This window comes from Cheilinus undulatus, linkage group 19 (genome assembly GCF_018320785.1).
Source record: "Cheilinus undulatus linkage group 19, ASM1832078v1, whole genome shotgun sequence".
Taxonomy (NCBI): domain Eukaryota; kingdom Metazoa; phylum Chordata; class Actinopteri; order Labriformes; family Labridae; genus Cheilinus; species Cheilinus undulatus.
This window is the reverse complement of record NC_054883.1, coordinates 16,744,542-16,888,720: the sequence shown is the minus strand read 5'-3', so window position 1 is coordinate 16,888,720 and position 144,179 is coordinate 16,744,542. Positions and strand designations below refer to the sequence as shown.

The window sequence follows — 144,179 nt, the reverse complement described above, 5'->3', positions numbered from 1 at the left end:
GTCACGATTATACATTGATTTTGGAGTATCATTTGAAATCTCTGTGGATTTTAAATGATTTAATACATTTTTCGTTTTGCTCCTGGTGGCGGCTGCAACCATGCAACTAATTCTGCTACTCATTACTTTCCAAGTTCACTTAAAAAGCACACTTTTTGCACTTTATCTGAATGTTTTTGCACTCTCTCCAATTTTATTACATACATAATTACCATTTCATTATTACAAAGGTTATTTTACCATATTTGTGTCTTTTTCAGCTTTCCGACAACACGGCAATAAACGGCATAAATCACAACAGAAAACAAGGAACATGTAGATGGTGGTGATGATGGAATGATTTGGAAGAGATGTAAAATGAATCCCTCTTTGGGCTCTTGAAAACACGTGATGATGATGGGAGCAGAAGAGGAGGGCACTGGAAATCACTGACACACTAACGCCACATCATTGAAAGTGATCAGCTTTCACAGCCCAACAATTCCTCTGTCCACACACTCATGAGTGTCTGTGTGAAATTTATTTTATTCCTCCTTTTTGACAAGAAAGGGTAAAAAGCGCAAATCTGATGCAAACCATTGCTGATTTTAAAAATCAGACATATTTCTATCTAAAAATATGTTTTAAAAAGTCAATTATATCTCCTCTAGATGCGATTTTTCTTGCTTTAAATAAATCAAAAGGCAGCAATACCTTCTCCAATGAAGATAAACCAACATAAATATTAAGCTGTTGTCAAAAACAATCACTATACCAGAGACTACGTCACAGCCGGACCTGGGAAAATTCAAATGAAACAATCACATCGCTGTGAACCTTTGTGGGAGCATGCTGCTGCCTGTTAAATATCCCTGAAACAAAAAAAATGTAAAAAGATAAGCAGGGAGAGAGAGATGGAAGAAACAGAAGGATGAAAAGAAGAGGAGAAATGAAACCAATTTCCTCAGGGCTGATTTAAGGTCTTCTTAATGCCAACTGGTCTCTTAACTCGCCGCAACAGGCCTTGACTTTTGAAGCTGACATTTTCAATTAGTACGGCTTAAATTATCTGAAAAAAAGACAATGAGCGAGCCTGCCTTTAACCGCAGATAATGGTCAGATAGAATAAGATTCTTTGGAGGTGTCCAGAATGAAAAAACACCCTGACACTTGCACATAGAAACGCCGTGAAATGCAGGAAGCGATCGGTAATGGCGTGCCATTCTTTCAAAGAAAAGTGAACATGAAATGCAAACATCAAAACAGACCTTTTTCTCTTTACATTAGCCACACTGAAAGGCCGTGTGAAAGCAAAGCCAAGCTGCAAAATCTCTCCCAGCATGGACTGATAAATTAGGGGATGCAATCGATACGGCTGGCTTGTCTGTGATAATGATTCTATTTGAGTCTGTACTGTCCTTATGTCATCCCTCCTTCTCTTTTCATGTATAGAGGAGAGTCGACCACAGGCGGACAAAAACGAGCCCCACAAACGATTCATTTCAGCAGCATCGTCATTTCAATGGAGCAACAGAGCAATTACATTTACATTTCTGCCTCTGCCTTTGACACGCGTGAATCTCCAGAGTCACAGGAAATTAAAATCTCTCAAGGATTCCACAGCGATCGTTGCCGCCTTTGAGGGCGACTGGGGAAGTAAAATAATCATACATGGTTTTATCTTGGATGGAGACGCTTCCTTAATGTATAGAAGACAAAGGAGCTGAGCTGGGGGACCAGCTCCCTTTCATGGCAGTGTACTGCCCCCTAGTGGCTCTTTGAGGTAAGTCAGACATTGGTGCTGTTGTTGGCTCATTGTTCAGCCACAGCAGGTGCTTTTAGAGGTAAAACAGCAAGAGGAATGCAAAAAGATGGAGGGGAGACAAAGGCACTATGTTTAACTACACATCATTGATCAGTGGGAGTGTGTGCAGGGAATAAGAGAAGATGGAGCTCACTCAGAATACAGAGCATGTCTGTCAGTGTGCAGGGACTGCAAAGCATTAAAACGTCTTTTATGTGTTCCCTTTTGTTAAACAACACCCTGTTGTGTCATAGACCTTGAGGATCCTTTATAACACTAATTTTATTAAAAGTGCGCTTATCTTAAGGATGTTTCGTGGTTTAATTAACCGGTTCTGCATCTATTCTGCAGCTAAAATGAGACAAAATATATAGATAAAACCAGATAGCTGAGGGTTTTTTTGTATAGAAAATCTGCAAACTGGTTAATTTGAAGAATAGAGCATGGCACACAATATTCACTACCAAATTTAAAAGGAAAATGTCAGCATTTGGCTAATATTCCTTGCACACGCTCACCCACCCGCCCACACACAATTGCTTATTGATACACACCAAGTTTTGATATTTCTAAGTCTGCATTGAGATGTTTAGGCAACAGGATTCATCCAACATCCATGCCTAAAAAAATCAGACTGGACGGAAAATCCAATTGCATTTATAGATACTGAGAGCAGCTGAGAGAGAGACACACACAGAGAGAGAGAGAGAGGTATACAGTCACTGGGGTGCAATGAGGCCATGGGCAGTCTTTCTTCTGCTGGAAGGTCTCGTCTTTTCAAAGCAGCCAGCCTCACAAAAGGCAGAGAATTGGGTTTGAAGCGCTACAAGGCCAAATATCTGCACAGCAACACGTACGACACAAGCGTAACTGAGAGAGACAGTCAAAGGAAAAAGAAAAAATCCATAAACTATTAGCAGCCAATTAATCCCATGAAGCAGTTTACAATGGCAGCATGGAAGGAGGCTGAACGCTGCTACCGTGATCAACAAAACCAATTTTATGCTGCTGGAAGTGACTTTACGTAAAACAAGGCACAAGTCCTGTATGAGGGCGGCACCGCAAGAGGGTTGGGGGTTTGCTTCCCAGTCAGGGCTTTTCTGTGCGGAGTTTGCATGTTCACCACGTGCTGGTACTCTGGCTTCCTCCCATCACCAAAGACATGCTCATTAGTTTAAATGATCATTCTAAATTGGCCTTAGGTGTGAATGTAAACGTGCCTGGTTGTCTGTCTCTATGTCAGCCCTGCAATTGACTGGCGACCAGTCCAGGGTGTACCCTGCCTCTCACCCAATGGCAGCTGGGATAGGCTCCAGCCCCTCCATGACCCCTAGCAGGATAAGCAGTATAGAAAATGGATGGATGGATGTCCTGTATGAAAATATACTTCTGTGAGGCTAAAGGGGAATTCTGGATTTTAATTGGCATGCTGATGCCTGGGTTGTTTCCAAAAACAGTTTTTCTTGTATAGTTTACAGTGAAACCTGAACTCAACATCAATGTTTAAGAGCTGTTTCTACATAACCCTCTTTCTACCTTCATGTTAACACTCTATGGATAAAACCTTTCAGTAGATCAGAGCTGGCACATGCGCAGGGGTTCAAACACACTTTTAACAATCAAATTGAAGACTTTTTCAAGATCGGAGCTGATAAAAAGAATGCCTGTCAAAAATGACAGACATTCAATATACCTCTACACATTCAGAGCCTCTATTCTGTCCTTAAACAGTATAGTGATGATCATGGTAAGATATGCAAAAAGCACTTAAAAAATGAAAGATTGATTAAAAAGAATGATTAAAATCCCATAAATGTAGGTAGAAATTAAAAATTGAATAAAGATGCATCTAAGTCATTGGTTCCCAACCTGTGGGGGACGGCAAAGATCTCGAGGGTGCTCTGATGTTGTCATAATAAGATGTGCATTTTTTTTGTTTGTTTAATTCATGATTTGCATTTGATGGCCAGTTTAAAGTTCACATATTTTACAAAATACACTTTTTCATTAAAATCTAAAAAGACATAAATTTGAAGTATACACTAAAGAAATGTCACGTATGTCATACAGTCAATCGTTTGATTAGGTGCTTTTTACATTATCGCATATTTATTCTTCTGTGCAATGAGCTTTTTTTGACGTTATTATCCTCAAAACTCTCTGAGTTTTGGTTAACGTAAATGTAAAACTTTTAAAGTCAGGAATTACATTTTTCATCTCTCATAATACAATGGAAAATTTGGGCTTTTTTCTGAAAAATAAAATATTAAAGGTGGAAATCATCAGAATCAAGTCAACAAACAGTCTGTTATGACTCACACAATAAACACAACATATATTTAATCTAGCTTAGCTTTTATTAGATACGAATAGAGGGGGGCCCTAAAAAAAAAGGCTGATCTAAGTCAATGTACCATCTAAAATTTAACACCACTCACTTGTAAAAATAAGACTGTTTTTAGACTTTATAAGGCCTTATATTCAAAAAGTTCAATTTAATACCATTTAAGGATCAGCAGGAACCCTGCCATGTGGGTTAACTTTTATACATTGCTTTAGCAGAACAACATCTTGGTTGATTTCCGTGCATCGAGTAATGCATGACACAGTTACTCTTGAATATTATTAAATTAACATACTGTATGGGTGATGTTTACATAGGGATGGGTACCGAATTTGGTACTTTTATAGGTACCGACCGAATTCTGTCAGTACTCCTGAGAACTGATTAACGTAAAATCAAACAGTACCATGTTTCAGTACCTAAACGCATGCATGTGACTGCAAGAGTAGTCAATTTTCCACACCTGACACGAAGGCAGGATTGCACACACGTAAGCGGTTGAAGGTAGTGCTCCACGTTACGTTTCAAAATACGATGCAGATTACGCTGCAATGTTTGTGACATGAAGTTCAAGGTTTTCCACGGCAAAACTTCTAATCTGAGGAAGCAGTGTGGTGATTGATGATTCAGATCGGCTCCTGCTGTTTTCTGCTCGTTCGTCCCGCTCCCTCTCTCTCTCTGTCGTACCAAATCCTCACTTTAAACACTGTGATTTGTCCGTTTATGTGGATAACAACCATGGAAATGTACCAGATAAAGGGATACGTTTGTTCGCTCAGTCACCTAACAGACACTGGACTTTGGCACGGTACGGATTGCTTAGTGTGACTGCATCCCAAAAGTTCCTCTCCATCTCTCTAACTTGGCATAGCTGGCGAAGAGCTCTGTCAGGATAGTTGTATTCAGAGCAATATTGAAGGAGTGACAGAGCCACAGGCTCACACTCACTGCTTTATTTTCATCACAGAATGAAACAATTTGCTACTTTCTATTAATTTTTTGCAGTAAATACAAATATAATGTAAGGGACCCAGTGTGCACGGTTTGGGTGTGTGACATTTATGCTTCTGCGTGGACGGCTGCATGATTGATTGATGAGTGAGGAGCAGACTGTGCTCTTACCAGAGGAAGAGGACATCTTAGTTTTGTTGAAAAAGAACTGCATGAGGAAAGATGTGCAGTACATGTAGTTCATGGTAAAGGAAGTAGTTTGTTTACTTTCATTTGTAATACTTTAATTGGTAAAATGTTATACCTTTATTTATTAATTTAGTTATTTTGACTCCATACTCTATTGTTCAGTTTTTGAAAACTTATTCTCCCCCCATGGACCCCAATGCACATTTTTCCAAGAGCTTGCATAGTTTTAAAAATCTAGTTCAAGCAATCCAGGCCTTATTTAGGGCTTGTGATATCTTGAAGTATTATTTTTTTCTTGACTTATTGGATGAATGAGGCTTGTAATAAGTAGGAGTGTAATAGCACAAAATGTGGCCTGAAGTTGGCGTACGCCATTCTTCACTTAAAGTATGTGATCTATAAAAATATGGACAGGATCAAACAATCTATGTTAGTATCACGCCAATCCAGAACTGAAGTTATCTCAAGACACTTCACAAGACCGTACTGTCTGTTATTACAATAAAGACCAGCGTTAATCACCATGAGCACTAACCTTGCAAAGTAGATGGATATGCCCGTTTCCTTGTTTTTCACCGGCGAATCCATCTTGCAAAGCTCCCATCTGAACCATTTGGGCCCGGTTAGAAAGTGACAGGACCAATCAGCAACGAGGGGCAGTACTTTCAGGTGCAGCAGAGTCGTGACGTAAACAAGCAGCAGCAAGAGCTGGTGCAGTTATGGAGGAAGAGATTAGAGTGGATGTTGCTAAAGCGCTGGTTTTATCAGAACTTGACAACATTTCTTCGTTAAAAGAAGAACAAAGAACAGCAGTGAGTTGTTTTCTTTTCAAAAAAGACAAAGGTCGAGTACTTACATGTCTATAGTCTCCATGTTTCGCGTTATTCCTCAGTAGCTGCGCACATGCAGCTCAATAGCGGCTACGTCACATGTTTTGTTGCTCTGATTGGCCCGTAGAGATGTGACAGACAGAACGTTCATCCAGTCACACTCAGATTTTTTTTAAAAGCCTCTGCCTTTTCCCAGACGTTTCCTATTGAAGCTTTCCCAGATGGATGTGTGAAACACACCCATCTGACGTGTCAGGTTACATGAGCACAGCACTACAAGAATTTAGACCCATTACAGCTGCGACTAAAACCTTCCCTTTAACAGGCAGTACTGCTGAAGCCATGCTGGGGTTGGAAAGGGTTAGAAGGAAGTGTAGAGTAGAGGTGGGAGCAGGGTTGCCAGGTTCGCGGTTTTCCAGTGACGTTGGGCAACTTTTTACATACTGCCGCGGGTAGATTTTTTTGTATTAATGTTTAATATCCAAAACAGAATAAACTACTTTATTTACAATCCAGTACAACTAAATCAACCTGCAGAGAAGCAGGAAAACATGGAACATGGCAAACAGATGACATATACAACACACAGAGAAGCAACATGCCTGCGTGCACACAAGCAATATTTGTGGTGTGGCAGAGGCTTTACTGGCTTATTTTGAATTTAAGCATTGAGCTTGGTTTTCGGCTCATTTTTATTGGTCATTGGGCTGGTTTTGTCATGCAGACCTGGCAACCCTTGGCGGGAGAAAAGCGGAAAGAGGAGAGGGACAAGAGAAACAACAAGTGGAAAACACATTTCCGGCAGTCATGGCAATAAACGTATCCCATTTTGTTGGAAATTGCTGTATCTTTGTTGATGATGGTAGAAATATTAATATTAATGAAAATTTGCATTATGATTGATAGAAAACAGAACAATGCAATGTTGGCATTAGCAGCTAGGATGAAAAAGAAATAGAGAGAACTACTACTGAAGAACATTTACAAAGAACATTTATAAGGGTAATGGAAAAGCAGCTACTGAGGGGTTACTGTTAGAAACTGCACCCTAGTTTTTGGAAAATTTACAAGCCATTATTTTATTTGATAAATTAATTGATCTGATTTTAAACTGTTATTTCCAGGGTTGCCAGGTCCTCGGTTTTCCCGCGTTGGCTACTTTTAACGTACTGCCGCGGGTAGATTTTGTTGTCCGCGGGTTGAGCCAACCCATTTTTTTATGTCTTGTCAGTGGCGCAAAAAGTGGGTATGCTCTATATGCAGTGCATGCGGCATTTTCTGTATTTAACAGCTGTTTGTGCATGTGTAAACAATATGATCAATAACAAAGGCACGTCTCTGATTAGGTGCCCCTCCGCTCCTTCACCTCCCCTCCTCTCGCCCCGCACACACACACACATGATCCGCCAATGCGTAATAAGTTCATCATAACAGTCCAAAATGATGAAATGTTGCTGCTGTGCAGTCTCCGTAAGGAGAATATAGTGTTAAATTAGTTCGTGTATACGCGCAGGCTCGATCTTAGTGCCAGTATCTGTGAGTTTGTGAGTTTCGTCATGTCTCCTTCTTGTCTCACCATCTGTCAGCCACACATCCATCAGCTGTTGGCTGCACATATCATCAATCAGAAGATTAACATAAGCAGTGCAACAGGCGGTTGTATACTTCAGCAGTAAACTTAGTGAAACAAACTCTCTTTTCAGCGCCATAGAGTCCATTGTTAGCTCCAAAAACTGCAGTTTTAGCCCCATTTAAACGCGCCCTGCTTGTTGTCTGACAGGCAGAGCAGAGACACTTGCTCACCAATGCACACGCATTTACACACACGCTCATCTGTGCATCATGTCCAACACTGTCAAAATTCATATGAACAAAGAGCACACAAAAACAATCAAATAATCTATTTCTCTACTTTACAGCAAACGTGTTATTGACAGGAATATTTCTTTTGAGTGTTTTAAATATGGATGTCCTTAAAGAGGATGAGAAATAGTTTGATTTTACTGATGCAGCTCTTTATATCTCAGTCTGCTATAAACAGTGTTTAAAGTACTTTCAAAATAATCTAAATGCTTTTATTATAATTATTGTAATTGTGGCAGTGAGTGTATAGCGTAGTAAAATAAAAATCTGGTAGACTATTGAAACGAAAGGTTTGATTTGAAGAGCATTAAAATGTTTGAGTCAGAGTTGGACGAGATAAACTGTGTGTAAGCATTATTAGCCTATTCAGTACAAGAGAAGTTAGTTTTAAACACTTCTGAATAGACCTGGATGCTTTGCAATTATGACTTCAAGTTGTATAAAGGACATATTATCCACCTGTCTATTTTTTTTCCAAAATTAAAAAAAAGTGTAAAATCTCGTCTCTTCTCGTGTCTCCTGGGCCCAAATCACGTCTCGTCTCTTCTCATGAGATAGGAGTCTCATCACACCCCTAGTTAATATCATTATCATCTTTTTTTTTCTGGCATACATTCATGACCCTTGGAGAACAGCTTTGCATTCAAATTTTGGGTCCTGACCAACCAGTTGAGAACAAGTGCAGTTGTCTCTTACCTATTTGCAGGACTGCATGTACAAAATGACTCACTGAAGTCCAGTGACCCCTGGGTAGCAAGACAGTGTTTACACTTTTTAATAGATGATGTTTTGTTGCTTTCTCTGTGTAATCCAATGAAGTTTAACTGTTACACTAGATTGTCTAAAGGGAAAAAAATACATTCTAAAAATAACATTCATTTTGGGTACTTCAACTCCTTTTCAGATAAAATCCTGCTTTTAATTTGACAAAATAAGGAACTTCTGATAGATTAAAAGTTACCACACTAGCCTAGCCTTCTGCTAGTAGAAGGTGCAGACTACATGTAACTTGCCTGCTGAGATGCCTGCAAGATTTTTAAATTATAATCAGACATTCAAAGGTGCAGATGTATTCTCATTTTCTTTCACTGTAAAAGTATGACGACACAAAGGCAGGGGTATCCAAACTTTTTCCTGAAGGCTGCATTCAGAAAAATAAAAGACTGGTGTTAGTATTTTGGCAAATAAATAGCCAATATTGAGGGCCTTAACATGCCCCAAAACTTACCAAACTTCCTGGGAAATTGTCCCCCAGTGGAAATTGGCGTTTGTTGGAGGACTTGTCCAAGTCACAGGCATGGACCCCCAAATGTACGATGGGGGACTTGGTAAGATCTACAGGCATAAAAAAATTGGTACACATATGTATGGGGTCTAGACGAAACATATGTTTTTTGAGACAATTCTCTAAAATGTACAGGTAATGCACTACAAACAGCTTAAAGTCAAATTTTGGTGTTTTTGACAATGGTTGCACATTATAACAAACTAGGTTGTAGGATTTTTTTTTATTAATTCCAGACTTTTTTTTTTTTTTGCTGATACAAGGCAACTTGGAGATCTTAAGTTGTGCGGGCTGTGTCTTTTCACCAAAAGATGGGGCTGTAACGGGGGCACCAACTTAGACCACTTTTTGTATGTTTTTTGTAGTGAAAACTCACAAATAATTCCATTTAACTTTTTAGTGCTTGAGTCAGTCATCACCACACTTCACAAGCATGATCACACATGAGCTTGAATACATTCATGCATCAACATAATTACTTCCTCACATTTGCTTCAACTTTCATATGTATAATGAACGTCTGTCCCTCTACAAATTCAGAGGTTAATTTTATTGTTTTGCTGTAGCGGGCTGATTGTTTACACCTTTTACTGAGTTGAAACTATCAAGCTGATCTGCAATAAAAAATGAATTGAGGGCTGCATTTGGTCCTTTGGCCATAGTTTGGACACCTTGGACTAAGGTGAGTAGTGTCCAGCTGCAGCCCTGCCACAGATTATATACAGTGAATCTACAAGGACAAAATGGCACAAAACAAATACAATTAAAATAAAATGTGTTACTTTTGGATTTTAATTACATCATGGTTAATGTGTTGATGCTGATAGCCCATGCAAAAGTAAGTAGCAAATATCTATCCTTATTTCTTTAGTTCATGGTTGGATGTTCTTCTATTGTACTTACTGTATTTGGCCACATTTACAGCTGTTGTTACTGGAGACATGTCAAACATTTGTGTTAGTAGTGGCATCCTCTTTTCTGTTATTCACTGTCGGTGGAACTCTGAGCCTCTGTAGACATCCTCTTAATGAGTAACAGTGGTCCATCCTGTTATACTAAAGAGCTCAGATGTTTCACTAACAAGCAGCAGTCTCTACGTTGAGACAGAGCTGCTCCACGGTGGGTTGTCAATTGGTGACCTCTGGCCTTTATTCATACAGCTTTGCATAACTAGAACTCCACCTGGGCTTCTGATGCGACTTGTGGTTCAGGAGGTCAGTGGGAAGAAGAAGGAGGTTATCGTGTGCAGTGTGTGAGGACATGGATCAAGAGAGACAATATGGCTGCTGTACGGTGGAGGGAGAGTAGGGTCGTCACGTTTGAAATCATCTGACTGAGGCTCTGCTGCTTGTTATCATAGCCTATTCACCATGCTTTGGGCTTTGAGGGTTAGCTTGATTGTTAACCTTAACTGAAACAGAGAAAGAAACAACATGGACTCCTGAAGTGTTGAAGCTGTCACATTTACAGAGGACTACAGTGGCTGATGATTTAAACTGCAGTTAATCGTGATTAATGATTTGAATAAATTAAGGTCAAATATATTGATAGTTAAACAGTCCTATATAAAACTGAAGCTATTGCTGACTTAAACAGTACCCTGCGTGGTTGACATGGTTTCTGTCTTGTGTTTCAAGGAACTGTTGATGTTTAGTTTCTGTTGTAAATTGTAAATTAAAAAAAACATCTGAATTATTGTATTCAAAAAAATACGCACCCAGTTTTATGCTGACAAGGTCATGCTACTCTGTAGTTTTATTAATTTGTAAGAGACATGGCTGCATGACTGGAGTGGCTTACATTAAAAATTGCTTAAAAATACCCAAATATATTTAGTTACCTTTGTATTTTGTTATGTATGTATTTGAGTGCTCAGTACCAACCCTGGAGTTTCTCCTCTGAGCCCTGGAGACTCAAACAGACTATTAAGATTGTTTCCTCTCCAGCACTATGAGCTCATAAGAAGAGCACAATATTTTTGTGCTGCTACAACCAAACTTCACCACAGGTCATTAAATTTTGATAATTCAGGTTGTCCGGATTATTTTTCAGTCGCCCCAAAAATCAAACAACCAAGCAGTAAACAAGCAGGTCTACTGAATTATAAATGTAAAGTTCAACTATGGTAAAATGTGACATATGCTAATTCATGCCGGTGACCAATAGTAAGTCATCCTTATCTTCAACTATGAATGAAAAGAAACCAAAGAGCAGGCAGCTTATCATTTATTAACTTGTGTTATTACCTTGTTTAACCTCATCTGTCATAGTATGACAGGTGACAGAAAAGGACTCTCAGTAACCCATCATGACACAGGGAAAACTGAATTTTAGTATTTTTGGAAATTGATTAAACATTTTAAAAAACTGAAATATCACAAATATCACATTGGCCTATTATATAGTGTTCAGACCCTTTGCAACAACACTTGAAATTTAGCTCAGGTTCCTCCCATTTCTTTGGATCATTGCTGAGATGTTTCTACACCTTGATTAGAGTCAACCTGTGGTCAGCTGGATTAATTGGACCTGCTTTTGACAGGCACATACCTCTCTATAGAAGGCCTCCCAGCTGGCAATGCATATCAGGGCCAAAGCTAAGCCATGAGGTCAAAGGAACCACCTTAGAGCTAAGAGACAGGATTGTTGCAAGGCACAGATCTGGAGAAGGCTTCACAAAAACATTCTGTTGCACTGAAGGTTTCCATGAGCACAGTGGCCTCCTTAATTCTCAAATGTAAGAAATTCAGCACAACGAGGACTCTTCCAAGAGCTTGTCGCCCGGCCAAACTGAGCAATCAAGGGAGAAAAGCCTTAGTAAGAGAGGCGAACAAGAACCCGATGGTCACTCTGACTGAGATCCATCACCATCACAGCAGCCCTTTCTATGCGCTTTGGCAGAGTGGCTAGACAGAAGCCTCTCCTCAGTGGAAAACACATGAAAGCCCACTTGGAGTTTGCAAAAAAAAAAACACCTGAAGGACTCTCAGACTTTGAGAAACAAGATTCTCTGGTCTGATGAAACCAGAGTTCAACTGTTTGACCTCAAATCTAAACCTTATTCCTGGGGTAAACTGGACAACACTCATCACCTGCCCAATACCATCCCAACAGTGAAGCGTGGTGGTGGCAGCATCATGCTGTGGGGGTGGTTTTCAGCAGCAGGGACAGGGAGGCTGGTCAGGGTTGAGGGAAAGCTGAATGGAGCAAAGTACAGAGATACCTGCAATGAAAACCTGTTCCACAGTACTCAAGACCTTAGACTGGGCTGAAAGTTCACCTTCCAATATGACAATGACCCTAAGCATACAGCCAAGACAACACAGGTGTCTTCAGGACAACTGAATGTCCTAGAGTGGCCCATCTATGAAGAGACCTGAAAATGGCTGTCAACCAGCAGTCCCCATCCAACCTGACTGAGATTGAGAGGATTTGCAAAGAAGAATGGCAGAAAATCCCACAATCCAGGTGTGCAAAGCTTGTTGCATCATGTTGAAAAAGACTCAAGGCTGTAATTGCTGCCTCAGGTGCTTCAACTAAGTACTGAGTAAAGGGTCTGAATACTTATGTCAATATGATATTTGGGTTTTTCTATTTAATACATTTGCAAAGATTTCTAAAATTCTGTTTTCCCTTTGACTGTATGGGGCACTGAGTGTAGATGATGAAGTGATTTTAAAATCACAGTAGCCCATATTGATCTTAAGTTATATTAATTGCTCAGCCTTAGTTCCAACATCATTGAGCATTTAAAACGTGAAAAATTGTGATTATGGAAAATGGACTGAGCTTTCCACCACAGTATCTTGTCACCACCCTGCCTTGTCAGGTATGTATAACCAAACACAACTTGTTCAGCTCTTTGAATTTAAAACAGTATTTAACCATAACGAATTGTTAACATCTCAGAAACATCTCTCTGAGAAATAAGATTTTCTACTTCTTCTTTATGGCACCTGTCAGGAGGATTTCACCACTGGATAAGACTGAAAAGTAAACCAGAATTTCTTGAAATGTGATGTGGGGGCAGCAGTCTTTGCTGGGAATTGGAATTTGCACTCACAATCTTATGCAACGTATGTTTTGGACCTCCCTCCTGCAAATGCAGCCGGAAGAGATTTACTGTGCAACCACCAGTATTTACAGCCCGAAGGTAGATGAGCTTCAGAGAGTGGGCGGACAGCCGGGGATTGTTCAGTGCTTATTTGTGTCCAAACTGTCCATATATTGACCAAGAAGATTGACCTCTACCAGCTGCCGTAGGTCCTACATTCCTCTGCAGCTCTTTCTCTCTGTCTCTCCCACTCCTTCTCTCCTCATTCCCTCAAATGACCCTCAGATCTAGTGCTGTTTGGTGGGTCAGGGTCAGTCATTAGTAGAGATGCCAGTGTATGTGTGTGTGTGTGTTTGTGTGTAATGGCTGTAAACCAAAAAGCAAATGAAGGGCTGTGACCGGGGGCAATCCTTGGGAGAGGCAGCCAGGCCTGCAGCAAGCAGCAGGCACTTTTTAGACTGAATCAGAGCTGCCTAATTATGAACCCAGCCTGCCTCTACTGTATGACTAATGCAGCATTATGCAGGATGTTAATGGGATAAAAAAGGATGACTCTTATATGAAATCAGATTAAGAAAAACAAAGTAGTATATGGTTGCACCTTAATAACAGCAGGCCACAGGGATGTAAAAAAAAGACTGAATGGTTCCAAAGAGGGCTGAACACATTTTAGATTTGTACAGCTGTGAGGACAGTGTGATTTTTAAATCCCCTCTGGATAAATACGGATGCTGTGTATTAATCTTTGTGATACAAACACCAGTGGAAACATCAGCTCAGCTTTTGTTTAGAGGAAACCTTTAAGGACTGTGTTCTTTTCTGTCAGCAGATTCACTTGAAACTGTGTTTTTGGTTGAATATGGATACAAGAGAAAAGAATCCTGGTTTCTTCTTGATTATAAATATGGAGGAAAGTCAGCTGGGGATCCATTCATTTAAATGGGAACCTCTGATATCCATGTGGAATGTGCCATTTTTGACAAAATAAGTTGAATTTTTGCTCTGAAATATCTGTTCTATATTTTGTTCAAATTCAGGTCTTACAATGTCTGAAATATTTCCTGAGGAGTTTAAAGACATGACTAGATATATTTTTATAATTGTAACAGGACGTGCCGTGTTATGGAGGCTACCACTGGTTCCATGTATATTTTCCTAAACTTACCTCTGTAACATGGAAACCCCAAACCCTCTGCTTTTCCAGAGAGTAAACAACAGCACTCATGCTTTACCTCAACAGCTTCATCTCAGTGCTACTTCCTGTTTTAAACAGAAGCCCAATGCTTTGTCGTCATTCATAGATTAATCATAACAAAGGAGAAATGCATTTAAGGGAGCACCTCCATGATGCTAGAGCACATCCGCATCAGTGTCAACTAAAATATGACAAAAAATGTTTGTCAGCAGCTTTTGAGCAGATGCCAAAAACAGATATTTGATGACTAAAACTGAATAAAATGTAATGTAGTTTTTGTGAGACATTCAAAATCCATGATATTCTCCAGTGTGGGTAAATCTGTCAAAATACAATGCATCTGTAGCTATTCTGTCTCCCAGCTGTCGAAGGCAGGAACCCCAGATTTGACATTGTGTATAGAACAGTGGTTCTCAGCTGGTGGTTCGGGACCCAAAAGTCGGTTGCGGGGCTGTTTTCAGTTGGGCGTGACCTGGTTTCATGGGGAAAAAAAGGCAAAATATCTCTGATATTGAAGCCCTAGGCAGACATCTATCTGTATACTTTATTTTGCAGGAAAATTTGTTTGTGTTAGAATGGTGAAATGAAATGTTTGCAAATTAAAAAGTAATAATACACTGTTCCAAATTATTATGCACAGCAGAGTTTCAAAACATTTTATAGGTTCTAAAGAACTAAAAATTGTCATTTGTTGAATCTGCAGCATTAGGAAGTCATATTTACTGAAATCAAAAGCTATTTCAATCAAAAAAAATCTTAACGGGCCAAGTTACATGGCGTGGTTAACATAGGAGCCCTTCTTTGATATCACATTTACAATTCTTGCATCCATTGAACCTGCGAGATTTTGGAGAGTTTCTGCTTGAATTTCTTTGCAAGATGGCAGAATATCCTCCCAGAGCTGCTGTTTTGATGTGAACTGCCTCCCACCCTCATAGATCTTTAGCTTGAGGATGCTCCAAAGGTTCTCAGTAGGGTTGAGGACAGGGGAGGATGGGGCCACACCATGAGTTTCTCTCCTTTTATGCCCATAGCAGCCAATGACACAGAGGTATTCTTTGCAGCATGAGATGGTGCATTGTCATGCATGAAGATAATTTTGATATGGAAGGCACAGTTTTTCTTTTTGTACCATAGAAGAAAGTGGTCAGTCAGAAACTCTATATAGTTTTTCCGATGTCATTTTCACACCTTCAGGGACCCTAAAGGGGCCTACCAGCTCTCTCCCCATGATTCTGGCCCAAAACCTGACTCCGCCCTGTCCTTGCTGACGTCACAGCCTTGCTGGGACATGGTGGCCATCCACCAACCATCCACTACTCCATCCATCTGGACCATCCAGGATTGCATGGCACTCATCAGTAAACAAGACTGTTTGAAGACAAGTCTTCATGTATTTCTGGGCCCACTGCAACCATTTCTGATTTTGAGTATTGGTTAAAGGTGGCTGAATTGTAGCTTTACTCATGACACCTTGTGGTTCGTGGGACTCCAGAGGCACCAGCAGTTTCAAATACCTGTTATCTGCTTTGTAATGGCATTTTAGGAGCTGCTCTCTTAATCTGATGAATTAGTCTGGCAGAAACCTTCCTCATTATGCCTTTATCTGAATAAACCCGTCTGTGCTCTGAATCAGCCGCAAATGTCTTCACAGTACGATGATCACACTTAAGTTTTCGTGAAATATCTAATGTGTTCATACCTTGTCCAAGGCATTGCACTATTTGACACTTTTCAGCAGCAGAGGGATCCTTTTTTTTTCCCATATTGATTGAAACCTGTGGCCTGCTTAATAATGTGGAACGTCCTTTTTTTTTTTCCTTTAATTGTGCTCACCTGGCAAACTAATTATCACAGGTGTCTGAGACTGATTTCAGTGATCCAAGGAGCCCTGAGACACAATACCATCTATGAGTTTCATTGAAAAACAACAAATTTAATGTTTATGACACTAAAATCCAATGTGCATAATAATTTTGATGTATAGTGCTTAGCAAATTTATTAGACCACCTGTCATATTTGTCTCAAAGACCATCCAGCATCATGAAGTGCTTTAATACGGACTCTTTCATTTTCAGTGAGCTCTCTACGTTTTACCATTTTGAACAGGAATGAGGAATTTCAAACTGAATTCACCTTTTTATACCCAAATTTGAGCCAGCTCACTGGGCTTCTCTAAGATGTTAGAAATGAATCAAGCATAACATTCAACCACTGAAACTAATTTTTCTCTTCAGGAATGCAAGTAAATAACTATAATTTGACATATTAATCAAGAATATTAATGTGCTTTACTATTTTTTCAGGTTTTTTGATTTGAAAATTTGAAAATTCATGGATAACAATAATATTTTTATTTTAGCAGTAAAATTATCATTTCGGTTAAAGAGCTTCTACATATTGGTGTATTAACCATTGCAGAAACATAAAAAATGGTTTTGGTAATTACCAATGCTGTTAATTTAGGACAGTTGTGGCATAAACCTTACTTTGGGTGGTGGTCTAATGAATTTTTTAAGCACTGCATATATACACTGCAGCTTTACAATGCTCTAAAACATACAAACAGGTGCTACTCTTAGCTCAATTTCTCCTTTAGTTATCTAAGGAATGTATATATTTTTTACCAGGTTTATTTCATTATATTTATTCTTGTCTATCTTTTTTATCTCAACAAGAGAAATTTATTCATTGAACAGAGTGTGTAATAACGCTCATTCATTCATTTATACTTTGCTCTTCATTCAGTCAAGAAATATGGTCCAGTTCTGATAAAACCACATTGGTCAGGTTAGTTAACAATTGTTTGGAGCTTATCAAGATGGATTTGCCTGGAGACAGATATGAAATCTGGCCAGTCCATCTGCTTTGCAAGGTTATTATTACGGGCCAATCAAAGGGACAAGACAAAATGAGGTAGTAGGCATGTGTAGCTCCGGTAGTAACCTGGGCTTGACAGTCAGGTGCTGTGGTAGATTATGAACAGTGTAGCTACTAGGGGGATAAAACTCATGCTGAGTCCGGTCAGAAAAAGTGTAAAAACATCTCCGCCAAGAGAAGCTTTTGGTTTGGCTCTGTCCTCTTGTTTTACTAATGAACTGTAGCCCAGTTTAATGGTGTAGCGTTTAACCCATCTAAGTTCAAGGCTAGACTGGTAGCAGCCATTGCTACCAGCTTCCAGTACAACTAAACCCCAGCCCCAGCTATCACCTCATTCTCCTGAAATTACAAGGTTTGGTCAGGTCAGTTTTCAGACCTGGAGATCAGAGCTTTGGAAGATGGATCTGCCTGATGACAAACAGAACCTGTACAATACATCTGCTTTTCAAGGTTTTCAGCTATAATGATTAATAAGTGCCTTTGGATTCTCACATTGACAGGAAGGGGTCACAGAGTACAATTAGAAATCCACCACTTTTTTAAACATTTTTGATCAGGTATCTGCAAAGCCTAAAATTCTCTCTAAACATACTCTGTGATTCCACAAACTTTTTCCAAGTAACATTAATTTCTCCAGCAGTCCTGGTAAATTCTTCTGATCTGGGAGTGAGCAATGTTGTAGAATGGTTAACAGAGTCAGTAGTTCATCTAACACCAGTTTAACCCATTCTGTGACACAAGGGTGACAAGCTAGTTAAATCTTTTGGTTGAGTTTCTTATTTTCATTTTTTAGATTAGGGAATTTTAATTATGGTTAACACATATAAAGTATTTTATGATAACTGATTTCTAGTTTCTAATCACACTTACAGTTTTTATTAAGAGTAAGCCAACCTACAGTACATCCAAGGTCCACCAGGGGGCCATGGCCCACAGTGTGGAAAGCACTACTGTAAGTCCTTGAAATTGCCCAAACTATCCCAATTTCTGGCAACTTATTAAAAATGTCAGGTTTCCTGTTGGCATGAGAGTCATGACCCCACTAGGGTTTTTCTTAGACCCCACCAAGACGTATCTGCACACCAAATTTCATAGATCTATGTTGAACTTACTTTAGTAGACTTCCATCTAAACACCAAAGGTGAGCAAATAATTCAGAACCATTATGAAATCTACACCAACCTCACATCTTTTCATTGCTTTGAGAGTGTACTTATTTTTATGCATTTTATGAATGTCTAATAACCCAAAATATTGAAAAAACATTTTAAAAAAACAGCTACGATTACAATAGGGCTTTTGCTTTCATAATTAGCCTATCCCCCATGGCTACGGGTAGTTTCTATCAGATTTCTATCTATCTGTGAAGAAACTTCCTTGCATATGAAAGCACAGACCTCCGCCATTAGCCCTATCTCCCAATAGTACAGAATCCTTAAAAAAAATTCCTGAAACCAGATGGTGATCCGGATCACTCCCAAAATCTAATCAGTTCTTCCTTATGCCATTTCTGACATTTCCTGAAAATGTCATCAAAATCCATCCATAACTTTTTGAGTGATGTTGCTTACAAATAAACAAACCCTCCCGATCACATAACCTCCTTGGTGGAAGTAATAACCCACCAGCTCATAAGAAGCTAGTGTGTAAAAAGCTGGACAGATTGTGCTGGAGTTGGTAGAAGAGAAAAACAGAGCTCTCCTATGACCCATATTTCTACAATCCTTTGCACAGATTCAACCCTGATGGTAACAAACCTCTGGCTTCTTGTCTGCGAGCATGCTTCCAGGCAACAGAAAAGATTTTTTTGTCAAGGTGAATAATCAGAGAAAGCAGAATGGTTTGGCAATGGACACAGCTGAGCAAAGAGGAGCTGAGAGGCCTTCAGCCTTCAGCAGATTGTCTGTCGAATGAATTCGACGACACGTCCCCGAGGACCAAATAACAGAGAGGCGAACAGAAATACTCATTGCTGCTCTGATTGCCATATTCTCCAGATAATTAACTGTCAAGGTTCTTGTCACCCCCCCTCCCCATCTCCTTCCCCCCTCTCTCTGTTTTCTCTATCGCCATCCCTCTCTCTCTGCTACTGCTCATACTGTGGGGGGCTCTATCGGCCCCTCATTACTTACCGGCACATATTAGCAGTGTTTATCCATGAGTGATCGGCTATCTCAGAGAGCAGGGGAAGGAGGCGGGCGTGGGGTGGGTTGGTGGGAGGAAGAGGAGGACGGTGAGTGAATCGAGGTGGAACTAATTTTTTGACAGGTCCTTGATATGGGTTGGGGGTGTAACAAAACAGGGACTCAGCCTCTGAAATCCTCTGGGTTTTGGAGGGTGGGCTTTTTGTTACTCATCCAAGTGCCACTGCTGTCTTGTGGTATCCAGACTGAAAACATTTATTGGAAACTGAGAGGACTAAATTGTAGAGGTAGTCTGTGCAGGCTTCCCTGAGGGGGATATCCTTGTACTCTGGAAACTCAGAGCTCTGTCTCACCACAGTGTTAAACAGTGGACTTTTTTTAGCAGTTAAACCTAATGATAATGATAATGCCACACTCTCACCTACTCACCTGCTTTGCATAGAGCACAGGAGAAATGAGATCAGATCACAATGCAGAGGGGAAATGCCAGGTGTAAATGCAAAGTGCGTGATCAGACTATTCATTAACCAGTGTGCCAACCACAGTCAAACAGAGTGGCTCACTGTCATGTTTTGTCTGAATAGATGGCCTTGAGGGAAAGTAAAACGAAGTTCTTTAAAAGTAAATAGTGCTGTCAATAATGCTGCCAGCCCCCAGGAAGCCACTGACTAAACTTTCGTGGTCACCATGTTTGATCTTTTTTTACACATTTGGAGTCACACAGTCAACTATTCTTAACTGCAATTTATTCTAAACTCATGAGAGATCCATCCACCCATCCATCCATTTTCTGTACGACTTAAACCATTAGGGGTTGCAGGGGCTGGAGCCTATCCCAGCTGGCATTGGGCAAGAGGTGGGGCACACCCTGGACTGGTCACCAGTCAGTCGCAGGGCTGACATACAGACAACCAGGCACGCTCACATTCCACTGGCGGCTGGTGCATTTTTCTTCAGGGGGGCCACAACAAAATCCCAATTTGATATTTTATGTATGTAAGGTACATCAACAGATGTTACTACACCATAAGATAAGTTATATTAATGTTTTTTTTACATCTGCATTTGTTTGGTGAACAAATATTAAAATAAGATGGCTATAATAAGGATAATCAGCAGCCAGTTTTTAACTTAACATACATTATCACAAATCAACTCAATACATGACAACATTATGTTAAACTGCTACTTGAATGTTTATTTTCAATAGAAACATTTACAAAAGACATAAGGTGTAAGTAGTCACTGCTTCAATAGTGACTCGTCGAGTAAAAAACATATATGCCAGACCTGAAAGCAGCAAAAATGTTAAAACACAGAAAACTATCATTTATTGATTGATTTTCTTACTTGTTTTTTATTAGTCTAATATGTCATCAATATACCTTCTCCCTCCGTCACAGCTTTGCTGCTTCATCCTCAGGTCCAAGCTCTTTAATTCTGAGTTTCTCCTCCAATGTCCTTCTCTCAAAAGGCCTAATTACCTCCGCCAAGGAGGTTATGTGATCGGCAGGGTTTGTAAGTTAGTTTGTTTGTTTGTTAGCAACATAACTCAAAAAGTTATGGCTGGATTTTGATTAAATTTTCAGGAAATATCAGAAATGGCATAAGGAAAAACTGATTAGATTTTGGGACTCATCTTGATCACTGTCTGGATCCAGGAATTTTTTAAAGGATTCTTTACTGTTGGGAGATAGGGCTAATGCCGGAGGTCTGTGCTCTCCAGGTGCTTTTCTAGTTGTTAAATACTCGACTGAGTTTTCTTTTTACGTTTTGCTGTCTGTCTTCCTAGCATCTCTCCATGAGCAATACAATGAACACAGGTGCAATTTCTGACAGAAAGAAAGTGATTTACCGCAAGGTGCATGCTTCCATATTGAAATTGCTGTCTCAACAGAGCTTTAGATCAACCTAATGGCCCGCCCACTAACTCGATTTCCTGTCAGCTTGCTAGCGAGCATTCTGGTTGACAGAAGAGTAGATTCTGTCTGTCAAGCTATCTGTCAATCAAATGAGACACTCCAAGCAGTTAGTTTTTCCTGAATCTAATCAAATTGATTGTGGTACAAAAAATTTCACTCCCTGTACAGTGAGAGCACATGTGTTCCAGTGTTCCTGCAGCCAGCCTCAAGTGGACCTTTGCTGTATTGCAATGTCTTGCTATTCTTCGTTGGCTTCATTTTTGAGGACCGGAGGTTGCCACTTGGTGGTTAGTGGTAATCCCAATCCCTTCAGGGGTGCCCGAGTGTAGCGCCCACAGAGCTCCTATCTCTTGTACTGAGAAGGAGCGAATGCGCACGCACAGCTAATAACGGCGGTCTATGGAAGGGCCCCAGGGAGGAAATGAGTGAACAGGAAGTGAAAGCAAACACGTAGAATTTTTGTGATCTACTGATTTATTGCCCAGTACACATTTTAATCTCTTGATAAATCAGATTTATACAGTGCATGGCAGAGTTTATCTAAATTTATTTGACATTTAAAGCAGATGTTTAAAAATGTATTCAATGAACTTAAGATCCATCCTCTCTCTGTGAGAGTGATGGGGGGGGCGGCATCCTAGCGCCCCCTATTGACCTGCTGCCACTGTCACGTTCACACCAAGAAACACAAAGACAGATGTAATCCAAAAAACCTCTATATTGTCCAAAGCATTGCCCAGATAAAGTTTGGGTAATGCAGACAGATTTTGTTTTGTTTGAATCTTTCACACGTTACACAAGAAAATCGATCTCATGTTGTTCTAATTATGTTTGCACAGTGACGCAGAAACTATTGTCCACCAAGATTTTTTTTTCTGGAACTGGTTCAATTTCATGCACATTTTTGAATCATTCTAAGTCAGATTAGCATCTGCAGCATTCTTCCTCGCCCACCGACCCTCCTTTCTCCCTCCCTCTGTCAGGTCACAACCTCACTTTAAACCTCACTTTTGACGTATGAGCTGGTGTATGAAGCTGTTTGTCAGAATAGATTGATCAAGAGTGATTTTTCAGGAGTGACAGATCCACAGGCTCACTGCTTATTTCCACCACAGTACGAAACAACTTGCCACATTCTCCGAATTTTCGCAGCAACTACAAATAAAATGCTTCAAATGCAATGTGCATGGTGAGAGAGCAGTGACCCGAAGAAAAAAAAAAAAATCTGAAGATAATAGACTAGGTGTGCAAACACCTTAAGGCAGTGGCATTTAACCCATGGCTCTAGAGCCACATATTGGGAAAGTTGAGTATCAGTACATGAATGGAAGGAGGTAGACTGAAGCCCAGGTCTAACCAAAGTCTCGCAATGTAACAAGACCACTTTAGAGCTCTGCAGGGGACATTTGCAGCTGCGTTAACTGAGCCATTACAGCTTCAGTCTGGCCATCTGATCAACTGTGACACAGATGGTCAAATTGCCAAATCTCTGAAAGGATTTAAACAACAACAAATATACCGCAGGATATTTCCTTTGAGTGAATCATGCTGTGAATTTTGGAAATGACTACATGTGTGTTGTTTTACATAAACTTTTAACAGAAGTTATTCAGCCTGGAAAATGTCCCTGTCTCTTCCATCATCTCCGTACATAAGCAGCTTATGTCAGCTTTTGTATTTTGATCAAGGTAACATAGTTTTTGATGTCAGTTTTAGTGATACTGTGTGTTGTGAAAGCTTTAAATCAGGAACATTAAACTCAGTAACAGCAGGGGCCAGATTCTGGATTTAGGTCTAGCCTGAAAGGATCAACATTTAACCATAAACTGTCAATTTCACTTCACCGTTGATGATAAATGATTTTAAGATTAAAAAAAAGGAATGATGAAAAGTTTAAAGGCTCAAAAAGAGAGGTCAAACTAATTAGTTTAAAAGATCAAAACAAAAAATGAAAAATCAAAATAATGTTTTTAAAAGCCAAAATAGGAGATGAAAATAAAAAACTTGAGTTTATAAGGTCAAAATAAAGGGGAAAATTCTAAATCATACATTTTTAATGTCAGAATATGAGATAAACTTTGTAATCATGACTTCTAAAGGTCAAAATATGACCTTAAATTTAAAATTGTGGATTTGTCCACAATGTGGTAAGTCAAAATATGAAAGAATATTTTAAATTAGTTTTTAAAAGGTTACAAAAGGGAAGAATTAAAAAATCTTGAGTTGAATAGGTCAAAACATGATTTAAAATTTAAAATTGTGAATCTAAAAGTGTAAATATGAGATAAAAAGCCAAAATTATAGATTGAAAAGGTCAAAATATTAAACAAAGATGAAAAAATAAGTTTAAGTTATAATTATGAGAAGCAAAATTGAAAATATGAAATGAAAACACAAATCAATTTTTCCACATTTGTGACCTTTTACCTAAATATTTTTACTCTTTTTCAAATTTTCTTGCCTAAGATATTTTCAATCATCAAGGTTTAGATTACATTTTCATACTGGAGGAAATCTGCGGACCATATAATGGTGGGCCAGTAATCATAAAAATATAATATGGTCTTGTGGGCTGGGTATAACTGTACCACAGGCTGGATTTGGCCTTCGGGCCTTGAGTTTGACACCCCTGCTTTAGTTGTGTTTATTTCAGTTGTACAGCACTTTAGCCCCAAGGCAGCGCACTGTTGAGCACTGTGGCTTCACCACGAGAAGCTTCTACGAGGTTGAATGCTCTTCCACTGCCTGGACGTTCTCTGTGGGATGGTTTTCTCCAGTGGGACGGAGGCTGAGTTTGGTCGATTGGTGACCAAGTAGCATTTGTAAGCGTGAGTATTACTGCTTTTCTGCTTGAATGTGTCAGACCTAATCAGCTGGAGACATGTACTGGGTGTACCAAGCCACTTTCCCAATGTCAGGTGGAATTGGCTGCAGCCCCCTGTGGCAGTCAACATGAGAACGATTAACAGTACAGTTAATGGATGGATTAGACAATATTTCCACTTATATTGCACTTAGCATGGTTTACTAATCCTTAATGTGAAAGATAAACATGGATCTCTGACTTCAAGTCCACTCAACATGTTTTTTCAGACCATCTTGGTGAGGCATTATATTTTTTTTTCCATCTCAATCATCAGTGATAGCAATGATTTTCTCTGCAATACATAAACCTACAGTCTGTAAGCATGTGAACCATTTGAGAAGTTAAAGGGGAAAAAACAATCAATGATGATTTAAGTTAATTTAATTTGTTGGTAAGGAAAGGCACAGTGTGTTCGTGTGCCGTGGCTCATAGTCTAAGGAGCTTCTTTTAGTTAAACTGGCTGCCTTGTAACATTAACAAGACAAATCCTTGGATGGGATGGTAAAGACAGGAAATGGCCACCTGATCTGTTATTCTAGATTCTTAACAATATTACAGCAGTGCGCAGGACAGAGTGATCCATCAAGCATGACTGTACAGCAGGAGGAAAATGCACAGGTTGAGAAAAAGGATCACAAATGCTTAAGGGCTCTCATTATGCTCCTTACTTTGACCCTTAGCTGGGATTAGATGATAAATGTAAGACATTTTTTAAATACACCATATGGAAAAAAGTATTCAGCCATTATACCAACAGGGACTGGTGTACTGAAATATGTGACCAAAGCTAGCAAAAACTCTTGCAAGTCGTCCGAGGTCATTTTTTAGTTTTTTTACACATTATGAAAGTGTAGATTCCATGCTTTCAAATGGTGTATCATACACCTTAATCTGAGCATATTTTACAAAGATATGCTCATTTGAATGTTAACTTCTAGTTTCTGTTTATTCTGAGAAAACCAGGCTCAAAGTTTCAGGACTTTTCATACCTTCAGGCAGGCCAGGTAATGAGTGTGAACAATAGGGCCCCATTTACATAAAGTCCACCCAAACCAAGCTTCTGAATCAGACTGGTGATGCTCATCAAAATATTCCCATAGGAAATCCGCCTTCATCAAACTTTCACTGTCAAGTGATCCTGAAGTTATCCCAAGTCTGTTGATAATTCTTGCCGCTTCTTCATCGTCTCTTCTACTTTTCTTCGCTGCAGGGTGCATCTTGAGGCTTGTTGATAAAGGTAATAACTAGAAATAGCTGTATTTATGTACCGGGGGAGGGGTGGCGTTTGAGCCATGCGGTGTTTGTTATTGTCCGTCTTAATGGACAAAACTGGAAACAATGCCAGGCTGAGTGGCCAGTTATCACCCAGCAGTTTCGCTTTACCCTCCCCTCAATCTCCCTGCAGAAACTACAAAAAACAGGGCATTTTAAAACACAAAATGAACGCTTTTACATGTCCCATTTGTGTTACTTTTTTCATCAGAGGAGTAGTCTAAATGTCGGACTTGCATAAAATGAGAAAAAAACAAAAAATGGTCATTTTGAAGAAAACGACTTTGTATCCATTTTTCTCAACCACCAGAATGCCGACTTGCAGGAACTTTATTTGGCTTCGGTCACATATGGAGTTGGCCTGCCTTTGCAGCAACAGCTTCCACTCTTCTTGGAAGGCCTTCCACATGATTTTAGAGTGTTTTTGTGGGAATATGTGCCCATTCATTTTGTAGAGCATTTATGAGTTTAAGCACTTTTGTTAAACAAGAAGGCTTGGCTCGCAATCTCTGTTCCAGTTCAACCCAATGTTTCTTAATGGGTTTGAGGTCAGGACTCTTTGCCAGTCACCAAAATCATCAAACCACATCTTTACAGTTCTTGCACTGTGGGGCACAGTCATGTTGGAATAGAAAAGGACCTTCTCCAAACGGTTGGCACAAAGTTGAAAGCTAAACATTGTCTAAAATGTCTTGGTATGCTAAAGCATTAAAATAAGGGGCCTAGCCTAAACCCTCAAAAGCAGCCCCATTCCATTATCCTTCCTCCACCAAACTTCACAGTTGGCACAGTCAGACAATAACATCCTCCTGGTTCTAACTGCCAAACAGAGAAGTGTGATTCATCACTCCACAGAACACATTTCCACTGCTCCACAGTCCAGTGTCAGCGTGCTTTACACCACTCCATCTAAAACTTGGTGCTGGACTTTGTGATGTGAGGCTTGCATGCAGCTGCTCAGCCATGGAAACCCATTCCACGAAGCTCCTGCCACACCGTTTTTGTGCTTACATTAATGCTGGTGAAAGTCCAGAACTCTTCAGCTATAGAATCGGTAGACCATTGGGGACTTGTACACACCTTAGTAGTCATTGACCCCGGTCTGTGATTCTACATGGTCTGCCACTATGTGGTTGAGTAGCTGTTGTTCCTAAATGCTTCCACTTTCTTACAAAATCACTTACAGTTGACTGTGGAATATCCAGAAGGGATGAAATTTCACAGACCATCTTACTGCAAAGGTGGCATCCATCACAGCTTTAGACTTGGAGTCACTGAGCTCTTCAGAACGACCCATTTTTTTGCAAATGAAGACTGCATGGCTACATGTTTGATTTTATATGCCTGTGGCAATTAGTCTGATTGAAACACCAGAATTCAATAATTAACTGGTATGGTCAAATACTTTTGTCCATACAGTGAATTTACACGTGTAATTGTGTGTTTATGTGTCTACTGACGCTTAAAAGTCAATCAGTCATTTAACAAACTGCCAAAAAAGAAAGAAACATGAGGACTATTTGGTGATTAGATGGTACAGTGTTGCTATATTTTAAAGGGGTTATTAAGTACATGGTATTCCTCTTACATGCAATTTTAAATTATCTTGCAAAAGATGCATGGATGCAGAAAAAGTTGCATCTTTACCAAGGGAATGGGAAAATAATCTGCTGATAAAATTACAAAGTTCTTAGTAATGGGTGGATGTGGTGAGTAAGCATGGCCTAGGGTCCCATCCAGGTAGGTAGTAGGGTTCCTCATAAACACACCATTCCCACTGTGGTGGCAGCATCATGTTGTGGGGATGCTTCTCAGCAGCCAGCCCTGGAAGACTTTTGAAGGTAGAGGGTAAAATGAATGTGGCAAAATACAGGAAAATTCTGGGGGAAAATCTTATTCAGTAAAATTGTAGAGTCCAGATGTTTGAGCCTGATTGAGCCCTATCCACTCAGACTCAGTGCTGTGATTGCAGCTAAAGGTGACTCTACTAATACTGACTTGAAGGGGATAATATTTATCAGTCACTTCTTTTACATTACATATTTGTTTTTACTTGACATGACTTTGGAGATCTGTTTCCACTTTGACATTAAAGAGGGCTTTTATCTTTTTTTTAAAGGTGCAGTGTGTAATATTTAGCCTAGTAGCATTTAGCTGAACAAACTTGGTAAAATAAACCAAAACATTTCTAAGACGGTCCATCTAAATAAATGTTTAGTACCTAAATTCAAAAATAACTATTTTGAAAAAAAAAAACAACTCAGAATAAACCTTTAATTCATACATAGGGAGGGTCCCCTCCATGGATGCCGCCATCTTGGATTTTTACATGTTTCCATGGTAACAGAGGAAAAAAGGAAAAAAGGATAAAGTTATTGTATTGTATTGTATTGTATTGTATTCACATTACAGATACACATTAAATTCAACTGGTTGCCACAGTTTCCAGCAGAGAAATTCAATCTAGAACCCACTTCTAGATGTTGATATTCAGTTTTACACACTGTACCTTTAAGTCAAAGAAGCCAAATTATACTGACAATGATTGATTTATAAAATCAATAAAAAGGTAAAACATCCAAGGGAGTGAAAACTTTTTACAGGCACTGAAAGAGCCTGCAGGTCCAAGGCAAACAGACAGCTGTATCTGTCTCAATCTTTTCCAGTGTGGAGCCTTAATGGCCCCGATTATTAGAGCTCAAATTAAATTCAGACCGGATATTAGCAATACACAAGCTCTCGTCAACAGTGCCATTTCCCTTGCATATGAAGGGACATTATCCAGAGAGTATTGCTCTCATCCCAATTAATCTCTGTCTGCTTGAAATACAGACACGCACACAAAAAAATACACACTCCATAAACACTCATAGATACATGTCAAAGCACAGCCAGGCAATAGAGTGAATAATTCTGCAGTGATTAGAGATTTGGGATTGTTTTCCAGGGCATGTAAATTGAAAAATTCCAACTGGATAGCGTGCAGAATTGATTCTGCAGAGGAGGCACAGCTGATGCATTTAGCAATTGTCCACACAAGCAAAATAATTCAATAGTAATACGGCTGCTCGAGAGGGAGGAGAGGAATTGCATTTAAGTGGAAAGAACATTGAGTCAACATTTCTTCTTTTGAATTGGATTTTTGTGAGAATCTCTCTTTGCTTTGTGCATGCATGTGTGTTAAGGGTTTTATTTGTGAGAATCAGATGTGCACTGTGTTTTCGGTGCCTTAATGTTTTGATGATACAAGAGTTAGGGTCAACTTGGGTTCTTCTGCAGGTCATGGTTCATGCTACTAAAGCCTGCTAATGTTTGCTCCCATCCTCAACCACATAGATGAAATATTTCAGGGTAAGAGCCACTTCAAAGGCTATCCAGATGCACATGTGTACCTACCATTACAATACTGGCTTATTATGACAATGTAGTATGTTCTGGAGACCTAGATACCGACAGATCATGAAACCTAAGCTGAAGTGTACCCACTAGATTTAAGCAGACCAGAGTAGTAAAACAACTTTTCTTTGGAGTTCACATTGAAAATGAGTGCTGCTAAAACTTCCCATTCATTCCTTTTCTCACTTTAATTGTTGTGCATAACCACAAAGTGTGTAGTCAAAATAGATTCAGCTTTGAATGTTTTATGTGATAGGGAAACATTGTTAGCGACTAGCCTTGCAGCTAATTGCCAGCTATTCAAAAGACCACGTGAAATAACTAAAATAAAAACAGCTCCATTCAAACAAACCTTTAGCCTTCCTGAATATAACAAAAAATTATAGTTGTCAAAAGCTCTTTTCAAACTCTAAACTTGTTCAGGTGTGCTTCACATTCTGTTGAACACTGAAGACTTTGTATTAAAAAGAACACAGAGTTTTTATAGGCATGTCATCAAACAGTGAAAATTCTTATGCCAAGAATAAAATGTGGTTGTATTGATTTTTTTCCATTTCGACAAATCGATTCAACAAAGTTTTTTCATCACACTCTTTCCAAATCTTTTAGCTTCTCTACAACAGAAATAGAAGTTCTGTTTAATCTGTACTTTTGAAAAATGTAACAAGATTTTCTGTAGTGACAGTGAGCAGAAGCAGAGTCTGAGTTAGATAAAGTCCAAATAGACCAGAATATTCACAAGAATGTATTATCCTCTAAAAGTATTTGATTCAATAGAGTGTTTTTCTTTTACTCTTTATCAGGGCCTGAGTATTGTGGGGGTGTGACAGCCCTACTGGAATGCTGTGTAGGTAAAATCATTCTATCAAAATCATTGCTTTTGACCATGGATTTAGCCACCGGTGGACTCAGAGGAGGGTGGGGCAATCACCCCCACTAAAGGCCCCATATTTTAAAAGATAAACGTGGCAAAGTGCCTGTTTGGTGCCACCTAAACCAACAATGTTTGACAAAGTTCCTCTGAATTAACAAAATTTGACAAATTGCCCTCTTTGGTGCCCTGTAATTGGTCAGAACTTGACAAATTGCATCTTTGGCTCTTGTACCTTGTTGGAACTTGACAAATTGCTCTATTTGGTTCCCTGAAAGTGGACAAACATTAACAAATTGCCTTCTTTTGTGACCTCTTGGTGAACAAACTTTGACTAGTGGCCTTTAGGTTCCACAGTAAGTGGACAAAATTGACTGAGTGCCCACTCTGGTGCCCTGTAGGTGGACAAAATTTTAAAAAATTGCCCTCCTTGGTGCCCTCTTTAATGCCCTGCATTATGTTTTTGTTTTTGTTTTTTTACAAAAGGTACCCTGTCTGGTGCCCTCGAGAAAGTGCAGTCTTTGGTTCTTTCTTGTGGTTGGAATTGACAAAGTGCCCTCTCTGGTGTCCTCTAAATTGACAAGATTTGCAAAGTTTCTATAAGTGAACAAACTTTGACAATTTGCCATATATGGTGCCCTATTAGTGTACAAAAATTCACAAATTACCCTCCTTTGTGCTTTCTACATTAACCAGGTGGCTTTTAGTTTCCACAGTAAGTGGACACAATTAAACAAAGTGCCCAATTTGTTGCCCTCTAAATAGACAACATTTGACAAATTGCTTTCTTTGGTGCCCTCTCAATGAACAAAATTTCATTAAGTAGCTTTTAGGTTCCACAGTAAGTGGGCAGAATTTGACAAAGTGTCCTGTTTGGTTTCGTTGTACATGGACAAAGTTTGATGGACTGCCCTCTTTTGTGTACAGTATGTGGACAAAATTTAATGAGGTGCCCTCTGTGTTACCCTGTTAGTCAACAAACAAAAAGTTTGTTAGCGACTCTTTAGTGCTCTGTAAGCAGGAAGAAAAAAGACAAAAGTGCCTACTATGGCACATGTCCAATGGTGGATTTAGTACCCTATGTTCTTCAATATTAAGTTAAATTTATTACAACTGTATCAAGACTTTTTGTGTGCTCTGGTGCCTCACAGCATACAGCAGGTGCCCTTTCTATGATTTGCACCCCTGCCCCTCAAGCATCCGCTGCTGCCACTGTCTTTAGCTCGCGCAAAAACTTTCTAAATTTGGCACTAAACTCAAACGTGGTGAAAATTTACATGTGATGTGTTTTTGTGCTTACATATCGCAAAATGGCATCATACCACACAGTCAATACAGCCAACAGGTGGGTTTGATCTACACGCATAAAAAATTAACACCTATATGTATTATGTCCAGGACTAAAAAATCTATTATCATGGTTAAAAAAAAGATCTATAGGAAGTTGCAGACTTAACAATTTATTGTCAATTATTTGCTTTGTATGGATGTAACTAATGAGCATTTTGATCTTTGACAAGTCACCTACTATTTTGGCAAGTAGATGATTATTCAGGTGGGGTTTTCCACATTTATCTAATAGCTTTAACTTAAATAATATGCCATGCATAATCTAAATTCAAGCAGTATTTTTGTCTTGGCTATAAAACAAAACCAGTGATAATGTAAAGTGAATGATTTTCTTAATTTTTTTTGAAAGTAAGAGGAGGGAGAAGAGAGTGGGGTTTAGCTTATACTCATCACTAACTGAATGCTTGTGGTAGCTACTGTAAGAGCTCAGCTTCATCTTGAATTTTTTATTCACAAACCATTCTGGCTTCAAACATTTCTTTAAGCACATTTCATCAGCTGGGGATCAAACTGATTGATTGATTGATTGATTGATTGATTGATTGATATCTTTATTTCGATATCATCAGCAAATAAAATACATTTAACTAAACTAGACACTTGACAAATATCATGGATATATAAAATAAATAGTTTTGGTCCCAACACTGACCCCTGGGGGACACCACACACAATATCCAGACATTCTGACGAACAGTCTCCCATCTTCACATATTGCTGCCTGTTTCCTAAATAACTCTTCACCCAATTCAAAACTACCCCCCTGATCCCATACTGCTCCAATTTATAAATCAATATATCGTGGTTAATGGTATCGAATGCTTTTTTTTTTTTAGATCAATGAATACTCCTGCTGCATATTGCTTTTTATCTATGGAATATGTAATAGTTTCTATAAGTTCTGTTAAAGCCAGTGATGTTGAGTGGTTTGATCTGAATCCATATTGACTGTTGCTAAGTAAGTTGTGTTTTTCTATGAAACTGTCTAATCTGTTGTTGAAAAGTTTTTCTAGAATTTTTGAGAATTGAGGAAGAAGAGAAACAGAACTGTAATTTGTGAAATGGTGACGATCTCCAGTTTTGAATAGCGGTGTTACTTTCGCTAGTTTCATTTTATACGGAAATCACCCAGTTTGGAAAGATAGATTGAAGATGAGAGTGAGTGGTTTAGAAATCCCAACAATGACCCTTTTTACTGTTTTCATATCTGTCATGATAGTCAGTTTATGTTTTGTTTTTACATTTATTAACAGTGTCTGTAAATTTCTTTTTCTTCTATTGCTCTGAGAAACATAGAAGAAGGATTCCTTTCTATGACCTCCTCATTGTTACTTCCACTCATTTGTGGATCAGGGATTGTTTCTGCCAAATTCGGCCCAACACTTACAAAGAAATGATTAAACTTATAATTATAAATTATAAAAAATTATAAACTACCTCCTTCATGTTATCAATTTTGAAATCATTCTCAATAAAATATTCAGGGTAATTTGTCTGTTTTGAGACATTTCTTATAATACTGTTCAAAATATCCCAAATACCTTTAATATTATTTTAGTTGTTTTCTAATATTTCATTAAAGTATTCCTTTTTACGTATTCTCATAATATTAGTTAACTTATTTTTGTATTTCTTATATATTATTTTTGTATTTCTTATGTTTATATCTTATACTGACCATGGTGAAAATTATTAAGATCAGTGTTGGGCAAGTTACTGAAAAATAGTAACTAGTTACAGTCACTAGTGACTGCTTGCAAAAAGTAGCTGAGTTAGTAACTGAGTTACTGCATTGTAAAAGTAACTTGTTACTTTGAAAAGTAACTCATGTGTTACTTTTTTTTTAATTCTCATTGTAGCCTACACATCACATTCATTTATGTTGTTGTGGCAGTGTGAGAGGAAATAACTCTATTTTCATATAACATTGAAGCCATTATTATTATGTTGGAAAGTGGTGAAATAATAGAACAGTAGAACTGTTGACATCAGTAGAGTTTACTTCCCTGTTCTTTTTCGTCCTTTATCCCGAGGAGGGAAAAGTAATTCTGGTGTTTCCAAGACAGAGAGCTCACGCTCAAGTGCTCAGCCATGATGTATGTGCGCTTCAGTGCCTGTGCGTGTTTGTGTGTGTCCACAGAGGCTCTATTACGAGGCTCTCCACTGAATTGGCTGTTTACTGACCTTCATCAGTGAGTTGTCAGCTGTAAAAGTAACAAGTAACGTGTGATATAAATTCTCAGTAATTGTAACAGTGTTAATGATTTTAAAATGAAACACGTTACACTACTAGTTACCATAAAAAGTAACAGAGTTACTGTCACGCATTACTTAGTGAAGTGTTACTCCCAACACTGATTAAGATATAGTTATTAAAAAGACAACAATTTTCAGCTGAAATACTGCCCCTTACTGCTTCCTCCCTATAGATTTCTGTCCTCAGTGCATGCTTTCTGACACTCAGCAGCTGGAGAGGCAGAGACTCGCACTGACTGTGACGTCACATGCACACTCTCTATGTGCACCAGCCTGAGCCTGTTGGTCTCTGATTACATTAACAAATAGCATTCTCCATTCAAGTCAACAGAAAGGTTTTCAATGACAGCTAGCATGACAAAAGGTCAGCGGCAGGCTCAGCACTGCTAATTAAGTCCAATTGGTGAATGTCAGATCCACAAAGGGCAACTCCTAATCCCCAGTCCTGTCTAAAAAGGGATCTCTTGTGTGTGTGTGTGTGTCTTTGTCTTTTTGTGAATGTGTTTATGTAAGAAGATAGCAGACAAAGACTGTGGGCTGATATCCAGTGTTTGAGGGTGTATATTGTGCTGTGGGGGGTTAGGTGACTTGATCCATAAACATGAATTTTATGGACTGAAGAGCTGCCACAGAAGAGGACTTTTTTATTTTATTTGTTGAATTCACAACATAATCAATTTAACTTGTTAATGAAGATCTCAGTGTGGAATCACAGTACACAAATATCTGGACCACAACACCTGGAGATTAATATACTCTAGACTAAGTGTTCTGCACATGCTCTACAGCCCTCGTGTCAGGCTTTGACCCATAAATCAAAAAGCCTAAATACTAAGCATAGCTGAAGTTAGAATCAGTGGCAGCTGGTGCATTTTTCTAAGGGGGCAGCTATAAAACAACCCAATTTTAAAATGTATGTAAGGTATATCAACAGACATTACTTCACTGATTGGCACCAGACTGTCAGCACCTGTGAGCATGGGCCCTGCTACAGTGGTAAGTAGATATCTGTTCCAAGAATCAGCATGCCATATTTGACTGATCTGGATAGGGCCCGTGTAATAGGGCAACTTCAAGCTGGTGTTCCACAAAACCAAAGTGCGGCATTACATGGAGTGAGATCTGGCACCATCTCCAAACTAAAGGCCAAGTTCCATACAACAAGGGATGTCAGAGAAAGGCCACGAAGTTGGTCTCTAAAGAAGATGGCACCCCAAGTTTCCACACCCTGTCAGCACTTAAGTACCGTAGACTGTCTTCCACAAATTTGTGGTCAAGGTTTGCAGGACGATATGGCCAACAGCGCTCTGCCCAGACAGTCCGGAACAGCCTGCACACAGCAAATCTCTGGTCTCTGGTCAAATCTCATAGGGCTGCCAGGAGGCCTGCCCTTCACCATTTGTGCTGGTGTCAGCAACGCATGCCTTGAACCTGAACATGTGGAGGAACGCCGCGTTCAGTTATGATTCCAGGTTATGCCTATGGCAGTCAGATAGTAGGGTCAGAGTGTGGAAAATGCAGAGAATGCTATGCCGATTGTTGCACTGAAAGAGTAACATCTTTAGGTGGAGGCAGTGTGGTGGTGTGGGGTGACATCATTGGAGCCAATCTCAGTGCAGAAAGATATCAAGGTGAGATTCTGCAACCAGTGGTAGTCCCGCATCCCCACATTTTTTGAGCGAGCTCTATCCTCCATGACGACAACACTCGCCCCCACAGAGCAGGGTTTATCAGAGACTACCTCCAGAATTTGGGAGTGGAGAGGATGGAATGTCCTGCCAGCTATCTTGACCTCATTTTCATTGAACAGCTAGAGTCACCAACACAACCATATTAGCAAGCTTGTGACAAATGCTTGTTGGAGAATGGGATGGCACCCTACAGCAGTGTGTGATCAGGCTGGTGACCAGCATAAGGAGGAGATGCCAGGCTGTTATGGCTGTGTATGGTTTTTCCACGTTATTGAGGCTCCTGTATGTTAAATGAATAAATTGTTAAATTGCCAATATGTCTTGTTTCTTCAAATTTCAATCAGACAATCCACTTAACTAGAGTCAATGGCAGACTAAGCTGTTTGACATCGGCAGAGTACATTTGGCAAATTTGTAATGGGTACAATCTTAAATCAAGACCTCATTAATTTTTTGTTTAAGTGGCTGTCATTGGTACTGGCATGATAATTGAAATAAATTTCATGTAAATGTTTGTGCTTTTTACTTGCATATTCCTAGGCTATTTGTATTGGCCTAACCAATATGGTGGCGATGTAAAGGTACGACCAAGATAGTCAATGCTGTGTCTAGGGCTGTCACGATATCAGATTTTCACTTCATGATTACCGTGGGCAAAAATTGTCATGATAACGATGTTATCACAATTTCAATTTAAAAAATTAAATAATAATGGGACAATTAATCAAATTCATTTTTAACTTTATTTATGTTGTGTTCTATCTTTTGGCAGTACTGCAGCTGCTGTGTCATTGCAGAGGGTCAGGGTTTGTGTGTGAGGAGGAAGGGGGAGGGGTTGTTGGGGTGTTACAGGAGGGAGACGAAGCAGGGCGGAAGAAAACAGGGGCGGATGTAGAAAACAAACTGCGTTCAAGTGGCACTGAATCATTTGCATGATATTATCATGCACATTTTTAACACGATAATGAAATTTTATTTTTTTAATACCATGATTATCTTCAATATCAGTATATCCAACAGCCCTAGCTGCATCTAAATATATTATATCTTTGTGTTCAATAGTGACTAGCTTAAAGGAGGTATACGGCCAGCTTGCATAGCTGAGTCAGACAAACCCCCATCAATGAATTGATCTGAAGTCACTCTTTACATAAACTAACTGCAACAGATATAACACAATTCAAGGTGGTATGGTGTAAAAATAGAAATAGCAGTGAAGGAGGAAGTTATGTGCAAAAAGAGCAAGTTTTGAGAGCATGCTTCAAGCTACTGTTACTTATTATAAGAAATGAACTACCTAAGACACATGTACAGTCCATATTAATGCAAGTCCAGAGGTAAACATATGTGTGTAAAACAATAACATGTTTGCTTTCTCTTCTGGTGCAGGAATGACCTTTATGTACAGGTTAAAGTAACTCACTGATGTATAACAAGAAAGCCCTGTAGGAAGACTTTAGTGCCTACTGTGTGAACTTTAATCAGTATTGTAGCTTTGACAGCGTTTGCTTTCTCCTGCTGTTTCTATGCACAAATGCAGATTGGTAAATGCCTCTGCTGTCTCCTTATTTCCACGGCGTCTTCAGGTTGCTGTGGGAGGAATATGTGTCGGTGCAATGTTTGATTAGCAAGAGTCTCTGGAGATGTGCATGCGTATGTGTGACAGCACTGCTCCATGTAGCTTCTAATGAGCCCCAGTGGTGGCCCTCCAGCAGGCCTTCCTATTGATCATTAGCCTGCTGTCCACACTTTAATTTCCAACAAGGAAGCGCGACTGGGTGCGAGCGTGTTCATGCGTGTTTGTGATGTTACTTATAGCTTGGTGTTCAGAGAGGGCCATCTGATGTGGAAAGTTTGGCTCTGATGTCTGTGAAACATGCAGCGAGGCAGCAGGATGCCTCTACTTTTTACAATCTTTTAAACTCAGAGACGCCAAGGAAAGGAAGGTGTGAGAACACTGCGCTTGTAGTGTCAGACAACGCTGGCTAAAAAAAGACCATGACTGAGCTACTGTATGATGATGTCACCACTCCTTTTTCTATTTCATTTATCTTTATCAGTGGTGGACTATTAGGGCCCTCAAAGCCCTGTGAGAGGGACCAGGCATTTTTAAAACTCAAGTATTTAAAAAGACATGAAATGTTCCAGGGAAAATAAACCCCTTAAAACGCATCCATCTTTTTACTTGGGGGTCTACTTTTACTTATTCTCCCCTAAGGAAATTGACTTCATACAAGTGTTTGTGGATGTAATGACCCCTTAGCATCAGCACTGAGCAACTTTCAGGGAGAGGAGGACATCTTCCTTGGTTGCCTGGCTCCAACATTGTGCAGCTGCAAAATGAGTTAACAGCCTGTTAAATGAGTCCAAAAAACCAAGGACTTGATTGCTTACCAGCCCCTCATATGAGAATTTCAAACTGTTAACTGTGATGATCAGAAGTGATAAACTCTGAACAATACCAGTTCAGTGGTGACACCCTCCAATGGTGGGTTTGCAGCGTGCATACTGCAGCCCAAGTTAAAAAGAAAATGTGTTCCTGAAATACAACACTGCTCTCTCCTCAAATGCTCCAGGAAAGGGACTCTTCAGCACAGGGGGGTCAAATATCTGGACCCATGAGAAGACTGCTTGGTAATGCCAACTTTGAGAAGCAACTAAGTTGAATGCCATCCAAAAGATACAAACTGTTTTGGAATACTGGCATCCAGTGTAAGTCAAGTCAAGTCAAAGTTTATTTGTATAGCACATTTTAAAAACAACCTTAGTTGACCAAAGTGCCAAAGTGTAGAGACTTCTTGTTGGGCTATGCCATTGTGGATGTTGTACTGGTAAAGAGAGGTGTAGCTTTACAAGAACAGACCTTTTGTGTTCAAGATTTCATTCACTCTCGTTTCATTTAGTTCTTTTATGTTAGTGGATGAGTCTGTTAAAAATTGTCACACATTAAAAGTAGACACAATTCTATGTTATGCTATTCTGATTATTCAAAGTAATGGCTGCAGCTCCCCTCACTCTCTCCTTGCACTAAAATCTCACTTAAATGTGATTTGCCAATGTATTAGTAACTATCAATCATAACCTCTCCAGAACATTCACCTTGTTGTCTTTGAAACATTTCTGTGTACCTTTCGCTGTATGCTTCGGGTCATTGTCTCGCTGGAAAGTAAATCCTCTCCCAACACATAGCTGTCTTGCACACTAAACACGATCATCCCCCTGATTTGCTGCATTAATTTTACCCTCTACTTTTACAAGCCTTCCAGGGCTGGATGCTGAGAAGCATACCCACAGCATGATGCTGCCAACATGCTTCACATTGGTGATGGTGTGTTTGTGGTGATGTGCAGTGTTTCGTGTCTTGTCTGATGGGCAAAAAGCACCATTTTGGTCTCATCAGACCAAAGAACTTTCTTCCGCTTGACCATGGAGTCTCCCACATGCCTTTAAGCAAACTCTGGTCAAGATTTAATAGGAGTTTTCTTTAACAGTGGCTTTCTCTTTGCCACTCTCCCATAAAGCTTTGACTGGTGAAGAACCTGGACAACAGTTGTTGTAAGCAGAGTCTCTCCCATCTCAAGTACTGGAGATTATAACTCCTTCAGAGTAGTCACATGTGTCTTGGTGGCATCTCTCACTTCCCTCTTTCTTGCACGGGCACTCAATTTGTAAACATGGCCTTATCTAGGCAGATTTACACATGTGTTCTTCCCTTTTCTTGATGATGGATTCAACCGAACTCTGGGGGATGTTCAGTGCCTTGGAAATTTTTTGTATCCATCCCCTGACTTAGACTTTCAATCACCTTTTCTCTGAGTTGCTTGGAGTGTTCTTTTGTCTTTATGGTGTAATGGTAGCCAGAAATACTGATAAACCAGTGACTGGACCTTCCAGATACATGTGTCTTTATACTACAATCACTTGACTCCGTAAATTCTTTCAGTAACATTGATGTTACTGAAAACTAAGCATTTGCATTGAAATTTGTTGCTTATGAAGAAACAATGGAGGTGAGTATTCTGAGTTTCCTGATATGGTTGTATGATGGTTTTGGTGGTATTCAGGAGATTTTCAGGTTTCAAACTGAATCATGGCCTCCTTTTATATAATGCCAGCTTCAATTGAGACAGGAACCAGATTCAATTTTAATGTATTACAGGCTCAATGAGGAGTAGAGTATCAAAAGTAAAATATGCACATCACTGAACATGTCATTAACATAAAAATTCACATACCATATGCCCAATTTATACAGCCCAAACCTGGACAGATGCATACACATATTTATGGACATAAATTGACACACCTAGGTGCTGTTGCAGGGAAACACACAATGAAACCATGCTCACACAGAAACACACAGGCACACAAATGCACCTGATTTCCATGACAATTAAAGCGCTGTTGGATGCAGGAGGGTGTTCGCACGGCAGGAGGCTAATGTGGATCCCTGCATGCTCGGCCAGGTGGCTACTTCCTCCTCCCCCACTGCCACCCACGCTCTGAGTGTGGGAGAGACGGAGACAGGTGGGGGGAGATGGAAAATGGTTTATCAAAATGGTTGCTGTCGTCTCAAATGAGCAGAATAGTGATAACTACCAACCAGGCACTCTCATTTTTTATCTCTCCTAAAGTAATCTTTTTTTAGCGAAACAAAATCTCCAACCAGGGAGTTATTATGATTGAGTTACTCAGATGTTTGACTTCATCACTTTAAAGGGACAGTAGGTTGAATTTTTGCACAGAAAAATTAAGATGAATGAAAAAAATTACCATAAGCAAGTTTAATTTTCTCCTTTTTCTTTTTTTTTTAAATATTCTTTTAAATAAGATATCACAGAGATATGACATACAAAAAGGACGACATCTGGATCATACACAAGGGTCATCGGCCGTGCTTCCCAAAGAATCCATGGACTCTCATCAATTAATCCAGTACCAATTAAACTGGTGCACCAGGGCTTCTATGTGTGTGTTGACATGGAAAGAGAACACAAAAGCCGGATTCACCCTCTAATACCACATACTCTGCACTCTGGAGCAAATCTCCCTCTGGTAAATGATTGCACTTTCACAGCACACACTCTGGTCCATCTCTGGAATATGAAGAATCACTTTGCTCTTCTCTGCAAGAAAATACGCTCCAAGTCTGTTTTCAAAGGAGCCTGTTACTAGCACAATGATATCAAATTGCAATCCATAATTCACAAAAATGTTTCAATTTATTTACATTTTATTGTTAACGGCTGACTTTGATGCCACTTAGTAGGTTGTTCAGATTGAGTGAAGCGTTGATGCAGCTCTGTTTCTGTGGCAGGCACAGTGAGAACAGGCGCACCCATCAGTAGAGTTGTTTTGGTGTCTGCACTTCCACCTCTCAGACATGCTGTCACCTCAATCCAAGAAAAAGTGAGACAAAGAGAGGTGCTCTAAAAGTACAATTGCTTGCTTCTGGCCAAAAGTGTGCCAAAATAATGCAAAGTAAACCTGCCGATAGGCAACACAGCCTTCGATTGCTTAACTGACGCAATAATCAGTATTGCCACCTAGCAACTTTGTCGCACACCCCTCTAGAGACTGTTTCCAAAAAAGTGACCAGCAACAAATCCAGTGACTTTTTCTGGCTTTGTTAAAGACTTTTTGAGGCTCTGACATGAAAGCAGGTATCGTTCTTTACTCTTGTTAACAGGCAGCAGGTGCTGCTGTGGGCCCCTCCCCTGTCCCAGAGCACTCAGAAGTGGCCCAGTCCTCGTGCAGCAGTACTTCCCAGCTGCAGTCAGAGCAGAAGTTCACCCCTCCACTTCCAGACTGCAAATGAATCCTGCCCCAAAGCCGCCTTTACAGATTTTTCTACTGTCTCTTTTTGGTCTTTTTAGATTGTTAATGTAAAATCTGTATAAAGAAAAAGTTAAAAATGTTCTGGTTAAAAATGTTCATGTCTTACTGTGACTTGTTGTAGACTCTTAAGTGAATCATAGGGTTAAAACCAAACCAAACTTAAGAAAACTAGACTAAAAGACAAAAAAATTACAATAAAATAACAAATGTAAAAGAATCAAAATAAAATAATATCTTGAGAAAAAACAAGTCTTTTGGGTCACTTTTGCCATTTCCAGGCCCAAATTAAGGAGGAGGGTTGGAATTATGACATTAAAAAAAACAAGACTCCACAGAAGAAAGTTAATTTGTACTTCTAAACATAAAAAGTGTTTAGTCACTCACTCTTTGTCTTTCCTACAGTGTCCATCACAATTAAATGCACAAGGCCACTAATGCAAATCAGGTGCCAACGTCACTTAGCGACTTTTAGGACAGCCAAAAGCTACTCTTCTTACTGAGGAGTTGGCAACACTGACAATAATCAGCCAAAACAGACCAAACGATCACATAGGTCCATTTGTTTTGCTTCTTAGAGTCCTCCAGACATGGAGAGGGTCAACTGTCTTCAATACACCGCCCCTGTCAAGATGTAAGAAAAACAAAACCACACACGCAACATGTCGCATCAGAGATAATCAGCCTTTTTGTTGAGAAATTTTGAGTTTGTGTGATTCTGGGACTAAATGAGTTCAAGAGTTGCTAGTGTTGTTTGTTGGACCCTTACCTTCACCTGATACAAGGATTTGTTCTGATTTTCAGATTTGGTGGAGAAGGCAGGCAGCACACAGTGTGTGTTTGATTTTTTCCTTTCTTTTCCTTACACTAAAGGGCTAGTTTCTGTTGCTGTGTATCTGTGAGCTGTTACTGCTTGACTTTGTAAGAATCCTGAGATGTTCCTCTTTCTAACAGTCTATAATAGGACAAACGTAGTCAATATTTCATGCTTTTAATGAGTGTGTTAACCTGCTTAAATTCCAAACAGCCAGAATATGGGTGATGTAGGGGAAAGGGTTAAGTATGTCTTCACTGGGTCCCAAGTTGTCTGGGACCCCATGCAATCACCCATCTTTGCCTAATGGAAACATCCGGCTCTGTTTGAGAGTGAGGGCCGTCTCCTCTTCAGCATGGTGGCAGAGTGAGCGTTTGTTTTATACAGAGGACGAGGAAGGGGTCAAGCTGAGGTGAAAGGCGCAACAAGTTTGGATTTTATAGAAAATCTGTACATATTTATGATTTTTTTTATGGCACCAGTTTGGAACCAGTACACCCAAGAAGTTTTCTATGAGACACCAAAGACAATTGGAGCAACAGTGTGGTGTGCAAATCAACACAGACACACACCCCACCAATGATAGTAAGATATCACAGTTGCCTCAGTATGTTAGCCTACTTTGCAAATTTTAATTTCTGAATTATTTTATTTGTTTACATGAGTTAAGAAAAGAAGTTAGCATTTTTTAAAAATACAGCACTCATGAATGAATAATGGATTTGAGTAGAAATACACAGCAACATTTAATGTTAATTTAAGCAAAGTAATTTTTTTTTGATGTATTTAGAATCAAATTTTGTGTTAATCGACTTTATTCCCATACATTTACTTAACTGGTCAGATATTTTATTACTGTGAGCAATCATATTACAGTTGGGCCTTTTTTATTTGAAGCTAGAATTAAGGCTCCTGAAATTTCTTATCAGTAATAAATGCCTATATCCAAACAGTGTATGAATGATTATTGCCAATGGCAGACTCACTGAATGATTTGAAACTTCCACATTAAATGGCTTGTTGTTTTACTCACAAAAACTATCAAATAATTTTGTTAGAGTCTGGTGACCACTTTACTCCCCCAAAAAATGCAAATTTATTCGTACTTCTCTGCTTTTTACAAAGCCAATAATTACAGTGGCTAGCATCTATCTGGGTGTGTTTGTATGCACAGGCCCGTGTGTGCACCATGGGGGGGAGGAAAATAATTAGCACTGAATTTTAAATCTAATTTTGGGACAAATAGCCTGATCTTGTGGTCCAGTGCGACAAAGATCAATCAGCACGTTTGATTAAAAACTTGTCTTTCATGGGAGTTTTTCATTCCACAAGTCAAATTCAAGTTAATAGCCTTTTTCTTTGTCACAAACAATTTATATGCTTATGGGTGCGAGGGGGGAAGTTTTTGGAATGATTTTAGAGGGCGATGTGCCAGGGCCTGCTGCTCTCCACGAATCATCATTTCCCTCTGCCCCTGGAGTTTCTGTGGATCATTCAGTCCTTCTAGATGCTCCATTGCCCTCTGAGCTCATAGAGGACAGTGAAGTGGAACTCAAAGCCCGTCAGAGCTGACTGATAAACCTCCTTCCATCTCATCCTGGCCCACTTTAGTATTCCAGCTGAGTACCAGACCTCGTTTTATCTGCTGGGTGCCTAGGCCAACCATGGCCACTATCAGGAAGTGGACCAAATGCACTTTTCATTTCCCTTATAATATAGACCTTCATCCATCCAGTCACCATCATCATTTCAAAATGGTCAGCACTGCCATCCTCAATTATTCTGTCTTTTTTGTTAGAGTGGGTTTCGTTTTAATTTCTCAAAACTTCTCATACTGTTTTATGTTTATCCATTGTTGTTAAGACTTTTGAGTTAATGGACTAAATGATACTTATTTTGAGTTAAAATAGGAACAAGTTTTATCTTTAGTTTTATAAGTGTCCAGATGTTTCCTATTTTTCTGGTTCTGTGAATGTAACACATATGCGCAGCTACGTCAGGTAAACGTTACGTTTGGCATTGGGCTGTTATCTGTTATTTTTACTCAGACCGTCGTCAGGAGCACACAGCCCGTTGGTATGTAACTAACTGCTAACTCAGCTTACTAACACTGTTTATATCATGTGTAGCGTTTGTACACATTAACATCTACCACTGTGTGTTGTGTTAGTTGCAGCTAATGATTATTAGCCGGGGACAGTTTATAAGTTCGGGTTGTTGACGTTAGCCATTAGCATAATGCTAGGTGTGTTGAACACTCGGTAACTTACTGTAACAATGGCAGTGTTGTCTAGTAAAGAGTGATTTTGTTCCTGTAATCCATTGCAGAGTATCGCGTTGTGTTACGTTTGTGTGTTATGAATCTTATAAGCAACACGTGTGGTAAATGAACGCAAGCTCCGCGTCCATAGCAACTGCCGGTGACGGACGGCAGAGTGCCGTTTGCGCATGGTCTCTTAACACTAAGCATTCTGGGTAATGTAGTCAAATATCATTATTTTGAGTCAGCTTTGTTATTATTGAGATAATGTCAAAGGTAACAACACCTAAGGCTTTAAAGGCTTGGACATTCACTGTTTAACACAATATGTTAAAAGGACAATATTGTAATCTTTATCTTTTGTTGTATTTCAGGTTTATGACCTGTGGCCATTTAGTTTAATAAATTCAAAACAAAGACAAACACGAGTCATAACAGTGTGTGCTTCCTGGTGAGCCTTTTCGGAGGGCATAACATCAAAAGATCCGAACAGTCATAAACCAGGGCTTTCCCTGTATAAAGAAAAGCAGACCAATCACCTTGGAGCAAGGATAGCCTGGAAACCAATTAATTATCTGGAGACTGTTCAACTTCTGATAGGAGCTAACAGCCCACCTATAGAGCTGTCTGTCATCTACTAACTTGCTAGCTAAAGAACGACCAGTGAAAGCCAAAAGAGAGGACAGAGTCTACAAGTAAAGGACCGCTTGAGCCCAGTTGGCAGTAATAAACTTGTGTTCAATTAATGCTAAAAAAAGTTAACAAGATGGCAACAACAACAGAGGAGGAGCTGGAGAAGCTAAAGCAGAAGCGTACAGCAGCCCAGACCTCATTCACTAAAAGAGCCAACTACCTCACCTCCGGGGTCAATGTACTGGGGGAAAATGAAATGATAAGTGAGTGGAGGGACTTTAAAATGGATCACTCCAGAGTCAGAGCTGCAGGGTTTGATTATACCATGGTCCTGAGAGAAGCGGACGATGAAGATGCCAAGAAAAAGGCGGAAATCATCGACGAGAAAACAGCAGAGTGTGACCGTAAGTTTGGTGAAGCTGAACAGGTCGTCCTGAAGAGCTTCTGGACCAGGTTCGCTGAGGAGGAAATTACCACTCTCGCTAAAGAGGCTGAATCAGCCTTAGACCAAGCCGAGGTGACTAACCACCAGCAGATGACCAAAAAGCAGCGTGAGCTGATGAATAGAAACCTGGAACGGGAGGTCAATGAGCTTGAAAGAGTGTTGAATGACTGGAAAGACTTGATTCCTAGGTCCAAGGTAACAGAGTCAAGAGACCGTACTAGGAAGCTGAGGAAGCGACGTGAGAAACTATGGGATGAGTGGGCATGGCAAGGCAGTTCTCACGGTTGGAACCAGTCTGATGAAGAGGAGCTAGATGTTGCAGCAGAGCAAAACCAGGCCAGAAAGCATACTGAAGCCAGTGAGCAAGCTGCAGCTGTTGGTTCTCAACATGACCCTGACCTGGTTCACCCCCCTGCAGGCAGCGTCCAGCCTAGCTTGCTCAGTGTGCCCCCCAATATCAGCTGTAGTGCACTTCCTAATGAAGATAGCTCACCTCTCAGTGGTACCTCTAACTTACTGCAAGGTGGTTCCGGCTTATATCCCATAGCTTACAATTTCAGACCCCAAATCAGTCTTGAACGAACACGCCTGCCCATGTTTTCTGGCAACATGAGAGATTATTACCGCAGGAAAGCTGAATGGGAGGACCTCTAACAGCTGGGAAACCCTCATGGGTTGGAAAATGTGAGAAAATTCCATCTTCTAAGCAGCCTGGATGAGAAAGTCAAGAGGGACCTTGTACTGTCCAGTTGTGGATCCACCAACGACGTGTTCAGACTCCTGGACAACAGGTATGGAAACAAGTCTAAAATAGTACTACTGATTGTAAAGGAAGTGCAAGAACTTCCCCCCGTTAAAGGAAACCATCCTAGAAAGACCATAGAACTGATTCAAGCTGTGGAGAGAGCTCTTCGTGACCTCCAAGTCCTAGGGGAGGAAGATGCTGTAAAAAATCGAGTGGTGGTGCATTCAATTGAGCGCAAACTTCCTGACGCCCTGAAGGAAAAGTGGTTAACACACAAAAGTGACCCTGGAAGTGGTTTTTCACCACATAACCACTTCGATTGTCTACTGCAGTACCTGAAAAAGGAAGAAGACATTCTTGAAGAGCTAGACCAGCTACATCATAGCCCAGTGGACGATCCTGTGAGGTCAAATGACAAGAAAAAGGAAAAGAGAGCATTCACCAAAGCAACATCAGGAAACACCCTAAAGGGTTCTCAACGAAGCTCATGCATCGCGTGTGGAGATGACAAGCATGGGGGAAGGCTGTTTGCCTGTAAAGTCTTCAAGAAGCTTAATCTGACAGGCAAGAAGGCTCAGCTCAGGAGAGCAGGAGCGTGCTTTAAGTGTTTACGCTTCCATGGTGAAGACGGCAGTTGTACCCAAAGGTATCTATGCTCAAAGAATGAATGTCAGAAAGAGGGGTTTTCAGACCACAACTACTTACTTTGTCCAAAGCCACAGACTAAGAAGAAAGAGAATAAGAGTGGAGAGCAGAGTGATGCAAAAATAGAAAAAAGGGTAGTTGGACTGACTGACAAGCAAGAGGAGCTCCTTGCCAAACTCAAACTTTCTCCAGAGCTGAAAGCAGAGTTCAAGGAAGCTTTTTCAAACAAGACCTCAACTGTAGTGTGTGCTAGCACTAGTTGTGAGCCAAAGGAGTACCCTGTCATAATGATGCTATTAGAGGTGACAACAAACTCGGGCCAGCTAGTCGGTACATTGATTGATCTCGCTTCTGATACCAACTATATCTCCAATGATGCAGCTCAACGTCTCAAGTTAAATGGCGAAGACATTAAGTTGATCGTCCAAGGAGTCGGAGGGATGGAGAAGACAGTTGTCACCAAAAGGTATACCCTGAGACTAAGAGTAAAAACTCCCAAAGGGACAGTAACAGAGCACAAAATTCTGTGTTACGGGTTGGAGAACATTGCAAAAGTGAACCAGGCAGTAATGCCGCAGCAGCTGCAGAAGTTCTTCCCCAACGTTGCTCTAAAGGACTTAGTCCGCCCCGAAAAGATCGACCTGTTGATTAGCCACAAGGAAGGTCGCCTGGTCCCACAGCCAACCAAAGTGGTAGGAGACCTCGTCCTCTGGGATGGCCCCCTGGGAAAGACTGTCGGTGGAACTCATCCTGAACTGTTTGAAGTGGTGGACCTAGCAGTACACAGGTCTGACACTCACTTTGCGCGGTCAATGAGAACAGCTTCAAGGGCATACAGAGAGATTCTCGTGCATCCTGCTGGACCTAGTGAAGCCGGGGTGGAAGAAGGAGAAACAATCCTCCGAAGTACCGCAACCACCAACAAAGAAGTCCTCGAATGGTTTAAGTGGGACAGTGTTGGCGCTGCCTGTGATCCTCAATGTGGTAGCTGCAAATGCGGCAGGTGTCCCCCTGGAGGCAAAGAAATGACCCTAGGAGAAGAGAGAGACTTGGAAAAGATCAAAGAATGCCTCACCTATGTGCAAGCTGATAAACACAGTGGATCCCCTCACTGGGACGCAGCTTACCCATGGAGAGGAGACCCTGCAACGCTGCCAGACAATCGAAGTTCAGTCGAAGCAACCTTTCGAAACACTGAGAAACGCCTCGAGAGGGAACCAGAATGGAAGGCTGCATACAGAGAACAAATCCATGATATGGTCTCAAGAGGAGCTGCCGTTAGACTCACCAGAGAGGAAATCGACAGCTGGAAAGGGCCTAAGTGGTATATCAGTCATTTAGTGGCTCCAAATCCTCACTCAACCACTACCCCCGTGAGAATTGTTTGGAACAGTAGCCAAGAGTTCATGGGAGTAAGTTTAAATGATCTACTGTACAAAGGTCCAGATGTCTTAAATCAGATTAGAGGTGTGCTTCTGAGATTCAGGACTGGATTGTACGCCGCACTGGGCGACGTGAAAAAAATGTACAACTCTGTCTGGCTAAAAGACAGAGAAGTACATCTCCATTGGTTTCTCTGGAGGGACGACCCAGAGGATGAAATCGAAGTTTTCGCAGTCGTCAGGGTCAACATCGGCGATAAACCTGCTGGTTGTATCGCTCAGGTGGCTATGAGAGAAACAGCAAGCCTGCCCCAATTTGAAGCCATGGTCGAAGAGCGCCGGGTTTTGGTTGAAGACAGTTATGTGGATGACATCTTGACATCCCACAATGACCTCAAGACACTAGAGAGTATCACCAAAGGAGTGGAAAAGATCTTGAAAGCCGGAGGTTTCTCCCTTAAACCGTGGGTCTTATCAGGCCAAAGTGGGAGGTCTACAGCCGCAGTTGATGCCAGTGTCAGTAAGATAACTGTGTGTGTGCCCAAAACTCTGGTGTTACCCAACCAGATGCGAGACGAAGAAAGCAAAGCACTGGGAGTCGGCTATGAACCGGAGACTGACAAACTCCGCGTGATGACATCCATCAATTTCTCAAAGAAAAGAGGAAAAATGAGGACAGGACTCGATCTGCGTGAGGATGAAATCAGAAGTAACACTCCAAACCCACTGACCCGTCGAATACTGCTAAGCCAGATCGCTGGATTCTACGACCCCATTGGTCTTGCTACACCCGCTAAGCAGAAAGGGGTGATGCTTGTGAGAGAATCTTATCAAGAAGCAAGTACAAGCAATCCAAGTAAAGACACTTGGGATGATCCACTCTCGCCAAGACTTCGGGAGGCTTCTATAAGACTCTTTGAAGAGTATGTGAGACTGGCCCAGATCAAGTTTGAGAGAAGTCTCACACCAGCAGGAGCCAGAGACCGTCCATGGGGAGTTACGTTCTCAGATGGGAGTGAGGCTTCCTACGGCGCTGTGCTGTATCTCCGTTGGGAGACGCAGGAGGGGATTATAGTGAGATTAGTTGAGTCGAAAGCGAAGCTTACTCCCCTTAACCAGAAAGGAGATGTGATTAAGGCAGAAGTTTGTGGCGCTGTCTTTGCAGTCCGTCTAAAAAAGTATTTTGAGAAGCACTGCCACATCGAGGTTGCACGCTGGGTCCACTTTGTGGATAGTCAAACAATCCTGGGAGCAATCCACAAGGACAGTTATGGCTATCAAACCTTCTTTGCTAATCGCATCGGAGAGATCCAGAAGGCTGGTCCAGTGGAAGACTGGAGGTGGGTTGAGAGCAACCTCAACATATCAGACATCATCACAAGGGGAGCAACTCCTGAAGAGCTAGATGGAAGGTCAGAATGGCAACAAGGCCCAGAGTTCCTGAGTTGGCCTGAAGCTAAGTGGCCTGTGAAGATGGCCAGCGAGATAGTGAGTAACGTTGCTAATGATGTTAAAAGGCTGCAGAGAAAAGCGTTCTCAGCTGTAGTCACCAGGTCTCAGGCAAAAGGGTTCTCAGGCCCTGTCAATACTGATGTTAGTGCAGACTTGGGAGACTCTTCATTGCAACCTCCAATGAAAGACCACAGTTCAACTCCAGCAGCAGAAAGGCCAAAGAGGAAACCCTGGGGGGTGGCTCTAGTGCGCCTTATTGGGCCTAGACGATTCAGTAGACTGTCTAAACTATGTGGCACGGTTGCCTGGGTTCGAAGAGCTGCAGAGTTCTGGCTGAACACAAATTACCAAGCTTCAAGTTCACCAAAGTGGGAGGTGAGGGGCCCCAAACTGTCTGCGGAAGAGAGAAAAGCGGCCTTCCAAGACCTGGCCATTGCAGCCCAAGATGGCGTGACCTTTCAGGACACGACCTTAAACCGCCTTGTGGTGGTCAAGGATGACAACAACGGTCTTTTGCTTTGCGGTGGTAGAGTCCAATCCTGGACTGAGGAAGGAACAGCTGTACCATTAATACCATTCCAGTCATGGCTGGGGACCTTGCTTGCTAGGGAAGCTCACGAGGCAAATCATGAAGGTGTTGCTGCCACGCTGCTACACACTAGAAGAAAGGCCTGGATGGTGCAAGGTCGGAGGATAGTCAAGAAGGTGGTCAACGAGTGCGTCACTTGTAAGAAGCGAAGAGCTCGGCTGTGCCAGCAAGTGATGAGCGCCCTTCCTCAGGAGCGCACCAGTAGAGCGAACCCGTTTGAGTATACTACACTGGACCTCTTCGGTCCCTTTGAAGTGAGAGATGCTGTTAAGAAAAGAACTAAGAAAAAGGTCTGGGGTGTAGTGTATTGCTGCATGGCTTCCAGAGCCGTCCATGCTGATCTCGTCGACGTCCAGTCTTCTGAGAGCTTTCTTCAGGCCTACTCCCGATTCACTGCTCTGAGGGGGCACCCCAAAAAGTTATGGTCAGATAGGGGCACAAACTTCTTGGGTGCCAGACCTGCTCTGAGAGAGCTACACAGTTACCTGACCTGTTTGCAGAAGGCGTCAGTTGAAGACACAGCCGCCAGAAATGGCACAGAGTGGCAATGGGATTTTCACCCTGCAGACTCGCCACACAGGGCAAAATGGAGTGAGCTGGCAGGACCAAACTTGTTCATCCGACACAAGTGGCACCGAGCAGAAAGAAGTGTCAAGGTTGGAGATGTAGTCTGGATTGCGGACCAGAACGCTCTGAGAGGACAGTTCCGGTTCGGCCGAGTTGTCACAACGTATCCAGACGAAAAGGGGATTGTCCGGGATGTGGACGTCAAGACCTGCATGGGCTTTCCTACTCCTCTTGTATCCAGAGTCCAGAGAAAGGAATCCAACATGCCTAAAACCATCATCGTTCGCAGGGATGTGCGGAGGTTGGTGATTTTGATTCCTGTTGAAGATCAACTGGAGGTAAGATAAGTCCTCACCTTGGGTACCCAAAGACTGTGTGACTCTCTGTGATCTCTGATTTAGTTAGCGGGTAACCCTTGGGAGGCAACTGAGTGCTTCAAGGGCAAACCTACACTCAGTAGGAGGAAAGGTGGTGGAGCCTACCTCCTTAGTTAGCTTGTTCACATGATCCACCTTTAAGTGTGGAATTCACTGAGAGACTCAAGTGACTGTTGTGTCTATTGTGCCCTCCTTGGATCTTTGATCAGTCGGACAAGTGGGAGGTGTTAAGACTTTTGAGTTAATGGACTAAATGATACTTATTTTGAGTTAAAATAGGAACAAGTTTTATCTTTAGTTTTATAAGTGTCCAGATGTTTCCTATTTTTCTGGTTCTGTGAATGTAACACATATGCGCAGCTACGTCAGGTAAACGTTACGTTTGGCATTGGGCTGTTATCTGTTATTTTTACTCAGACCGTCGTCAGGAGCACACAGCCCGTTGGTATGTAACTAACTGCTAACTCAGCTTACTAACACTGTTTATATCATGTGTAGCGTTTGTACACATTAACATCTACCACTGTGTGTTGTGTTAGTTGCAGCTAATGATTATTAGCCGGGGACAGTTTATAAGTTCGGGTTGTTGACGTTAGCCATTAGCATAATGCTAGGTGTGTTGAACACTCGGTAACTTACTGTAACAATGGCAGTGTTGTCTAGTAAAGAGTGATTTTGTTCCTGTAATCCATTGCAGAGTATCGCGTTGTGTTACGTTTGTGTGTTATGAATCTTATAAGCAACACGTGTTGTAAATGAACGCAAGCTCCGCGTCCATAGCAACTGCCGGTGACGGACGGCAGAGTGCCGTTTGCGCATGGTCTCTTAACACTAAGCATTCTGGGTAATGTAGTCAAATATCATTATTTTGAGTCAGCTTTGTTATTATTGAGATAATGTCAAAGGTAACAACACCTAAGGCTTTAAAGGCTTGGACATTCACTGTTTAACACAATATGTTAAAAGGACAATATTGTAATCTTTATCTTTTGTTGTATTTCAGGTTTATGACCTGTGGCCATTTAGTTTAATAAATTCAAAACAAAGACAAACACGAGTCATAACAGTGTGTGCTTCCTGGTGAGCCTTTTCGGAGGGCATAACATCAAAAGATCCGAACAATTGTTTCCTTTTAAACCTCCCAAGAGCAAACTCCTGTTCCTCTTCAGTGATATTTCAGATTTAATTGATTTAAAAAGAATATTTGCTTTGACCAAAGTCAAGGCCCAAGAAAACAGGAAGAAGAAGAAGAAATTAAAGTTACCCTGCAGACGTGTTATTTCAGTGAACAAACTCATAAATTCTGAAGGGAGCTTGTATTACTTTTGAAACTTACTTGTTGCTGACTTGGGTTACATACTGAGAAAGTGACAAATAAGAGTACTTTTGAGTTGCAAAAAAAAAAATAAAACTGTTTTTTTTTCCTCTGCAGACTTATTGAGGAGGGCAGGAGCACTGGGCAGTCACCTCTGCAGCTTGTTAGGCATCACAGCTGCTCCCAATATTCAATCAGGCAATCAAGTTTCCTCTTTACCACCTCCTGTAGAGCCTTCAGATGCCAGAATATCCCTCCAGCTTCATGGGTGGTAACCTGGCTCTCTCAATGTTTGACTCAGCGTGCTTTTGGGAAGTGTTTATTTAAGTGACTTTTTGACTTTGCAAATACATTTTTGTCCTCAGCTCTTGGCTGGATGGTGTTTTGTGCCCTCAACTATGCATGGAAGGCCACAAAACTCCACTGAGCAAAGTAAGCGCTAGCTGCCTTACAGTTATCCACAACCAGCGGGCTGCCTGGCAGGTAGGTTGTGCATACAGGCAGCCTCAAAAAACATTAGCATGTCTTTAGCTGCCTTAAAGTCAGCTAGGCTCTATATGATACATATATAGCATCCTAGAAGGCATCTAGATGCTTACCGAATAAATAAGCATCTCCTAATTTGAGAGATTCACCTGGGTATATTTTGTTTGCTGGTTTGTTTTAATGTATGACATTATTCAGATTCTACTTAAAGCAGCTAATATTAACAAACGTATGCCTAATATAGAAGCTAGCAAGAAAGCTAGCATAGTTGTCTGGGGAAGCAGCATGCTTGATCACTTGCTGGATTCAGTGGTGACTGGTGATTGGATGAGAGGTGAAGCTCAAGACTTCAACTGATTGGCATTTGGAGGGTAGGACACACCTTCCAAGCAACTGCCGCCTTCCGCACCGTTTCTCTTGCAGTATCTCCTACTTTCTGCCAATGCCTCTGCCTTCTGCCTGCCAGCTCACTCAGCTTCATTTTGCACCATTATCTCCTGCTAAATAAACTTCTTTAATCTTCAGCCTTGATTCTTCCTCTGCTTTTGGATCCTAGTCAGCGATTTGTCACATGTTCATGTCAACCATGAATCAAGACCTACCCTAATCTAACCTGACTTGAATAACTAAAAGTAACTGAGTGAAAGGTGCACACTAAAATGCTTTCCCATCATGTTCATCATCCCTGTTGTATTGAAGTTGCTCCCCACAGGTGTGAGCTCTCTAACTGAATGGGTAACTTCACTTATGGTGCAAAAGTGTCAGGATCCTGATCTAATCGTTCATGTAAGATTTGGCTCCTGGATGCTCGTGTCCGCTTGGACGTCCTCTGTGCTCATCATACACAAGAGGATTTCTGGTTGCAAATATCGAACATATTTAATGTTTACAGAGCACCTCCAATCAGGTCAGAGGGGGGAAATTTTACTCTTAACACACCACAGGGTAAACCAGCAGGATAATCTTAAAAAAACATCCAATAATTGGGCCTTTGCAGACTTTGGTTGGAAGGAGGGATTCACACAAGTTAGCTTTTCTAAAAAAATGTGGCCAAACCATGAAAGCTCATAAAAACACAGTTCTTTGTTATTTTTCTCACCTAAACTTTCAAATTTATAGATTTAACAGAATACCGTGTTCCTTTACAGTTCCTGCTTCAATGCCACATGATTTACTCACCAAACAAGAAAATGAAAATTCAGCGGTTCACTCTGGTGACAAAGAGAAAAGATTTACTGATTGTCTCTGTGGGAGGAAAGAGCCTGAAATTCAGAAACCATGTGTGGAAGTTAATGCTTCTCTCTCTAGTAGCAGGAAAGTGAAGGAGTAAGGGGAGGAAGTTGGATAGAGACAGAATGGAAAGAATGTAGGCAGAAGACAGAAGCTTTATCCTGGTTTATCTTCCCCACTTTCTCTTCACCCTTTCTACTGTATAAATAATGCAGAAGGCGGCGCCCCCCGGTGTTGTGAAGTGTTTGTTAATGGCCGTGCTAATTGCAATAAACAGGAGTGGTGTTTGAGCCCTCTAACAGGCACAACACTCCTAATTAGGTTGGCTCGGCCTGATGGGACACTGAGAGGGGGAAGGGAGAAGGAGGGGGACAAGAGTGGAGGTCAGACTGAAAGAGAAGAAGGATGGGAAGTGGGAGGAGATGGAGGGCAGTATGTTCACATATAGTTAGGAAAAGTAGAATCATTGTGGGAGTCTGACTGAAAACGAATCAAATCAAATTTCTCTAAGTCAGACTAACATGACGAAGTTTAATAAGCAGAAGCATGACATTATCTGGTCATCAAGGTCCAATAATCAGATGCTGTTGTGTGGAAACTACTGACACCATCATGGAGAATGAGCTTTGATTGCACATACTCACATCATGGTCAAAATCCAATTAGGGATGAGTCATCTTAGCCCTAAGACATGGGTCTTGAGTGTAGCAATTATGACAGAAGCAAAAGAGGAAAATAGATCCACTGATGGAGGTGGTGGCAGGGGATGCATGAGTTTCACATACATCAGACTTTAACCCAGGAGAGTTTTCAGATTGACCGCCATGAGGGTATCCCATCAACATCAACACACTTTTTAGTGTCCTTTAAGAGATACTGTAGGTGCTGCAAAAGAGTTGTTACTGTTGCTGTGTTCGGGCTCACTGAGTAAATAACACCAGAGTCGTGGAGAAATACCTCTCAGTTGCAGGCAAACCTGAAAAATGACAGGTTACACGAGTAATGCTGTAAAAATTCATCTATTGTGGCCTAAAACTTTGTGCACACTGTGCAAGAGTAGTGAAAAGCACTGATGACCTAAACTAATACTCGAGTACCCTATCCCCTTAGAAGAAGGTTCCGCCCTCCTCTCCTGATCGTCCTCTCAGCTGCCAGGAGATCCACATCCACTTCCTGAGAGGGGCAGAGTCAGACAGCTCATTAACATTTAAAGTTATAAACTTGTCTTTAAGGGGTAAAATATGTGACCTTTAAAATCTGTAAAAAAAAAAAAAAAAAAAAAAAGGGCAGAGCTCCACAGGTACAGGCAATTTCTCATTAAATCTTGGTCTAGGCTGGAAGTAAAGATGTAAACTAAAAGCACTGCAACTCTGCTTTTAAATAAAATCACTCCAAAAAATAATAAAATTAAAATACAATAAAAGATGCACTTAAAAGGAATAAAATCACATGCTGAAGGCACAATTAAAAGAATTACAAATCATAAATAAAACCATGCATAGTATAAAATAAAATCAAAACCTTTACCGGGGGGCAGGTGGTCTAGTTGTTTAAGGTGCACCTCATGTACGCCGTCGGCCCAGGTTTGAATCTTACCCGTGGCACTTTTCTGCATGTCTCTCCCCAGCTCTCTCATGTTTCTGATTCTATCCCCTGTCCTCCTCTGTCACTAAAGACATAAAACGCCCTCTGACACAAGTATCTAACAATGGTGACCAGTGAAACTAAAAGCTTTGCTCAGTAGAAAATGTGTTTTTGTTCTGGAATTGTTGAATTGATTTGTTCTTCCCTCCACAAACACCGTCTATGGGGTGTTGCCCACATAGATGTAAAATATATCCCATTCCATGGATATGCAAGACAGGCTATCTGGCTATCAGGTTAACGATGCATATGCTTTCATACAAACACCTGAACCAATGACACCCACTCCCATGCAGCCATCTCACACAACAGAGGCATTGTGTATTACTACAGTTATATACACACAAGAACAGCCAAGCATTGTGTGTGCTGACATGTCCACACAGTGCACAGCACTCCAGACTAATGATGTCTGAAGGCTTCCCCTGTCTTTTGATGAGTGCCTCGCTCCGCTGTCAGCGTCCTGTGATGCAGTGAGTCCTGGCAGGTAGCATCACATGGCTTTTTGGCTAAGTGTTTGAGCCCAGACTTTGATGTTTGGCAATCAGAGTGGCCTTGAAACTAAAGACGACACGCTAATGTGAGCAGATGAAAAGCTGCAGGGTCCACTTATGCTGCATTCATGTCATTGGATTTACAATGGACTGAACCAAAAACCCATCTCATACCATCTTTTTGGTGTGGAGTCAAACCCAATCACAGATAGACACAATGCATCAGAGATAGGAGAAGACCGCTGTTTTAAACCACTGCGCAGAAAATACAGAGCTTATTGTTGCTATAACTTCATGTTGTGAACTCACCAATACAACGTCCATCTCTCATCTAAATTGCAAGTTCACTTGCTATTTAAGACAGTACAAAATACTGAGTCAAAGCACAACAAAGGCCAGATACTTGAGAAAATCTCTGAGTTTTTTGTTATCCCTGTACAGAGAAGGGACCTAAACACAAACCACTAAAAAGTTTAAATGCTTTCACATTAAATGTATAATTAGACTAGTGTCATTTTGTACATGCAAATATTTCTAAATGTACAACAGCAATAGAAAGTGTAACAGAATCATTGCTTTGAAGCTTTCATCTCGCACCGAGATTTTGATCATTTTTTACCATTTTTCATGTCCATTTTAACATTGTTTTTCTCCTTTTTAACGTGTTTAACCCCCTGCTTTTTGTCCATTTTTTGCCACTTTTTTAATCATTTATCTGATTTTTGACACTTTTCCCCCCATTTTGTAACCATTTTGTTACTTCTGATCAATTTTGTCAGCTTCTAACCCAATTGCTTTTTATCAATTTTTGCCACTTTTGGATCATTTTTTAGCATTTTTATCCCAGTTTTGACACTTTATCCCCATTTTGACATAGTTTTGCTACCTTCAATCCTTTTTGCTTTTAACCCAACTTTTGTTGCTTTTTGTCCATTTTGCCCCTTTATTAATCATTTGTATCCCAATTTTGACGCTATATGCCCATTTTGACATTGTTTTGCTACTTTTAATCCTTTTTGCAGCTTTCAATTTTATTTTTGCTTCTTTTTGTCAAATTTTGCCACTTCTATTTGGCACTTTTATCCCATTTTTGCCACTTTTTGATCATTTTTGATACAGTTATGCCATTTTTAAACCATTTTTGATGCTTTCTGTCTACTTTTGCCCCAATTTTTTTTATCCACATTTGCTGCTTTCTGTGCATTTTTGCCACTTGTGGTTTTCCCTCCCATTTTTGCCACTTTGAGCCCATCTTTGCCACTTTGGTTACCCAGTTTGAACCCATTACTGCAACTTTTTAGCCATTTGAGCAATTTTTGCCATTTAATCAATTTTTGCACTTTTCCCTCAACTTCTTGCCCCTTTTCATAATTAAGTAAATATTCCCCAGTCAGGTTGTTTCAACTTTTTCTGCTTTATTTTTCGGCATCCTGCATTTGTTCACACCATGGCTAGGCTTTAAAGTCTGGCATTACTTTCCAAAAAGTTAAGTTCATTATGCCCATGCACATTGTTAACATTACCAACAAAAAGTTAATTCTGTTCCAGGAAAAAAGGGGTTTACATTTTTAAAGTGGTTATAATTGTACTGTAGCATACATAAATTAAATAATTATAATTATCATTATTTTGCTCTGATATGATAGATTATTATTTAGGTTAAAAATTACATTTGGATATCACAGCTTAACTTTACAGTAATCATGATTTTGCTGACCTCCATGGGTCCCCCATTCATCTGGGCCCCAGAAGGCTCCCCCCTTTATCCCTCCTTATGGGCGGCCTTGCATGTGGCAGCAGGTAGCATAATTATGGTGTGTCTAAAATGACAATGTAGCATGCCTTTAAAACACTCTTCAAATAAGGACTCAATCATTCACCAACATTACCAACAGTAGTTAAGGGACTTATGTACCCCGGACCGCCATAGTCCCCTAAAAAGACAACTTTTAGAGCATGTTTTTACAGTGTACTTGGTGCATTAAATACAGCTGTATTTGTAGAGGGAATGTTCATGAGTTCTGAAAATGCATTATTCACAAAAAGCAGTTAACGTTCTTATGTTTGGTTTGATGGTGGGGAACAGCGTGCTTTAAAACATGTTTACTTTGTAATGTTTATTTAATAGCAGATATATGATGTTTTCTGTGTGTTTTTATGTTTCTGTCTTCTGAAACATTATTGAGATTAAACACCACTGGATCCCTTGGCAATGGGAGCATAGCACTTTGTTTTACTAAATAATTAAACATGCCATTAAACGTAACTAATGTGTGTGGGTGTATTTGTGTGTGTGTGGGGGGGGTCAATAAGTTACAAAGACAGGAAAAGCAGGAGGGGAGGTAGGAGATGAGATGGAACAGAAAGCATGGATAAGGTCACAGTTTAAAACTTTTAAAGGAGGGACCGTGTATCATTTTCCAGTATGTTTTGTCAAAAGCTGGGCTTTTACAATACAGCATGATTCCTACTTCTGTGTAGAATCTATCTTATGATATACACTATTTGTATATGGTGGGTTGGGTTAGGGTTAGGGTAGGTCAGGGGTAGGGTTATGGTGGATTAGGACAGTAGTTCCCAACCATTTTTCCTTGGAGCCCCCACTACTGATAAAACCCTAATGAAGTGGCTCTTCACAGGTTTTCTAAAACAAAAGACAATTTTATAAACTGTTTATTATGTACTATATCATGATATATATGTAAATCTAATTTTGACAGCCTTAGGGTTAGGGTTAATGGTGGGTTAGGGTTATGTTGGGTTAAAGTTAGGGGTATGGTGGGTTGAGGGTTTTGCTGGGGAAGGTTTAGAGGTATGTTGGGTTAGGGTTATGGTGGGTTAGGGTTATGTTGGGTTAGGGGTATGTTGGGTTAGGTTTATGGTGGGTTAGGGTTATGTTGGGTTAGGGGTATGGTGGGTTAGGGTTATGTTGGATTAGGGGTATGTTGGGTTAGGTTTATGGTGGGTTAGGGTTATGTTGGGTTAGGGGTATGGTGGGTTAGGGTTATGGTGGGTTAGGGGTATATTGGGTTAGGGGTATGGTGGGTTAGGGTTATGTTGGATTAGGGGTATGTTGGGTTAGGGGTATGTTGGGTTAGGGGTATGGTAGGCAAGGGTGTTCCATTTGGAACATCAACAAGAAGAAAAAAAAGAAGAACTTTTTAAAAACAACAACAAATGAATCTTAAAGCGATAAGGAGAGGGATATTAATTTTAAATAAAGCTTTACTTGGATCAAAATATGGAATGGAAATCTCTTTATAACTTTTCCTCATTAAATTCTTTTGAACCCGTCATCATTGATGCTCTCCATTGGGTTCAAGGAAAATAAATTTGTCTGTGTGCAGTGAGTCGCACAGTGCCAGCTCTTATCAGCTGACACTCGGTGCTTTCATGCGTAACTTTGCTATTAGGACCTGTGATGGTGAGAGGTGACGGTGAATTGTGGGGATGAATAATTCTCACTATTGTTAATTATTTCCAGAGAGGATTCTGACAAGAGACATCCAGATTCGTTAAAAGAATTGACAAGTTGACCTGTTGACACGATGGAAGCTGCATCTGCAGGTTGGATTTCACTCTGGGCTCTTCATAGTGGAAATTATGTCTCAGCTTAAAAGAGCCTTCCTCACTGAGCCAGTTAATCTTAGTTATTAAAATGGGTGTTTGCTGAGTAACAGTTCTGTGTTGATGAAAACTGACAGGGAGAAAATGCAGAACCATTTTGTTTGTATCTACCTACTGGTTGTTATGTTTGTTTGTTTTTTATAGATATTATAAAAAACGTCAACCAGTTGAGGTAGCATTCAGATCCTTTGCAACTACACTGGAAATGAAGCTCAGGTTCCTCCCATTTCTCTTTATCTTTGCTGATTTATTCCATTGATAGTATATCACTATTTCTAATAAAAGCATGTTTGTGACAGACGAGGAATTTTTTATATGTTAAATGGGCCTCAGCTAGTCTCTTAACTCGGTACAAGACTCCTCTAAGCTCTTGTCTCTTTTTATTTGGCTAGATTGACACTTGATGCTAGGAGGTCTGCAGGACTAAATTATTTGCAATAATGATCACCTCTATGCCAAGTAAATCTGTTAAGCTGGGAAAAACTCTTTTTTGTAAGGTGAAGGGTTCCCACTCAATGTATGTAGACTTTAATGATGATAATTGCAGCATACAGCTTCATTTACCATGCATTCCTAGTGGCTGCCCCCCATCTGTCATTCTGAATCATATGATTGCAAACAACCTATTAGAATTTAAGTAGTTCTTAATAACTGGATTACTTCGACAGAGAAAATGACTGCATCGGAACTTCAGCATCTAATGCTGTCACATTAACCACTGGCCTTCACTGAGTCATTTTATACATACACTCTTACATTTTTCTAAATATATAACAATTTCAGTCACTGTATTTGATCAAATAAGACCTTTCAAGCTGCCTCCCAAGTCATGATTAAAACTTTGAATTGAAATTGATTTATTTCACAAATCAAAGAGTTAATTCACATTATGAATATGCCATTAAGATTTTTTTTTATGGCAAATTTTTTCAATTTTAAATGTGCTGTTGAAATATGACTTATTTCCATTAACTATCAAAATATTTTGATTAATTGCAAATAAGGAGGAAAACTATAAGAAATAAAACAGCGAAAATGTTAATGAGATGCACTATTGATGGTTAGACAGGTAGCAGGTGGACAAGTGGGTAGGTGTAAGAAGCTTTCAAGCCCAAAGCTAATGGAAAGAACGGGGGGTTGGTGAGTCTTATTAGAGGAACAGCAGTACAAACACTACTAATCCCTAAGCTGTTATGCTACTTTATTAATCCCCCCTCTGTGGTTTAAAGGTCTCCCTTTTTTGCAGGAGCGCAAACTTTGACTGTGGTATAAAATAAGAAGAGTCATTATCTTAGGCTCTCACATTGGCTCTGTGCTTAAAGGTCGCTGTGAGTCATTCAGCTGTCCTCAGTCATAATTAACCTGGCATGCCAGATAGACTGTTTCACCTAACATGGGATGTATTTCACATCCATCTGGAAAATATCCCATGCAGGCAGAACGATTGGAAAAATTCTCTGAGGTTGATTTGACAAACGCTCTGTCCATCACATTCATTACAGGCCAACCAGAGCATGATGGCTACAATTTTACTCCATTCTTCTGTGCAAAACTTCTCACGCTCTATCAGGTTGCACAGAGATATGTTTTGGCTCATTGTCTTGCTGAAAATAAATCCTCTCATTCTGTAGTTCTCTTGCAGACTGAATACAAATTTTCTCAAGGATTTTCCTGTATTTTGCAGCATTCATTTTTACTTTCTACCTTTACAGACCTTCCAGGGCCAGCAGCTGAAAAGCATCCACACAGCATGATGCTGCCACCATCGTGCTTCACAGAGGGGATGGTGTGTTTGTGGTGATGTGGTGGGTAGTAGCTGCGTCAAGCCAAGACTGAGTCAGCCCAAGTCCAGAAATTGGTCTAGAGGCTGAGTAGGTGACTTTCTTTGTACTGCATATGTGCCACTGAGCAAAACCTCCAAACTGCTCATACACCCCTGAGGTTCATAAAATATGTCTTCTTCTTCTTCATCTTCCTATTTTTTTAATGGTTACTTAGCAAAGGTGAGCTGAGTGAACATCCACCTGCTGCTGTTGCATGTTTGAGGACACCACTGAAATGTGATTCCTCCTGAGACAATCCTCTTACATCATACGTGTCTATAAAACTGTTAGAATTACAGCCTTGATTCAATTACAGGCATTGCAATATATGAATTGCTCTATGTGTTCATGGTTATGGAGTAGCAATCCAGGCATAATCGCAGCACAACTCATTACATAGCCATAGCAATGACCATATGAGGAGCAATAGCAATTGCCATTAGCTGTCACAAAAGCAGCAGCCATATTTGAACACACTCAAAGCCACGGTACTGTAATATTAGAGAGAGAATGGCTGGAACTTTTCATGTCTTCTGGAGTTGTGTCTGCAGATTAATGTCTTGAAATGGAAGCTACATTGTTTTATTTTAGCATTAGGCTAACAAAGCTTTGTTGTGATATGATTTAGTATGGACAGTTATGAAAATGCAAGATATTTTTTGTTAAATAGTCAGTGTTTTTTCTGAAGCATGCTCAGAGGGCCTCCATAAAGTGAGACCTCACAAAGCCTACAAATTTAGACGTATGTAGTGACAAACGAAAATACACTTGAGGGGTCTGTGACCCCGGAGAGAATATTCTATTCAGCACCAGAGTCATCTGAAAGCAGCTGGATGTGGATTCATCAAGCTGGTGCGTCTTCTTTTCTTAAGTCTTTATCTCAGCTCTTCAGCCCTGTATCACTCCTCTCTCTCTCTCTCTCTCTCTCTCTCTCTCTCTCTCTCTCTCTCTCTCTCTCTGTGTGTGTGTTCTCATGAATCTTATTTCTTGCTAATTGATTTGTAATGCCTATTTTTGTTCATTTCTGCCAAAGAGGGTCTTGGACTTAATTAGATTTCACAGGTTATAGGGCAACTCTCTGAGAGCTGTTGATAATTACACTCACCATTAACTGTGGTTCGTCACTGAAACTGGGATGAATGTAACAGCACGTTAAGAATTATTATATTTGGGGAGCAGGAGGCCTAGTGGTTTAAGAAGGTGAAAGGGAAAGTCTTAATGTCACTGAAGGGCTTTTAATACTTTTCATCTCTGTCTTTTTCCACTTCATAATCAAACTAGAAAAGCACTCGGAGAGCGCAGACCTCCACCATTAGCCCTATCTCCCAATAGTAAAGAATCCTTTAAAAAATTTCTGGATCCAGACGGTGATCCCAATCATGCCCAAAATCTAATCAGTTCTTCCTTATGCCATTTTTGACATTTCCTGAAAATTTCATCAAAATCTGTCCATAACTTTTTAAGCTATGTTGCTAACAAACAAACAAGCAAACTACCAAACTAACTAACAAACCCTGCCGATCACATAACCTCCTTGGCGGAGGTAAATACTCCATTGTACACTGATGAGTCCAACCGTGTCTGCAGCAGTGGCTTTGGGGAATAGAGGGTTTCTGGTAAATAACAATGATAAAAATTACAAAAGGAAGTTGTTTCAACAATCCCATTTCCAAAAAGTTTGGGGCACCATGCTAAATGTAAAAAAAAAAAAAAAATGCAATAATTTACAAATCTTGTTAACCCAAATTTTATTTACAATAGAACAACAATACCATTAAGATGTTGACACTGAGACATTTTACCATTTCAAGAAGAATATTAGCTGCTGCCAGCTGAGAGGAAGATCAGGAGAGCCACATCCATTAAGCTACAGCCATTTCCTGAGAGGGGCGGAGTCAATGGGCGGGGTCAGAGTGTTTTTTTCAGCAACAAACTTCACAGGCATGTTTTGGGGACCTCTGAGACCAATATAAACTTGTCTTAAAGGGGTAAAATATGTGACCTGTAAAAATTGTGGAACAATTTTCATAAAAAATGCTCCACATCATAAAATTGCAAAAACTCTACAAAACATCTACAGCAGTGGTTCTCAACTGGTGGGTTGCAACGCTGTGTCCAGTGGGTCGCAAATGTGTGCGAGGGAAAAAAATGATCAAATACTCTATGATGTACAGAAGCCCGGAGTGGACATATACCCATACCCTTGTTTAAAGTTTTCCTGTGCTGACCAGTAATTTTCACGCATTTTCTCAAAATTTCACCTTATTTTCTTCTTTTCCCCGGACATTAAAGTTAATTTTCCTATAACGATAAAAATTTTGATTTACAAAACATAATATCATCAAAAGATTCAGAGAATCTGGTGAAATCTTTGTGTACAAGGGACAAAGCTATGGTCAATATTAGATGCTTGTGATCTTTGTGCCCTCAGGCATGATTTAAACCAGACTTGATTCTGTACCGGAAATCACTGCATGGGCTCAGGAACATTTCCAGAAATCACTGTCTGTCAACACAGACAACATCCACCAATGCATGTCAAAGCTGTACCATGCAAAGAAATGCTGCCATCTTCACTGTGCTACACGGTCATTTAAACTGGACCAAGGCAAAATGGAAAACCGTTCTGTGGTCGATGATTCAAAATTTGGAATTCTCCTTAGACACCATGGATGCTGGGTCAAGCAGAGTAAAGAGGAGAGGGGCTGTTATCAGTACAATTCAAAAGCCTGAATCTCTCATGGTATGTAATTGTATTAGTGCCAATGGCAGGGTCAGCTAATACATCTGGAAAGGCATTATCAATGCTAAAAAAAAAAAAAAAAAAAAAAAAAAAAACAGTAAATTAAAGCTTTTTACTACATGTACTCTACAGATTGTAGCTTCAGAGTTTATCAAAATTAAATAGAAAGAAAAATTGGGAATGGGAATTTAATTTAACAAACTGTACTTTTAGAAGATGCCCATTTAATTTGTAGTGAGTAGGACTTTGACTTTATTTTTAACATGCATTCTATCTCTGAAGTAGATGGCCCCTCAAATGGGACCTATTCCCCCAGGAATCCATAGAAATATTAATATTGATGTATTGCATAAAAATGGACTTGAAGCATTTTCATTTATTCTTAAAAACAGGTAGGAAATACTTATTTTAATGAGACATCATTAAACTGTCCCCTGATTTAAAAATAAAAAAAGATCCCTGGGCAACAAATTATTTCAATATGTGCAAATCTATTCTGTGCCTCCACTACGTTCTGAAATGCAGTGAGTAGGCGGCCTCACTGGCAGCTTAAAGTCTCTCTGTTGTCTGAGGGATAGACTTCTTTCTGCTGGGCTGTTTCAGAGCCGGTGTGGTGGGCAGAGCAGCAGAACTGCAAAACACTGATGGCCAGGTTAGCTGGGCCCAATCAGTGGGTTAGAAACAAATGAAAAGAGAGAACACATATCTTAACATGCAACTAAACCTCAGAGTTTAAGCAGAGGTGCGTCTGCTGTGGAATTTATGAAGAATTTTTTAGAACATCCGTGTGTGGACAGGGCTGGGAGGGACAATACACACCCACTCAGTCCTTTGTGCTTTCGCCTTTAGCTGCAACATTTTATTTGATTATTAGCCATAATGTCATAGCCATCCAAGGTAGCCATGAGCTATCTGAGTATGAAACAATGAAAACAATGGTAAGTGCCCCCAAGGCCACCCATAAAGACGGATAAAGGAGAGGGGGGGCTTTCTGGGGCCACGGCCAAATAGGAGGCCCATAGAGGTCAGGAAAATCAAGGTCCAGTCAGTGTAAAGTTAATCTGTGATAACCATGTTTTATATCTCACCTGAATAATAACCACTCTTATGAAAGCAACAAATAATTAACCTTCTTTCTTCCTTGCTGTCTTTTTTTGGTAACAATGTATATTGTGGACCATTGAGTTTTTCATCAGCAAAGAATTCATTTCCCTTGGAGATCTTAAAACAATGATGAAGAGGGGTCTCAAAGAGGCCTTAAAGTCTAAAAGTGTCTAGATGAATTTGTGAAAAGTGGCAAAAATTGGTTAAAAGTGGCTAAATCAGCCTAAAGTGGCAAAAATATATTAAAAGTGGCAAAAAGAGGTGGCAGGAATGGGCAACAAGTCACTACAAATGGGCAAAAATGGGTTGAGAGGAGCAAAATAGGCTTTAAATGGCAACAATCTGTTAACGGTGGCAACAAATTGGTTATAATAGCAGAAATGGATAAAATGTATGTGTGTGGGGTGGGGGGGGGGGGGGGGCAACAAAATGGGCCAAAAGTGTCAACACAGAGTGGCATAAATAAGTGAAAAGCAGCAAAAATGGGCTAAATTTGGCAAAAGGAAGTAGCAAAACCCAGTCAAAGCACACTTTTCAGTTCCATAATGAAGTAACAGGTAGCCAGGATGCTAGCACCAATGCTTCTGATCCAACACTATGCACTGATATCATCAGTAGCTCACAACTGGAGAAGACCCATTTGCTGGGTTTTTCAGGGGCCAAACCAATTCTGTGGGCGGGCCTGTGGGCGGGCCTTTGTGCCCCTGTAGAAGACACAATTTTGATCAATCATGTTATCAATTTCGAATGACGAAAATATGTTGAACTTGTGATCTCTGGGAAAAGAACTACGTTACCCACAATTTTTCATTTTTTAAAAATTTTTAATTGAAGAGAAAGCCGCACAGAATTTCATTTTACTTGTGTATAATAACAATAAAGCTCATTCATTCATTCATTCATCCTAGAGTGTTACAGTGATGTCTCTGATTGAGGTTATTATAGAAGTTGCAGCTGATGTAAACATGCCTAGTTTTGAGGAGATAGAGATTTCAAAGCCCAGGCTGCAGCTCCACATAGTAGTCAATGATAGTCAAAGATCTTCTTGCCCTCCAGCCCTCCTCAGTGGTCCCATGACTAAAAGCTGAATAGTGGCAATATCCCTCAGTGCATAACTTTAATCACATGTTTCTATGTGGACTCCTTCTTTGCTATTTTTAAATACATAGCTGCATGGATGAAGGAGTCAAAACAAAGCAGTTCAATCACTGTGACAGGATCAACAACATGAGCAGCATGCAAGCAACCAAACTGTCAAGCAAAGACACAAATCCTTAATTTCTGTTATGAAGAATGAAAATGTTTTATCAGGTACTTCAGATCACATTTTTCCTGCGGCATTCATGTGATCATTGGTACAGTACATGCAGTACATGTGCTGTGAAATTCATGCAGGATGGCACACTGTCGAGTTTCATGCTGTATGAGAAACTGCCATCATCATCATAATAAAGACCAGTCGAAACACTGAACACCTGCAGAAAATGAAAACAGACATCTCCCCAATTTGGCAGATACATTTAGGCCTATTGTACTGGGCTGTGTCTGAATAATACACTATTTACCACTGCATTGTCATTATGTGGGCATGTAAGCAGAGGATGAAAAACAATGGGGTAGTTAGGGGGGGGAACATTAACACAAATATGAAACAATGTGCAAGGAGAAAAAAAGCAGTGCCCTTCATCAGAAAAGCCCCTCTGGCCTGCATGCGGTCCTAATTAGAAGGCAAAGCTTTTTGACGGTAAATTGATTTTTAATTGTTCAGTCCCTGCATTCATCCAGGTGGCCAAGTTCCCCCATTTAATCTCTCTCTCTCTCTTGCTCTCTCTCTGTCTGCCTCTCCCCCTCTCTTTAAGTGGAACATGTTTGGAGCTGCCTGCCACCGTTAGCAGCAATTTTCTGAAGAAGAGCGATTCATTCAGCATTAGACAGAGAGGATAGAGGGGGAGGAAAAACACTGGAAACTGACAAACACAAGAGTTGAACCATAATTGTGAGTAATGCTTTTCTACTTTAGTCATTTTGGATGCGGTACAGGGCAAACAGCCACAGTGGATGTTTTCCATTTGCTTTGATTTCTTCTCCTTCTGTCTTAGCAAGAAGCCACTCAGGCCTGAGCGGCTAATGGCCGTGACAGTGTGTAAAAGCAGTTTGACAGCAGTGATCTACGTAAGCCATTGTTGAAGTAGGCCTGGGGATTGGCTGATCTGATTATGCTGCTGCTGGTGGCTGGTGCATGGATCCTGATACTATGGCAGTTATCTGCTGATTGGAGAACATGTGGAGTCTGTTTTTACAGGCTTACACCAACACATCCCATTGTCAATACTAGTCTTTATCAAGAGTAGTTGTGGTCCAAGCCACCCCTCCCACATGATGAGCACTACTCACCCTATGTTTCATGAGTCAGTGTAAAATTATTAGGTAGTCTTAGGGCCAAGTCATATATCAAGCATACTCAATGTATCACAGCTTTTGCTGCACACTATGTATAAACAATATGGCGAACAATGAGTCTGAAATATGTGGAAGTTTTGAGCTGTCAGCGTGCATTTCTCACTGGAGTTTCGCTTCTCCCATTGTCCCTGAACACACCTCTCTCACAGCAGAGCGCTCACTCCCCTGCCCATCCAGAAAGCTCTCCTCCGCACTTGCGCATTTTTGTATCAGCAGAGTAGAGAGAAGCATGGGAGAGTGAAGGAAGTAAACAGAGCAGCGAGGTGAGTTAGCGGTTAGTTAGTGGCGTTGAGAGACTGACAACGAGAAACAGCGCTTGATCTGTCATCTGGCAGTGGTTCAGCTTTAAAAAAACAAGAGGTCGAACGAACGCGGTAATCGTTTAAATATGCCGCAAGATGATGCCATGATAATGGCGGCAGTGACAAAAAACACCGCTGAAGACATGAGCCCAGTGTTTTTGAAAAGCCAGGATTTAAAAATCCCATAAAGACACTCCACCCAGAAATGTGATTTGCCTGGGCGTGAACATTCGTCGTACACGTCAACTACGGAGCCTCATCTCAGTCTAAAAGTTCAAAACACCGAAAAATAGACGTTCCTGCCCCCAAACGAGCTGCCCCCCATGGTCACACAGGAGAGCTTCTTGAATACGGTCTAAAGACGCTCTCATGTCATAAAATTGTAAGGTACCGGTCCAGCGTTCATCAGCACAGGTAACAGACTAATGTAATCACAACTGTGAGCCTGAATGGTGGACTAAACTGCAGGGTCTTGGCCTTTGGCTGCATGTAATATCGTAAAGTTGATATAGAGATCAGGAGTTGACTAGATACTTTGCACATTTTCCCAGCTGAGTTGATTGATCTGCTTTGCATGGACAGGTGTGGTTCGGCAGCAAAAAAAGAAAGGGCACAAGTTTCCAGTAAAGCAGAGCAGGATGCGCCGGAAATTAACCACTGCAGAGCAATCGAACTGCAAAGACTGACTAGAAAGAGAGCGATTTGCTCCGTACTGTGCTTTATGATCAGATTGCAAAGTATGCGGAAACTGGAGGTTGCTATGAATGTGGAAAAAGTAGTCAAAAGTAGTCAAGATGTCAGAAATGTGCTTCATCTGTTTTCTGATGTAGAAAGTCAAATGAGAATGTGACCATTGTGGACTGAAAGCATAGTTCCCTGTGGCATGAACAAATCACAGCTTCTCTCTCATATAGAACTATTTTTAGACTTTTATAACATTATATTCTATACATAATACAAAGATGCACAGTAGCCAAGGTAACGATGCGGTTATGAAAGCCCATCACCAAGGAAACAAGATCAGGTTTATAGACCCCAGGTGAGCGTTTGACTGTAAAGGAAAACTTTTGATATGAATGAAAAGTCTAAAAGAAAAGGTATAATGAAGAACCTCAGAGCGATATGTGAACTGACTGTACTTATATCTTCTTTGTATCTTCTTTGTATCTTGGAGTAGAAGTCTTTTATCAAGCCAAGGTTGTCCTACTCTGTAGTGTGTCTGTGAAAGGTCATAAAACTTTGATAGGTGTTGTCAGTTTACTTTTAAATAAAATAAAGTTCCTCATTTGGTTCTATTTGAAAAAAAAGGTTTGGCCATGATCAATGAAAGACAGTGACAAAGAATAAAGGAAACTAAAACAAAGCTCATATAAGTATTTTTCCTTCAGGATCATTCTGGCTCGGACAAAAACTCTAAAGTGATTTCAAAGTTTTTTTTTTAATTAATTTTATATATTCATCCATAATTTTTTCTGCTTGTCCGGGACTGGATGATGGTGGCAGAAAGTTAAGCAGGTCAAATCAGACTTCACTTTCTGCTGATCAGGAGATGACGGCATGCTGAGGTGGAAGGGCACGACCTGAAGCTTGCCTGTAAAATAGTGCCAAACACAGAAGCTTTCTTGGGGAAAAACAAAATTCTTCAAAAAATGTCGATATAGTGTACACTTGGGAAAAATACAAAAAGTTGAAAAGTTAAAGGTCAGCTAATTACTGGAATTTCCCTTCAGTTAAAAAGTTAAAATCCTTCTTATGGGGTATAGATGGCCTAGCAGTTAGGTTACTTCCCGGGGACCTGGGTTCAAGTCTGGCCTATGGCTCCTTTCCCACATGTCTCAACCCTGTTTCTATCTGCTGTTCTCCTCTCTATATATAAGGCATAAAAAATCCCAAAAACATAAGGGGGAAAAAAATCAAACTTATGACTAAAAACACTGAAGCAAGAAGTGGTCTTCCATGTGCAGCACATCAGCCACTCTACATTGAAGTTGCTCACCTTGCAAAGCAGATGGATACGTCTGTTTCTGTGTTTCTCACTGGCGAATCCATCTTGCAAAGCTCCCATCTGAACCGTTTGGGCCCAGTTAGAAAATGACAGGACCAATCAGCAACGAGGGGCAGTACTTTAGGGCACAGCGGAGTCATGACGTAAGCAAGCAGCAACAAGAGGCCAGTGGAGTAATGTCAGAAGACATTAGCGTGGAAGCTAGAATGTACTTCGTTCTCTATGGAGTTAGTCCTTCAGTAGGGGCGCAGCTCAGCAGCGGCTATGTCACGTGTTTTGTTGCTCTGATTGGCCTGTAAAGATATGGCAGACAGAATTTTCATCCTAACGCCCTTCGAGTTCTTTTTCAAAGCCCATCCATCCACTCATCAATTCATCTATCCAGGTCAGATTTGCTATGAACCACCAAGCAAATGTTTTTTTTTTTTTTTTTTAATCAATTCAGTTTTAGTTGATGTCAGCATAAAGGCTGGCCAACCTACAGACCTCAATTGCTATCTAATCTTGATGCATTACAAAAAAACAAACTATTTGATCAAGATTAATGCAAAAAAAACAAAAAAACAAAACTGTGACTTCCTGCTGAACCAACACACTAAATCTTTAAAACTGTCTAATGAGTTAACATGTTCCTCCCCTTCTGTACTGCAGGGCAGTAACCAGCAAGCTGCACCACCAGAAACCCTCACTTTTCACACTCTTGTGTTAAAGCCAGATCACTGACCGATGTGACGTTTGATTTCCACACCTGCTCAGAGGGAGCACACCGCATCACAGGGCACCCGGACAGAACCCAGCCATCCGTATGGCAGCATGCTCTCATCATCCTCACCATCATGGGCAAGAAAACTAGACATCTCTCTTCCAGTCTAACACTCATAACTCAGGAGAGTACCCACCAGACACCCAATTCTTTTTGCTTTCACTGTGAAAGGAAAAACAGCCACACTGAGCCTTGGAAGAGGTGAAGCCTTATTTTTAAAAATCAATCAGACAGACAAACTGGTATGAAATGGCAGGGAGATAATGCAATGGTGGGGTGTGGTGACCTTTAAACACAGTCTGCCGCTACATCCCAACCACAAAAACCCTGACCTTTGTAGAACCATTACAGAGGCCTCTAATCTGAAAGGTGGGGGGTGGGGAGATACACACATAAAATACACATATCTAATTTATACACCTAAATGAGTATGTAAACATCTGTCTCATTCATACGTACCAGTAAAAGACACATTCACACAGCATGCACCCATGTACATGAATATATTTACATGTGAACTCACATGTGCATGCATGAACACAATTAACAGAGAAACATGAGGTAGACCAATGCAATTAAACTAAAACATGCACGCACACTCAGATTGAGGAGTCTTCCTGTTGGCTGCAAAGGCCAGATGTGATAATGGCTTCCTGTATGTTAATGCGGCTGGCTGGTACGCCTCTCTGTGCTCCTCAGTATTCTGCTCAGGCTGCACTCAGATCGTTTTGAATTGCAAAATGCCAAAAGTGGAACAACACATTGTTTGCAATGCCATTGGCACTGTGCATTTAGAGAAAATACAGAAAAAATACCCCGTAGAGTGTTTGAATAGATAATTGTGTGCATATGTGAGTGTGAACGTGCAGACTGAACAATCTGACCCAAGAAAGTGGAAGGCACACAGTAATTGTTACTGTAGAGCAGAGAATGGATCAATAAATATTGATTATCTTGTGTCCATTAGGAATAATTGGTGATGTCTGAGCGAGTAACGTGATGACACATCGACACAAGTGAGCTGGGAGTAAAACATCATTGATCCCAGAGAAAATGTACAATTTGACAGTCTGTTTAGTTGATGTGTCATGACTTGATCATAAACAGCTTTGCTTTATTGGGATCAGTCAATATGAGGAGAGACTGGGAATTTTACCCCAGGAGTCAAATAACCAGGATTTTTTCTTATTATCCAGTTTATTTTCTTCACAGCCTATTAAATTACTAACATTTAAAATATTTAAGAGTATTAGATTTGGAACTTCAGAAATTTAATTCTACTTACCATCCTTAATTTATCCTTCTTGATTTAGAACAATGTTTTTTTAATAGATGTGTTCATCAGACACACAGTCATCACTTATATGAGACACGCTCTATAGTTTTCCACATTAAGCTCAACATTTAAATACACTGTGCAAATTCCACTGCAATTTTGCTCCATTCTTCTTTGCAAAACTGCTCAATCTCTGTCAGGTTACACTGGGATCGAGCCGGACAGCGCTTTTGAAGTCCAGACACAAATTTTCTATTGAATTGAGTCCTGGGCTTTGACTCAACCACTCCAGAGCATTCACCTTGTTGTCTTTAAACCATTTCTATGTAGCTTTCGCTGTATGATTCAGGTCATAGTCTTGCTGGAAAATAAATCTTTTCCCAAGCCATAGTTTTCTTGCAGACTGAATAAGATTGTCCTCCAGGATTTTCTTATGCTTTGCTGCATTTATTTTACCCTCTACCTTCACAAGCCTTTCAGGTCTGGCTGCTGAGAAGTATCCCCAAGGCATGGTGCTGCCACCACCATGCTTTAATGGTCAGTGTTTGGTGTCCGCCAAACATATCGTTTTGTCTGTTGGCCAAAAATCTCCATTTTGGCCGCATCAGACCACAGAACTTTCTATCACTTGCTCATGGAGTCTGCCACATATAGCCTTGTTATATGCAGACTCTCTCCCATCTCAGCTGCTGAAACTTGGAACTCCTTCAGAGAAGTCATAGGTGTCTTGGTGGCCTTTTTCACTAGTTCCCATTTTGCATGCTCACTCAGTGTGTAAGGACAGCCTGATCTAGGCAGATTTACACATGTGCCATATTCCTTCCATTTCTTGATGATGGATTTAACTGAACTCTGGATTTTACAGTTCAGTGCCTTGAAAATGTTTTACTATCCATCCCCTGAGTAATACTTTTCAGTAAACTTTTCTCTGAGTTGCTTGGAGTGTTTTTTTGTTTTCATGGTGTAATGGTAGCCAGGAATACTGATTAACCAGTGACTGGACCTTCCAGACACAGGTGTCTTCATACTACAATCACTTGAGACACATTCACTGACTGCCATTTGCACCAAGCACTAGTCTTTTTCCCAGGATGCTACTGTGCTCACGTTAGCATCAAATTTTCTGTCGAACCAGATGTTTACTCACCTTTATCACTGAGTTTTCAGGTGTAAGATTGATGAATAATGAGTGCTTTCTGTAATTGTAACGGAGATAAAGACTTTAAAAAGACACGTTACACTACTAGTTACCATAAACATTGCCTATACTACTACTACCTATTACCAGCACATGATTCTACTGGTGCCTGTGCCTGCTCAGCACCTAAACAAGTGTCAGGTATTGTTGTTGCACCTGTTTGTGCAAATTTTGTTGCAACTACCAATGAAGTAGTAGGAACTTGACGAGTAGTCATATTTTGTAGGGAATTCCACCTTTATCCCTTGTTACTCTGTTTCAAGTAGTGGTGGGCATATTGGTACTAAAATATTCAATATTTACAAAGCACTCATTTGGTATCGAGTACTCGATATTTAATGAGTGCTTTAATAAAACATCTAACCATGCACCTCATTCATTTGTTTGCAGTCATTCTCCTCCGTCTGTTGTGCCACTGCTTTCCATGTCACGTGACTGTGGAGACCAATCAGATGGAGCAAACACGCACATACACACTCAAGGCATCAGCACACACATGATTATTCAGACTCCTCATGTCTGTATCAAACTGGAGAGAATGGCAGAAATAAACTGCTGAAGCTCTGTAGGATAACTTTCCACTAGAATGCAGAGTCAGCATTTCCAGTGTCTAACAACTTTTCATCTAAAAGTTACAGAAAACTAATACAAGAAGAGGATGTTAAATTCATGTCTAATCTGCACCGCTCACTTTCCGTCTAAAGACACTGATGACATTTTGCTAGTCATAAAAACCAGGAAAGAAATAAGTTCTGTATCTGACTCTGATGCAAGTACATTTAATTTAATTTACTTTGAAAGTGCACTTCTAAATCTGTCCCCCTGCATTACTGTTTACTAGTTTTTCACCAATAATTTGACTTTTCCAAAAGTTAAGATTGTTTTTGCAGCATTTTCTCAACCCACACACACAATAGTACACAGATTAATTCACTCATTTAAACAGTCCAACCATTAGGGACAGTGGGGCCTACAAAATAGATAAAAACAAGTCCCATATAACTAAAAAATATAAATTAAGTTAAAATTCTGCTCTGAAATATGTTTTACTCTGAATAGTTACTTAATAGTAAAAATAACTCAGAAAAAGGGTTCAATTTAATAGATTGATAAACAAATGATACATTATGTTTGAGTTTTTATTGGCCTTATTTTTATTAATCTAATGATTATACTGCTGCTTTTATAAGTAAAAAGTATCGCTGTCGGGTCCTGTATTTACTTAGTATCGGATCGATATTAAATTTTGCAATATCTCCCACCACTAGTTTCAAAGGACAAGGGGGAACTTGAAAAACCTTGCTCTTCAGCAGGAACCATCTGAACTTTTTTACCATACTTTTTACAACAAGTGAAAGGAATAAAAAACAGTCATTACATAGAAAAATAATGAGTTTATTTCTCAGATGTTGAACTCAGACATTTGCAGTAGCTAATGCATTTTCATATGTATGACTCATTGTGGTGAATGATCCTTTTGATAATAAAGAGACGCCGTTTTATTTACAAAAATACAACGAAAATGACCATTCTTTTCTAGAAGTTTTCCTTGTATACTCTAATCTTTGACCTTTAAAATATCTGTTTATCGCAGAGTTATGGAGAACTGCCATTAATGAAAATATTCTGTTATAATCTAATTTCAGTTTTTGTCTCCATAGTTTCCCTCTTGTAAAACTGTGCACATGCCACATTTAAAGGCTGCAATGTTTCATAGTAGAAAAAAATACTCTGAAACTAATACGTCATACTCGCATTCGTTCATGTCGCATATGCGTTTCATGTGCAGACGAGCAGCGGTGGACGGCGTTTATTTTCAGACTTAGATACAGACAAGTTCAAATGCCTCCCCAAAACAGGGGAATTCATTATGCATTGTTAATTTATGAGTCATTCTCTGTTGTGTTTGAATGCAAAATTAAATGGGTTTAAATCTTCTGGGATATGATTTAATAGAGAATCTTTTTTCTGCATTTATTTTTACAATCCCATAGTTTTCTACTTTGAATTTACAGGGGTTAGGATTAGAACAAATGTGAATTTTAATTATGTTATCTTGCCGTGACCTTAATAGCATAAAATAAAAAAAATAATAAAATGGATTACAAAGCCAGACAACAAAAGGGACTTTTTAAGGGCCTTCTTCTGGGAGTGAAAAATAAAGAAAAGCTATCCCTTTTTAAAAACTATGTGGATATCTAGAAAAAAAGCATTTCCAGGAGCATTGTTTGCCTTGGAGTGAAGGAACTGTGAATATGAGGCTGCAGCTGTGGTGATGAACACAGAGAGGGAAGCTCAGCTGAGATCAATGTCCAGGATGCATCCCTCAGGGACAGACTGGAGTGTGACGTGCAGCTCTGCTTGTGCAACAGTGACATCTTTTGGTTCGTCCTCTGCCGGTGGAGCTGAGACTTCCTGTCAGTTCTGCCTGCCGGCCAGCCACACTACAGTAAGTAAAGATTATGATCACATTATGCAAATGACTGTTCCATCTGTACACAGCTTCCTCGTGTTAGTCTGCACTCTCTCTTTGTGTTCTGACAGTTATTTAGGTCCTCGAGGCGACAGTGAGTTTGACTGTGCAGCCATGTGTTGACAAGGCTGAAGGTGATAGGAAGTCTTGCTCTGACAAATACGCATGAATATATTATTTTGTTCCAGGTGCACTGTGCTGGCTGAGCATGAAATGAGCTTTCAGAGGTGAGCTGAAGCAGCCAACAAATAAAAGCCTAGACTTGGAAATCTTCCCAGGGTGAACCCTGTAGTTTTTCTGGAACCTTTGAGGGCTTCTGATAAACTTTTTAACATTTAGGCTACATATCCACATTTTCAGTAATGCTAAAAATTAAAGCAGTAAAACTTTATTCAATAAGTTTAGCCATGTGTTTTCAGGTAAGGTTAAGAGCCATTGAAATAAATATGAATCCTACAACTAGGTGCAACTGTGTCATGTCAGATTGTTTGGTTCAGTCCAGATACACCCTTGGCCACTACCGCTTCACCCAACTCCTAGGTTTTCATGTCTACAGGTAGGGATGCCCTGCTATATTGAAATAGAGGGGTAGGATGGAGTGAAATTAAATGACCTTTCAATGGAAGATTTTCCTAAATGGGAAAGTCCTTGTGAATCATCAGCAAGATGGCTGCTCAAGTGACAAAGGGAGTAAAGGGAAATGGTTTCATGTCACAGTACTGTGACCACTCCCTCATCAGAAAAAGCATAAGAAAAGAGAGGAGAGAGATATATAATAATAATTATTATAATAATAACATAACAACAAAAGCAATTTCCACAAAATAATGTAGAGTGATCTCATCCCTGGAAGGAAAGAGAGACTTAGAATCATTTTTATGCTGTAGTCAATGCTTTTCAAAGCAGGTTTAAAAAAACAAACAAAACAAAAACTAGGGATGCTTCAGGACCTTTTGGAACTCTGTAGACCAGTGGTTCCCAAACTTTTCCTGTCCGGTCCTCCTTTGGTAGATGAAAATATTCTGTTGCTGATGTCACTAAAAGTTGTTTTATGGTCTTTCTTTACGGCTCTCACAATGTTTCTGTAGTCAACCACTGCTGATTTCCTTGGTTTATCCGTTCGATATCTGTTACTGAGTACACCAGTGGTTTCTTGCTGTAGACTATCAAAATAAATTTAAATAGTACATTTTTTACACATGTCAAACAAAACACATATCAAAGAGAAGGGGTTAACACTGTTGCGTCACAGCAAGAAGGTCACTGGTTCACTGCATGGTGCATGCATGGGTTCTCTCTGGGTACTCTGGCTTCCTCCCACCACCAAAAGCATGCTCATTAGGGTTAACTGGTGACTTTTAATTGGCTGTAGGTGTGAATGTGAGCATCCCTGATTGTCAGTCTCTATATGTGAGCCCTGTGATTAACTTGAGTCATTTTTTTTTTGGCCAAATTGTGATACCTGCCTAACTCTGCTCTCCTTATACTGCTGATTCAGTGCACTGCTTATCCTCAGCCAATCAGAGTGCTTGTAACGGTCCATAATCACTATATGCCTATGTCATCTATTAATTATTATCTCAATTATCTATTATGTCACTTTTACTTATTTTGTAGTCCTTGCTGTGGCTTGTCTTTAAGAACCTGTTCACACATCTGGTAGAACTTACTGTTACAGTATAAATAAAAGGTCTGATGTTTTTGCCAAAATATGTTTTTTTTGTTTTTCTGAAAACTTTAAAATATGGCTTTGGCAATTATGCTACCAGGCTAACGATAAGTAATTGCAAATGTTGATCCACTGATTATTATTGATTTAGCCTATCATCAGAATTACATAGTTGATAAATATTTATATTTATGATAATAATAAAAAAAAAAACCTTCAAGTTTTATGACTTTGTAAGGTTCAACTCTGATGTGTAAATGGCGCATAATAGACCACGTTGGTGATTTTACACAATGATGACATGTTCTGTGGGGGGAGCCTGGCTGGGGGCAGACCTGTAGTAAATGTTTGCTTTCAGTCATCTGAAATATGCCGTCTTGAGTGTTTCCTTGAACCACAGTAAAAAGCTAACCCTTAACAATGGGCAGACTAACCTGAACCATATTCACAGTAGCGCATGTCCACCATGACTGTCATTCCCTCTGCCCTGGTTTTGTGGAGAAAGAGCTGAATGGCTCTGTTTCACCGCAGCTCGAAAACCAAAGGAGTCATTTCTGCACCGGTTCTTCCGCATCTGCGCTGTGACGCTCAACTGCGTCAAGTGGTAAGCATTTCAAGCACTGTGCCGGAAGTGCGCAGAGATTTCATTAAAATAAAAGTGTCATTGTATTTGAACCACTCCCTTCTTCCAGAACAAACTCTTTGCAGTCCATTATCCCAACAACAGCCAGGACTGCTGTTATATTGATATCAGTGACAGTTATTAAACAGTTTCATTGAGACTGGTTTTGTAGCCTACATTATAAAGATTACTGTTCAAATGCACATGTTGATGTGTGTTGAACTACATATGGGCTCAGATCCTAACCTTGCAAAGCGGATGGATACGCCCATTTCCATGTTTCTCACTGGCAAATTTATCTTGCAAAGCTCCCGTCTGAACCGTTTGGGCCTGGTTAGAAAGTGACAGGACCAATCAGTGATGGGCAGTACTTCAGCACGGAGGAGTCGTGACGTAAGGAAGCAGCAACAAGAGGCCGGTGGAGTAATGGCGGAAGACATTAATGTGGATGCTGCTAAAGCGCCAGTTTTATCAGAACTTGACGACATTTCTTTGTTAAAAGAAGAATAAAGAACAGCATTGAGTTGTTTTCTTTTCAAAAACAACAAAAGTCATTTACTGGCATGTCTACAGTCACCAAGGTTTAAGTTATGCAGTTCTGTATTGAGTTTGTATTATAATGTAAATGGCAGCTTCATCACACTCTATGAATCTGTTAATGGGTAATGGTTAATGACCATTACATGATGTTTGGTTTAGATGCCATGTGCAGTGATCACACTACATCTGTAATTTGAAAAACTGCACTTTATTTTAAAGGTTCACAAGTATGTTCTCTCTTTTTTTGCAAGCACCTGAATAAAGCTAAAAGAGTAAGCTAAGTATCCTTCTCAGTATTACTACTTTAACTAAACTTTAGATGAATTGCTTTTTACTTTTACTCCAGTAAACAAACCAGAACATTTACTTCTACTTAGGTAAATATTTGTCAAGGAAACGCACTTTTAATTGAGAGTAATGTTCTTGTACTTGTTCTACTCCTGGTAAAAATCCAAGCAAACAGTTGTTGGTCAGGCTGATACTACGCTGCTTTTATTTTGAAAGCTGACAGGAAGTGCTACTCCTGTACGCTCGCGCGGCACATCCCTGCTGCTGTGAAGTTGTGGAAGTTTACCTCAGGTCTGTCTCATGAACTTAGTTCATTTAAAAAGTTTGACAGAGTCATGAGTGGACAGACGGTCCCCGCGGACTTTTCGGGACACATGTTGGACCTGGACGAGGACGAAGACCTGGAGGTGTTCAGTAAGGTACAAAAACCCTTTTAAAATCCTGTAAACAAGGCGGGAGCCTCGCAGACTGCCTTAAACTTTTCCATCGCCTCTCTTGCTACGTGGATTTGCCACAGGTAGTAAAACCCTCCTTCAAAGTCTCACTAATGGGAGAATAGGCCTAGATGGTTGATAAGGGTCCTGCAGTCAGTGCAGGATCTTGTGACGGTCTGTGGTGAACCGCAGACTGACACGAAGAACCAGATTTCCTGGATCAGCTGATGGGTTGACCTTAGGACCCTACTATCCTGTCTACGTTAAGTTTATTTTACAGAAAGACTCACACCAAACTCCCTCTCCTTTTACACGCTGCAGTATTTAAAAGTTGTCACAACAAGTCGTGAAGGACCCTTAACTTATCTTGTCATTTCACTACGGCCTAGTTCGGTAGATCCTACCTACTGATAGTTGGATCGGTAGATTTGATAAACAGCTAACGTAGAAACCGAATAAAGATATTCCTTATGTGTAATGCAAAGAGCCACCAGACCCGTAGTCATTTGCGGAGGACACTTCCTACAATCAAAGCTGCTTTAAATTGTGACATTTCTGCATGCAGTTTGCTGCAATCAATACATGCAAGGAAGTCTGCATGTGTTGGGCAGTAAGTCCTCTTTCTGTAGAGTAAAGCAGTGATTCCCAATCTTTTTTATTCTTAGGCCCCCCTACTCCTATCAAAGAAAAGTTAAGCCCCCCAGGACCCATTATGAGTAAAGTAAGCATACATCTAGCTGCCTTTAATAGCAAATGAATTTGTTTTTCTTGCTAAAGTACTTCAGTTGAGCACCAAATAAATAGGTAACCTTGCAAAGCAGATGGAACCGCCTGTTCCCGTGTTTCTCACTGGTGAATCCATCTTGCAAAGCTCCCGTCTGAACCGTTTGGGCCCGGCTAGAAAGTGACGGGACCAATCAGTGACGAGGGGCAGTACTTTCAGGCGTGGTCGAGTTGTAAGCAAGCAGCAACAAGAGGCTGGTGCAGTTATGGCGGAAGAGATTAGGACTGGTTGCCAGTCAATCACAGGGCTGCCATATAGATACAGACAAGCAGGCACACTCACACCTATGGGCAATTTAGGCTTTGCCCACATGGACATGAAAACGATATATTTCCGATTTGTTTTGAAAACTTTTCTGTATGTTTTCAGGAAATGTCTGGGTAAGCACAGAACCACTGAAAACATTGTAGTATATATGCCAAGCCTGTAGGTGGCACAGTAACACTGCTACAGGAATGCATGTAAAAGAAAGCATAAGGTTGCATGCATAAAAAGCACGAACACAACCCTGTAATCAATCATTGTTGTTCTGGCTGGACCTGCGCATGCAGCTTAAGTGGGCTATGCTATGTATGACGAAATCGTTTCAAGAAAGATGCGGTTGGCTGTCCACAAGGAGATGAAACAGTGGGCGTATGCAGATTTGTTCACTCTGAGACCCGGTTTCAAAAAGTAGCATTTACAGCCTCACAAAATGCCATTTCTGTGTGGATGGAACGCCGATACGACAAAAAACTTATGTGTGTACTCCTGAATTAGTCTCTGTGTGGAAGGGGCCTAAGAGTCACCATTTAACCTAATGGGCATGTTTTTGGAGGAGCACAGGGAGAACATACAAACTCCACACAGAAAGGCCCTAACTGGGATCCTGCAGCCTGTTTTTGCTGTGAGGCAACAGCATTAACCCCTGCGCCACAGTGCAGCCCTCCCCAGAATCATCATATTATCATTATCTTCAGGACTCAGAAGATACATTTCTGTAAACTTGGGTTATCCAACCACCTTTTCAAGTTTGGCTTCTTGTTAACTTACAACTTGATAATATGGTTAATTTACGGCCATCTTGCTCAATATCAGGTTTATGGCACAAAATAATTTATGAAAAGAAGTTGAACCTATTTCCTTTACTTGTGTTCTACTGGCGTCTAATTACTGACTCATTTACTTTGATGAGAAAGCTTTTATTCAGCTGATGACTTTTAAAACACATTTTTCTCTTAAAGGTATAAATTTTCACCTTTTAAAAAGTGTTGATTTAGCACCAGTATCAGAATAAACAAAAGTGTGGGAGAAGTGTTCTCTAGTTTGGCCTATAAGCAAATGTAGCTCAGGGGTAGAGCCAGTCATCCAGGGGACACACCTCAACATAACTGGGCCAATTTTTTGTTAGATTCCCCCTGTGACCAAAGTCAGCAAAGGCCCACTAATAAGATGGTTCCAAAGATTATCTTGACAGATTTTATACTTTAAACTACAGTTGCAATTAAGAGGCTTTATTGAAAACATTAATTCAGTGGTTTGAGAACCAACCAATACTTGTGCTCATGAAGCTCAACACTGAGTTAATGATTACACATTTATGTATCACAGAACTACCCTCCCTATTGTTCTGCCAGTGTGAGCATGTCCTGCAGCCAGTTAAAAGAGTGTCAGATTAGTTCAATCTCACATTGACACATAGCTTTTGACAAATGAAGCCTCAGGCAAAACCGTTTAGTACGAAAAGCTGTAATATGCCCTATTTTGTTTAGTGTATCTGAAGAGTGTTAATTCTAAAGGATTAGCATAATATGTGACCTCAAACACCAATCTCCTAGACCCTCATTTGTGTAGACAACATTGTCTTTATGGTGTGTAATGGCGTGATCCATGTTAGTGTAATGCCAATGAGAATTTGAGAGTGCTATTCTTTTGGTATTCAGTAAATATTAGCTTAAAACAAATAATAAGCATTTTCTTTCTTCTCCTGTCCAATGGTGACAGAACATAATCGCTTCTTGTGTGATGACATAATATCTGGGCTTCTAATAATTCATTTATCGCTGGTGTTTGGCCAGAACCTCCTGTCTCTTAAGTCACCACATTTAAGGGAATTTGAAAAATGCTATTTGCAATTAATTTTATCACAGGCTGATCATAGTTTGCTCCTATTTGATACTTTTCATTTGTTAAACCTATGAACAGATGTAAAGGGCGACCAATAGCACTGATTTATGGAAAAAATAAGTAAAAACATGGAGATACAAGGTTTGTCCTGATACCAGTGTTATATTGGTTTACAATGTCATGACATTTATAGTGGCGTGGATTTCTTCAGCAGGGCTGCATGGTGGTGAAATGGTTACCTCACAGCAAGACAGTGGGTAGACTGTGCATGCTTTGGTTCTCTCTGAGTCTGATAAAAGAGAGCTACAGTAGTCTTACATAGAGGTAACAAAAGCATGGACAAGTTTTTCTGCATCGCTGTGAGACAAGATGTGCCTGATTTTAGCAATGTTGCGACAGCTGTCTTTGAGGCTTTCTTTATGTGGGTGTTGAAGGACATATCCTGATCAGATAGAACTCCTAGATTTCTCACACTGGTGCTGAATGCCAGGCTGATGGCACCTACGGCAGTTAGGTTATTAGAAAAAACCTGAAATGTGTATGAGATAAAATATCAGTGTGTGGCTTTAACTTTAAACTGTAGAGATAAATAAATGACAAAAAATATTCTTAAAAGGAAGAAGTAGAATGTACCTATCTTAGAATGCCTGCACATTACAGTCTTGCTTCCATGAAAAGCATGGTCTACTTTACAACTGTAACAGATCATCTCTCACTCTCACTGTGGGAGAGAGAAGTAGTCATTGATAACTGAAAGGAAGAGCAGGTTAAATTAGTTTCAGCTGTGAGTGCAAAAAAAAACTATTTCAGACTCCTGAAATACTGTCAGTCTCATTCTCTCTCTCCATTATGCTCTATTCAGGCAGCATGACATGATTATGGAACAGCCTACAATTGGCCGACAGACCTTCACAAAGGGTAAACAATATGATGGTTAGCATTCGTGCTAGTTGTAATAAATGATCATAATTGGATTAAAAGACATTCAATATCTGGTTTACTGGTGTGGATTTAATCATTAAAGTCCCCAAAAGTCACATGAGTTCTAGGCTCGCTGAAAATGCTGCCTACACAGGATTCAAAGGCATCAATAGTGTAAATGGGAAGGAACAACAGCTAACTTCAAGAGCAAAAACAAGTAAGAGGCAGTGATTTATGGGTCAGACATTTTTTAACTTTTAATAAACTGTGTCACTTCTTGTCATGTTAGTCTGGAATGCATTTTAACAGTCACATTCAGAAAAAGACTGTCACACAGCCGCCACTCTGTGCTGCTGCAGTGGGTCTTTTGGTTCTTCTTTGCTGCTCTAAACACGGTAGCTTGTGCTTGCAGTGTTTTTCAGCAAAGAAGAATTGATTTCTGGGTCATAGCACTAACATTTAGCAAGGCTAAATGAGCAAAATATAAAGTTAACCCAAAAGGTATCAGATCGGTGCATAAACTTGTGTACTTGCCAGTACCAACACCTGCATTTTAAGCAGTATCGGACGTATTTCTGATAGTGGTATCGGAAAAACTTTGGTGTCAATACAGGTATCAATAAGGGTATTGATAACAATCTTGATCCCTAGCTCAGGCTGTGCCCCGCCTTTGCCCAGTGGCAGCTGTGGCTGGCTCCAGCCCCCATGACCACAAATAATAAGGGAGTTCATATTTTCTATGATGCTATGAAGTCTAGTGCAGTATTATAGAAAAAGTCAGGATATCAGAGGGTTGTAATTATATGTTGAATGAAACCCTTGACAGTGTCACCAAAATGGAATCAAATCAAGACACCATTGAAGATGCACAGCCATTAATTTTACCACAGCTCTACTGACCTGATCCAGATCCGTTGCTCCTTTATCACAAATCTCTGTAACAATTATCCTTTGCTGTGTTACTTTTGGCTCAAGTAGTGCAACAGGTTTGTGATTTTTAACATATGTGCAGCAGGCTGCTTCAATAACAGCTTGTTCATGAGAAAGACATTGTGGTTCCTCTTTGCATCTAATTTGGTTTAAATAAACATGGGCTGTTTCCAGGAGAAGTTAAAAGTTGACCAACTGCTTTCATGTTTACATTTAAACACCGTTAAAGCTGACGGAGTGAGAGGTGCGTATCTGTGGTCACATAATAATCGGACTGAAGTGGGAGAGAAGTTTGTCATCCTTGTTTTGTTGTGTGGAAAAGAGAGAGAGCAGGCCTCCGGGCGGTCTGCTGACCTCAGCAGTTTCTCAGCTGTTGTTCCATGACACAGAGCTGCAGGCAGCTCTCTTATGGTTCACTGCTGTGAGCTGCACAAACTGGATCATTTGAATGAGATATGTTCACTAAGGATAGGGCTTTCTTTGCTGATGAATGACTCACAGTGATGAGGGACTGTTCCTTTAAATGAGAAGGATATAACTACATGACAAGTTGTGGATTAAAAAGAAACACCTGTTATCATCCTTTATGACTCACTGGAAAGGAGTGCTTTGGGTTTTAGGATTAGAGATGCCCAGATTGATCAGAAGGCAGCTGATTTTCATAGAAATACTTGATCAGTACATCAAAATTAAAGGTCACATACTATGCAAAATACACTTTCTCAAGCTTTTCTTACAAAAATATGTGCCCCTGGCCTGTGACCACCCCCCTAAGAATAAAAAAAGGACCCCCGACACACACACACCCACACACACACCTTTTTCTCCATTTTCAGAAAATGTGTGCTGTAATAAGCTGTTCCCAGATTTTGTTGTCTGGGTTAGAGCTTATGTTGCTCTAAACTCCTATCTACTTCTCAGCATTGATAGTTCCTTTTCAGATGTGTGAACTGCCCACGCCATAGGCACTAATGCAGCCCCATACCATCAGAGATGCAGGCTTTTGAAGTGTGACTGTGCACTGTTTACAAGCTGGATGGTCCCTCTTCTTTGTAGTCCTCAGGACATGGCTTCTTTAGTTTCCAAAAAGAATTTCAAATTCTGATTCATCTGACCACAGAACAGTTTTCCATTTTGCCTCTGTCCATTTTAAATCAGCTTTTGGCCCAGTGAAGACATTTCTAGATCGTGTTCACATATGATTCCTTCCTTGCATGATACAGCTTTAACTTAACTGAGCTTTGTTGATAGACAATGAATGCAGTGTTGCCTGAGGGCCTGAAGATCACATGCATCCAAAATTGACTTTTGATCTTATCCCTCGTGCACAGAGATTTTTCTAGATTCTCTGAATCTTTTGAGGTTTTTATGTACTTTAGATGATGGGATAGTCAAAGTCTTTGCAATCTTATGTTGAGGAACATTTTTATGAAATTGTTCCATAGGATGCTGGTTGCATTGCTCCTTGGGATGTTTTCCTGGTCTGTAAGGAAGTAAAAGCATGTTGTTGACACCGAGTAAAGAGGTCCAAGTACACTACAAAGGTAAGTAGACTGACCAACTGCTAAATCAGCTGACATAGCAAAATACAACAGTACTGGCTGATCTCACTCATAGGGGATCAGAGTCCCGTCAGCAGTCAAAATGCAATCAGAGCATCCCCAGATGAGATCATGAAAAAGTGTCAGAAGTACATGTGCCATATCAGTATAAATGCAAACTTTGATAAAACTTCCTGCTGTAATTTTTTCAGAGCAAACAGCAAAAGTTTTGGTCTTGATATCCAAATGTACAGCATGGTCTGTGTAAGAGAGGGGCTGATCTAATTGGGGATTAATCCATTTCATTTTTTTCTACTAAGCATATTTAGCCTCAGTCAGTTCCTACCCCACACACCATCTGGATAGGTTTGCATTTTGAAACTGCGCCCACAGGGCCCAGATGGCTTCCAGAATTAGAAGTAAAGATAAACTGGATGTATCACTGTTAAAAATCTTAACTTCTGAAAGTCATGGCAGTCACAGTCTTCTAGAATAATAACATATGCTCCTTGAAATATAAAATCTGTAGAAATATGCATTTCTCTGCGGTGGAGTGCAAATCTTGTATGACTTTAATACTATATAGCAGTGAGATCCACCAATATGTAGAATCACACACATTCTACAACAGGCATTTCTTAGTCTGTCTTCGTCTGTCCTGATTGGTCCGAATTTGTCAGATTATTCTGAACTCATTATTAAGATATGTGTAGACTAGACTAACAATGGTTTTCTGTATTTGATCCAGAATACATCTCTGGCAGATGGAAGTCCCATGCCCAACTCTCCCAGCTCCATGGTCAACCAGTACAGACTGGAGGATGAGGAGGAACAGCAGGATGCCCACACCAAAGACATCTTCATCACAGTTGACAACCCAGAGAGTCATGTCACTGCCATTGAAACTTTCATCATGTACAGAGTCCTGACCAAGGTGAGGGGGTCTTAGTGTTCTTTTCTATATAAATAATGTGGTTTTACATTAACAGACAGTTAAATTTGGTAACACAACTAGTTAACAGATTATTTTAATTTTTTTTTATTTCCACCCTACTCATTAGAAAGATAACCTGACATGTCAAATGGGCTGTTTCACTTATCCAAGGAATGGTATATACCAGGGGTCACTAAATGGTGGACCGCGGTCCAGGTCTGGACCCAGATGCCATCCGATATGGACCTGGACCTGGACCTACAATCATTAGAAAGACAACGACAGTAGATGAAAAGATGAGTGAGCTGAGACAAGGAGTCTAGGGCTCTATGGTTTCCATGTTAGTGGAATCGCAGACAGCATTGCGGAATTGGCCAATAAAAACAGAATCTACCATTTAACGTGGACATTGCAAGAATTTGAATGAATTTGACTGAAATGCTGTGATTTTTATTAAGAGGAGTGTATATCTGAGGAATGTGTTCTGGGGTGACACTAAAGTGTGGCACAACTTGTGCTTCCCTTCACAGACACTCACCCTGCCCCATCCTAAACAGTAACAGCAAACATTAGCTCAATACAGGGCAGTACAGGACGACATAATGTTGAACCTTCAAGAAAACCCATCTATGCTACCAGTTATTTTACCTCACCACATCAGAGAGTCACAGAGAGAGACTGTGCGAGGCACAGACACACCTCTCACCTTCTCACCCCTAGAGGGCTTCAAACTTGAGTCAGATGGACTTGAAGTCCCGCAGTCTAAATGATGTTACATTCGAGTATCAATTAGCTTAATAATTTCTCCTGTGGATACCGTAGTTCCCTTTGGTTGCTTAACGAGCCAATACGTGTCTGCATTAATGCAGTTTAATATGAAGCAGACAGACGGGCAGCGAGGATAGAGGAAGATGAGGAGAGACAAGTTACAGTCAGGTGTAAAAACACCATGTAGCATCAAACTGCATGCACTGTTCCAGACTGTGAGAGTAAAGAAAAGTTTAGGTAACAGGTATACTTTTAACCATTTAACTTTAATGTGACCTTATTAAGTTACTATCACTCTGTGTTTGAGAGAACAGAAGGATTTCTTCATTTACATTATAAACATCATTTAGGATGTGATTATACACGTGGATGTGTCTTAAAATGTTGGAAATATCTGACTGTTACACTGGTTCTAGTTAATTTTTTATCAGGGTTATCTAAACTGTGGCTCATGGGCTAACTGTGGCCCTTTTTTCAATAAATTTAAGGTTGTCTCTATTTAATTTGTGAACATTTTATACATTAACATAAACAGGGCACTCTTTTTTATGGTAAATTTAGTGGAAAGGTTAAAAAACGGAATTCTAAAATATTAAAATGGCATTTGGCAAAAAATAAAATGAATTTCATAGGGCCCTAAAGGAGAGATTTACAGACAGAGAAACGGGTGAGCTGTAGACAAATTTTCATATTTTATCAGCGCAACAAGTCCCTGAAATCGCACCAAGATCCACATATCACACTAACTCAGGTTAGACATTATGATGTTCTGGACCTTTGGACCTAGGTGTTTTCAGGCATTAAGGGGTTAACTCGCCCCTCAAACGAAAGTGTAAGAGCCATCTCGTGACTTAAAAATGGGACACCCCTTAATAGCAGTTACAATTTCAGACTGTAGAGGGCAGGAATGTGTCAAAACTGCGTAGTCTGTTGATTCAGAGGAAGAAGAATGCAACGTCACAGATACCGGTTTATGATTGTAAAAATAAAAGTAAATGTTATGCCACAAAAAGGCAAATAATCCATAAAATAACATTAAACTAAGATATTGGAGTGGTTTTTGTCATTTTTAGGTCTCTGTTAACAAAGAAATTTACATTTGTAGCTTGATTTCTTCCCCGCATTCACCGCCATCTTTCTTTGAGTGATAACCCTCAATGAGGGAGCTCCAGGAACATCTCAACATTGAGGGAGATAAAGCCCTCGAACTCGCCCCTCAACTCAACTCTCAGGATAATTGGGACAGCCCTCACACTTCGTGGAAATGCGCATTTTGAAACTGAGGGTTAAGATTCAGGGTTAAAGGGAGAATTAGGATTCAGCCTGTGTCTCCAGCTAGCTGCATCCACACTAATCTCTACGCTGGCTGCCATTGTTTACAGACTTGTATTACAATTAAACCATACCTGTAGCCTCATAGTCTTCAAATTACACTGATTAGTCCAGTCGTTCTCTGATGGGGAACAGGTATATCAGCTTTGCAAGATGGATCCACTTGTGTGCTGAACACATCAAAATTAGACAAACTTAATAGTGCTGAAAGGCAAAATGAATTCAATTTCAGTTTTTGTGCAGCGGTTGTGATGTAAAGAAAAGACATTTGGGACTAGAAGTTGTTGCTCCATCCCTTCTCTGCTGTCTGATTGTTTGCCTTTTATACTAACACTGTTGTGTGCATTTTAATGAGGCACTTAATGCCAGGTTAGACTACATGATTATTGCTGTTCACGACAGCCCCATGTTAGACTATGCAATGAAAATCTTGATCTGTCCTGACCAACAGACCGGCCACACTACAAGTGTGATCCTGACTGCTTATCGTATACTGTATACCAAGCGGGAAAAATTGCATTGGTAAATCAAGTAGTATCAGACCAATGTAAAGTATCAAGATTTGACAACTTTGATGCACAGTTCATAGAACAACTATTTGAGTGTCAAAAAGTGAGAATGAATTATGCAAATGTAATATATCTAATTTTTGAAGATTTAAGATTGCATAATATTGATTTGCACCTTGTAACACTATCTGAACCTTTTTCTTTCTCTATAAATTGTTAGTTTAGCATTTATTGATGCAAACTGAACCTTTATAGCAACAGGTCTCTTTTCTGCACTTTTGCACGGGTAGCAGAAGAAGACAGCATGAAGTGTAGGGGCTTTAAAAACAATTTCTGTTGTAAAATAAACTGAATGCAGATCTTACTAGGATGAAAATGGGTTGAAGGAAAATGGAAAAAAAAGATGCTTAATATTTGCAAAGCTGGCTAAACACTTTAGATCCTGGCCTAACTCCCTGTTCCTCTATTCACTGAGATCAACTCTGCTGACAATGCAGTTGAAGGCTGCCACAGGGAATTAGGATTTTATTACTGAACTTTGGCTGGATGACTGTGTGTTTTCATCTGGTTTAGACACTGAATCTTTTCCCAGCACTGATGAAAGTTATGCTATGTTACACTGTAGACTAGAGAATGTCTTCAGACAGTAATACCACTACAAATTAGGAAAAAATGGTTTAAGAGATAGTGCGGCACAAATAATCTAATTGCAATCCCAATAGGCTTTGCACTTACATAATAGCATAAAAGGCAGCAATTATTTTTGTATTTTTGTATTAAGTGGGATTTGGAAGGTTTACACTGTGTAAAAGCAACTTTATTTCCAGAAAAAGAAAACATGTTTATTTTTTGGAAAATATTAAAGGTCACATATTTTACCCCTTTAAGACAAGTTTATATTGGTCTCAGAGGTCCCCAAAACATGCCTGTGAAGTCTGTTGCTGAAAAAACAGTCCAGTATTGGATTTTTGCATGTCTAAAAAGCCCAAATGTTAATGAGCAGTCTAACTCCACCTCTGATCCTGCCCCACTCAGGAAATGGATGTGGCTTAATGGATGTAGCTTTCCTGATCCCCAGCTGAGAGAAGGATCAGAAGAGGAGGGCAAAACAACTGAACCTGGGGATGGGGCTAAGTCCCCACATGACATCATGAGGGGAAAATCTGAGAATGGCTTGTTTTAGCACACATTTTCTAAAAGGTGGGGGCGGGGTGTCTGGTGGAATAAAACAGTGTATTTTGCATAAAATTTCACCTTAAAGTTATTTTTAGGGCAGTACTGTAAAATCTTTAGGTTTTGTATTTTGTTATACTACTTAGTTTTGAATGTTTTGAATAGAGAAATACACACTTCAGACTATCATCATTCTCTGCATTTTACCTGATAAGAAGGCAAGCAGACTCATGATGCTATTTATGTGTTATATTGTAATTTCAAACCCAATTGCAGTATTTTCCAGTTTAGTTGCAATCACACATTATAAACAAATTATGCAGCACTAAAATGATGTGGCTAAATAAGGACAATTCTTAGAGTTGGAAACAGGGTGGGGAATGACATGAAGGACGGAGTCAAATGTCGGACTTGAGGCGCCTCCTTTGAGGAAATCTGTCTCCATACATCAGGCACGAAAACTAACTGCCAGGCTCAGGGGTTGTCAAAACCTTTGATTTTCAATACCCTGCTTTTAACTTCATAGTCTTCATTATTTTTACATTTAGTAGTACCAAAGGAAAACAATGTGCCAGAGAGAAAGAGACAAAGAGAGGTTAGACATTCTGATTGTTTTGAAGTGGTTATGCTGTAAAAAACTCTGAAACATATTGACACCTCCACACAAACATGCAGGATTTTATTTTGGTTTCCCTCCTGCCTTCCCTCTATCACAGACACTTCACCAGTAACTGTTTTGATAGCACACTGTTGTTAAATAAGTTTTATAAAGTTCCTGTATCATTACATTAAAGGGATATTTCAGCATTTTCGAAATTGGATTGTAAAAATTTCTTGGCAATAGTAGTGGCATTAGCCTCCAGTGATTTCAGAGAACATTGTATTTTAGTTGTATGTTATCTTTTAGGGATTTTTTTTTCAGTTTGTCATTCTAATGTTGTTAAACTACTATGATTTTTCTGCTAAGAATATGTGATGACTCTAGAATATGGTTTACATCTGTCTATAAATTCTACCAGATATCAGCTTCACCAATCTCAGACACCAGAGATAAAGTCTTCTGTTGTGTAGATACTGATTTTCAACTTCTCTCTTAAGACCACACGGGGTGAGTTTGACTCCAGTGAGTATGAGGTACGCCGGCGCTACCAGGACTTCTTGTGGCTCCGAAGCAGACTGGAAGAAAATCACCCAACACTCATCGTCCATGTATGTATCAACACGCAAAATCATCTGTTTAAACTCATCTGTATTCTGCAGCTGTGTCTACTTGGACCAATCTCGACTTTCTGGATGTTTCCACTCATTCACCACAAGTCACACATACCTAAAGAGACTGTCAGCCATGTTCCAAAGCACTAACTGGAGGTTTTGATTACAGTGTTCCTCTCTCTCTCTAGGATTCCTTTAAAGCAACCACATGTAGGAATTGACTTCATTGTACTTTGTTGCCCAACAAAGGCCTCTTTAATATCTTTCTATGTCACGCTGTGTCCTCAGCCCCTGCCGGAGAAGTTTGTGATGAAAGGCATGGTGGAGCGCTTCAATGACGACTTCATTGAGACCAGGAGGAAAGCTCTGCACCGCTTCCTCAACAAGATCTCTGAGCATCCCATTCTGTCTTACAGCCCACACTTTAAAGTCTTTCTCACAGCACAGGTGCCGTTTTTTTCCCTTTCTTACACATAGGCAAGAAAATATAAAGTACATTATTGTCACTGACGTTTCTGCTCATGACAAGCTGAATGAATGTAAACATTGTGATACAGAACACAGAGTGTTTCCAAGTTACTTTGACTGTATGGCTTCATTTTGTCGTTAATCAATGAAATAGTACAGCTTGAAATGTTCAGATAAGCATTTTCCATCAACTGAGGATCTATACTGATGAACATCGTCAAAAAGTAATTACTGAAAAGTTTCTGCAGATTTAAAATGTTTTTTTTGATCCCCTCTAATTCCTGTCACCAGTATATTTTTTCTGCTATTCATCGGCTGGGATTGCAGTCAAAGTGTATACCCTCTTATTGCTTTTTTAAGATAAAGATATACTGAAAATCAGGTTCCTTTTATGTGCAATGTAGCTGCATCCTATCTCAAATTATCCATAATGTCTGGTATGTTATCATTGGTCTCTTGAAATAACTCATGCTTCATACACTTAGACCAGTATGAACATTAAGTTATTTGATTGACATTGATGTGAAGTTGAAGTAATGCTCTGCTGCTTGATCTTGTCAGGAGTTGACATCTCACAGGAAACAGGGTCCAGGTTTTCTGAGTAGGATGGGGGAGACGGTGAAGGCGATGGCAAACTCAGTACGAGGCCTGAGGAGCCGGCCGGAGGAGTTCACTGTGATGCAGGAATATGTGGAGGATTTCAGTAACAAGATCGGATCTGTGGACAAAGTCACGCAGAGGATCATCAAAGAGCAGAAAGGTACATGGAAGATGCTAATTACAGGGATGTTTTTAAAGACCAGGTGTCCCTTTTTTAAGCCCCATCCTACTTGGTGACTGTTACAAGGTTAGGCAGACTGTTGAGTGGTCATCAGGTCATCAGAGTAAGACTGTGACTGTTACACGGTAATCAGAGATTCTCAATGACTGTGACTGCTAAGACTTAAACTGGGGCTATATTTTTAGTAATCCTGCAGGTAACTCAAAGGGGACATATTTTACCCCTTTAAGACAAGATTTTATTGGTCTCAGAGGTCCCCAAAACATGCATGAAAAGTTTGTTTCTTGAAAAACACTCCAGAATTTGATTTTTGCATGTCTTAAAACCTCTCTGTTTCAGCCCTGCTCAGAACGAGCCGTTTCTGTATCTGTAGCTTTAAATGTTAATGGGCTATCTGACTCCGCCCTTCACAGGAAATAGATGTGGCTTAATGGATGTGGCTCTCCTGATCCTCCTCTCAGGTGTCAGCTGGTTCTTGGGCACTGTGGACAGGCCAGAGGCACATACTTTTTTGCTAGAAAAACCTGAAAAAGTGTATTTTGCATAATATGCGACCTTTAATATTTTACAGCTATTCAATCTCTAAACATGGTGATGTTTGGATTTAAAGGAGGTTATAACTTCAAGTTATTATTTATTTATTGACTTTTTTGTTTTAAGTGAAGTGTTCACATTGATATTCAAAAATCCCTTTAACAAGGGTTCCTGACCAAGACAACAACACAAAAGTTCCATACACATTGACAACAGACCCTAACAGAAGAACATTACAGCAATCAATGAATACACAGCATTCAGCATGCCTCTAAATGTCTCCAAGTTAATATTTTGAGTTCTTACTAAGCATAAGCCAGCACTGACAAATATCTTAAACACATAGCCTTAAGAATACAGGGAGAGTCCTGGAAAATGTTTAAATATGTGTTTGTGCTTCCACAGAGTATCTAGATGAGCTTAAACAGTACACCCCCACCTATACCCAGTGGGCAGAGTCAGAGGAGGAGCTGGCGGATCAGCTAAAGGGTGTGGCCAGCTGTGTGGAGCGGTGCAGTAAGGAAACAGAAGAGCATATCCACCATCTGTCTGAGGTCCTCGTTCCCGCCCTGCACGAATATGTTCTCTGTGCTGAGACGGTAAAGGTGAGCCCAGAGCAGACTGCTCACATCTGAACTCCTCCCCCTCACTAGAGGAGAAGAGGCTTCCCTGTTGCTCCATATGTTTGGATTGGGTCTCTTCCAGAAAGCAGTTTAATTAACTCTGAGTGTGCTCATTATGAGTTGAAGGTATTATCAGTGGAGCACCAATACTATGATTTGTTGAGGGAGCAGGTCAATAAAGAGCAGCATCTTTATTTACATTCTGTGGGTGTCTAAATATCAATAGAAGCCAATGAAGTTGTTTCACATTTCATCAGCATCAGTGAAAGCTGGGGTGGAGAAAAAAGAGTCCACAACAAGATACTTGGACAGATATGCTTTTATTTTAGCTTAACCTGCTTATTCATCATTCTCCAGACTAAAATATGCTGCATTTATATTTACTTTTAAACTATTATCAGTGTTTTAATACAGCCTTGTACTGTCAAAATGACAGATGTTTGATAAATGAGGGCCATACTGATGTGATCCCTGGTTTTTGGTATTTACCAATCTGTTCTGAAACAAGATTTAATGCACAACTTTTGTTTGAAGGATGAAGCTGGAAATCAATAATGTGCAGCATCAGGTGTCCCTAAAATTGTAAAAACAACTTTAATTAAAAAAAAAATCCTGTTAACTATAATATTCTCACAATCTGACTCACAGTGCGTACCATCATCACCCTCTGCTGTCATCCTTGTTTTCGCTACTCTCCATATGCAAAGTAGGCAAGGCTGTGAGTCCGTTGCTGTCCATCAGAGGCTGACTTTTTTTCAGGATTCCCATGAGTCATTCCACTATTAGATCACGTTATTGGGATGGGACAGGAATGAAGTAAGCAGTAGCAGGAACCACCATAACAATAGACCATTTTTAAAAATTTATATAGCTATATAAAGTGTTAACCACATAATTGATGCCTGCCCAAGAAAACTGACAAACCATTTCAGCATTTTTGTCTTGGAAAATCATTTTCCACTGTATATGCATCAGCATTTGAGCCTACTTTGCTCTCCACTGGGCTGTCTGTGAGGTTTTTTTTAGTGAAATGAGACTATAAAGGTCAAGTATTTACCCCTTTAAGACAAGTTTATGTTGGTCCCAGAGGTCTACAAGACATTCCGGTAAAGTTTGTTGCTGAAAAAAACACTTAAGTATTGGATTTTTGCATGTCTAAAAAAACCACACTCTGTTTCAGCCCTGCTCAGAATGAGCTGTTTCTCGTTGTTAATGTTGATTAGCTGTCTGACTCCGCTCCTCACAGGAAATGGATGTGATTTAATGTAAGTGGCACTCCTGATCCTCCTCTCAGTTGACAGCTGAGAGGAAGATAATAATAATAATAATAATATCTTGAATTTATATAGCGCCTTTCAAGAAACCCAAGGACGCTTAACGCTCTCCTCCTTAAGATCAGGAGGAGAGGGTTGAACTTTCTTCCAGGCAGCAAGGGCTAACTAAACTTGGGGGCAGGGCTAACTCCCCACATGACATAATGAGGGGAAAATCTGAGAACAACGTGTTTCAGCATACATTTTCTAAAAGTTGGAGGGGGGCAGTGTGTCTGATTCTTGGGGGGTTGTGGACAGGCAAGGGGCATATATTTTTTGTCAGAAAAGCCTGAAAAAGTATTTTTTGCTTAATATGTGACCTTAAAGGAGCAGAGATGGACTTATTTTACATCACTGTGGTTGCAGGGAGATGCTGCAGTGGCTAAATCATGCAATTACTCATGATTTTATAAAGTTCACTAATTCCAAGTCTTAACTGATCACGATTAATCTTGGAAGCCCTTATCTAAAAGACACTTGTGGTAAGTTTTAATGAAAGAATTTTATGCTTGCCTGTCTTAGGCTGTGATGAGACGGAGAGACAACATCCAGGCTGACTATGAAGCCAAGAACGAAGCCCTCGCATCCAGAAAAGCTGACCAAGAAGCAGTAAGTGCAATTTTACATCCTCACCCACTGGCAGACAATCCAACACACACTCCTCTCCTCTCTCCCTGCTCCCCTTTGAGTCTGCCATTGTGTTTGTGTGTCCTGCAGTCATCTCCCAGAGATTAGGTGTAATAAAGTGAAGCATGAAGTGGGGCCTCTCCCACAGGGCCACCCGCAGCTCATATTGGGGAAGAAAAAAGGGCTTCCTGGGTGGATTATCTTGATACCCAGGCTTGTTGGCTAGAAATCATTCCTTAGCTCAGTGGGAATAATAGCTGTCAATATTATTTCACACTGTAAGCCCAGCAGCTAATCGCGGCGTAATGAAAATTCCCATATCCTCTTTTGATGACGACTCGCTTCAAAATGTCAGGAGACAAAGGACATAGACAGAAAGTTAGGAAAGCAAAGGACACCGCTATTTTTAGACTCTTACCTTGAGCTTCTTGCATCCGTGCACTGTTGTGTATGTATGTTTTGTGCATGCATATTCACAGGTGTATTTTCTCCTAACCCAGTTGATATCAAAATCCATCTGTGAGGTTTTAATTAAGAAGGAGGACAGAGGTTTTCCCCTACAGACTTGTATTGTATTCCTGCTTTAATTAGCATTGTGTGTGTGTGGGTGTGTGTGGGTGGGTGTGTGTGTGTGTGTGTGTGTGAACAGAGCAACTTCAAGTCATCCCCCAGTTTCTAATGCGTACCTGTCTGCCTCTCCCTTTAACAGATCTGCACTAATGAAAATGGAAATGTCAGATTCCTTTGTTACTGTTTCCATCTGGTTGCTTTGTCACAGAAATGATGTGACCACAAGATGTGCAAATTAAAGTGAAACTGACTTTCATTTAGTGATGCAACTAGATGGAACTTTGTGATCCAAGTTATTGAGCTCCAATTCTGGTGATATCCCTAGGCTTTTGGGTTTCTGTAGATACTGATACAATCTGATATGATACTTGGGATGGGTATTCAAGTACTTCTATGTGGCTGACTACAGACTCTCTAGATGGGCGCCTACTCTAACCACTAAGCTAAATCAGCTCGCAGTGTTTGTATTTTTTAAAGGTCAAATATTTTACTCCTTTAAGACAAGTTTATATTGGTCTCAGAGGTCCCCAAAACATGCCTGTGAAGTTTGTTGCTAAAAAAACAGTCCAGTATTGGATTTTTGCATGTCTAAAAACCCCTCTGTTTCAGCCCTGCTCAGAACGAGCCGTTTCTGTGTCTGTGGCTTCAAATGTTAATGAGCTGCCTGACCCCGCCCCTGATGTGGCTCTTCTGGTACTTTCTTCTCAGCAAAGAGAGCCAATTGAGCTTTGGGGCGGGGCTAACTTCCCACATAACATCATGAGGGGAAAAATCTAAAAACGGCTTGTTTCAGCACACATATTCTGAAAGGTGGAGAAAGAGAGGGGTGGGGGGAATGGATTTTTCTGATTCTTGAGAGGATTGAAGATAGGCCATGGACACATAGTTTTGTTAGAAAAGCCTGAAAAAGTGTATTTTGCATAATATGTGACCTCTAATTTTAACATTTTTAACATTTTAAGATTCTCTCAGTTTTGGTGTGTTGACAGCAACACTTGAATGAAGTTTGGGCCATCTCCACCAATCAGGGCAAATAATTACAACAACATGTAAACTGCAATTATGATAACAATGGTATATGTCACCCTCGACTGTTATAGTGAACCCTTGTTGCCTATGAGCTGAATTGTAAGTACAAAGCAGCCAAGGCTGCACACTCCTTTGTTGTGTGTGGCCTCCTGATGTTGTTAGGATTGTCTCTCAAAATGTCTTGCACTTAAGTAAAACGATAAAGCATTACATTGATGGCACTTGGAATTGAGTCACTGGTGTGTAATCTTTAAAAACACTTGTAGTGTGTAGACCAGGGATCATCAACTCCATTCACACAACAGCCAGCTATTTCTTAACAGTTGTTGTGGGAGCCAGACATTGTAATAAATTAGAATAAAATCAATATTTTTTCTAATTAACATATTCTTGTAAAAATATTGTTCTTTTCCTTCAAAATTAGTAAAACTTTAACCTCAACAGTCAGATCAGTCCCTCTTACCTATACTGCAGTCAGCCACAATGGGGCGATTGAGATCTTTTAGCTACATATTTCCGAAGCCCTCATGATGACTATCACTATTTGAGCCTAATATTATTATGTGAACTATTGATAGAAAAACAGCAGCTTTAATCAAGATAATAATGATAAGTATGCATTTACCATGCCAAATTACAGAATTATAATACTTGTGTGCTTCTTGTTTGATAAGTTGCTAGGTGGAAAATTTTATTTACACTTTTAAGAACAAAAAGTTGAACGATTGCTTGCATTTTTTTCCTTTACAAATTTTCTAAATTTAATAATTCTCAATGGCCGGATGGGAAGCCATGGGGGGCATGTAGTGGTGGCCCCCGGCCTCCAGTTAGTAGTAGACAGTAATAAAGTAAATTTACTTGGGTACATTTTTATATCCAGGTGCATCTAAGAAATACAAATATCTTGAAAAAGTTAATGTTTTTTTTTTTTTTGCTGTGGTGTTGTTCCACTCCAAGTGACTGCACCCTTGCTCTAATTTTCTTCGCAAAACTGCTCAAGCTCTGTCAGCTAGTGCAGGGATTTGGTATCAACAGCCAAGTCCAGCCACAAATTCTCTATTGGACTGTGGTCTGGGCTTTGACTTGGCTAATCCATAACATTCACTGTTTTGTCTTTAAGCCATTTCTGTGTTAACATTGCAAAGCAGATGGATTTGCCCGTTTCCGTGTTCTCACTGGCGAATCCATCTTGCAAAGCTCCCGTCTGAACCGTTTGGGCCCGGTTTAAAAGTGACAGGACCAATCAGCGATGAGGGGCAGTACTTTCGGGCGTGGCGGAGTCGTGACGCAGGCAAGCAGCAACAAGAGGCTGGTGCTGTTATAGCGGAAGACATTAGCGTGGAAGCTGCTAAAGTGCCAGTTTTATCTGAACTTGATGACATTTCTTAGTTTAAAGAAGAACAAAGAACAGCAGTGAGTTGTTTTCTTTTCAAAAACAACAAGTCATGTACTGACATGTCTACAGTCACCATGGTTTGCATTATGCAGTTCTATATGTAGTTTATTCCTTGGTAGCTGCAATGCTGTTTTGTTGCTCTGATTAGCCCGTGAAGATATGACAGGCAGAACGTTCATCCAGTCACCCTCTGAGTTTTTTTTCCAAAGGCTCTGCCCTTTCCTAAACGCTGTATATTGAAGGTTTTCAAGATGGATGTGTGAAACAAATCCATCTGGTGTGTCAGGTTATTTCTATGTAGCTTTTGCTGTATAAAAATAATTCTCCTCCAAAACTGTACTTCTCTCGCAGACCAAATATTATTCTCCTCTTGGCCTGCTGCCAAGAAGTATCCCCACATTATGATGCTGCCACAATCGTGCTTCCCAGTGTGGACAATGTGTTTGTGGTGATGTGAAGTGTTTGGTGTCTTGTCTGATGGCCAAAAAGCACCAGTTTGGTGTCATAAGGCCAAAGAAATTTCTTCCACATGACCATGCAGCCTCTCACATGCTTTTTTCAAACTATCATTGAGATTTAATCAGAGTTTTCTTAAATAGTGGCTTTTATGAGTTGCTTGGAGAATTTTTTTTGTCTTCATGGTGCAATGGTAGCCTGGAATACTGATGAACCAGTGACTGGGCCTTCCAGACACAGGTGTCTACACTACAACCACTACAGACTTGAGACATTCACTGCACTTAGGTGACCCCCATTACACTAATTGTGAGACTACTAGCACCAATTAGCTGGACCTGTATTAATTTAGGCCATTCACTATAACGGGGGTGAAGATTTCTGCAGTCACTTATTTCACACCACGTTCAAAATGACAGATGTATGTATAGCTTGAACTTGTATCCAACAATTGCCAGACCCACCAGAGTAACTTCCCACTGTTCCACATTGATTGACAATATATTCACAAATGATATTTTCAGAAAAACAATAAGTGGCTTGTTAATCAGTGACATCAGTGACCAGCCAGTTTTTATGATACATGACAACTCAAAAAAAACAAAGAACAGAATATAGGTGGATCAGAAAAATCATTAAACGCACTAAAAAATGATTTAATGACAAGACTGGGATATATTTTACAAGGGGAGCAATGTAAATAGTGCATATGAAGATTTTTTAGGAATACTCAGAAAATTATATGACAAAAATTGTCCAATTAGAAAAATAAACTGAAATATTCTGATCATTTTTGGATGACAAAGGGATTACAAAATGCCTGAAAGAAGAAGAATACACTTTACAGAGAATTCATGTGATTGAGAACTAAAGGGACAGAAAATAAATATTAAATATTTAAAAATAAAATAACAAATATCATAAGAGCAAGTAAAAGAGGTTATTACTGCAAAATACTAAATGATAACAACAATAATGTAAAAGGAATATGGAGCATACTGAACAATGTAATAAAAACTGGTTTTATACTAGCCAGCTATCCAAAACATTTCATTGTCAGCAACACTAAAAATTATAATATGAATGATGTGGTTGACAGTTTTAATGAATTCTTTGTTAGGGTAGGACCTCATCTGGCAGAAAACATACTGGATCCTTTGCTACCTGAGGATTGGAATGATAAGTAACTGATAAAAATTTGTGTTCAATGTTTCTCACAGCAGTAGATGAAAAGGAAATCATAGATATTGTTATGAAAGGTTAAAATTAAAAATCTACCATCTGTGAGGACATTGACATGGCTACTGAAAAATGGGTAATTGAGGGGATTTCAAAACCATTAACATATATCAGTAACTTATAATTTCAAACCGGTACATTTCCAATCCAGATCCAGATAGATGGGGTTAATATTGAAAGAGTAAATGAAATCAAATTTTCTGGGGTGAAAATAGACGAACAAATCAACTGGAAATCACATATTAAACACATACAAACTAAAGTGTCAAGAAGCATAGCAATAATGAATATAGCCAAACAGGTTTTAGATGACAAATCACTCCACATTCTCTACAGTTCTCTAGTTTTACCGTATCTGAATTACTGTGCTGAGGGTTGGGGTAATGATTATAAAAATATAACACATTCATTATTCATTAAGCAGGAGAGAGCTATGAGTATCATAAAGAAAGCTGGATATCGGGATCACACCAACTCACTTTTCTTACAGTCAAAATTACTCAAATTTACAGATCTTATGGAATTTCAAACAGCCCAAATACTATTCAAAGCAAAAGTAATTTATTACCACGAAGCAGAGGTGTGGACTCGAGTCATGTTACTCTGTCATTTCCAGCAAGACAATAAATTTTCCCACAGAATCTGCATCTCCATTGAATGCATCTATTAATGTCCAATCAGGTTTAAGAACAAACAACGAGGATGTGGATTACATTTCTGTTAGCACCAGACTGCTGGAGAGTGGCAGTCATTAACACCGGGATGCATCAACATGCTGCAGAGGATGATTTCATTTGCATTCGCAAATTACGAGGTCATAAAAAAAAAACCGAATTGCCGTGTTCAAAACCTGCAGCACAAGAATAACAGACGGAGAAGCGACAACTTCAAACTTTGTTTGGCACCTGAAGTTGGGTGTGTGTGTGTGTGTGTGTGAAGTGTGTTTATTTTGGCTTCTGAACAAACTAATGTACTTAATATGTATTTAAGAAATCAGTGTAGGATCAGCAAAGCTTATTTGAATTGTATTCTTTAATAAAAAGCACATGCCTCAAAGTGGTGCACAAGCAAAGAGCAAAAAAATTCAACACTTTCATGTAAGCAGACACAGTTTAAACGAAACAGGTAAACTAAATAAACATAAAAATCTAATCAAAATTGTTTTAAAAACAATAATAATAGCAGTGGATTGTTATTATTATTGTTGTTTTTATTATCCAAAAACTGTGTAATATATTAAATTAGCTTAGATGTAGCAGCTTTCTAATTTTGTATCTCCTTGGTGTAGCTTTTGTGTCTTTTAATTTATTTTTTAATCATAACTAGTGGCTTACACAGTATTTTTTTAGTTTTTTTTTACCCATCACTGTTTTTAATATTTTATATTTCCGTATAATAATAATAAACTTTATTTATAGAGCACTTTTCAAAATCCATGTTATAAAGTGCTTTACGACAAAACAAACCAGTTTATTACTAATATTTACAAAGAGTCAAGCCAGTTACTTTCCTTTCCACCATGTAGAAAAGGAAGACAGACTAATATTGTTACATTGTTAAAAAGGCATCTTATTTGGTAAACAATGCTCGTGACTTGTAAGGACTCGAAAATTTCAAGCCTATGACTTTGGACTTAACTCGACTTGTCTTTACTTGAGACTTGACTCAAGACTTGGGACTTAAGACTTGAGACTTACTTGAGACTTGCAAAACAATGACTTTCTCCCACCTCTGCCACAAACTGTTCAACAGTTGTTCACTGAAAGGGAAGGGGGTTATAATTTAAGGAGAACATTTAGTTTTAGAACAACGATTCTGCGCACAACGGGAAAAAGTTTGTATTTCTGCTTGTGGTGTGAGACCTTGGAACAGTTTGAATGTGGAGCTAAAAGAATGTACAAACATAAATCAGTTCAAAAAGCCATATAAGGGGGTGATTTTCACCAGGTACAGGGATGAGGAATGGGTTTGATTATCACCAGGTGCTTACAGCTTTATCTGTTTTGGTATTTGTTCTTTCCTGTTGATCTTCGGGTTTAAGGATAGTTATAGTCTGTAAATACCTGCTTAAATCCCCAAAATATTGTCTTTTGGTTGTTTAAGCATGTATGAATGGGGTAAAAGGGGGTAGAATGTGTTTTGATACTGATAAACCTGTAAGTGATTATTTTTGATACATATTAATATACAGTTCTTTTTTTGTACAAAGAAGCTTATATAAAAAGTCATATCTTGAATTAGAAAGACTTTTGGCACAACTTAAAGGTTGTTGCTCTAAGTAGCTTATCTATATTTTGTGGAACAATGTTTGAAGTTATCACGCAGAATGAGGTATTGTGGAAATGTAATGTGAACTGTTATAATTTATGGAGAAGGGGTGGAATTAAATACGTTTGTACTTCTTCCCACTGTTTTTCGAACATGCAATCTTGATCATTTAATGTCCTTGTAATTGTTTTGTTTGATCTCTCTCTCCCCAAAGTCTGTATGTGTCTTCAGAGGGCATATGACCATTTTTCATTGTTTTGCCTTTGCATGTTCGAAATAAACTTTACTAAACTAAACTAATGAAAATCAGAGACCATTACTGGTATCTCTAAGCAGGATTTAAAAACTGTATGATAATATATAAAAACGTCATAATCAGGTACAAGCATTACTGTATTTTTGAGAATATCCTTCAGCTCTACTTTTTTCTATTTTGTTGTGTTTGATTGTATCAAGAAGCTTGTTCTGAGATGTGACCAGCATCTGGCTGAAGGGACATCTATTTTTAGATACGGCCATAGGAGTCACATTGTTGTCACACTGTCTGATCACTTTGTCGCGCCCATTCAGTCATACCTGGAGGTCACGCTCCATGACTGAGCTGTCTGAAACACAGCATGAATGTCACAGTCACAGTCTTGAGCCAAGAGAAAAATCCAACTGAAGTTCAAATACTAGAGAACAGATTCCCTTTCCTCCCTGAAACATTTATTTGACATTAATTGAAATGTTCAGAGCCTTCTGCATGAGTCAACATGTCCAGGGGCTGATTGTGTTTTAATGACATGAGACAGCCAGGAGGGGGCAGTGTTGTTTTGGTTATGCAGCATAGGAAGGCACCAGGAAGAAATGTCATTTCTCTCTGTAATATGTAAGTCAATGTCTTTGTCTTCGTCAGGGATTAAAATATCTTTGTGTTTTTACTTTGTTTTCCTTACAATCCTTTACATTTGTAAATGCACCCCCATTATTAATAAACATGATATTATTATAGTCATGTTTTTATCCTACTATTGTTTAAAATAGCCAAAATTAATCAGTGAAAGGAGAGACTGATTTTTGTTGACTGTGCTGTTCTGTTTTCAGTTTCACTGAGTGATTTAAGCTTCCTGAATGCATGCTTTTGTATTTCCTGAGATAATACAGTGACACTCCAATAGCTGTAGCTCTCCCATGCTACAGCTGAAAAGTAACAGTACACACATACAGATGTTCAATGCCGCTGAGCCGTAGCCTTTACAAGTTGGCAGGATCAATATCACTGCAGTAACAAGCAAGCCACTGAGATCCCCTCAGTTTGTACATGTTGTGGATAAGCCTGTGTTAAGCATGCTGTGTTTATTGAACTTGAGTAAATGCCAGTGTCAGTTTAAATGTCAGGCAGCTAATCCGCGTTCACGCTCGATGAATACAGCTGCATGAAGCCATCTGATTATCTGCTCTGTGATGAGAGCTTGTATCATGTATGCTTTGGGTTCATCATATAGTCTCAAGGGGAATTTAGTCACATTAATGCTGAAATACTTGATCATAGTGTTTAATAGTAACTCTGCTTTAATGAGACACTGAAAAATTAGTGACTGACATGCAGGCAGTGTTTGTTCTTCTTTCACGATGATCTAAGGCTTCTTTAATGGCTAAGAGGCCACTTACTTATGAGCATGGCATTATGCAATAGAACATAAATAAACTTATTTGAGACTACCCTGCTCTTGTTTAGCCAAGGTGACCAGTAGTGCTGCACAATTAATCTAATCAGAGTTGTGTCTCATTTTTGCTGGATAAAAGCCTGCAATCGTAGTTTTCAACAAATCTCTGACATGTATCCTGAGGAATCCCAGCCCGCTCTTCTTTGGTTAATCTCTCAAGCTCCTCCAGATTTGATGGCCTTCTGGCATGGACAGGATTCAAGTCAGGGCTTTGTGCAGGCCACTCAATAATGCTCACTTTGGTTTTCTGGAGGTAGTTCTTCAACCAGGAGCGAGGGATGCTTTGGATCGATGTGTTGGAAGACAAAATGACGACCCAGAACCAGTTTTGCTGCTGACTGCTTCAGGTTTTCCTTCAAACTTCACTTATCCTTCTGTCTTTATGATTCCCTCCACCTTTACGAGATTCCCAGTTCCAGATGCACAGAAGCATCCCCACATCATCATACTCCCACCGCCATGTTTCACTGTGGGGACGGTGTTCTTCGGGTGATACACCTCTCCCTTCTTTCTCCAAACATTACCACGCTCTCTCGGGTCAAAGAGCTCTAGTTTAGTCTCATCTGATCAAAGGACATGCTGCAGAATCTTTCTCCAGGTTGTCTGGCTTGAAGGTGGACACCAAACACTGCACATCACCACAAACACACCATCGCCATTGTAAAGCACAGTGGTGGCAGCATCATGCTGTGGGGATGCTTCTCAGCAGCTGGCCCTGAAAGGCTTGTAAAAGTAGAGGGTAAAATGAATGCCACAAATTATCGGAAAATCCTGGAGGACAATGTTATTCAGTTTGCAAAAGAGGTACAGCTTGGGAGAGGATTCATTTTGTGGCAAGACAATGATCCGAAGCGTGCGGTGAAAGCCCCTTAGAAATGGTTAAAGACAACAAGTCCAAGTGTGTGGCTGGACTTGAAAAGAGCTGTTCACGCCCCTCTAAGAAGAATGGAGTAAAATTTCAGTTTCCAGATGTGCAAGACTGACTGAGACCTACCCACACAGAGTTGGTGCATCTATCAGTCCCACTGTGGTTGTATCATCTGCATCCATAGTCCATACAAAATAAAACATGTGATGACTTTTGTTCACATGTTTCTGTAATTCATCTCAAATGTGTTTCAACTGTCCAAAAGAGGACAAAATTCAGAACAAAATGGAAATAATATCATTTAAATCTTTGTATGTATATAGCATCTGAGTCCCAACCTTTCTTCCAGCTGAGATATTTTTTATTTTCTGTGCTTTTATTTCTGGGTATTTTTATTTTTCCAGCTTTTATTTATTCCATCATCTTTTAGCATTGTGAAGATTTCTTCTCATTAAGCTTTAAAGAATGTTGCTCAAGTCAGCCATGGCTCTGGAAGCGTTGCTTAATTTGACAAATAAACCAAGACAAGGGAGTGAGAGCAAATATTAAATATTTTATGCACATGTGGACCAGTGCCACACACCACAGCATCCAGAGCCAAAGACAGTATAATTCTGCTTCTAGAAGGCCATTTGTTCAAACAACACATATTTCAACAAGAGAGCTGTAGAGCCATCTAGTGCAATAAAAATACTGTAAAATTAATCAAATTAATCTCCTCTCCCAAAATGCATTTCAAAGGCTAGCAGTAAGAGAAGTGCATTATTGTGCTGAGCTTGTAACTGTTTGAAAAGCAGAGATAAAAGCCTCTCAGTCGGCCTTCATGGGTGTTTGTCTCACAGACACTATCATATTAGCTCCTCTCCTCATCTTACTTATTATATTCACTTGATGTTTACTTCCTTCCTCATTGTTCTCTACAATGACACTCTGATCGGGTCACATGACAAAGGATTTGATGGACAACCATCAAATACAAGTGAATGTAGCCATGTGATGTCACTACCAAGTGTTACCTGTAGTACAAACATGCTGTTAATAACAAAGCCCAAGTCAAATACAACTCCTATATATAAAAAAAAAAAAAATCATCATTTTCAAACTAATGAGGTTATTTGGCAACAGGTCAGTAACATGGCTGGGTACTAAAGACAGAAAGAATCTCTCAGGAGGGAAAACGGTTCACCAATATGTGAAAAAATGTGTCTTTTAATTGTAGAAAATTTTCACAAAAATGTTCCTCAACATAAAACTGGGAAAACTTTGAGTGTTCCACAATATGCAGCCCATAATATCATAAAAAGACTCAGAGAATCTGGAGAAATCTCAGTGCAAGTGACAAGGCCGAGGGTCATTCTTGGACGCTTGTGATTTTGGGCCCTCAGGTGGCACTGCATTAATAACAGGCATGAATCTGTGCTGGAAATCACTGCATGGGCTCAGGAACACTTCATGAAATCATTGTCTGTCAACACATGCAAATGAGAAGCCATATGTAAATTACAATTAAGAAACGCTGCCGTCTTCTCTGGACCAAAGCTCATTTAAATGGACTGACGAAATGGAAAACTGTTCTGTGGTCAGATGAATCAAATTTAAGATTCTTTTTGGAATCCACAGACGCCATGTTCTGTGGACTTAAGTGGAAAGGGACCATCCAGGTTTTTTATCAGCGCACAGTTCAAAAGCCTACATTTATGACAGAATGGGGTTGCTATGATGTGGTTAGCTTCCACTTTTGGAAAGGCACCATCAATGCTGAAAAGTAGATAGAGGTTGTAGAGCAACATCTAGACAATGTCTTTGTCAGAGAAGGCCTTGCATATTTCAGCAAGACAATGGTAAACCACATACCGCATCCATCACAACAGCATGGCTTCACAGTTGAAGAGTCTGGGTGCTAAATTAACCTGCCTGCAGTCCAAAACTTTCACCAATAGAAAACATTTGCCGTATCATGAAAGGAAAAACACGTCAAAGCAGATCCAAGAGTGTTGAGCAGTCCTGAGATTGGGACAACATTCCTCCCCCAAAACTCCAGCAACTGGTCTCCTCACTTTCCAGATGTTAAGAGAATGTTGTTAAAAGAAGAGGGGATGCTACACAATGGTATACATGGCTCTGTCCTGACTTTTTTGAGATGTGTTGCTATCATCAAATTCAAAAGGAACAAATATTTTCATGAAATGGTAAAATGTCTCAGGTTAGGTTGGTTATGTTCTGTCAAGAAAAAGTATGGGTATGAGATTTTTTTTATTCACATTTGACCCAGTGCTCCAACTTTTTTGGAATTGGTGTTGCAAGTAATGACGCAACTTACTTGCCCTTAGCTGGCATTTGTATTAAAGAAATCAGACAGACAGTAGAATGAAGGGTTTCCTTGGTTTTCATGACAGTAGACACAAGCTGAGTAAGCTCATTTGCACGCCGCTCAGCTGGGCCTCCAGCCTTGTTCGCTGTAGAGGGCGTTGTGGTGGGCGGCATGCTCTGGCTTCACTAGAGTTCAGTTTTTGTTTGGTTAGGTTATGGAAAAAATAATGACTACTTTTATTCAAGTTTGTGTGTGGGTCGGCTGTCAGCATGCATTTCAGTCATGGTACATTTAAGACTATGGGACAGTCCAGTAATATTCAACAGAGCCTAAAGCCATTGTTCATTTGAAAACCAGTGAACAACAAATTTACAGAACAAAAAAATAAACAACCATAAGAGGATCCTCGTGTTTCTTATCATTCCCAGCAATACATATAAAAGATCCAAATGTTAATCCATTAAGGCTGAAATGTTGGGCTACTTTTTTTTAGAGATTTTTGTCTACATATCTTTTAGAACTCCTAAACACCTGAGGAAAAAAAGACAGCGCATTAAAGTCAATGGGAACTGGAACATAACTTGTGAATTTATAATTGAATCCTGATATTTTGACCTGGAAGACAGTTGTGTAGTCCAATCTCTGATTATAACAGGAGTATATTTATGAACACGCATCAAAATGAGGTATGATTAGCAATACTTGTCAGGCTGTAATGAAAATTTAACTCGATGTTTTTGTGTTTGACTTGCAGCTACAGGAGGAGGTTGACGGTCTTGCAGACCGTTTGGAGCAGGCCAACAACGCCTTGAAGGGAGACTGGTCTCGCTGGCAGGACGGCATGAGAAGTGACCTGAAATCAGCATTTATATGTTCTGCTGAGAAGAACGTAGAGTACTATGAGAAGGTGAGTCCAAGTTTTACATTAAAGCATTGAGGTTGAAGCAAAATGTAAGAACAAAGAAACTTCAGTCTTCTCTCTTTTGTGTGGTATTCTTGTGAAAAATCGGACACATCTGATGCATCTCAAAAAAGTAGAATATCATGTAAAAGTATCAACAGGATGATTAGTTGTCATTGATTTTGAGTACAAATACAGTTTTGTAATTTATTTTGTTACCATAGCATTGAAAATATTAGGCATTCAGTATTTGGAGCTGAACTTTTCCTGCAATAAAGAATAAAGTTTGTTCCTGATTTGAGCTCAACATCTATCTGTCTTTATGAGCAGGTGAAGTCTGCGAGGAAATCTTAGACACATTTGAATTGCTCATAGGGACTAATTACACAAGCTTCCCTATTACATGCTTCTTTTTTACTCCAGGAAGAAAATAAACCGACTTCTAGTAATTTTGAGAATCGACACATTATGTAGGAACTAAACACCCAGCTGATTTCATATACTGATGAATCTCAGAGGGGGGATTAAACCGTAAAGAACATGACGGACATATTGTAGAGGGAGAATAGAAAAATGTAACAGAAACACATAGTAACTAAGAGAGAGAGAGAGGGAAGTGGCAGATGCAGTGTAGAAGAGGCAATCCTATATCCAGATTAACAGGCAGGCAGAGCAGCTGAGGCAGCAGGGAATTAAATGTTGAAAAGAACAATGGAGGTAGTTGGGAGACAGAGCCTCACAGTAGGATGAGAATAAGAAGATAAAGCTGTTCCAGTAGCAAACATTCACTCCTCTGTTGGTTTGTTTCAGTCATGTGGGACTCTTAAGCATGCAATTCCGACAGTGATAAGCCTCGATTTACTATAAGTGCATTTAGGTGTTGGAGTCTGAAACTCTGTTGGCTGAATGAAGCCCTCTAGATTTATTCTCCTCTATAAACTGGCCTGCAAGGAGGTTGCTCCTCAGATATACTTGCTTGGGGTTTCAAATGCATTTATTGATCCGATAGACTTGCTCTTAGCAATGCATCCACTGAATAATGTCCGCACTACTTCTGTCATGTTCTTGTCTTTATCAGTGTCCACCTTTGTATTTGGCTGGGAAACAAAGTGTTCCCAAACAGGAGATACTTTAGCTGGGAAGATTCAGGCTATTGCTATCGTTTGCTGTAGTTGTGTGGTTGCCAGGACAGTGTGGGTTGCGCTCCCGTTTTCTCATCTGTGTATGTGCTTTGCTCCATGTCTTTTTTTCTTTCGTACGCATCTGTATATGGTACCAAGGGACTAGTACTGAATTGGTACAGTACAAATATGCAAATCTTTACCCGCCTACTTTTTAGATACTGGTGACACACTGATTCTGCATGCACAGTGCTGTTGACCACTGATAGTGATATTAGAATGAATTTTACTTTAAATTAGCCATAAAATGTGAAAAACCCAACTTTCCATTTTACATTATACCAAGGGAAGTAGCAAGCTTACATGCGTCAGGTCACATGACTTGTGGCCAATCCCAATTCTACCCCTTAACCCTTACCCCTTATCCCCTTACCCCTCAGACCAGAGTGCTAGGGGCTAAGGGTAAAACATTTCCCTAAGACATGAGTAACCACTAGATAGCTGTTAAGTCATCACACATTGCACACTCAGCCGGTGTGTTTGCAAAGCAGTGCAACAAAGTTGGACTTAAAAACAGGGTTCAGTATTATATAGTAGCTAATAGAGATGGGCACAACTTGCAATTATTATTACTCCAGTACTGTTTCATTATTGTCACACTCTGTTTTAAGCTGCAATATTTTAACAGATTTTGCATGAGTGTGCTAGAACTAAAAAAAATTACAAAAAATTAGGAAATAAGTAAAGGTACACAGCAGTGAGCTCTCTCCAGTCAGGCTTTGGCTTTATTAGCACAGCGAGTTGGATTACAGCATCAACGACTGCTTTAGCAATGGTCACTCTAAGGAGACATATGAGTCAAAATGCTAAAGAAAAACAGTAGTAATTAGCATCCATTAGCACATGCCATTGGTGATACCGGTGAAGATAAGCACACTAATAGAAAAAAACTGGTGGCAGGAGAGATGCTAACATTAAGTTTCACATATTAAAGTGCTCAGAGTAGCAGGTTTGGGCCATCTTGTTCATACTACAGATCTCTTTGTTGATTTTCTCCATGTATTTATACAGATAATGGCTGTGGTTCACAAGTGTACACACTGAAAACTCGCTGAACTTTCATCCCTAGAAGACAAAGATTGAATACATGAGAAAACACAACTGTCCTATTTTCTATAATCAATCATAAGTGCAAAAAATACTTAGATTTATGTGCCTCCTTCGTAGTCCATCGTGCCATTTTGCAAGTGAATGTGGTGCATGGTGAGAAATTCATCATACCCCTCGGTTTCAAATGTGGTCCTGAAAAATCTTTGTTTCAAGGGTTGTATAGCCTTTAGCCTTTAGCCCATGCCTCGGATTCAAAAGAGTATTGGGACACCCCTTCACCTGACGTGAAAACACAAAACCAAGGGGAGGGGCTATGATAAGGGCTAAGAAATGGGTCGGTTATGATTTATGTGCATGTACTCATCACATTCACACTTATTCTTAATATTTGTTGTTAGTTTTCTAGTTTCTCTGGCTATTTCATGTGAAATGAAAAATTTGTATTTGCTTAGAAAAATGAAATATTTTTATAAGACATTTTCTACAATAGGCCAAAAATATAGATCATTTAGCTTGCCACAAAGCCTTTCCCTGCAGCCTACCTTTCTTGCATTGTGGCACCATAAAGATAATACACAAAAAAAAATCATAGTATCTGAGCATATGTTTTATTTTTTTGTTTTTGTCTAGGAGTCTGTGCTTGTGTGCATGTCCTTGTCATAATTAGGTTTCGTAGCAGGGGCAGGTCATCTCTCCTGCCCTCTCTCTGACAACGACACTCATTACCCAATGCAAAGCCTGCGGCAAGCAAATGCAATACAACGAATGACTGCTTGTATCCCTGTGTGAAAATATGTGCATAGAAGAAGCCAAAGAACAATTGACTTACGAGGTGAGAAGGAAATTAAAACATTGAGAATGTGGATTTTTCCTGTTCTGTGGGTGCAACGCGAGACACACTCAACAATACAGAGAGATGAGGCTGCTTGTTGAATATTTATGAGTAGTAGCACACATAAATTTAGCTCTTACCTTTGCATATTTAAATAGATGAAATATTAATGATTGTAAGAGGTTCCTAATTTGTGCACTCAGAAGTTAAGAATAGAATATATTTGGTTATTGCTGCATGAGCTGCTCCCTTTTTTCATGAAAATAATATGAACAATAATAAAAACCTAAAAACATGCCACAGAGCCCTCAAGCCACAGCAGTTCTTTTGCACTGTTGTTCAAGGTTATCCAGCTGAAACTCATTCATGCTACCTCTAGGTATGAAAACAGATTTAAACCAGTGGCTCCTAACCTCCCACCTCCACTTACACCCAAGAAAATCTGAGCCCCTCCAAGACCCTCATAAAATAAATATATATTGCTGTCAAAAATCAACATCAACTTTCATTGTTTCATCCAAAGAAACAAATAGGTCTGTAAAAAGTTTTGAAAAGTATTTTACCATGATATGTGCAAAGACAAACTCTCAACCCGTTTTGTTTTTTAAGCCTATTGGCACTACTCTTTTTTCTACCAACACACTCAGACTACTTTAAAATCCAGCCTTTAAATAAAAAAAAGCTACAGAGTCTGGACTGATTGCACATAGAAAAACATCATTTTTTCTTTTAACTGCATCGAAGCTGGGCAGCAGACAAACAACTTCTCCTGAAGGCTGGGTACAGACGCACCTATCAGTCGTGCCTTGTGGTGCATGTAATAAATGTCCAATGACTCTGAAATTGTTCGATTTCTTTATTGCAGTCGCTCAATGAAATTGAAACAGTTTTGCCCCTCACTTGTCTTGTTAGTACTAGTTTGAGCAATTATTAAGCAGCACTAAGCTGTCAGGGAGAACTGCTCTGAATAAGAAAAGACAGAAACTTTGTTACAGTCCCTGCTGAAATGGCTCTTACCCTGCTTTGGCCTCAACTTATAGTCTGCTCATTAAAATCTTTGGAAGACAGAAACATTTCATGCCATCATATTAGCTTGTTTAACATGATATGTAACTGATATCTGCCTGGCAAGACTGGAGTGTTAATACCCTCTTCAGTCAAGGAAGTCAGTCAGTCTTTACTTCTATAATGCTGATTCAAAACCCAACACTAATCAACCATGAGCTCAGTACGTATAGTAAAGTTTCAATGACAATTAAGAAGTTCCTATTAACAGGATTAAGCATTCAGCACTGCTAGACTGATCTTGAACAGCCATTTGTCAAAACTGACAGAGGGAGATGCAGAAAGAGAGAGACTGATACAAAGGAGCAACAATAAATAAGATAGATTTATGACTACAATGATAAAAGTGTGTGTAGCCAATAACCATGTATGATAAAAGACAGATTTTTCTGATATTAACATTAGAAACTACCTCAAATACAAAATGGGGAGGCTGATATTGGTTATTAGAACAGTTAAAGTTGAGCAGCTTTTACATTCACTTTAACCATCCATCCATCCATCCATCCATCCATTTTCTTCCACTTGTCCGGGGTCGGGTTGCGGTGGGAGCAGGTGGGAGCAAGTCAACCCAGACATCCCTCACCCCAGCAACATTTTCCAACTCCTCCTGGGGGATCCTGATGAGTTCCCAGGCCAGATGAGATATATAATCCCTCCAGCGACTTCTGGGTCTACCCTGGAGTCTCCTTCCAGTTGGACAGTCCCGAAAGATTGTGCAAGTATTTAACCTCTTCAGGTCAGTTTTGCTATATTTTGTCACATTCATTTTGCCCTCTACCTTTACAAGCCTTCTAGAGTCATCTGTTAAAAAGCATCCCCACAGCATGATGCTGCCACCACCATGCTTCACAGTGGGGATGGTGTGTTTGTGGTGATATGAAGTGTTTGGCGTCTTGTCTGATGGCCTAAAGCGCCATTTTGGTCTCATCAGACCAAAGAACTTTCTTCCTCTTGACTATGGAGTCTCCCACGTGCCTTTGGGCAAAGTCCAGTCAAGATTTAATCTGATATTTCTTCAACAGTGGCTTTCTCTTTGAAATGCTCTCATAAAGCTTTGAAATAATTTCTGCATGTTTTGGTATTATGAAGTACTGATTTTTTTGTGAGTACCCAAATGTAAGTACTTGTACTCATACTCGGTCTGCAAAAATATGGTATCCCTATTTAGTAGTAAAGAAAATAATATTAAAATTTACTCAAGAATTTATAGCAGTGGTTCTCAACTGATCTAGCCATAGGACCAACTACCTATGGTAATGCGAAGTAGGTACCCAAATCTCTGATTTTTATGAAATTAATTCAACAAAACAAAGCAGAAATTTGGACCTTGGAAGGAACACAACAAAGGCTGAACAAAGAGACTGGCTAACACATGCATACAAACATTTTATTTAACTATGTTTTACCATTATCCCACTTTTTTAAAGGTGACAAGACATTTAAAAATTATCATATGAAAACTAACTCTTGTAAATATTTCCATCCAAGATAACAGGATAAATAAGAGAAAATCTCAAGAAAACAATCAGAATTTACTAGTTTTCCTGCAAAATGAAGTATATAGATAGATGTCTGCCTAGGCCTTCAATATCAGAGATATTTTGCCTTTTTTTTCCTGAAACCAGTTAAACCCACCGAAAACAGCCCCGCGACCCCCTTTTGGGTCCAGACCCACCAGTTGAGAACCACTGATTTAAAGAGAGCCAGTTTAGAGAGGACTATCTCTTTTCTGAGGTCTTGTAAGAACATATGTTTGGTCGACAGGAGAGTCTTTAAGGCGACCTAGTGGTAACAAACACAGACAAGTTCTTTGGCATCGTTCTGAGACAGAATGTGCCCGATTTTTGCAATGTCATTACGGTGGAGAAAGGCTGACCATAACTTTTTTCCTCTCTTCAGTGTGTAAGTTAAAGGGCATGTCTTGATCAAATAGAACTTCAGCTTTCTGTCTGCCCTGTAACACTTTGAAATCACCTGAATGTGAAATGAAGTGTCCAACAATGTTCTGTTGAAATTGTTTGGTCCTACACTCAATTTCACACATTACAGCTGAAATACTAAAGGCACAGAGGGATACCATTCACTGTAAATGAAAACGGAATATAACATTGTTGCACCCCAGGATGATCCTCGAGTCTTAAGGCAGTCAGTGGCATAAGAAGAAGTCAAATTTGGAAGTGTTGTACATAATCATGTTGTGCAGTGATTTGTGAATGGTGTGCCTTGATGCAAGTCTAGGTGTGCTGTGAGCATTTGTACAACCATATGTTATCACTACAACCAAACAAGAACTAAGGATGAGGTAACACGTGTTAAAGAGGCTGTTTTGCTTGGATTTGAATATGGTGTGTCAAGAATATGACTATTCAACAAATACATCTCACACTACCGCTGTTTTGTATACTTTTAGTGTAGGTTAATAAAAAATGTCTGTTTGTCTTGTAAGCTCCAGTAAATAACACACACTGATAGCACAATCCCTCAAGCTCTTTTCTAATTAACTGTCAGTCAACCATGGACACTGGCCATCCCCTTCAAACCTATTAGAGCATATCTGATGTATCTCCTATTGACCCATTTTCAAGCTCTGCCCTTCTTGGTTATTGCTTGAGGTAAGCCAAGATTACTTGTTGCTGGGCTACTTGCCATTTAAAACAACTCAAAAGACCCTGTGATTTGACCAGTTTGTTTATATTTAGGGTACTTGATCTGATTCTTTTGTAAACTCAGCTTCAATAAAGAAATAAAGACACAGTAGGCTGTATGAGGGTAACACAAAATCTCTGACAACTTGTAAAAATTCTTCAAAATACTGCTGATGTCTGGTGCAGCTGATGCCAGTTGATGTTAGGTTTTTTGATTTGCCTCACTAGATCAGCCAATATTAACATTGATATGTCAGAACATAGCTAACGTAAAAGAAAAGCAAAATTACAATTACTAATAACTGAAGTTACTACTAATAAGATTACAGGTCATATATTATGCAAGGTAGCCTACTCTTTTTCAGGCTTTTCTAACAAACATATGTGCCCCTGGCTTGTCCACAATCCCCCCAAGAATTAGAAAAATCCATCCCCTTCCCCATCTCTTCTCTGTGATTGGATGGGTCAGCAGACCAATCAGAGAGCCATCAAAGGGTCAGTTGATAATATTAATAAAATTTTCTTTGACATGAGGAATATTTTCAGTAGGACTTAATCATTGAGTTATGTAAATGTGAATGTCTAAAATTCAAATTTAAAAAATGGCATTCTTATTACATGGCATTGACCCTCAGGGGTGGACTTCAGTAAAAACTAAATCATCAGATTTAATGCTTTGGCCTCACTGTTTTAACTGAGCATGTCTCTGGTGTGTATGTGTATAAATCAGGCTGTTGCTCAAATAAAGCATGCCTGCTCAGCAATGCTCTTGTTGCAATGCAAAATATTCTCTTGAAGCATAAATCCGTCCATGGAGGATGATTTCCTACTTTGCCCAAAGCAGGGTTAAACCAGATTAACACATTAAATAGACTTTCTTTGATGGGAGACTGGCTATCTCTAATGAGCCAACTCTCTTCTGTGGTATCATTCCATTTTAATAACCAAAAGAATCTGCACTATTTTGTCCCATCTTTGCATGAACATTTCCTCAGTGGGTTCATATTTCTAGCCCTACTTGGCCAGGATTTAGTTCAGTATGGTTGGTAAAATGATTTTAATATTGCATATTCAGTGATTCCACCCCCATCCAGAGCGCATGTGGTGCATGATTTTCCACCCCTTCCCCCAGTATTAATTATAGCCCCAAATACCTGCTGGTTTCTGACACACTTGTCGGTCCTCTGAGAATTTTTTCCATCTGAATAATGCCGAGTGTTTCTAAATTTATTCACAAGTTTTGCATGCAAATTGCTGCAATTCTTCCTGTTATTTATTTTTATGAACACTACCAACAGTTGAGGAGGGGTAGAAAGAGCATTTCAAAAAGTCTATTTATAATAACCTGATGGGCATGTCTCCCCCTGCATGTACCACTTTAGAACCCCTTCAGATTCAAGTATGAATCCAACATTTTAGTCTGCAGAGTGCTGTAGATTTAGAAACGGGCCCCATCACTCAGATGATGTGAGACAGAGCCAGTTCTGCATTAGTGTTGGATATGAGTACTCTGGTACTCAAGTACTCATTGTAAACAATCCTTAATTATGTAACATTTCCTTGCTTGAGCACTGTAAAGTGTCCTTTAGGCTATGATAGTTTGCATTTCATGTGTAACTGAACTGTCTGGCTTTGTCTTACTGAATATACTGAAAATAATAAGATGTTTTAAACTTTACAGAGGCATGCAGTACAAATTTAGCAAGTATTTTTTTTACCAGTGAGCTTAATTTGCTGTGTGTTCAATGCACCGTTCACTTCATTCGCAAGAGAAGAAAAGTCTGAAGCCAAGCGAATCACTCGCCCCGGGATGGCCAATCAGCATGGAGAGTGGAGGAGAAACTTGTGGTGTCTCTCTGTGGCTACTCCGACCTATACGTCACAGTGTGCTTGTTCTACTGGTACAGGAATAAAAAGGAACTCACTTGGAGAAAATGAGTGACAGACAAAATAAAATTTGTCTGTCACTTGATTTCAGCCATCAACTACCAAGTTAGTTAGCCATCTTTGTTGACGATTGACTGAAAGGCCATGTGTGGGAGAAAGAAGCCCCTCCCCTCTCGCATTCATGAGCACTTGTGTACCCGAATTTGACTCGCGAGTTAAAACATAAGCGAGTTAAACTCCCTGTATTTGGCATTCAGATCCAGTTCCATTTTGCCATTTTCATGTCTTTTAAACAATAATTAAAATGGTAAGAAAGGAAATTGTCTCTCAAATCAGAGTTGGCTCCAGCCACTCACAGGAGACAGCTCTTAGAACTGGTACATCAGCGAATTACACATCAGGACTTGCTTTCTTGAACTGATTTGTCAAATCAATCTAGCCAGCACCCAATAAGATTTGTTTGCTAAATAGTACTAGAAAAGCACTCTGTGAGCGCAGACCTCCGCCATTAGCCCTACCTCCCAATAGTAAAGAATCCTTTTAAAATTCCTGGATCCAGATAGTGATCCAGATCACTCCCAAAATCTAATCCCAAAATCTAGTTCTTCCTTATGCCATTTCTGACATTTCCTGAAAATGTCATCAAAATCCCTCCATAACTTTTTGAGTTATTTTGCTAACAAACAAACTAACTAACTAACTAACTAACAAACCCTGCTGATCACATAACCTCCTTGGGAATGATGTATGGCAGAAGTCATCAACTCCATTCGCACAGGGGCCAGCTATTTCTTGACAGATGCCATGGGGGCCAGACATTGTAATAAACTGAAATAAAATCAATATTTTAGTCTAACATATTCTTGTAAAAAATAGTTATTTTCCTTCCAAAATTAATGAAACTTTAAGCCCTTAACAGTCAGATCAGTCCCTGTCACCTGATCTGCAGCCAGCCACAAGGGGGCGATTGAGATATTTTAGCTACATATTTTTGAAGCCCTCATGATGACTATCACTAATTGGGCCTAATATTTTTCTGTGAAATATTGTTAGAAAAAATCAGCAGCTTTAATCATGATAATAATAATAAGTATACGTCTGCCATGTCAAATTACAGAATTATAATACTTGTGTGCTTCTTGTCTGATAAGTTGCCAGGTGGAAGGTTTTATTTAAACTTTTAAGGAAAAAATAGTTAAAAAAAACAATGGCATGGAATTTTTTTTCCTATTAAATTTTCTGAATTTCTTAATTCTCCAGGGGCCAGATGGGAATCCATGGGGGCCTGATGTGGCCCTGGGCCTCCAGTTGATGATCACTGGTGTATGGGCTGTTGTGCATAAGGGCTAAGTGAGTTCACTTGGTATCCATGGCCCAAAATGCAATGTAAACAGGGCCTCAAACTTTCTGCATAGTCCTATAAAGCCAGTATATCCATAGATGTAACAATGACCCAACTGGGCTTAATCTCATCACTCAGATATTTAATGAATGGCTGCTTAGTATAGACATAATAGAAATTCTTGGACACCAGAATGATTTCTTTGGGGTTTTTTGCAACTTAATGTATCAATAAATCTTAGTCTAGAGGGAGGAGTTATAGTGTAGAGATAATGCGTCAGTCTGTTTAGTGTTGGGGATTCTTTTAGAACTAATACCCACTGGTATACAGTAACAGACTTCCTTACAATCTAAGTAATTAAAAATTAGATCAGCTGTTTGAATTCTGTTCTGTTGAGGATGATAGTTAATATTATCTCTGCCTCATTTCACTGAAGAATATTCTAGGGGTTTAAGACTGCTTTAATTAACCAGTTGATAATAAAACCAAATTGATTTCTACAGAATGAATCCTCTTAATGTATTTTTTAGGAAAATGTATAGGTTATATTAAACAAACAATAGCTTGCTACTGCGTTATCCCAAAGCCTGAGCTCACCCTGTGCTGTATTATTATTCAGGTGCAGATGTGAGCAAGTGTAGTTATGGGGCCTGTGAATGATTTATTGGAGTGGAGCTCGGAGAGACGGCCCATAAGAATCTAATAAGACACCAACACCTGGGAGGGTTTTATACCACCTTGGTGGGGTAAAGGGCAAAACTAGGAAGTGGAGAGAGGGGATGCATTAAAGAGAAAAAAAGCATTGTTAGGAGGGAAGGAGACATTAAGACCAGAAAGCATGTGAAGCATTTAAGCAATAAAAATGATTAAAAACAGTTATCTACTGCTAAATATGAGTCATCCATTCACTTACTTTAGCTTTGAATAATACAAGCTCTCTTTTCTCTTTTTAATAGTTTACAATACAGGATAATGACGTTTTGTTGTAGTGCCTCTAGTATGAAGAAACTTTGGTGATGTGGGGTTTGAACGGTTCTGAACAATGGGAACACCACTAAGTCCTCAGTTTAGCCGTCAAGTTCTTGTGACAGTTATTCTCTGATGACATGCATGCAGCATTAACACGGACTGACAGAGGAGCGGGCAAGGAAGTACCTATGAAGAGTAGAACCTCTACCTTACCTAAACTTACCTTAAGACAACATTTCCTTTTGTGTTGTTGTTACCTTGACTCAGTACCACAGTACTTTAGATAAGGAATGACACAATAACAGCCCCTAGGTCATCCACCACCCCCGCCACAGTTAACATTTGTGTGCAATGTTTTGATCAGATTGCCTGGTAAAATAAATGTATTTCATTATTAAACTTCTATCACTCATTCAAATACAAGTAAACAATATGAGACTTTAGTAACACGTTTATGAAGCCTGGGTCTATGATTTATAAGCATTATAAACACTTATAAAGCATTGTGGTCCTGGCCGTGGGATAGTGGACCAACTCCTTACCCTTGCAGGACTTCTTTAAGGCATGGGAGTTTGCTCATCCAGTCTGCATGTGTTTGTGGACTTGGAGAAGGCCTACAATCGTGTTTCCTGTTTGTGTTGCCCCTTGTCTCCGATCCTGTTTGTGATTTTCATGGACAGGATGCAGATACCTTAAAATAGGGTGAGGAGCTCAGACATCCAGAGGGAGCCAGGAGTAGAGCTACTGCTCCTACACATCGAAAGGAGCTAGTTGAGGTGGTTCGGGTGTCTGATCAGGATGCCTCCTGATTGCCTCCCTGTGGAGGTATTTCAGGCACATCCTTCAGGGAGGAGTCTTCAGGAAGACCCAGAATGCGCTGGAGCGATGTGTGGTCTGGGATCTCCTCGGGATCCCCCAGAAACAGTTGTTAAGTGTTGTTGGGGAAAGGGACATCTGGGTGGACTTCCTTAACCTACTACCCCCTTGGACCTGGCCCTGTATAAGCGGAAAAAGATAAAAGGATAGATGGATGGATGCATTAAGATGCACCTATAATGCTGTGTAACTATAGTTAAAAGTACTCATGGCTTTTTATAAGGCTTTATAACAGTCATTATAACCAGCCACTAGTATTTGCAAAGGTCAGTGTGTTAAATCACAAAAATATGCTTTTTAAGTCAGTGTGTTCATTTCTGTGTATATGGTAGATAATAACTGTATCTGTGATTTTAAGTTCAGTTTCTTCACTGTTAAGGTGTGTTAAGCTGCTACTGTAAACAGCCTATATCAATTTCTGACTTTTATAACAAAGGTCTTCAAACGCAGTACAAGTTAAGTGTTTTTAATTTTCATCAGAAATAGGGTGTTTAGCATTGTGTTGTAGCAAAGCTACAGCACAGCTACAAGTAGTGTCAGTTATTCAGAGTAACAGTGTTCCTTCTTTGAAAACGATCACAGCCACAGTCCACTTTTGTTGAATGATTTGGCACTTAATGGTCACATATTATACCCCTTTAAGACAAGTATATATTGGTCTCAGATGTCCTGAAAACATGCCCCTGAAGTTTGTTGCTGAAAACACAGTCCAGTATTGGATTTTTGTATGTCTAAAAACCCCTCTGTTTCAGCCCTGCACAAAACCAGCTGTTTCTGTGACCTGTGGCTTTAAATGTTGATGAGCTGTCTGACTCCACCCCTGACCACACCCCTCAGGAAATGGATGTGGCCTAATGGACGTAGCTCTCCTGGTCCTCCTCTCAGCTGATCAGGAGAGAGGGGCAGAACTTTCTTCCAAGCAGGGAGGGCCTTCCGAACCTGGGGGCGGGGCTAACTCCCCACATGACATCATGAGGGGAAAATCTGAGAACAAGTTGTTACAGCACACATTTTCTGAAAGATTGAAGAAAGAGAGGAGGTATGGATTTGTCTGATTCTTTGGGGGATAGTGGACAGGCTAGGGGCAAATACTTTTGTTATACAAGCCTGATAAAGTGTATTTTGCATAATATGTGACCTTTAAAGATATGTTTCAGTATTTTTGAAGTTGGTTTGTATAAGGCAGTGGTTCTTAACTTGGGGAAGCACTGAGAGGGGGTTGTCGGATGCCTTCCGAAAAACAAAGAATATTCTTAAATGATTTCAAATTGTAAGTTTTACCCATTTTTATTAGAAAAAGCATAAAGTAAGCTAAATTAAACAAAAACATGGTCATTTGGTGAGATTAATGCTATAATCAGAGTTACGCTTAAATCTTTAAAATGTGAGTCTGGGCAAGACTATTCTTGAATTGGCACAGTTGTGTTCAACTGTGCTTCAACCCCCTTCAGGTACAGTGGGGGGCCCCCACGTTTGGCACCTTTATTTTGGGCGTTGCGGACTGAGAGTTTGAGAACCACTGGTATAAGGTACTTGGCAATAATTGTGCCTGCTTTCTCTGCGTAATTTAGCAGGTTGGAGGCAAAAATGGGCCAAAAACCAAACCATGGTAGGCTAAATTATGCGTTATATCAAACATTTATGAAGCTTTGGGTTTGAGCCTCTGTATTAAGCACTATTTCGCAATTCAAGCTGCGGCTACAGGCTACATGCTCTTTTGCCTCAGTGTATCTGATCTTTTTGGGTCTGCCGACTTCATCAGAGGAAACAAAAATCTAATAATCTAATCTAAAAGTAGTTATATCAGCTTACTTAAACAGCTGACACAATGTTTTTATGAAGAAAATATATTGTTTAGCCTGTAGCTTGTCTAGTTATTAGCCATTAGAATAATAAAAGGATAAACTTTAACTTAGTTTGATAACAAATTTCTAATGAGTTCTTCTGGTCAGGGTAGGGTTCTCCAGTTTATCTTGTTGAAGAAGGTCAGTAAAAATACCGGCTTTCAGTGAGACAGGGAACTCCGGGCAGGTAGTCATGCAGGCTGAAGGCATCTGCCGCTGTCCTCAATCAGAAAGAGTCCGGAAGAATTTTTGTAACTAAGACCTGCTCATGACAACAGTAACCCTTGTGGGTACGGGCTCACAGCTTCCACACTTACCAGCAGATAACTGCAGGATTTCTCCTGCTAACCAGTCTTTACTAAAGTTTCTCCCTCCCATTTTTCTTCATCCTGAAGGAGCTTTTAATTGTTTGCCAATGTGGCTGGTAGGTTAAGTTATAAGAGGTTTCAGTTTTGCTCTGTGTGCAGACTATAACTAACACATGCTTAAACCAGAGATGCTGGTAATGCAAAAATCCATTTCAGTGTACAAATAATGCCAGTGGAACGCTTTAAGTGTGTCTAATCAAACCTGGTGTTGGTACATTGGCTTTTCCCATGCCTTGCTTACATGAATTCATGTGCAAATGCCTCTTAAATTGTTGACCAGATAAAAACATAAAAAAGACTCACTGCAAAGAAAAAATAGTGAGAATTTTCTTTTCGGGAGCGAGAGAGAGAGAGCAAGTGTCTCCATGATATAGAAACTTTTTTGGCCTTGAACTTTAATGTTCCCTGACAGTTGTGTGCTCTATCGTTGAAGTGTTTTGACAACAGTGCAGACCAGAGTCTCTACTAAAAGTGACAAATGCACGGGTAGATGTGTGTCGTACAGGCTTGTCTCCTTTTACAGGATGTCTGTATTGTCACTGAGCTGCAGCACTGCGGACTATGATTGACTGGTTGTAGGTCACATTGCTCTCCCAGGTCCAGGTGCCATCTCTGCCGTTGTCTGGTTTTTAGAAGGAAAAGTTGGTGTCATTCTCTGACCTGTCAGGGACAGTGCTTTACAATATTTATGTGCAGAGCCCACAATAATGCTTAAACTCTGCTTTAACAGGCATGACAGAGAAGAAAGTTTCACAAGGCACGGTGATTAAGTGTGATGTGAGCGGCCTATTATCTAACTTCATGGTTGACCTGGTTACAGAGACAAAGCAGCTCTTCAGTAACACATAGGGTACACAAATTTTAAAAACACTATTAAAGATGTTTAACTCTCAATAATAATGTAACTAACTGCATTAATGGCAAGGTAATTCCTCCGTTTTTTTCCTCCCTTAAACATTTGTTGTTTTCCCACGATAAAGACAGGCAGCAGCTCCAGCTTTAATCTGACAGTGATAAAATGAAAAAAAATGCTGGACAATCCAGAATAAAAATGCATGTATAACAAAAAATGGCATGTTCCTAAAGTAAGTAAGATTTTTTAAACTGTGTGTAAGAAAGAAACAGTGCTCCATATCTCCACAAACATGATCCAGCTAGAGATATGCATCCCTAGATCATTCCTACCTGGCCAGTAGTGGTTAATCTGGAGAACTAGGAGAATTCATCATGGGCCGGGCTGATTTTTGGACCGGTAGAGCCCTATGTACTGTGACGGTACATAGATGGCACTGAAGATTTTGCTGTGTACATGCCCTCAATCAACTGTAAATGAAAAGCATTTCATGAATGAAAAGCATAAAAAATCAGCCAGCAGATTAAAGGTTTTCAGCTATGAATCACGATGACAACAAGAAGATCGTAAGCTTTCTGACACAGAAATGGAGATGCTTTTGAATGAAAGACTGCTTGGATAACACATCACGTTTGTTTGCTAAGGCAGGAGGATCACAAACGAAAGAAAAACAGACTGACACCATGCAGCTGCTGCTGCATTCATTCATGCTTTTCCCCTACAGTGCATAAACCTGCACTGTTCATCATTGCAAAGGAGCTTTACTGCAGTTTACAGGACCTAAAGGGATTCCTTCAGATAAATTTAGTGCTTACATCAATTAATGCTCATCTCCCCCTTTTAAGGGTATTGCTTAAAAGAAGTTTGACCAGTGAATATTAAAATAAAAATAAAATGTTTACTCTCTTTTCTCAGTTCTACAATAATACTCCTACAGCACAGTGATATTTTGCATTTCCATGGCCCTGTTACAGCGCCACTTACAGGCTTGGCATATATACTACAGCGTTTTCAGTCATTTTCAGTGGTTCCGTGCTTCTCTGGACATTTCCTGAAGCGATCCCGTGTTTACGGGAAATATATGGTTTTTGTCTTCATGTGGACAACCCCAAAGAGACGAGTCAGAGCATTTCCTTTTCTGTCAGTGTTAGAAGTCCTGCCATTTCTTGATTTTGATTGGCTGGCTGTGGATACAGGCACTAATGACACATCAAAACAATGCAGACTGTAGGCCCTGAGATTGGTCCACTGGGTGGACCTGGGTGACTGCCAGTCTCTGAGTAATGTCTACAAGCATATTGCGTATAATCTGGTGTGAGATAAATGACTGCATGTCAGATCTACTTACTGGCATCTGAAAATATCAAAAGTGCATTTTTCCATTTGTATACCTCTCCATGATTTTCCTTTCCTGGACTGTTTCAACAGCTGTACTTTTCATCTTCTCCGGTGCTTCCTCTCTTTTCCGTCTTGTCAGTAACTGCAGTAAAATCATCTGCTGCTCAATATTTATCAGCTCCAACTCTCAAGATGATTTGTTGGTTTAAGTCGCCCTGAATTACTGTACATGAACGAGCAGGAAATATGGTGAGGGGAGTATTGCAGAGCCATGTGGATACACAAACGCAAGAGTAGCGCTTAGGAGGGTGTGGATTCAACACAGAAATATGAACCAGGCTCATAGGGAAAAAGAGACCAATCTAGTTGAGCATTATACTTAAGATATGAATACCCTTATTAGATGAATGGAAGTCTTTTTCAGTTTGACACTTACAGTTCTGTAATCTTAGAGATAATAACCCACTGCTGCTGTATAAACACGTGTTACGGTATATTAAGTCTACACCATGCTCTGGTGAGATTCCTGTGTGGGAGTTACAAAATGAGGATGGTTGTATATGCAATTCTAAAAGCATGTAGTTTTCATCAGGGCTGTTCCTCAAGGAAATTGTGCATACTGTCTTTTAGAAGTGAGACAGAGAAAGGTGAAAGACTGCTGTTAATGCCAGGGTTGTTTACCCTAAAAGACTGAACATTTTGATTAAACTTAGCACAAAAAGTAAGGACATTTTGCTAGATTATTTCCCTTTTTAATGGTGCCACATTTGTAATGAACTTGCATTTGTGGGATGAGCAGCAGAGCCGAGTATATGGGTTGTGCCCCTAAAAAGTTTGCCAAATCTGCTCTTCTCTGACAAATTTTGCTGTTGCTCTTGACTCTTGTTTAGCCTCTGGTACCCCCTGCTAACAGTTAGGTGCCAGTTGTCAGCACCTGTGAGCATGGGCCCTGCTACAGTGGTCAGTAGGTGTCTCCAAGAATTGGCATGCCATGTGTGACTAATCTGGATAGGGCTGGTGCAATAGGGCAACTTTAACCTGGATACCTGCATAACAAAGTTGTGGCATTATTTGGAGAGAGCCCCAGTACCATATCCAAAGTGACAGCCAAGTACTAAATGACAGGGGATGTCAGAGACAGGCCGCAAAGTGGGCATCCCAGGAAGATGACACCCCAAGAAGACTGTTTCCTCACCTTGTCAGCACTTAAAAACTGTAGACTGTCTTCTACAGATTTACAGTCAAGGTTTGCAGGATGGCATGGCAGACTGCCCTCTGCCCAGACAATCTGAAACAACCTGCAACTAATCTTGGGTCTCACAGGGCTGCCAGGGGGCCCGCCATGACTGCCCATCAGGCCTAGTTACGCTGGGGTTGGCAAAATGTGTATTACAACTTGGACATGTGCTGTAAGGTCATGTTCAGCGATGAGTCCAAATTCTGTCTGCAGCTGTTAGATCATAGGGTAAAAGTGTATAGAAGACACAGAGAGCACTATGCTGATTGCTGCACTGACAGAGTAACATTTTTTGGTGGAGGCAGTATAGTGTGGGGCGGTATCTCCCTCACTGGAAACACGAGGCCTGTCATCATTGGAGGCAATCTCAATGCAGAGAGATATGGAGACAAGATTCTGCAACCAGTGTCAATCCCATATCTCTGCAGTCTGGGACCGAACTCTATCATCCAAGATGACAAAGCTTACCCACACAGAGTGGGGTTTATAAGAGACTGCAGCTCAATCACAAACTCCCTAAACCCTGAGCCCTTATTGACTTAACTGACTGCACCTGGAAAGTGATTGAGTGCATGAGGCTGCAAGGGCTTGAAGTGGTAGAAACAGGAATGGGACAGCCCTTTGTTTTTTTGTTGACAGAATCTTGCAGAGCTTAAAACAAAGATATAAACAAGCGAGCCTCACCTATAGACCTATTTTCTCAGTGGATGAAGGCTTTTTTATAAAATATACAGGAAAAATACTTCTTTTTTGGAACGTCCACCCCTTTTTTGCACCTTCCATGTTTTTTGTTTACAATTTCACTCTTTTCACTTCACTTTTGTGGCGTTTACCAGTGGGCATCCCCCGAGAATCCCTGTCATACGTCACAATGCAATGAACTATGGGTAATTCCCTCACACTAAGTCTGCAGAGATGCCCACTCACGGAAAGGGTGCATGAAGGGCTCAAAAAGTCAGCGAGAGATCCCTCACGTACTTATGATTTGACAGTGGGACAGCCCTAACCCCTCATAGGCTTAGCGGGAGCACACCTCAAAGGCAGTGAGTGTCTAAGTGTGGACATTGGGATTGGGCCTACCTCCAGAATTTGGGAGAGGATGGAATGTCCTGCCAGCAGTCCTGACCTTGACATCACACTTGTGGGATCAGCTTGAGCGTATTGTTCATGCCAGAGTGACCAACAAAACCACATTGGATGACTTGTGACAAATGCTGGTTGAAGGATGGGATGCCATCCCACAGTAGTGTGTGGCCAGGCTATTGTGGCTGTATATAATTCTTCCACACATTACTGAGGCTCCTGTGTGTTAAATAAATAACTGTTAAATTGCCAATCTGTCTTGTTTCTTTAGACTTCAATCATCCAATGTACCAAACAAGAGCCAGTGATAATATAAGCTGTTTGGCATTGGCAGAGAAGATTTGGCAAATTTTTCATGGCTGCTACCCACATATTCAGCCCTGCTGCTCATCCCACAAATGTCTTTCTTACTAAAGCAGCACAATTTAAAAGGGAAATAACAGGATTTCCAAAGGTATAAGATTTATTGCCAAGACGCATTTAAGAAGTAATCTACCAAACACAAATTTCTTTACATTTTGTGCAAGGTTTAGAAATGCCCTCTAGTCTGCTCTTTTTCCTTAATATCTGCACATTTTAACATCATAAATTTAGCATTGCTAAAGATCCTGTTTTGATGAAATCTTGCTCATGTTGCAAAACAGAGGATGTGAAGTTAAAGGGCAAATTAGCCAGCAGTGATTTCCCTGAGATACCACACCACACAATCCCTAATCAGAGGCCAGATCAAAATCTGAATACAGACGGATTTTTGACTGATAATGAGACAGAAATTCACTCTGTAAACTTTGCTGCATGTAATCTAAGTGATTGCACATGCAAGTTATCAACGATCAGCTTCTAAATATGATGAAACATGTGCTCTCCAAATTTAGCTGCTGTGATTGGTGCCATGATCACCATCCAGATGCATGTGTGTGATAAGCTGTGTGTTCTGCCTACACCCTGCATGGCAAAGGAAGAGTCTTGTCAGAATTGCCATGGTTACCTCATAGCAACAGGGAGTCTGCTGGAGAATGGCATTGATATAAATAAATGGATGTTGCTTATTTTAGGTCAGTAAATATTTCAGGTAAGTTTTATTGTCTTTATACGATTTGACAAGCTGCTGAAGGGAAATGGTGTCCATGCTGGGAGGGGAAAATGTTACTGTTCTGGACCGTAGGTGTAAACATATATGTTTTGACAAGTGTCTGTCAGAGATGGGGGCTTGTGAGGGAGAAAATTCCCCAGTGCAGTGTATACACAATTGTTGTATATTAAGACTAGAACCACTGGTAGCAAAACAAATGAGATCATTTCTTTTAGGTGCCATTTTTGATCTCCTGCTGCCTCTGACACTGCTAAAGGGGAGCAGGAAAAAGGTTTCATGTACTTTAACTCAAGTATCTTTTGTGTTAGTGATGATTGTGTTCTTCAAGCTGATGGCAGTCTTTTTGTGCACGTATATTTCTAGTGTCACACATCTTTGCAGTACTATTTTTTAAGCTAACATAAAACATCATCAGTATACTGTCTGTGTCATTATAGGGGTGGTGTTTTTTAGCCTCCACTACATCAACAGTAAAGGGACTTGAAAGGCTGATGTGTGCAATTTGTTTGAGACATAAAAGGGCTCGGATGTCAGGAATTTCATCCCACCCTCCACTGGGCCAAGCAGAGGAGCTAGAAACACTTTAGACTTCAAGTGCAGCGTGCTGAATGCAAACTAAAACCTTACAGAGATGCAGATTTGATTTGAATAAGATATATAGGGCTAAGATTCAATTCTTAATCGTCTATTGATGAATTTTGACTCACTTTTTTATCTCAGCTGTTCTCACTATGTCCAATAAACATTACATTTGTGTTTAGATAAAAAGATGTCCACTATCCTTTAATGCGATGTTTTTCAACCTTTTTTGAGGCACAGCACATTTTTAGATGAAGAAAAATCCTGAGGCACACCCCAAGCCAAAAATGTTACAAAATGACACACGAGTTCAGCTATAAGTAGCTAGCTTTGAGAGCTCTCTCAGACACATTTGTGGTCTTTCTCTTTAAAGTTGCCTGTTTCTCAGTTTGTCCCCGTGGCAAACAAATCAGTCTGTGTTCTTGTTTGGAAGTCACGGGTGTTTCGTTTGGAGATGGCATTTAAGCTTGCTTGGGACCATGGCACTGTTAGATAGCTTTCCCCAACACACCAAGCAAAACAGAGTCAGTACAGTCTGATCTCTGGGGAAAGTAAATCCAAATGAAAGGTAACTGTTAGGGATGCACGATAGTGGATTTTTACTGATATGCCGATATTTACAGATTCAGTTTAGCTGATACCAATAATTAAACATGCTTTCCAGACAAGAAGAGTCAGTTCTTTTGGACACACTTTAAGGTTTGAGGATGGCCAAGGAAACAAACTTTAGTCCTTAAAAAACACTTTAAAGTTTAAAGAATGAGGATAAATTAAAAAAAGACCTCAGCTGACATAGGTCTGCTAGTTCAGCCTAAAACTCCACTGTTTTATTAGTATGGACAAACTCTACAGTTGATGTATGCCGAAATACACAGGCAAAATATTGGAAGTAAATATCAGCAGAAATTTTGATATCTGCCGATACCAGGCCCATAATATTGTGCATCCCTAATGACTTTTGCTGTACTGCCTCAAACTCACTGCTTTTGGTGTCTTTTGAGCACCACTCACACTTGGCATCTCATCTAGGTTAGAATTTTGACCTTGTTATTAGTTATTTTTCAAAATCATTCCAACCTAGTTTTATCTATTTAAAGTTATTCTGGTTAAAATATGGAATGATTTAAAGCTTGTGTTGGTAGAAAAAATATAGGATGAGAAACTTTTTCAGAAATTGCAAGTTTAATCACAATTGCAATATTTGAAGAAATAATCAAAATTAGATTATTTTCCTGAATCATACAGCTCTAATTCAGACCCGCTTCACTTTTTTCAATTTTGTTATTTTGCAGCCTGATGCTGCAGTCTTAAAAAGAACATTTTATTCTTATTAATCTACAGTCAGTACCCCATCATGACAAAGTGAAACTGAATTTTTGAAATGTCTGCAAATTCATTAAAAATAAAAAACTGAAATATCACATTGACATACGTATTCAGAACATTTGCACCAAAATGTGGAATTTCTCTCATAGATAATTGGCATTGTTATTACCAGGAAGATATGTGATTGGCCCATTTGTACTTAAAGTAAAAACATCTCTGTGTGGACTCAATGTAAAACCCTGTAGACCAGGATTCAAGGGAAGGTGCAGTAATCTACACTGGAGCTACCGAATCTGTTTTTGGCTCGAGTAAATTCTGCCACTCTTTTTCTGTGTTGGCATGTATTTGAGGTTGCATTTCTCCTGCCATCTGTGTATGTTTTTTTTCCTGATTCCCTTTGTTTACCTGTTCAGCACCAGTGGAGCCTGGAGGATAGCTGTTGGCTAATCAGGCCTCTGTGTCCCTAATAAACCCTGAAATAAGCCTAATTAGCGCTTTAGACCTTGTTTGAGTAATGTGTGCTGTGTGTATGTATGTGACTAAATGGATTGTCTGTGTTTTTAACTGATAAATGCATCTACTTAATGTAAATTAGTCTTAAAGCTTTATTTTTTATTTTTCTTGTCCTAATGCACTGAGTATAGTAGTTTAAACTGAATTACTGGTCTTACCATAGAATGACAACCTATGCTTTTCTAAAGGCTTATTCCTTTTTCCCATTCTTCTAGGTTTGGTAATGTTGCACTCATCATGCTGTTCTGATGTAAAAGGAGCTAACATGTTGTCAGGCTGCTGTGACTCAATCACACTGTGGCGTCTGCCTCTGTCATGCTGGTGTTTCTGTTACAGCAGCAGCATCTGGAGCCTGAATGTTTTTTTTACAGGAAAGGGACACACAGACGCTGTAAGCACTGTGCTCAGCTGTCTGACTGCTGATGTTGATATCAGACAGACCTAGTGAAGATAAGTCATATAAAACAGAAAACTCACAGTTAGTGTTGTGAAATTAATCTAATCACAGTTGCAATTGTTATGTCAAGATGTGCAATTACATAATCACATAAAATACTACAATTATTCTATTCTTACACTTACATACTTACACTGCATGATCAGACATATATTATTTACCATATTTTATAAATATTTGTACCCCTTATCTGTATAATGAACAAAAAACACTCACCAGGAGGCCACCATGTTATGACCTCCTTGGCCCGTATATGCTATAGCCCGACTTTCTTATTGGCAACTTTTCTGATGATGTCAGGTGTCTTTTAAGTTGTACTTGAAAGATTTACAAAAATGCCCGTGGAGAAGCCTTTAAGGTAACAATAGTGCCACTTCATATGCACTTTGTAACTTACCTTTATTTTCAAAAAGGAGAGACTTTTATCATTTGGGAAATATAAAGTTATTGAAAGTAGGTCTTTATATACTTCCGGTTTAGTATTTTTATATTGCGGCTTAATTTTTGTAAGTTTTGAGTTGAGAAATACTCACTTCTAACAATCATTATTCCCTGCTTTTTCCTTGATAATAAAGTAAATAGACCCATGAGACCATTTATGTATCAAATCCTAATTGCAATCAAGCGTCAGATTGTGCAGCACTCAGTTTTGGTTCTTATCAAACAATCAGAAGCAGCAGCATGATGTGGTACAGATCATGTGACCTTTGCTGTAGTGTGACTATTGTGCATGTGCACAATGTCATCATGATTACAAATATTGTTTAGACCTGATGGAGATTTTTGTAATATTCATTTAGCTTTTCTTGCATTAGATTTCCATGTAAAATGGCTTTTTTTCTTTCCTTAGGCCATTGTGTGCGTTGGTGTTGGCCTGTGCATGGCTGTATGCCACATTTTATGCCTTAACCACTCCAAGGGACAGCTGAGGTCACCAGTCACTGTTTTTATTTCGGATCCAATTCGTGGTGCAGCAGAGCGCGGTGCAGACATTCTATGTAGAAATTGTGGGTTACAATGGCAACATTAATCTTCCCCAACTGAGGTTGGAAAGGGTCCAAGGGGGAGAGGGACAAGAGAAACAACAAAACAACAAATGAAAGACAAATTTATGGTAGTTGTGACCATAAAATTGTCTCCAATTTTGTAGGAAATTGCTATACCTTTATTACCTCCACCAAGGAGGTTATGTGATCAGCAGGGTTTGTTTGTTAGTCAGTTTGTTTTTTTGTTTGTTAGTTTGTTAGCAACATAACTCAAAAAGTTATGGACAGATTTTCATGAAATTTTCATGAAATGTCAGAAATGGCAAAAGGAAGAGCTGATTAGACGTGACTATCTGTTACAAAAAAAAAAAAGAAAAAAACACCTTCCTACTGTATAGACAGTTTAGTTTTATGAGACGGTCTTTCTTCCAAAGCAGTAATTTGAATTTTGAATCTCTGTGCATTTCAAGAGTAGAATGAGTTATTAAATATGGAAATGTTTTACAAGAAAAACAAGAGGGTTTTATAAGCAAAGATTTTCAAACGTTCATTTTTAATGCACATATACTAAGTAATGGAAAAATCACCACAGGGGGAGAAGATGAAAAATCTTTTTTTTTTATTTCTTTGTCTGTAAAGGGAACTTTGTTCACCAGAGTAAAGAACAATTCCAGCCTATAAGAAGCTTCAGAGCTGCATAATGAATTCTCTGTCTGTTTTTATACTGTAGATGAATCAATCCTTTCTCCTTTATTTCCGGCCCTTTCTCTTGTTGTCAGATTAATGTGCTACGATTTCCTTGTCTTTTAAGCTTTTTCTGTAGTCTTCCTTAAAGACGGCTGTGCTGAGTCGACAGCCTGTGAAATCCCGGATCCTTGTACAGATTTAGTGTTCCACTGGAACATCTGAATCTGCTTTGTTACACACGCTTGGTGTTGTATCTGCCTCTGCAGCCAACGGCACAAGTTTTTTTATATAATGCTGCAAAGACAACTATTTTTCCTAATGCTAATCACATTACTTTGTTGAAAGAAAATACAGTAGAGGTCTTGAAGACATTACATAGTTCATTAGAATATAAATGTGTTTGACTTCACTTCCAGGCTGAAACTAAAGCTGAATGTACTCACTGTGATGTGCACAGACCGTTGAGTAAAACCTGGATATGACCCTGACGGCTGGATCGTAGCTAATCTTGTGTTTTAGTGTCCCATCCAAATGATGGAGTGAAATGTTCATTCAATCAAACTTTATTTATAAAGCTCCTTTCAGAAAAATGACATTTCAAAGAGCTTTATAAAGAGAAGGACATTGACTGGCTTAAAAACAAGATGTTTAAAAAAATTAAGAAACTAATACACTCCAATATGAATAAAGGGAAATAGTGAATAAAAGATCACTTCCAAAAATAATCAAAGACAATGAATAAAAGCCTAAGCTATGAAATTATGAATGATTACACACATGAAACTTTAAAATGATGAGAAAAAACAGTAAAAACTATGAATAGAAATATCAAAAATGGGTATTGGTTTATAAAATAGCATGAAAATTTAACCGTCATGATGATAAATAAATGTGAAAAATGTACTATTTAAGCATTGAAATGTGCCTTTAAAGTAGAATAGAATAACCTTAGTGATAATAAAAAGTAAATAAATAATAATCTTAAAATTATAAAGCGCTGCATAAAAGGCCGACTGAATAAGTGAGGTTTTAAATTGATTTAAAAAGTCAATATTCTCAGATCCTATGGAAAGCTGCTCCATGGTCTCTGAGCATTGCGGCTGGAAGTAGAATCACCAAAAGTGTTGTTGAACAGTTGAAAGAGAAAACCCTGTGGGATATGAGGGGCTGCCCTGGTAAAGAAACTAAAACCATCTCAGAAAGGTCATCTGGTGCAAGACCATGTGCTTCACAAAGTTGAAGAATGATTTTAAAATCAATACATAAAAACTAACAGGCAACCACAGTGAAGGTTGTAAAAGTAGAGTAAAGCAACCAAAACTAACAAGCTGAGGGTCTTCCTCCTGGAGCAATGAAGGAAACTAGTTTTATGTTTTGGTAATGAAAGAATTACATATAAAAGAGCATCACTGAACATTAGAATGTCATGAAAAAGTTCATTTTAGTTCAAGGAGTGGAACTTCCATATATTCTAGATGCATCTCATACAAAGTGAAATATTCCAAGACATTTCTTTATTTCAATCTTGATGATAACAGCTTACAGCTCACAAATATGAGAAATCCACTATCTCAACATATGAGAATATCACAAAACATCAGTCCAAAACAGGATTTATAACACAGAAATTTTGAACTGTAGGAAAATTATGCTCATTTATGTCTCAGTGCATGGAGCTAATCAGTCCGTGGCACTGTTGAGTTGTTATGAGGCCCAGGTTGCTTTGATAGCAGCCTTCAGCTCGTCCATATTGCTGAGTCTGGTGTCCCTCATCTCCCTCTTGACACTGCCCCAGAGATTCTCTACAGTGGTGGTTCTCAACTGGTGGGTTGGGACCCAAAGGTGGGTCATGGAGCTGTTTTCAGTGGGTCGTGAATGTTTATCTTTAGCACCATGGACAGGAAACCAGTTTCTGGTGGTTTTGGCTTCACTGCAAAGAGCTGCAGGAAAAGGGAATCAGTATCTCCATAAAGCCTCTCAGCTAGGGCTGTCAACATTAATCAAGTTAATGGCAATTAATCAAAGTCCAAAATAAGTGCACTAATATTTTTTAATTGCAAAATTTATTGTCCCTTTCAACACACTATGGTTAGCCATGCAATGTCTCCCTGCTGCTGCAGTGATGTAAAATAAGTCCAACATTGCTCCTTAATTATTTCACTGTAAAAAACGAAACTCACAGACAGCTCAGTGGACAAGAAGGAAGTCATCTCCAACAGGAACTCAACTGCCCTTAGTTTAAGAGTCCAGAATGACACAAAAACTGTTTAAAATGCAATACAGTCGAAAGCAGGTTATGAAGAGTGTGATTAATTATGATTAACTGCAGAAATTCTGCAATTAATTGCTTTAAAAATGTTGAATCTTTTGACAGCCTTACTCTCAGCAGATGAAGCATTAAGTGCTCTAAGATCTACTGACAGCATTGACTCTGGATCAAGGTTGTTATAGTTTTGGGGTTTTTATTAGTTTTTATTTTTATTTCATGTGTACCTTGTGTTTTACATTTAAGTTTAGTTTTAATTAGTTTTTCTCGCTTGGCTACTAGATTAGCTTAGTTTTTATTTTGCAAAAATGCTTTGTTTTAGTTTAGTTTTTTATAATTTTAGTGTTAGTTTTAGTCTTTACAGCAATATTAGATACCTGTCAGAGGTGAGACCCTAAAGGGCTCATCACTTTTCATTTCATTTATTCAGTTTTAACGTTTGAATACAGTGCCATGAAAAAGTATTTGCCCCCTTTCTGATACCTGACTTCTTCTCATATTTATCTCACTTTAATGTTGCAGATCATTAAACCAATATTAATATCTCACAAAAACAACCCAAGTAAATACAAAATGCAGTTTCTAAATGATGACTTTATTTGTTAAGGGGAAAAAATCCAAACCTTTCTGGCCCTATGTGAAAAGGTATTTGCCCCCTGAACCTAATAACTGGTTGTGCCACCCTTGGCAGCAATAATTGAAATGAAGTGTTTGACCATGTTTGACTGCTGACATGATGTTCTTTTTATCAAATACTGTTATTTTTACACCAGATGTAACGGGCTGCACACCTTCCAAAAGGTTCAACTTTTGTCTCATCAGTCCACAGAATATTTCTCCAAAAGTCTTGGGGATCCTCAAGATATTTCTTGGCAAATGTGAGACGAGCCTTTGTGTTCTTTTTTGTCAGCAGTGGTTTTGGCCTTGGAACTCTCCCATGATGCCATTTTTGCCCAGTGTCATTGTGTGTACTGACATGGAGAGAGAAAAAAGGTTCAGGAAACATTTGCTAATTGCTCTTTTCCATAATATTCTAATATTTTTAGAATAGTGGATTTTTGAGATGAAAACAGAAACAGAAGTTTGGCCTCTTTATTTTAAGATTTAACTTGACCACTGATTTTTCAGTCTCTTAAAATTATTTCCAGCCCTCTCTAACACAATGCTGCTGAGGTGTTGTGGGTGCTGTTGAGAAAAGTGGCTGTTAAATGGAGGGTGGACCGGCTGACGCTCTGACTTATTGCAACCTCTAACTGCTGTTACCTGGGAAAAAGTGCCTGTGTTGTATTGATGTGTGCTGACAGAGTGGAAGCTAAGTTCACAGATTGGCTTTTGAGGGTGTCTGCGCCTGTTAGTGTGTGCTTGTCATTTTATTTTTTCGGGTTGCACGTCTTCCTGCCTGTCGTGCTATCTAGATAACGGCTTTTGAGCCATAAAAGTGTGATTTGCTTTGTGCTCGAGGACACACACAAACACAATGGGACTCTCTCAGTGCCTCTGTCAGTGCAATAATGTGCCTTCGCTGATGAGATGGCGAGAGAGAAAGCGGACGCAGAGAGAGACGGATCAAAAGAGAAAGGGGGGGTAGACGTTTGGGAGAGCTCTGAGACAGTGTTGTTTTCTGTAATAAAGAAAATGATAATGATGTAAACACAACCATCATGTTTCTCACTTATTTCAGACTTAGAAGATTTGATTTAATCTTAAAACTAGTTACAGGATTCCTTAACAATGTAGTCCATCATAGACAGAGTCAGGAGGTGGTTTATAAGCCCTGAATGTTGTCCCAAAGCTCTGAATCTTTCCTGTGAAATCATGTTGCTTCTTAGTTTTAAGATAGACACAAAAAAAGGATAGATGACAAACAAATGGACTCTGCTGTTCTCAGAGTATTGTTCTTGAAGTCAAACTGACAAGAAGCACTGCTCATCACCTGCCCAATACCATCCCAGCAGTGAAGCATGGTGGTGGCAGCATCATGCTGTGGGGGTGTTTTTCAGCAGCAGGGACTGGGAGACTGTGTGAAGATGGGACAAAGTTCACTGCAGCCCTCCACAGATCAGCTTTGGGTTTCACCAGCTCAGATGTAGCCTAGTTTGAACACAAGTCCTTACATAGGACAGAGTTTACTCTCTGCTAACGTTTAAGCACCAGCTGAGATAGTTTCAACGTAGGCGTTAAGTTTTAACTTAATATTACACCTACCTCCATAAAATACGACTGACGTCATGAGAGACGGGATAGCTTGGAGGATGACGAGGAGCAAAAAATATTACTGGCATTTTGTTGTCAGCACTGCGTTAGCCATGATCAATTAAACTGTTGTTTACCATAAGAGGAGATCTTTTTTTATGCATCACCATTATTTGTTTGTGTTATTAAGGTCACATATTATACAAAAATCACTTTTTCAGGCTTTTCTAACAAAAATATGTGCCCCTGGCCTGTCCACAATCCCCCCAAGGATCAGAAAAATCCTATGCCCTCTTCAATTTGTCACTTCAATTAACCAATCTATAAGAAGCATTTTTTTTAACGCTGAGTTTGTAACTGCCTCTCATGTCAAATTGTCTCTAACAGACTTACGGCTAAAAAAAAAAGAAAATAAAACTAAAATCCTGTGAATCCTCAAACAGAGCCAAGTGTGGATGAAAAATATTCCTAAGAGGTTAAGTAAGGTTTAAAGGTCACATATTTTACCCGTTTTGAGCCTTATCATAGCTTTTCACGCCATTGTCCCAGTGGATTCGTATTTTTGTATATGGAGTTCGGAATCGACCGCCCTTCTCTTTTAGTGCTTTCTTAGCATTCAGTTACATTTTGCATTTTTGAACAACCTCAGTTGGATAGTTTTGGTCAAATTGAATCTCCTTGTCACCTACCAGGATGCCCTTCTTCTGCCAGACTTTCCCTAAAACCATCTCCTTAGTTTCAAATTAAGGAAATTTACCACTATCCATCTCAGAGTTTCACCTGGACTTGGCTGCCACATGAGAGCAATGTGTGCGTGTTGGATTTGTAGGTTACCCCAGCTCTGCTTTAAGGAGTTGGTCCAAATAGTCCTCCTTCTGCATCTTTAGGCAAGCCAAAAATTCAGACACTATTCCTTTGAGACCTCGCTTCAAGGTCGGTTATTTTGTCTTGCATCTGGCGTGTCTGCTTCGTTACCTTGGTTAGCAGGTCACTTGTTTCCACGTTGTATTCTTCCAATTCTGATATACAAGCCTGGGCTTCCTCAATACTCGCCTTTGCTCCTGTAATTCTTTATTACTCTCCATGAGTTTGTGTTCAGTGTCTTGCTTTAGAGTAGCAATTTCTTGTCTCATCTCCGTTTTGAGTTTGTCTTTGAATGTTTTCAGCTCGCTACAGAGTTCTTTTTTGAGGTCTTCAGGGTCCGACATTAACGGTTGCCTGAATGCCCGGGGCAACTTCAAAAAGCCGACGAGCAAGCAAAACTTGTAAGGACATGCCCGATCGGGCGAGCATGACTCTGAGCTTTTCTGTTCATTAATTTTAATTTTTTCTTCTCTCGTTTCTGTTACTATGGAGTAGGGATGGGGATCGAAACCCAGGTCCATAAGGACCTGGTTCTGTGTTTTTGAAATAACCGAAAATCAATAACGTTTCACCTCATCAATACTGCTAAGTCTCACAGGTTCTGTGATGTTATGTCATTTTAAGATATAACTGTTGTAAAAACATACAACAATTCTTTCCCAGGGAACATAAACTAAAAGCACATAAATATTGTGCATCTACAGAATGTACCTTCAACTGTCAGCTTAAGAAAAAAAGACGCTGATAAGACAAGATGCATGCAATAATATCTGCCTGCGTTGGGATTAACAGGCTCTCTTATCCCTCTTTTTAGCTGCTTCAGGACAGTTTTCTTCTTCAGCTGCTCAGATAAATGCTGAAAAGTGCTCCAAAACTTTGTAGCAATTCCTGTTTGTTAAAAATATTAGTCCAGTGTAGAAATCTGTGGTGGAATCAGCAGAATTGAAGTTAATTAATGAACTTAACAAGCTGAAAGATGGAAAATATGATGCGTTCAGGTAACCTCAGTAAATTAGACGACTGTATACTATATGTTATGATGTGTTCAAATGCCACATAAAAAAGGGAAAATTTAGTTTTTGACAAGAAACCTTAATAAATACAGCTGTGAATATGAAGTATGTGTTTATATTTGAAGGTTATACAATAGATGATATAGACTGAATCATAGCTTTATAACTCAAGCTCTAGCTTAGATGTAAGTTAGGCTCAGTGTCTTCAGTTTCATGATGAATAAACCAAATTAAAACAGAAGAAAAGCACCATTTTATACTTGGTGCATATGTAGCAGACCCCGCCACCTTTCTAGTGTCAGTGTTTTGCTGACCTCATTTTCCTCTGAGAATAGTTGGTTTTATCAGTGACGAAAAAATATTTCTGAGTTTGTATTATTACCTTATTAGTACTGTAAATATCAAATTCCTGAGTTTAAATTTCTTCAGAAAACAACCTGGTGCAGCTTTCACATTGCTCTGATCTGTACAAAGTTAAATATAGTTTTAAGTGGGCTAACACATAGTTAATGAATACAGTTTTCTTAAGAAAGAAGTGTTGTGTATTGCTTTCCACAGTTGACAGGCAATGGATTTTAGTTCTTAGTATGTTGTGAGCAAAAAGTATGCACTTGACAGCCAGAAAAAGTACCTACTAGAAATGGCAAGAAGGAATTTAGATGGTGCAAGTAGGCAAGAACCTTAGTGTCGGATCCTGGTCTTTAATATCGCTGCTAATGTTAGGTAGTCCTGCTCTCAGAGTCTTGGTCTGGTACATTTCCTCAGCTGTGTGGCTCTCGTGTTCAGAAGTTTCATCCATTGTAGGCTGTGCTTCAATTTTCTTCGAGTTTTTGTGTTTCTCCGGCTTCGGCGTCCACCCATAACCAAGTCTGCCTTATTTTAATGTCAAGTTGCTCTCTTTGAGTGGCTTAAATCTACCAGCTTGGGTGAGCTAAAAACTAAGCACCGACCTGTCCTCCATCTTTCCAGGAAGTCCCGATCTGAGAACCTTTAGTTCACATTTTAACCATTTCTTGTCCTTCTGCCTGTTGCTGCCGCTTTGCTTAAGCTCTATCTTGAACTCTGGTGGTTTGGTTTTTCCCTTTCTGCTACCTTAGCCGTTCCTAAAGCTGAAAAAATCTATTTGATATAAGGAGAGAGCTTAAGTTGCTGCGAGGGAAGGCTGGCATGTTCCAGCGATTTGCTATCTGTGGCTGACAGTGGTAACCATGCCAGCAAGGACTAGTGCTTCACCACTCGATTTGCTGTTCCTTGTTGTTATCATGCTTCAAATGAATGCAGTACAGAGAGCATAGGGTGCTATTTTCTCATCTGTAGTTCACTGCACTCTGGGCCAAGCCACTGACTCTTATTTTCTGCCCACTGAATTACAAGACAAAACAAATGTTAACAGCAATAATTAAAATACAGACTGAATACTTAAATAAGTGCCTCTGTTCAGTTGTAGCAACAGAAACTACAGCACCTTTCTTTAAAATTTGAGTTATCTGCAGCAGTAGCAATCTGCTTCTCTGCTGCAGCACTAGTACCAGGAAAACCCATCATTATTCTGAGGCATAGTGCTCATGTGTAGTCTATTTAAAGGTTGAGATTTGTAAAGGCTTTTGTCTGCACCTTTACCAAATCTAACAAAAGAAAATTATAGGTTTGAGGCCAGAAAGAGCAGAAAAGATCTGACTACTTTCTCTGACTGACTGGAGGTGTTGTTTGTCTGCCATTGTACACTAGAAAACATGACAGGTAATAAGGGATGTTGTGTGCAGTGAGCTACTGATGAGGTAAATAACATAAAAGGTCATTGGTATCCTTTGAGTCTTAAATGTACAGGGGTCTCACTCATTCTTGAAAACCTGGAAAACAACTTACAGTTATCCAGTTGTGTGAAACACATGGAAAATGAGAGAAAAATCAAAAGGAAATATTGAAATATCCCATTGACACAAGTACTCAGACACTTTACTCAGTACTTTTTGAAACACCTTTGGCAGCACTTACAGCTTCAGTTCTCCTTGACTATGACACAACAAGCTTTGCACTCCTGGATTGTGGGGCATTCTTATTTGCAAATCCTCTCAAGCTCAGTCAGGGTGGATGGGTAGCGTCGGTGGTCAGCCATTTTTAGATCTCTCCAGAGATGTTCAAAAGGGTTGAAGTCGGGGCTCTGGCAGTAGGACATTGACAGAGTGGTCCCTAAGCCACTCCTGTGTTGTCTTGACTGTGTGCTTGGGGTCGTTGTCATGGTGGAAGGTAAACCTTCAGGATATCTCTGTACTTTGCTCCATTCAGCTTTCCCTCTACCTTGACCAGTCTTCCAGTCCCTGCTGCTGAAAATCACCCCCACAGCACGATGCTGCCACAACCATGCTTAACTGTTTGGACAGTATTGGGCAGGTGATGAGTGGTGCCTGGTTTCCTCTAGACATAATGTTTAGAAGTGAGGCCATACAGTTCAATCTTGGTTTCATCAGACCAGAGAATCTTGATTCTCACAGTGTTAGAGTCCTTTAGGTGCTTTTTTGCAAACTCCAAGCGGGCTTTCATGTGCTTTGCACTATGGAGAACTTCCTACTTGCCACTCTGGTATAAAGCCCAGATAGGTCGGCTTTATGCCACCTGCACCTTTCTGTTTCTGAGCTCTGCAGGCAGTTCCTTTGACTTCATGGTTTGTTTTTTGTTCTGATATCACTGTCAGCTATAAGGCCTTCTATAGAGAGGTGTGTGCCTCTCAAAATCATGTTCAGTCAATTTAATATACCACTCCTGCCAAGGTATAGAACCATCTCAGCAAAGATCAAGAGAAATAGGATCAGCCAATAGACAAAATTCAATTGCAGTAGCAGGGTTTCAACCCATAGAGGGCAGTCATTGTGCATTTTTCTGACACAAAATAAAGAACTTAAATACTCTCCAACAATTGTTTAGCCAACTAATGGTGTGCATGCCTTCTTAAAACTATATTTAGCAGCCAAACTGTGAATCAAATAACAGCTAAATAGGGGAAAACAGGACTAGTTTTTCCATGCTAGCATTGGCTCCTCACTGGGAATCCTGATGTGGATCCAAGGAGTTTAGCTGTTGACATACTTTGACAGATCAGAGTCGGGGAAAAAAAAAAAAAGCTGTTGTGCAATGAGTTTTTAAGCTGGAGTAAATCATTGATATCGTGTCATTCTTGAAAAAAGTCTTTGAATTATGTGTGATGGGGGACTTCCTCTCCAGTGCTGCTTTGAACACAGTGTTTTCATTTCCCTTCAGAAGTGCTCAAGTCTTATGAAGCGTCAAACAAAATGAGTTGTGGATGTGTAAAGGGCAGGTTTCAAGGCTGATTTTCCCACAGTCATTGATGCCGTCTTGTTTTTATAAGAGAAGGGTTTTCACACACTCTCAGACAAGCACTGTATCTCAGAACACAGTGGATTCACTGTAAAGGAAAACAATATGATGATAATAATACACCTAATATTTTTTCTTTCAGTGCCTCGCTGTGTGGGAGTCGTTTCTCCTTTCTCAAAGACCGGAGCCGAGGGAGCAGAGAGATTTTGAAGATGCCTCTTAAAGGGTGGAGATGATCACAACATGAAGATTGCCTCCTCTTTCATAACACAACTGCACCCTCTGTTGTCTTTCCAAAACAGCCAAATACAGACTTTAAACAAATGCAAGCATTAATCACACCTAAAAGCACACTTTGTCTCACACTCTTCTTTTTTTGTCTGGCCAAAGAAGCTGATAACATTCCAGTCATGATTGTTCATCAATAAAAGTAAACTCTATGATCAATTAATTGGAGTTTACCTGCCTCTGTGTGCACTGCCAAAAAATATAAAGGACCCCTGCCTTCTCTTGCTATGCTGTGTACTCACTGCAAAGATTTGGGGCTTAACAATATATATATATATATATATATATATATATATATATATATATATATATATATTGCACCAACTTTTAACGCACTCCTGTAAGTTCAGCACATATATGTGCTGAACTTACAGGAGTGCGTTAAAAGTTGGTGCAAATTTACGAGACTGGGGTCAAATGTTACTACCACTACTAAGTTTGCATTTTAAAATTTTGCATACCTACAGTTAAGTACTTCTCTTTCCTTTCAGTGAGGCAGCAGAAAAAGCCAATGTGAATGAAAGAAGCAGTTGCTGATTCTGCTGTGTATATTAGACATAGCACTCATACTGCATCATAAGACTATTGGCATGGAGTCAGCTGGCTCACTTTGATTGTTAAAGCATTCAGCATGAGGTATACAAACATTTCAGCCATAACCACTGTTCGTTCCTTAAATCTTAACCAAATGACTTTCATTGTGCTCAGGTATTGACAGGGTTCAGGGTACTGTCTTTTTGAAAGAATCTGTGTTAAGGTTCCAAGGTCATTCTTGTTCTTGGTTAAAAAAAACCACACACACACACACATTAAGGTTGGAGTTATACTTGCTTTTGGCGATGCCCATATGCTCAAGAGCTGCCAGGGGCCCCTGTAGAGGTTTGGTGTATTGACAACTCCTCAAAACTTAATGTGATGCAAACATGAAATGCAGTAGGTACATGACAGTCATCGTCACTACACAGAGACCACCATGTCTGTCAAACTAGCCACGACAGATTATTTCTGTTTCAGGAGGTTGGAACATCAAAAAACAATTACAATTTTGAGTTTCGGTTTAATAACTGACCTCAGAAACAGTTCAGACATTGAGACAGTCTCATGCCACTTTTACTAAAGTATATTTACAATGGAGCCCTGACACAACTGGTCACTTATGACAAGACAAGGTCAAACAGCATGTCAACCTGTAGCCTTGAAATCTTTCCTCAAAGGTCGCCACAAAAAACAACTTACTCTTAAGAGTGTTTCCAGGGCACAGAAACAGCAGTTATGAACACAGGCCCTTATGCCATTTATATCCAAGACAGTCGGGTTGCACA

At 39.8% G+C, this 144,179-nt stretch overlaps 1 protein-coding gene across 1 annotated transcript; it reads left to right on the top strand.

The window, feature by feature from the left end:
- The first annotated feature begins 79,202 nt into the window (after positions 1–79,202).
- On the top strand, positions 79,203–143,020 carry snx7 (sorting nexin 7). Its single transcript, XM_041814272.1, has 9 exons — positions 79,203–79,368; positions 86,414–86,599; positions 91,480–91,590; positions 91,882–92,040; positions 92,623–92,821; positions 93,782–93,981; positions 95,835–95,921; positions 108,540–108,692; positions 142,712–143,020. Exons 1-9 carry the CDS (start codon positions 79,285–79,287, stop codon positions 142,790–142,792), a joined length of 1,260 nt encoding a protein of 419 aa, XP_041670206.1. The 5' UTR covers positions 79,203–79,284; the 3' UTR covers positions 142,793–143,020.
- The last annotated feature ends 1,159 nt before the right edge of the window (positions 143,021–144,179 follow it).

Coding starts and splice junctions, on each gene's coding strand:
- snx7 (XM_041814272.1), top strand. CDS start 79,285: ATGAGTGGACAGACGGTCCCCGCGGACTTTTCGGGACACATGTTGGAC. Junction 79,369..86,413: donor ACCTGGAGGTGTTCAGTAAG/GTACAAAAACCC, acceptor TATTTGATCCAG/AATACATCTCTGGCAGATGG. Junction 86,600..91,479: donor TGTACAGAGTCCTGACCAAG/GTGAGGGGGTCT, acceptor TTCTCTCTTAAG/ACCACACGGGGTGAGTTTGA.